The 105098-nt window shown below is 35.7% G+C and overlaps 6 protein-coding genes and 2 non-coding genes across 9 annotated transcripts in view; 4 read left to right on the forward strand and 4 right to left on the reverse strand.

Moving 5' to 3' along the window:
- Positions 1-5996, reverse strand: part of cd83 (CD83 molecule) — a 6909-nt gene extending 913 nt beyond the window's left edge. The window contains exons 1-5 of the mRNA XM_059339229.1: positions 5746-5996; positions 4158-4294; positions 2977-3205; positions 2000-2103; positions 1-1863 (exon numbers count right to left, since the gene is read on the reverse strand). The exon at positions 1-1863 is cut by the window's left edge and continues 913 nt beyond it. Coding sequence (XP_059195212.1) covers positions 1702-1863; positions 2000-2103; positions 2977-3205; positions 4158-4294; positions 5746-5920 — 807 coding nt within the window. The 5' untranslated portion in view covers positions 5921-5996 and the 3' untranslated portion in view covers positions 1-1701. The remainder of the gene's footprint in view (positions 1864-1999; positions 2104-2976; positions 3206-4157; positions 4295-5745) is intronic.
- Positions 5997-17185: 11189 nt separating this feature from the next.
- On the reverse strand, positions 17186-44250 carry LOC131976268 (collagen alpha-1(I) chain-like). Of its 2 annotated transcripts, XM_059339214.1 has the most exons (13): positions 44120-44250; positions 37573-37626; positions 37047-37100; positions 34040-34093; positions 26850-26921; positions 26546-26581; positions 25251-25295; positions 25101-25133; positions 24027-24173; positions 21832-22008; positions 20550-20640; positions 18834-18911; positions 17186-18149 (listed from the first exon to the last, which is right to left on the reverse strand). In XM_059339214.1, the coding sequence occupies exons 3-13, from the start codon at positions 37074-37076 to the stop codon at positions 17944-17946; spliced, it is 969 nt and encodes a 322-aa protein (XP_059195197.1). In that variant the 5' UTR covers positions 37077-37100; positions 37573-37626; positions 44120-44250; the 3' UTR covers positions 17186-17943. The 2 variants fall into 2 exon arrangements, with proteins under 2 accessions (XP_059195197.1, XP_059195196.1); XM_059339213.1 differs by having other exon boundaries at positions 25101-25295.
- Positions 37552-65312, reverse strand: LOC131976154 (collagen alpha-1(I) chain-like). Its single transcript, XM_059339074.1, has 15 exons — positions 65171-65312; positions 57753-57837; positions 57126-57191; positions 55479-55651; positions 53845-53991; positions 52287-52340; positions 52089-52142; positions 51346-51399; positions 51030-51083; positions 50731-50784; positions 47311-47364; positions 46329-46382; positions 45550-45603; positions 44120-44164; positions 37552-37626 (listed from the first exon to the last, which is right to left on the reverse strand). Exons 1-15 carry the CDS (start codon positions 65189-65191, stop codon positions 37552-37554), a joined length of 1044 nt encoding a protein of 347 aa, XP_059195057.1. The 5' UTR covers positions 65192-65312.
- Positions 58541-58612, forward strand: trnap-cgg (transfer RNA proline (anticodon CGG)). The gene has a single exon. It is a non-coding gene; the product is annotated as a tRNA-Pro (tRNA).
- trnap-cgg (transfer RNA proline (anticodon CGG)) lies at positions 59747-59818 on the forward strand. Its single transcript has one exon. It is a non-coding gene; the product is annotated as a tRNA-Pro (tRNA).
- Positions 65313-67013: 1701 nt separating the features above from the next.
- On the reverse strand, positions 67014-76958 carry snrnp48 (small nuclear ribonucleoprotein 48 (U11/U12)). Its single transcript, XM_059339222.1, has 9 exons — positions 76624-76958; positions 73580-73693; positions 73327-73387; positions 72698-72778; positions 71513-71689; positions 70950-71071; positions 69700-69812; positions 69419-69541; positions 67014-67486 (listed from the first exon to the last, which is right to left on the reverse strand). Exons 1-9 carry the CDS (start codon positions 76768-76770, stop codon positions 67393-67395), a joined length of 1032 nt encoding a protein of 343 aa, XP_059195205.1. The 5' UTR covers positions 76771-76958; the 3' UTR covers positions 67014-67392.
- Positions 76959-78016: 1058 nt separating this feature from the next.
- LOC131976283 (NACHT, LRR and PYD domains-containing protein 12-like) lies at positions 78017-89489 on the forward strand. Its single transcript, XM_059339238.1, has 16 exons — positions 78017-78154; positions 78256-78491; positions 78626-80501; positions 81147-81320; positions 81514-81687; positions 82259-82432; positions 83590-83763; positions 84467-84640; positions 85092-85132; positions 85319-85374; positions 85533-85579; positions 86960-87177; positions 87312-87577; positions 88004-88120; positions 88254-88395; positions 88710-89489. The coding sequence occupies exons 1-16, from the start codon at positions 78036-78038 to the stop codon at positions 89030-89032; spliced, it is 4311 nt and encodes a 1436-aa protein (XP_059195221.1). The 5' UTR covers positions 78017-78035; the 3' UTR covers positions 89033-89489.
- A 1519-nt stretch (positions 89490-91008) lies between these two features.
- On the forward strand, positions 91009-102743 carry LOC131976254 (NACHT, LRR and PYD domains-containing protein 12-like). The gene is made up of 11 exons (XM_059339192.1): positions 91009-91192; positions 91755-91759; positions 93728-93961; positions 94140-95937; positions 97189-97350; positions 97832-98005; positions 98408-98581; positions 99858-100031; positions 100563-100736; positions 101207-101247; positions 102244-102743. The coding sequence occupies exons 1-11, from the start codon at positions 91065-91067 to the stop codon at positions 102291-102293; spliced, it is 3114 nt and encodes a 1037-aa protein (XP_059195175.1). The 5' UTR covers positions 91009-91064; the 3' UTR covers positions 102294-102743.
- Positions 102744-105098: the final 2355 nt, after the last annotated feature.

Consider the following 105098-nt stretch of genomic DNA (forward strand, 5'->3'; position numbering starts at 1 on the left):
TTTGTTTGATATATAATAATAGTGAAGTGAAAGAAGTCGACTTCATTCAGCCTGACATCATTTGGTCGTTACTTTAAAAAAGGAGAAGTTCTTTGATATTAAAAAAAACCCAGAACGCCTAGACAGCGTGTCGGTGTCTCGGGGTTTCCCCAAATAAAGGTCAGATAAAATGTAAATAGCAACTCACATGTGATTCTATCTCAGTTCTTGTTTTTAAAAGGGCACTGAAAGCCACATAACAGTCACAAGACTAAAGTAAATGTCAAATTAAATTGACATGATATAAAGAATTAACAGTAATGTGTCATACAAGCTACACGTCTGCAGGAGAATATTTTCTCCAGTAAACACAAAAAAATAAAATGCAGCTTCAGTAAAAAGAAAAACAGAACAGACGATTCGGGTGATTAATAAATGGAGCTTTTGATTTATTTTATTTAGTTTTTTTAGTTAATTATTGTTATTGTAGTATTTAATTCTATTTTGTAATATTTATTGTTATTATTTATATTGTTCAATTTTGTTTATCTATTTATTTAATATAACTCTATTTTACTACTTTTATTATATTCATAGTCATTTTTATTTTTCTGCCTTTTTATCAGTCTTATCTAGTTCTTTAATCTCGTTTTATTTCACTTTTTTTTTTTACCTCAGAAATAAGAAATTAAGTCTATTTAATTACATTATTTTCTATTTTTTTAAATTATTTATTTAATTTATTTATCCATTATCTTTTAATCAACTGTGCAGTGGTAACACAGCATGAAAATTCATGGATATTACACCATGTTCATTTCCTTTTTTTTTTTTGGTATTTATTTATTTATTTATATATTTAATTATTAATTTATTTGTTCACTTTATATTTATCTTATATATTTTTTAAAAATAGAAGATATTTTACTTAAAGGCCAATTAATTTTCTAAAAATATATAAAAAAATTATATTTATGCTTATTTGTTCACCAAAAAATATTGCGACTCATTATAATAATAAATTATAATTTTAAAAAATGACCATATATGTGGTTGAAAACAATCAAGTGGTTTAAAAAAACCCAAAAAGAATTATCTTGAAAAAAAATCTCTCACTGTTGCAGCAGTTTTGAACCATCGAAAACAGGCCACACACTCTCTCTCTCTCCCTCTCTCTCTCTCTCCCTCTCTCCCCCTCTCTCCCTCTCTCCCTCTCTCTCTCTCTCTGATGCCACTTCAGGGTTCAGTGTCTTGCTGAAGGACACTCTGACAGGTCGGGAATTGAACCCCGCCCCCCGGAGCCACAACCACCCCGCCGTCACCGCCACCGCCACCGATCTCCCCGTCCGGTTTCACGTCTCCTCTCTGTGCTGCTGACCCTCCGGGGAGGAAGATCCCACTCTGTGTCCACATTTCTTTCTTTTCAGCTCCTGAAGAGTTTTCTGCGAGTTGGTCCTCGTCCTCATCTGAAGATTTTTAGAGTTGGGGGATTCAATTTAAAAAAAATAATGCTTTATTGATTGAAGGTTGTCCAGTTAAAGGGATTATTAGCGTCCCAGTTAGGAGGCTGCAGGTGAAGCTGGATTTCAGCTCATTTAATGTCAAACACCAGTCGGACACTAACAGATGTGGTAACTTGAGGACGTCCTTACGTTAAAAAGAAGCTGTTTTTGTGGGGGGGTCTTCTCGGTCTTCAGGTCGATCATCTTCCCAGTTTCGTCTTTAAACGTAGATATGCTTCATCGTGGCTGTTTTAGGCGCTTTAGGACCCAACCTGTATATCGACTGAAGGTCCTTTTGGTCAAGCGGTTTGAGAGGTGCATCCAGTAAAGTTTCTTTTTTTGGCGTCTTGGTTCTGTCTCGGAGGACGTTCTTCAGACTGCCCTGTGGTGGGGAAAATGGGAAAAACACATTTAGATTAGGAATTAAAAGTCTCATCCATGGGTTTTTAAGAGAAGCTGTGTTCCAATAACCTATATAAATTCTGTTTTCTCAAGCTTTAAGTCTGTGCGTTACTCACATAGCTTATGAGGAAAATCACGAGTGCAAGGATCAGCACCACTGTGGCGAAAATGACCAAGTAAGTGTCCGTCAACATTTCTGTGGGAGCTTCTATGGGACAACCTGAGAGAGAGAAAGCAGAAATTAAGGTCATTAAAGTTCGGACCCGTAGGACTCTCTGTTTGGTTTCACCTTGTTGCTCATAAATTTGTTTATTTCAAAGGCTTTCAGATGAGTTGAGGCACATTTTGTCTCACAAAACCAGCAGAAATCTTTAGAAAGAAAACTTCACCCATTGAAACGTCTTTAAAGGATCGCCAAAAAATACCACGTTTGTCGTAGAAATTAACCGAAAAAACAGGCGATATTGTCCGGATTTGAACTTTCTGACGGCCTTTGAGCTGATCATCAGTTAGGAAAGTTTCTGTTATAAAAAGTGCCTAATAATAACCTGCTCCTGAATGAGAACCAAGGTTATAATAGTTTTGGATTTTTCATTAGTTTTTAGTTTTTTATTCGTTGTCAATTTTTGTTTCGAAATTCAGTTAGTTTTAATTCGTTTTTAGAGTGAGTTTGCTAGTTTTAATTAGTTTTTATCTTTTGGAAAATGCTTAGTTTATTTTAGTTTTAGTTTTTTTATTCATGGGGTATTTGTTGGGTGGGAGATTCAAAAAAGTCACAATAAATGTTTCCTTTATTTCCTTTGTCCGATCCATCTCAGCCCCAATAAGTTTATTAAGTCATAAAACCAGATAGATGAAATAGATTTCATATCAACCAAAAAGGTTTACGTATGAAAAAAGTTGACAAAGACGAAAACTAAGGACATTTTCACTATAATTTTAGTTAGTTTTAGGTAGTTTTGTAACCACACAATACAGTTTCAGTTAGTTATCGTTTTTTTTTTTTAATTTCAGTTAACGAAAATGTTTTTTCTATTCTAGTTTTCGTCATTTCGTTAGTTTTCGTTCACTATAATGACCTCGGGACTCTTACCTTCTACGGTGAGGAGAACCTGCTCCTCTCGGTTCTGCTCCCCCACCGGAGCCGCCAGGTGGCAGAGGTACAGCCCGCCGTCGTCACACGTCACGTTGGGCAGGAAGATGTCGCGCGACTCGTCCAGCATCTCCATCTCCCGGTCCACGCCGAGGTACCAGCGCGTCGTGCCGTTGGGGAGCTCTTTGGTCAAAAGGCCCGACAGACGAGACGCCGGAGGCTCTCCGACCTGCGACGTCATCACATGAATACTATGAGTTTACACGGTAACTGACCCGTAAATACCAACAATACTCTAACAATACTCAGTTACAAGTTAAAGTTCTGAATTAAAAGTAAAAGTACAAAAGTACGGCCATCAAGATATACTTTAAGTACCAAATGTTACGTTTTCTTTGATGCAGCATGGTCCATTTCAGACTAAGATATACAGTCATGGAAAAAATGATTAGACCACCGTTTTTTTCTTCAATTTCTTGCTAATTTTGATGCCTGGTACAACTAAAAGTACATTTGTTTGGACAAATATAACGATAACAACAAAAATAGCTGATAAGAGTTTAATTTCAGAGCTGATATCTAGACATTTAACATGTTTCTCTTGATGATGATTTTGGTTATTATCAAGAAAACCATGTCAACGCCTCTTTTTTTAAACGTATATCAATAACACTTACTTTATTTCTTCTTTTTAACATAAAAAACATCTAATACTTAAATGATGATGAAGACGAGGAGTATACAAAGTAAACAACATTAAAATGCTCTCACGTGCATTTTTGTAATTACAACAGGAGGAGTTTTTTATGTAACAGAGTATTTTTAGACTGCGGTATTTCTGGTTTTACCAGTTTACTTTATCTACTTTTGACACATTTTGCAGTTAAAACTTCTGCATTTTTCCTAGTGTTTCTTCCACTTTTGCACAAGTAACACCTCTAAAAAAAAAACTTCCTTTACTGCAAAGAGTGAATCTATTATTACACATTAGATTTATTGCACTTTGACAGTGAATGAAACAGAAACTAACTGAAGCTTTTATTTGAATTCAGTCCAGCCAATCAGAAGAGGACATGTCCTCTCATTCCCGTCCTTGTACTTTGTTCTCTCTTGTACACGTACAACTAACAAAAAAGACATTTGCAAGCTCTTTTTAATTTAATTTAAAAAAACAGTTTTACCTTGTACCACCTCACTGCACTGTACTGGACACCAGGCTTTGGTTTGGTGGTGCATTGAAGAACACAATCTTCACCAACGGACGATTCAACCTCCAGCACTTTGTCAGAGACAGACATGCTTCCAGCTCTGCACAAACCTGAAGATCAAGAATAAAATGAGTCCACTTCTGTTTGCACACTGCACACATTTATCTTGATTTAAAGCTTTGCATGTGTAGTTATCTTCATTTAAATCATTGTTATACTGTAGAATATATGCAATAAACACTTTTTTATTGCATCAGGACACATTTCTTGCATGTGAAAACGTCCTAAACCCATTTGTGCCTCATTCAAATATGCCCAAAGTGTTCTCTGGGCTTGCCTCAGCAAGAAATGTTCAAAAAAATATTTGGCTGAGATGAGAGTTTTTTTTCTCTTATCATGTTAAATGTATATTTGAGCGAAAACAGTAGTCCCAAAGTGCTCCTAAAGACTATATGTCAGTATCTTGTTGCTGCATTTGGTAAATATGAACTCATAACAAGGTGAATATAAAAAATATGTACAAATATAAAGTGGAAAACCTTCAGTAAACACAAAGGCTTTCTCCTCCTTTTTCAGAAATCCTGAGAAAAGTTTGATATAATGTGATCTCAATGTGTCTGTCGGAGTCAAACTTCAAGTATTCAAGTATTTAGACCAGCAATAACAAATGTTGTGCCAGTTTTAATCATCACAGCCTGCTAAATACAGTCTCTGGGCACGAATGGGTGAATATAAATCACATGAACAAGTTGTTTTTTAACCCTCTGAAATCTTCGGCTAGTATGTCTGTTAAAAAACCTTTACCATGCCTGTTAATATTAGTTTTTTTCAGTGTTATGTCACCTATATGTCCTGATAATTCATTTTTAACTTTGACTTACTTGCTCAAAATTCTAAACCCAAAAGAAACAAAGGAAAACATAAAATCTGATCTTGAAAATTATGTTTCACACAAAGAAATGTACATGTTGCAAAAATGAACAGAGGTTGCAAATATAACATATAACAGTTAAAATGAGGATAATATCTAGTTCTGTATTTTTATACTTAATATAATTGACATTATCTCTGGTTTTACTTGGCTGAATATCATTAAAAAAAAATCTGGCATGTAGTTTCAAGCCAGAAATTTAGAGGGAAGCTGATGGAGAAACTCAATGTTGCTTCATTTTTATGTCTTCACGTCATGAAAAAGTAATGTGCAGGTTGTTTCATGGACTCTAGAGGGTTAAAAGGGTTAAAATCAGGACTAAAAACACTCTAGTTTACTGCAGCGTACTCTTAACTTTAACACTTATCTGCTCTACTCTAGAGCAGATAAAATACTCTACTCTGTATTTTTATTTATATTTCCCTGTTTTAATTGACTGTTTTCAATTGTGTCTTGCTGTTTTTAATGTTTATGTAAAGCACTTTGAATCACCTTGTGTTGAATTGTGCTATACAAATAAACTTGCCTTGCCTTAAACATGAACATCGTGTGCAGGAATGAAAAAAAGGTTGTGCAATCATTCTGAGAAAAGAGCATTGTGGCTGATAGGAATGTATTAAAATTACTCACACAGTGACAGCAGCAGGGTGAGGTTGGTTATATCCAGAGACTTCATGGTGGTGGATTTGTCGTGCAGCTGGTTGAGTGCTGGCTGACAGTTTCTTCTGCAGCCTTTATATTGTACTCGCCGACACGCAGTTTCGAGGAAACGAAACTGTTTAAGGGAATCACCCAACCAATGCATGAGGCGTGTCTGCTGTCACTTAATGGCAAATAAGCGGCTTCTGTGGCAGAGGCTGGTATTAGTTTTCATTACTCTGCAACTTCAGGATGCAAACAATGCTGTCCCCCTCACTTATCATTACAGGTCAGTGTGCACGCTATAATGCATGTTATATAGACATGATTCAGTGGTTTTTTATTGTTGTTATTATTATTATTATTATTATTATTTGTGTGTTTTCTGCGCTAAAAACTAACTGTTGTGGTCCCCGTTAGCTCCATGTGGCTATTTGCAGCTACCCACACCAAACTGCATTAACAAAACCCTCAATTTAACAGCCAACGGTGCGTGTAATCCTGTGCACATGTGTCAAAAAAGAAATCGGCATGATTTGATCGGCGCTTCATTGAAACTTTAAAAACAATAATCCTCCCCAATTATTCATGGAAGCCATCTTGACATACGCCGAATGAAAGATTGTGGCATGCATGTTTAGGAAATGCGTTAAAATATTGATTTACCTGCTTAAATTAAGCGCTGCAAGAGATTATATGTTAAATCGATCGATTTTTTAATGGGATTTCGCGCCCCGAGCGGCGATTAAAGCGTTTAATCGTTTGCACTTTTAAAAATAAATAGTTGACTGTCTGACTAGAGAGATTATGCATGTTTTCTTTATTATATAGTTATGCGTGTTTATGGTTTGTGACCACTGTTTGTTAATGTTTCGTTTATCTACTGACGTTTAAAACACGGGCTGCCGACACTCCACTAACATTTAACTAACTTTTTTTATACTTTACTGCTACAGTGATATTTTGCATTGGTGTTGCATCGAGATGCGGGTATATATTTAATCATGTAATAATCTGTAATTCGGCCTCGATAATAATGTCCCACATTTATTATAAATGCCACATTGTAAGTGAAACAGCCCGTGGGTTTTCCCCCGTGCTTTCCAGGCAAGTGAGGTAATTTCCAGCGTGACGAAAGAAACTGATAACAACAACAACCGGGTTAGGGAAACCCCACTACGTCACTAAGGTTATGTTTAAGTGCTTTATTAGTTTATTTCATAAATATAAGATACGTGAGGCTCGTCAGCAGTGGTGGAAAGTAACTAAGTACATTTACTCAAGTACTGTACTTAAGTACAATTTGGAGGTACTTGTACTTTACTTGGGTATTTCCATTTTATGTAACTTTATACTTCTACTTCACTACATTTAGCTGACAGCTTTAGTTACTTTTCAGGTCGAGATTTAACATAAAACATAATAAATTTAAAGTGATTAGACTATCTTTAAATTAAATCTTGTAACAGGATATTAAGTAGTTAAATGAGTCCTGCCTTCACAAAATTAAAAAACCGCTTACATAAAAGCATCAATACAAATAATGTAATAATATATTTATTATAGTATATAAAACAATTTGAGTGGGTTCATGCTGCATAACGAGTACTTTTACTTTTGATACTTTAAGTACATTTTGATGCTTTTGTACTTTTACTGAAGTACGGTTTTGAATGCAGGACTTTTACTTGTAATGGAGTAATTTCACAGTGTGGTATTAGTACAGTTAGTACAAGAGTTAAGATTACAGAAAAAAAAGTAGAATTACCATAAAAAAAGTCAAAATTACCATAAAAAAGGTAGAATTGCCATAAAAAAGGCAAAATTACCAGAAAAAAAGTTAAAATTACCAGAAAAAAAGTCAAAATTACTTGAAAAAAAGTCACAATTACTCGAAAAAGAAGTCAAATTTACCATAAAAAAAGTTAAAATTACAAAAAAACAAGAAACAAGAAATTGTGCATCGAATATCGTGTCGGGAAGTTGTCGAAAAAACGCTGCAAAGTTCGGCAAAGTTTCTTTTATTGCAGTAAAGGATCTGAATACTTCTCCCACCGCTGCTTGTCAGACTCATAAAACAAGCCAGCCAAGTATTAATCACGTGCACTGGATGTTGGGGGCTGATTTTAAGTTGATTTTGGAGCACATGTATTTAAATGTGATGTTTTGACCTTCACATTCGTGTGTTTTCTGTTTGTAGTTGCTGTTTCAGCTGCTTTGGTGTCTCCTGTGAGAGGAAACTCAGAGGTGAAGACGAGCGAGGACTCGTATCGCTGCTGTCAAGATGCTGCACTACAGTTCGACCCTGACTGTGAAACCACTCTGGCCTCCAACGGAATGGTAAAAAAATAATGTTTATGTCCTGTAACTATTCAATCAGACACAAACAATCCCAAATAAGGCACCGACTGCTATTAAAACAAGCCAAACGTAACCACCAGTAGAGAATGATTGATACAGCATAATATCGCAGTATTTTGCGTGGCAATATTATATCGTTTCATGGCCGCCAAGTATCCATATTTAGCGTCGGTGGGCGTCTTTTTTTTTTTTTTTTCACTCACTTCTAGGAATGTACTAGAGATGAGATGGTATCATATTAAACTAGAAGATCTAAGGAATCTATAGGCACCATGTGCGTCAGGATATCATGAAAATGACACAAAATTACCCCAATAACCCTAAAATGACCAAAAAAAAGACTTAAAATATACAAAAAATACATTAAATGACATAAAATGACCTTAAAGCATACTCGAAATTACCGAAAAAGACACACAATGACAAAATCACACAAAATAACCCAAAAAACCCCACTTAAAATTACCAGAAGAAGACTTTGAAAATTCAAAAAAATGCATAAAATTATTTTAAAAATTACACAAAATGACCCAAAACACGTGAAATTATGTGTGTCAGGATATAGTGTTGGGAATTTGTTGAAATAATGCTGCAAAGTTCAGCTTTTTTTATGATTCATTCAGAAACATTGAGAGTAGTGAAGCTTGTTGTTTGTGTGTGTTTGATAAAATGCTGCAGTTGTTGTCGTCCAACATGTTTAATATCAGTTGAGTTCAGTTTGACTGAATACTTTGTTGGTCGGTTTGTGGGTTTGACTCTCATTGTTGAGAAATAAAAAGACTGAAGTGAGATGAATACACTGAGAATTTTCTCTGATTGGACAAAACAATTGTTGATTGAATTTAATTTTGTGGACACAAAATGCAGTTAAACTGTTAAATCGCAATATATTGTATAAATACTCACCATATCACACAATGCTTAAAATCACAATAATAAGAGCTGATATCTAGACATTTAACATGGTTTTCTTGAGAATGATTTTGGTTATTATCAAGAAAACCATGTTAAATGTCTAGATATCAGCTTTTAAATTAAACTCTTATCAGCTATTTTTGTTGTTATCATTATATTTGTCCAAACAAATGTACCTTTAGTTGTACCAGGCTTTAAAATGAACAAGAAACTGAAGAAAACAATGGTCTAATTTTTTTTTTTTCCATGACTGTATTTACAAAAAGCAACGTTTTCCCAGTTTGAACATCAGATATCTTTGTGCTGCATTCAACCTAAAGTGAATTGCATAGAAATTGCAAATCATTGTATTTAGTTTTTTTTTGTGTGTGGCATTTTTCACAGCATCTCAACTTCTGTAATATGAAACCATTGGCCAGTTTATGTTTATGTAAAACAAACCGGAGAACCACTCGTAGAAGAAGCAGTTCCATAACACGACTGGATGTAAAAACAGAATAACTTATTTTTGGGATATATAATTACTGGCTGTTGATAAAGTGATTTCTTTGTGGTGTTTGGTTGTTGCAGAACATTGCCCACCTCACAGGGGACTCCTGTCAGTGGACACCTCCGTGCACAAATGAAATGTGTCCAAACGTAACAGCAACCATCGTCTGTACTGACGTAAGTCACCTGCTATTTGATATTTAAATGAACTTTTTATGTCCTTGTGTTTCACTGCAGTATATAAAGTCTATTTAAACCTATAAGTCCTGCAGCTCTGTGGAATCAGTACAATCATGGCTAGAAGTGGGAACAACTCCAACACGTCTTTGTGTAGAATAACACAGTTAGAGTGACAGAAATCAGAAACAAAAGTTGAATTTCTCTTATAAATTATTATTTCTAAATGGGAATAAAATGGAATTTATATATAAAAAAAACTTCCAAGTGTTCACAGGTGTCATGAATATTGATAAAAGAAAAGAAAATTAGGCCTCAACATATTGTAAAAATTGAAGTATTGTCATGTGTCCAGCCTCTCCTGTCCTCTCCTCTCAGCTCTGTGTAAACAGCCGCTCCTGTCCTCTCCACTCAGCTCTGTGTAAACAGCCTCTCCTGTCCTCTCCCCTCTGCTCTGTGTAAACAGCCTCTCCTGTCCTCTCCCCTCTGCTCTGTGTAAACAGCCTCTCCTGTCCTCTCCTCTCTGCTCTGTGTAAACAGCCTCTCCTGTCCTGTCCTCTCCTCTCTGCTCTGTGTAAATGTCTTCACAGAAATCAGAAAAAAATATATTAATATTGTGACGTAACTTATTTATTTCTTTCATAGGAGTAACACTAGTAATTAGCAATATATTACATTTTAAAAGTAACTTGCCCAACGCTGTTTATTTCACATTAGTATTTTTAAATTAAATTCCTAAATCGTGTGCTGCAGGGACAGGAACACTTTTTAATGTTACAAGAGAAAAGGTCTTTAAGATGAGGACCAACTTGACATTATTCTAATAGCATAAAAAAGTTTTCTGTTCTACTCTTTATTCATTTTTTTTTAGGAGAATGATGTGACGACAGAGAAAAGGATCAACTACTTTGGCCAACCGTACTCTACAGCTCCTGGGCTCCACGGTGGGTTCAGCTTCATTCACCCTCAGGCTGATTTCTGATGCTATTTTAATTATATTTTTGATGTGAAACACTGACCACTTGAGTCAGATATTAGGCGTGTTTCCATTAGGTACTTTTCCCTCTAGTGAGTCGCTATGGGTGTGGCTTGGGAGAGAGGATCCACCCAAGATCCGCCCCACTTTACCGGTTAGCAGCTCAGAAAGTACCTGCCTCAGGCCGGTACTTTCTGAGCCGCTACTGAGTGGCAATTTCGCGCATGAATGATTCATTGTCAGACTGGTGCAGACTGGACGCTGAGGGGTTAACATCTCCTGCTCTGACTGCAGCTGGGAGAGACTGCTGCAGGAGGACTGGGCCGCTTGTGAGTGTTTTGGGACGGCGCCTGCTACTCGTTAAGAAGAGCAGGAACGAGTCTCCAAAAGTCTCCAATAACACCAGAAAAAGTAGCTAGATTTGTTGCTAGTCGCTTTTTTGAAAAAGAGTCTCTAGAGGGTCTGAATAGTCTAAATATAGAGACAAAGAGTCTCTAGAGGGTCTGAATAGTCTAAATATAGAGACAAAGAGTCTCTAGAGGGTCTGAATAGTCTAAATATAGAGACAAAGAGTCTCTAGAGGGTCTGAATAGTCTAAATATAGAGACAAAGTCTCTAAGTTGGCAACATTGCTTGCTGCATCAACCTGTTGTCACATTAACTCCGTTGGTTAGCCGCCACTAAAGTACCTGTATGGGAACAGAGGCCAAGGGGAACTAACTCGTGGGCGGAGCCAAAACACTCAGCCGATTTACAAAAAGTTCTCAGTGGAAACACGTCATATATTACATCTGTGTTGACAACTTTACCATGTAAGCACAAAGTTCAGCAACCTTCAGTGTAGCAGAATAACTGGCACCGTGCAATGACGAGTATATAAGAAGTGTCCGTCTCTGTAACCTTTTCAGTCATTCTGAAGCCAGAACTGATTCCGAAGTTGTTTGGATTAAATGTGAATTGAACGCTTGTTCTCTTTATTCATCAAACACACAACAAAAATGCGTCCTAGCAATGTCTTAGGGCCAAATGCCAGCAGAGCTCGTTACGGCACTTTTGCAGCACTTTGGCAGAAACGGACAATGAAAAGAGCTTAAGTTTTATCCTATTTTGGGGGTAACATCTGGGAAAGTCTTGACTTTATTTTTTTTTCTTCTGGCTGCAGGTTTGGTCGGTCTGTTGCTGCTGTCGGCGCTGATCACTGGATTGATTGTGAAGTAAATACTACTGAGCTGCCAAAGTTTTTACGATCAAACTCTGTGACCAACTGTTCATATGTTCTTCATGTGAAGCTGCTCTAGTTGTTGGCATAATTTGTAACACTTCCACTGAATGTATTCCTGCTTGGGTTAGGGTTGTCCTCTGCACTTTATTAGTAGGTAGCTATCAAGTTAAGTTAAGTTTTCTTTAAGTTTTCATTAAGTTTTTATTAAGTTTTCTTTACTGCTTTTAGTCACTATGCAACGTGGACACTTTTCTCTTCATTTCATGCACATATTTAACATATCAGCATTTGTTTTATACTACAAAGCTTAAATCCTGTACATCAGTTTTAGTCCTTTTTAAACATATCATGCAAATTTGTTATTAACATAATTTCATTGGTGTCTCTCTCGGGGCTGTGTTTACTAAGAGCAGTGTTTCATAGTTGAGCTACATATTTATTAAGATTTCTTCTCAGTAATTAAGCGGTAACATCCATCTATTTTCCCCCCTTTTTGTTTTACCGACCACTGCTGTTACACAATCTATATAATTTATGATCCCAGGACATTTTCAAGTCAGTTTTAGCACACTAAATATTACCGCTCACCTTTTTTAGCTCCAAATGAAGTATTTTTATAAAACATTTCTTAATTTTTATAGTTCAAATAGGCAACTCTGTCCTTTAACTGGAATTGTAGTAATTAAATCTTGGATTGTAGACTCTATTAGCAGTATGATTTTGACCCTTTACCTATTTTCGATCAAACAGCACAAGGTAACAAGAAGAAGGGACTTTAGTGTCATAAAAAGGTAGTTAATATTTAGAAAAAAGGGATATATAATAGGAGTGAAGAACCTAAAGACCTAGTCCACATGTACACAGGTTTATCGTTTTTAGATGGAATCATATGGTAACTAAATATTACGCCGCCTACATTGATCATAACAAGCACATAGTAACTCAAATTTCTCAAAAAATCTGACGTGAAATGTTCCAGGCTGTCCTCCTGAATGGTTTATAAACTTTCCTTCAAAACGTAATGTGCTGGAAATCGAAATTTTGTAAGGAGAAAGTTAAAAGGTACGTCTTTTGACCTAAGATACTGCAGAAGTTCATGCAGCAAATCATGAGAAAACGTTGAATATTTTGAGGGAATATTATTATTTGAAGATTGCACTGAGGGGCGAATTCACAAAAAATGGATTGCGGCCGCTGATGGCATCATGAATCACGAATCACTTGCGACCGGTATCTGCCCCGTCATGAGGACCTTTTCAATAAAGCACTAATTATATTACAATTATTATTATTATTATTACAATTATATTAGAGGTTAAACTTAACTCTTGATCTGACCCGTACTTGTGCCGGGCTTGTGACATTTTTGTTTTAATAAACTGGGCTCGGCTCATTTAACCACAGAGATACAGTTTATCGACAGTCCACTTTCACACAGCGAACATATGTGAGTCAGACTGAGCCAGGAATCTATTCGTTTATTATCCTTATTTTTCATTAATTTCTCATGCATTTTTAAAAAAAAAAGACCCATAGCCTCTGAGCCCCTGAATCCCAAAATAAAGAAGTTTGAGTTGGCCATATAAATGAACTTCATTTACCACCATCTCTCTGAAAACGCTGTTAGTGTGGCTGTTAGTCCTGGTGTTTGTGAATTGCACTTTATTTTCCAGTGAAGCTCATTTGCAAATAACGGGCCAGATTTTGCACTAAATGTTTTTATATTACCTCATTCAAAATATATGAAAATTGAACAGGTTCACTGAGACACAATTTGCTTGGCAGCACGGTTAGGGGTTAATTTTACATGGTTTGTTTTTGCTTTATTTGCACTTTTAACGGCCGCAAAACTTGCACAATCCTTTTGTGAATTCACCCCACAATTTTTTTTTTACAAAAGCTCTACTTTCAACGACCTAAAATCATAGGACATAAACTATTAAACTATTGCTTTTAAACTACCAACTATACCTGTGTACATGTGAGTTAGGCCTTAGTGAAATTAAATGTTTACAAGACAAAGAGGTTGTCCAACCATTGCTGCTAAACACTGATTACCTCAATTTGCTTTGATAAATGTCCCGCTTTCTACGTGATCACAGTTCTTTTGAAGGAATATTTAAGTGATCGACCCAGAAAATTCAACATCTAGTATCCGTCCAGCTGTTTTCTAAATGTTTTTGAAGAAAGGTCAAAGAGTGTCGCGACAGGAAAGAGCATCTGAATGGAAGCTGTGTTAATTAATGCAGTAAAAGCACAATTTGGTGAGGGGGAATTGTATTTTAAGAGTCCAACCGTGAGTCTTTGAACGTCCTGAAAGAAATCACTCAAAAGTCAGATGGAGAAACCTGTGTCTTTATTTTTAATACTTCTGTAAGAACTCTTGCGTATTTGGTAAATTTTAACCGCCGTTATTCATGTAGATCCCCATAAAGATAACAACTATTGAAGCGATAACCAAATCCAGGACGAGCGTAGAGGGTTGCAAAGAGGTTAAACCTTTCTGGTAAATTTGGGGAATTTCGGAACTATTCCAAATTGGAAACTTCCCATGGGATTTATGGAAATTTATGGGAATAAATGGGAACAAACTGGAAATTGGAGGGTGATTTAAACAAACTGTGTCATATCCAAACATTTCAACAGATTTATTTCTAAGTTTTAATCATTTCTTTGAACAATCAATTCTTTCATCCCATTAATTCCCATAAATTCCTGATAGTTCCCATGGAAAGTTTCCAACATCCCAGAATTTTGCAACCCTTATATTGGCCAAACGTTGGAATTACAACTAGCGGGTTTCTTCACCAGATGCCAAAAACTTTTTCCCTGTTGACTTACAACGTTCGTCAACGTAAAATCATTCACTGACCGTTCAAGTTAGCGGAGCGCAACATTTTTAATCCTGGAAGTTGATTGAAGTTCATTGGAATGAATGGGGAACCTGTTCATTCTTATAAACACTTATTTTACAGTCATGAGTGCGCCGCCCAGTTACTCACATTTTCCCCAAAATACCAATTGTAAGTACAGAAGTACAAAAATTGACACAAATATTATCCTTTATGGTGCGTTTGTTTATCTCAGAAGGAAATCCAAGTACTGTAGTACAAGCCTTAATAATATCTTTTTTATAAATGAATGTATTATATGCATATTTGCCTGCTTTATCTTAATATAAAACACTGTTTATGCACCTTAAAGAAGCTGTACATATAAGCTATTTAAACTATTTAAAACTTCTCCACTGCATTGTTACAATGTCTTATCTCCCTCTTTTTATCACTTAAAAATAGTTTGGTACGTAAAAATAGTTCGGTAACTGACAGTTGCTTTATGAGTTCTCCTAAGTGATTTTCGTCTTAATTTTTACGCTTATAATTAAAAACATTTTACAAACAGCTGCAAAATATACAAAAACTTGTCAAAATCACAACATTATTAATGTCTTTCTGACTTTAATTTATTGATATCAAACGTGAGTCCCCTATAATTAAGATTTTAAAGTTACTTTTAAGCTTTTGCCATGAAATGTTATCTAAATAAATAACCACGCATAAATTATTATAGTATTGAGCTTTATCAGAATCCGAATCGCCTTTATTGTCATTGCACTGAGTAACAAGTATTAGGACAACGAAATAAGCCAGCAACCCGTCCAAACATATACATAACATACATACAATATGACAAAGGGCTGTGAAAGATTAATGAAAGTTATGAATTTTGGGGTTTCTGAAGTTTTTGCTGCTAATGTGAAATATTTATTTAGTGTTTAGATAGTTTAAATCCCTGTAGTTAATCTGTCATTCAGATTAATCAATATAGATCATAGATTGGGCTTTTAATTTAAGAATTTAAGTTTTAATGATGCTCTTTCCTGTGTCGGACCTTTTAAAAGAAGATTAAATATCACTAAAATCAGGCATTAAGCATCCTGTGGCCTTTATTAATAAATACTGTACTGGCTTTCTGGGGCATTAAACATTATTGATTATTTTTAATATTGAAGCATTAAAAGACACGCTGACTGAATCACGACGTAGATAACAGACATTTTTTTTCAAATAAGCCAAGTAAGAACAGTGTTACTATGCAACCTCTGGTGCTTTTGATGTTTCTTTTTTTATTGGGAACTTCTGTTTGCAAGTTTGTTTGTTTTTTCATTTGAAAGTGTTTTTTGTTTGTTGTTGCTTTTTTCCCCCAAAAAAGTGAGTTCTCAAAGTCCAAAAATCTACTGCTGGAAAAACTGTGATTCCTACCCTATAAAAAAATGTGAAAACCAGTGTTTTTTAATAAATTTGTAATTATGACCACTGCCATTTTTTTAGCAATAATTATTAAATACTTTGTGTCATTTCATTCATTAAGGACCAAAACTCATGTGCTGTTCTTCTTGTTGTGCTACCGCTCATGTCTCCTTGTTAAAAAAACAAAAAAACAGCAATAAAAATGTCGCCTCATCTTCTCTGCAATCTGTCTCATAATTTATTAAATAGCAAGATTCTGATTAGTGGCTTGGTGATGAATTTGACAGAAAAGTTTCTTTTTAGTGAAAACACTGCATGTGATCTAAAGGATGAATTAAAATGTTTATTTGTGTCTGTTGAAGGCATTTAAAGGAATTAATTTACATTAAAGTGACCATTTATTAAGCATGTCTCCACTGTGAACGGAGAAAACTGTATTGAAGTATTAAAGTTTAAAAACAGCAAAAAATATCTCAAAATGTCAAATTATCATAACTTGTGCAGGATAATCTAAATTTAATTTACCCATATGCTGCGTACTTTTCAAACATGTATTTTCTCTGAAATCTTACTGTTTTATTATAAACAAGATACTGTGAAAGTGTTTTAAATAGTCATTATTATTATTATAATTATTATTATTAATAATAATAATAATAATAATTTAACCTTAATTCAACAAATAGTTATTTTAAGAGGAAACTTTTCTTTAAATGCCTTCGACAGACACAAATACATTTTAAAGTTTGTGGAAAAACGTTATTAAGTTCTCTAACAATTACATTTAATTATTATACAAATAGTCTTTTTTTTGCAACAATTATATTCTTTAAAATGACACACAACAGAGTAATTTTCCTAGACAATGATTTTACTTTACAATGCCACAAAATGTTTGTAAACGTGTCAAATTTTTGTAAAATTTATTGTGAGAATTTCCTCTGAAAAGTTTCCCGAACCAAAACATTTTTCTGTTCAATCGATGGTAAAAAGAGTTCAGTTAAAGGGTTCAGTTACAGATGTCTGAGGTACTGAAACAAATTGGTATTTTGGAGTTTATTTTCTCAAATGTTCAACAGTTATTTATGTTTTTTAATAGTTTACAGCTCTCGAAAAAGAAGGATGACGTCATCTTGTCAAACACTTTGAAACACATACAAACAAAAACCAGATTACTGTTTTACTGTGAAAGGCCGTTAATCACAGTAAATTGTTCAGAAGTCTAGAACAAAGATATTTCTGTGATTTATCTTTTCTGGAATATTATTAACACTTAAACATGAGGTGACTGACAAACTGAAGACTCAGAATAAAAAAACATCAGACAGTTTATCTGAAACATATTTCAGAGCACAATACATGTATTTGAGATACTTTACAAAATATTTACATAGTTTTTAATCTTTTTTTGTTTATTTTTCATTGAGAAAACACAAACTAAACTGAAGGAAGGTAAAAAGGGGGAATCATTTAGTGTTTAAACACATCAATGGTTACCAGTGTTTGGATCTTTCTGAACTTTATAACCTGTAAAATCTTTGTCCGGCTCAGGTGGAAAAGTCTTTTCTGGTTAATTCTTGCACAGTTTCCCATTTTTGCGGTGCGGTGTGCCCCAGGGTACTACACTCGGTCCTCTGACATTTTCAAAGAAGAATAGAATCATTCGTTTTTAAATGAACGATTGTCTTAAATCAAACATTTTTTTGTCCCGTTTAACACCTGGAATTCATTGAGACAGACCTTGAAGGTGCCACCAGGTGAATCTCAGACGCTCTGGTGCTCGTCGCTCGTGTTCAGGTTCACATCTTTGAGCTGACCGGTCCTTTCACCAGACCTTGCTCTTTGCGCACCACTGGCGCATGAATGCTGCAGTCCCGCGCCTCGCAAATTCCCGGCACGCCTGCGATCCCGAGCATACCGGACTGTCCAACTGGACCGGTGAAGCCACGGGGCCCTCGGGGACCCTCCATGCCGTTTTTGGGTTCTGCCGGGTGACCTGGCACACCTGTAGAGAGGAAATAGATAAATATTAAGTAAATAAGAAATTGACGGATAGTAAAAAAATAAAAAGTAAAAAAGAAAATTATAAAATAATAATAACACATTACAATTTCCATCATAAAACCTAGTTAAAGATTATACTAAAAATGAAAAAGTAATAATAATTATAAAATAATAATAATATTATAATTTCCATCATTAAACCTAGTTAAAGATTATACTAAAAATAAATTTAAAAAGATAATAATTATAAAATAATATTATTATTATTTCCATCATAAAACCTAGTTAAAGATTATACTAAAAATAAATTTAAAAAGATAATAATTATAAAATAATATTATTATAATCATAACACCTAGTTTAAGATTATACTAAAATATATTAATTTTTTAAAATAAAATAATTATAATAATAATATCATTATCATTTCCATCATAAAATCCAGGGAAAGACTACGCTATTTTTTTTTTTAAAGACATAGCTAATAAAGCTAAATTAAAAGCCAGACAAAAAAAAGACAATCATAAATGGATAGATAACACTCAGTTAAAAGACTAAACAAAGGACCATGTGTACATGACTTGGGGGAAAAAAAAAGAAAATCATTAATCATTAATTATTAATCATTAATGTTTCAATCCCAGAAAATACACCAAAGTCTGAATAAATAAAATCAGTGTTGTACCTCTGAGTCCTTGTGGTCCGTCGGGTCCTGCCAGACCTTTACCTGGATCACCTGCCAGGCCTTTAGGTCCCTTTGAACCTGGTGAGGAAAACACACAAATGCTTCTGGGAAAAAGCTACAAAAATCCAAGAGCATTGAATACATATTTTCTTTGACCCTTTATAACATATACAATTTAAAGTCACTGTTTAATATGAATTTATAATCTGTTTTTAAAAAAAATCATTACTGTAACAAATATACACATATTTTAATGCAAACAATTCTATCATTACCGTAACATTTAACCATTTTTTCTCATCAATTTTCATTCAGATTTTGTTCTTTATACATTGTTAAAAACATATTTGATTATATTGTGTTAAATTATGAATTTTTAAACAACTATATATATTTTTTGATATAGTTTATAAAATATTTATTGTATATAAGTGTGGTGAAACCATGACATTTTTATCTGGACGCATTACAGTAATGAATTTGTGAATCAAAATTATGTTTAAAAATATAGAAAACATTATATTAACACAAAACGATGAATTGTGCCTCATTGTGGCTATATTGTTCATTCATATAAAAGTGAAATATATTTACTTTAATAAAGTATGTCCTTATAAACTTCACAGACATAACTTCATGAGGATCACCCTTTATGAATAAGCATGTTTTCATGTCTTCCAATTAAGTGATATAGTATTAACATTATTTAACTGCTAACAGCTTGGATTAACAATAATAATAATAACAACGTTAACGCTTCAGTATATTTATCTCAGTCTGAAGTGAAACTCTAACTGTAATAAGAGATCTGCAGTGAGAATATTGAGGCAATAAACAGAATAAATGCTGTTAGTTTAAAATTTATTAATTAAATATTTTGTCTCGACGGCATGAATTGTTAATTTTAGGAGAAAGATAATTCTGTAGGTATGAGAATTAAAAATTAGTAATTTGAGGAATTATTTATCAAAATGTTTGAACTTTTTACTACTTTTACTGTTTATTTATCTATTTATTATTATATCTTCTGTTTCTACGAAAGCCTCTTGAACAATCTCCACAAGAACGATCTTATTAAGAATGATAATCTTTATTAAATATAGAAAAAAAGGAAAATATATAAAGAAACAGGTTTTTTTTTAACTTTGCTTTACATTTCATTTCCACATTTATTTTTTATTATTTGAAAAAATTAAATGAAAATTAATAAATGCATAAATAAATACATGTTAAAATAAATAAAGGGAAAACTTAATTTAGTAAATAAACCAAGAAATAATTCGTAACAGAAATAAAAAAATTGTCATTTCTTTTCACTTTTTGCTTCATATTTAATGACATATTGACGTATTCATGAAGTTTTCTATTTATTTATTTATTGATGAATAATAATTATAAACAAAAAAATAATTAAATATAATTTATAGTAATTTATGTTGCATTTATTCAATAAAAATAGTGCTTACATTTATTTTTTAAGAGTCTTTTTTGTACATTTAATGGGATATTAATTAATTTATGGAGTAATTTATTTTTATTTTGACAAAGAAGTCTGTAAAATAAAAAGATCAACTTGCAGCATTTGTTTGACCTTTTTGTGTTTTGTCTTATAAAATGACGTTTCGTCCGCAGTCATCCTGTTTGCAAGAGATTTGATACAAATAATAATAAAACTGGATGTATGAAAATGAAAACAGCATTAAAACGTGAGTTTACCTCTGTCGCCCTGCGCTCCTTTCTGTCCCTCCAGTCCTCTGTCACCTTGAGCTCCTCTGACTCCTTTAGCTCCGGCTTTTCCTGCTTTACCCTGAAAGACGGAAATAAAGTCCTTAATGCAGGTGGAGCAGAGGATCATAATGATAAGATAACAGCGGTATTATGTGTCGTACTGGAAGATGATAACCTGCATTTTTATCCAGTTTGTGTCACTGAAGAGGAAACAGAAAATCGTGTTTTTATGGTTTTTTTTTTTTTTTTTTAAAGAAGGGATTAATTTATTCACTCTGTGTATTATTGATATTATTATTATTGATATTGGTATAGATTTTAAATAAATAACTAAATATAAAATAAATGCAAAAATAAATAACATTTACAAATAATTGCAAAATAAATAACTAAATATCAAATAAATACAAAAATAAATAACTAAATTTGAAAAATAAATGCAAGTAAATAACTAAATATAAATGTAAAAATAAACAACTACATTTTGATATAAATGCAAAATAATAACTAAATATAAAATAAATGCAGAAATAAATAACTACATTTAGAAATAAATGCAAAATAAATAATTAAATTTAAAATGAATAAATAAATGCAAAAATAAATAACTAAATATAAAATAAAAGTAAAAAATAAATAACTAAATATAAAATAAATATAAAAATAAATAACTAAATGTAGCAATAAATGCAAAATGAATAACTAAATAACTAATCTGCATAAATAAATAAATGTTAAAATACATAAAGTAAATAAATAAAGAAGTAAATTATAACATAAATATATTTTTTTAGGTTAATTTTATGTTTTATTTTCATGTTACATTTTTTTCCACTTTTTGCTTCACATTTATTTATTTATTTTAACATTTTTAGTGCATTTAATAACATATTGATGTATTCATGAAGTCTTATTATTTTATTTTTTTTGGCGATTTTTGCACAATTTTTTAATTTAATCATTTTTCCTCCAGTGTTTTTATTTTCTAACTGAGCTTTCTTCTCTCAGGAGGAACTCATCAACTATAAACTGTGGTGGTCAGAATGTTGTTGCTGCAGGAAACTACCATGTTTTGCGGCATGAAATTTCAAACAAATTAGTTTAAAGTAATCTTATAGTTATCTTATTTAATGTAAAAAATATAAAAATATAAAAAACTATTAGTCTGGTGTTTATAAAATCTCTACGTAGGCGACTGATATGGACACATTCTGTTGAAGTGAAAGAGAAACTCTCCACCGTCGGAGCTGTGAGGTCCTGGTGGACTTACAGCTTTGCCCGTAGATCCGGAGGGCCCTGGGGCCCCCGGGGGCCCGATCAGGGTTCGGTTGTTGATGGGGCAGCCCTGGGAGCACTTGGCCCGGATGGAGGAGGCGTACTGGGAGATCTGGGCGGTGACCACGCCTCGGCAGAGCTGCAGCACCTGCTCATCCGTCAGACCAGGACCCTGCAGGACAGAAAACACTCCACGTCACTGAGATACAACAACAAAACAAGTCAGTTCATTATTAAAAATCTGCTTTAAGAATAAAGGTAATGAAGACTTCTAATGACTTTTACTTTACTTGTGAATGAAAGTGGAAAAAATCTTTCAATATGGTTATTTTCCACCCGTTTGAAACACAGAAATATAAAGCATCGACTTGTAGAGTCATGGAAGAATGATCAGACCATTGTTTTCTTCTGTTTCTTCTTCAAACTTTTACTGCTTCTAGCTTCTCATGTTAGAATTTTCAGGGGTTTTTTTTTCAGAAATGACACTAAATTTAACATATTTCGGTTTTGAACAGACTTTTGCATAGTAAAGAAATTGAAGAAGCCACTATGGGCCATGAGAAAACAAAAAGTGTCACATATTTGTAATGATCCATGTGTGCAGAAAAACCCAACTGTACTATAAAACCACAGGGAGGTTTCAAGTTCCACAACTGAATGGAAGCTTCTCGCTTGCTTTTAAACCGTAACTATCAGATTTCACTGCACAAATTCTTTCAAATCTTCATACAGTCATTGAAAAAAATATTATACCACCCTTGCTTTCTTCAGTTTCTTGTTCATTTTAATGCCTGGTACAACTAAAGGTACATTTGTTTGGACAAATATAATGATAACAACAAAAATAGCTGATAAGAGTTTAATTCAAGAGCTGATATCTAGACATTTAACATGGTTTTCTTGATAATAACCAAAATCATTATCAAGAACTTTATATATATTAAGGACATCCACTGCCCACCAAAATACTGTTGAAATAAGGCGCTTTTCCATTAGGTACTTTTCCCTCTAGTGAGTCACTATGGGTGTGTCTTGGAAGAGAGGATCCACCCAACTTAACCGGTTAGCGGCTCAGAAAGTACCTGCCTCAGGTCGGTACTTTCAAAGCTGCTACTAACTCGTCAACGCTGATTGGATACGTTGAGACGGTGATTTCGCGCATGCGTGATTCATTGTCAGACTGGTGCAGACTGGACGCTGAGGGGTTAACATCTCCTGCTCTGACTGCAGCTGGGAGAGACTGCTGCGGGAGGACTGGGCCGCTTGTGAGTGCTTTGGGACGGCGCCTGCTACTTGTTAAGAAGAGTAACGAGTCTCCAAAAGTCCCCAATAACACCAGAAAAAGTAGCTAGATTTGTTGCTAGTCACTTTTTTGAAAAAGAGTCTCTAGAGGGTCTGAATAGTCTAAATATAGAGACAAAAAGTCTCTAGAGGGTCTGAATAGTCTAAATATAGAGACAAAGAGTCTCTAGAGGGTCTGAATAGTCTAAATATAGAGACAAAGAGTCTCTAGAGGGTCTGAATAGTCTAAATATAGAGACAAAGAGTCTCTAGAGGTTCTGAATAGTCTAAATATAGAGACAAAGAGTCTCTAGAGGGTCTGAATAGTCTAAATATAGAGACAAAGAGTCTCTAGAGGGTCTGCATAGTCTAAATATAGAGACAAGGAGTCTCTAGAGGGTCTGAATAGACTAAATATAGAGACAAAGAGTCTCTAGAGGGTCTGAATAGTCTAAATATAGAGACAAAGAGTCTCTAGAGGGTCTGAATAGTCTAAATATAGAGACAAAGAGTCTCTAGAGGGTCTGAATAGTCTAAATATAGAGACAAAGAGTCTCTAGAGGGTCTGAATAGTCTAAATATAGAGACAAAGAGTCTCTAGAGGGTCTGAATAGTCTAAATAGAGAGACAAAGAGTCTCTAGAGGGTCTGAATAGTCTAAATATAGAGACAAAGAGTCTCTAGAGGGTCTGAATAGTCTAAATATAGAGGCAAAGAGTCTCTAGAGGGTCTGAATAGTCTAAATATAGAGACAAAGAGTCTCTAGAGGGTCTGAATAGTCTAAATATAGAGACAAAGAGTCTCTAGAGGGTCTGAATAGTCCAAATAGAGAGACAAAGAGTCTCTAGAGGGTCTGAATAGTCTAAATATAGAGACAAAGAGTCTCTAGAGGGTCTGAATAGTCACTCACCGAGGGTCCTGGAGCTCCTTTGGATCCTGGGCGGCCTTTAACGCCGAGGTCCCCGATCGCACCGCGCTCCCCTCTGGTCCCCGGGATGCCGGGCGGTCCCACGGGGCCGGGGCCCCCGTTACGACCCACTGCACCTTTTGGTCCACGCTGTCGGAAAAAATGAAAGAAGAATCACAGAATCAGTAAATGTCGACTGTGCACTTTATTTATCATCAACTTTAGTGTTAGGAAAGGTTTGTCTCTATTGGTTGTATCTGTGCACTTTACTGTTTACGTCAGTGTTAGAAATGTTTCACCTTGTCTTCACCGTGGGGTATTATGTCTGGTACATGTGAAGAATTGACAACAAAGCTGATTTTGACTTTGACAAATAAAAAAAACTAAAAAAATGAAATACCATTTATAGCCATTTATGCTGCATTGAATCAATTAATTGACGCCTTCATTTATTTTTAATATAATTCTTTGTATATTTAATGGGATGTTAAATAATTTGTTGAGTAGTTTATTTTTATTTTGTAAAATAAAAACATCAACTTGCATCATTTATCATTTGCATCGTCTGTTCAACAGCAGTGCCACATTATACAGCACTGTTTGCTCCACCAGGTCACTTTACTGCTTTATTTGCACTCTCTCTGTTTACATTTGACCACATCAGGCCTTCTGTATTATATATACTTATATATTTAAATATATGTATTCATTGATGTTCATACCACTTCATGCAACAACCTATTTAACCTATTTAAAATGATAAAATATATTTTCTCCAATGTGCAAAATGTACTTTCAGGAAAACAAGCAAACACAAAAAATAAATATTAATAATAAATGCAAAATAGCAGAAATGTATGTATATAATATGTATTTTAATGGAATGTTTGTATATGTCTTATTTTTTATATTCTTATTCTGTTTTTTATATCTTTGTGTCTGTATCTTGAGCTGCTGTAACGACTAAATTTCCCCTGCAGGATTAATAAAGTCTGATCTTATCTGATCTGATCTGTTTGACCTTCTTGTTTGTTTTAGATGTGTGTGTTTGTGTAGTAAAGTGAAAAGAGGAAGCACCTGTCCTTTGTCTCCAAGGTCGCCCACGCTGCCCTGAAGGTGAGAAAAACAAGGAACAAAGATAATGAGTAACGTAAAACCCCAGCAGGTGTTGAGAGAGGAAGTGTGACTGGAAGTTTCATCATCAGACTCTCGGCAGGAAATAATTACCTTTTGTCCTTTTGCACCTTTGATTCCCTTCTTCCCTGCTGCACCCTGCAGGAGAAAGCACCCAACCACAACATGTGATGAAAGAGGAAGTTGAGACAGCTGAATTATCCAGTTACAGGATTCTCTGTTAGTAAACAATGAGCTGGTTATACAGGACAGGTGAGGAAAACACAAGAGAAGAAGTGAGCAGACGGAGGGAATTTCCCGCCGAAGTGAACCTGCTCAGACATGACAGAAACTATTGTCTTCTCTTAGTTCATCTTTCTGATCTGACATGTTTTTATTCTTCTGAATCAGACGACATGAAGCTTTAACCCTCATTAGTCCTCCCATCGACGATGCACTGGTGGTCCTCAGGGACCAGTATATGTGCCTCAAAAAATGTATATATAATTTTCATATTTTTTTCCATTATTATTGGTCATTTTTAGTCAAATATACAAAATTAGGCCTCATTTTAAGATAAAAAAGAAGTAATAAAACCTGAATATTTTATAAAATAAATTAAAAATAAAAATAAATGACTACATTTAAAATGAATGCAGAAATAAATACATGTTAAATTAAATTAAAAATAAATATTAATAAATGACTACATTTAAAATGAATGCTGAAATAAATACATGTTTAAATAAATAACAAAAATATTACATTTAAAATAAATGCAGAAATAAATACATGTTTAAATAAAAAAATAAAGGATTACATTTAAAATAAAATAAAAATTAATAACAACTTTTTTTCTGACGTTTTAAGGCAACTCATGCGCAACACATTGATATGTGATTTTTTTTTAAAGAAAAAAGTTGCAGATTTACGAGATTAAAGTGGCAAATCTGTGTGAAAAAAGTCGCAAATTCAGGAGATTAAAGTGGCAAATCTACAAGAAAAAAGTCAAAGATTTACATGATTAAAGTGGCAAATCTGCAAGAAAAAAAATAGAAGATTTACGAGATTAAAGGGGAAAATCTACAAGAAAAAAGTTGCAGATTTACGAGATTTAAAGTGGCAAATCTACAAGAAAAAAGTCGAAGATTTACGAGATTAAAGTGGCAAATCTACAAGAAAAAAGTAGCAGATTTACGAGATTAAAGTGGCAAATTTTACAATGAAAAAGTGCAGATTTATGAGAAAAAAATTCGGAAAATTGTTTTGTCTTTGTCAAGGAACCTCAACACACAACAGATGCCGCCTTGTGTAATAGATTAACAGTCACAGTCTGGTGTATTTTCACTACCTATAACTGAGTTTTTTTTTTACACTGTGATATTTCACTTGTGTGATTAAAAACTCACCTTCTCACCATCTGGTCCCGTCTCACCTTTGGCTCCCTGGAAGAAATTCCGGTTACAGTTTAAACGGTTGTTACTTTTTAACACCACAGTTATAAGACAAAACAAAACGTACACAAAGTCACAATAAAAGTATTTATAACGGAGGCCAAGAAAAGACCAGACAGAGTGAGGATGAATTAGAATATAAAAATAAACTGAAAACAAATGAAATATAATATTGGAGAAAGAGTAAGATTGTGCTTCTTAATATCAGATGATATTAAAGAAGTTTTTCTGTGACTGATGTGCAGGTTAGTGAACCCACAGTGGAGCCCTGCAGGCCCTTCGGTCCTCCTTTCCCAGGTATTCCTGCGTCTCCTTGTTCTCCTCCAGCTCCCTGTTCAATAAGGAGACACAATCAAACATTACATGTACAATGTGCTTATTTATTTCTATGTCTTGCATGCACTGTTATCTCTTTCATAGATTCCTGAGAGCCATGAGGGATACACCATATACATATATCAGGGGTCTCAAACTCGCGGCCCGCGGGCCAATTGTGGCCCTTGTGACGATATTTTGTGGCCCCCACCTTGATATGAAAGTTTAATGTGAGTTTTATATGAATGGTACTTTACCATGTTGTGGTGGAAGGTTCCTTTAATTACTTTTTTTGGTAATTTTGTGTCTTTTTTAATAATTTTGTGTCTTTTTTTAAATAATTTTGTGTCTTTTTTAATAATGTTGTGTCTTTTTTAATAATTTTGTGTCTTTTTAAAATAATTTTATGTCTTTTTTAATAATTTTGTGTCTTTTTTTAATAATTTTGTGTCTTTTTTAGTAATTCTGTGTCTTTTTTAATAGTTTTGTGTGTTTTTTTAAAATAATTTTGTGTCTTTTTAAAAAAACAATTTTGAGTCTTTTTTGGTAATTCTGTGTCTTTTTTAAAATAATTTTGTGTCTTTTAAAAAAAAATAATTTTGTGTCTTTTTTGGTAATTCTGTGTCTTTTTTAAAATAATTTTGTGTCTTTTTAAAAAAATAATTTTGTCTCTTTTTTGGTAATTCTGTGTCTTTTTTAAGTAATTTAGTTTTTTTCTGTCATTTTGTGTCTTTTGGATCAATTTATGTCTTTTTTGAATAATTTTGTGTCTTTTGGTAATTCTGTGAATTTTTTTTTGGTTATTTTGTGTCTTTTTTTGGTCATTTTGTGTCTTTTTTTAAGTCATTAATTTTTTTTTCTGTAATTTTGTGTCTTTTTTTTGATAATTTTGTGTCCTTTCTTGGTCGTTTTGATAACGCCTCCAGCAGCCCCCAGTTGATTTGAGTTTGAGACCCCTGATGTATATAAATTAAATGTGCTTCATTAGAAGCAAAAGACTGATTAGGAATATTGATCCTATATTTTTGTTAGTTTCTGGAATTCTTTAACAACATAAAATGTAAAAAAAAATAGTAACATTTAAAGTATCATTAAAGAGTCAAGTATGGTATGGTTAGTCAGGGAATAAACTAGTAGCTGCAGTGCAATGGGGATGTTTAAATAGTTTCACATATAAATAAACACAAAAGCAACCTAATAACAATCAACATAGAAAAGCAGGATCCTCATAAAAGAAAAAAAACATCCCAAATCCACTAAATACACATTAAAACAGACACATCTAAATAATACAGATATAAATAATATGTAATTTATGTGAATTATTTAGTCATACAGTCATAGAAATAAATTATTAGACCATTTTTTTCTTCAATTTCTTGTTCATTTTAATGCCCAAAAAGTTGGAATAATTCTGTTTTCAGACACAATCCTCTCTTTCATTTTCATTGTGATATGTTTGGAAAAGATTGATTGATAACGTTTTAAGAAGATATATAAACTTTATATGTTAGAAATAAATCACATTGTCACAATAATTTCATGGAAAGAAGTAAAAAAAAAAAAAAAGTTATTCCAACTCTATGGGCCACGTGTTTATATTTAAAAAGAAAATTAAGACAGAACTAATTACATTCACTTAGATATAAGCGTTATATAGCAGAATTAAAATATCCCAACACATAAATGAGATATTCTTGGTCAAATCTGCTTTTATGTAATTTATTTCTTGGACATATATTAGACATATTGAGGAGAATCAGGTTGTTTTCAGTATCGCAATATAGCTGTTTTTATCCTTTTTAATCCTTTTTATAATTAGACTGTTATGCTTTTAACCTGTAGCACTTTGACATCCTTTAATGTAAAGTGCATTATGAATCAAATGTATTATTATTATTATTATACAAAGAGGAAGTATGACTCATTTAAAACTTCTCACTGGGTGAAACCTGCTTTACTAGGTGTTTTTTTTTTTTTGTCCGTCAGCACTACAGAGTTTATGTGAAGTCAAAGTATCAAAATGAGAGTTTTTGTATCTCTCGTAGTAAAAATCAGTCATAAATATGTTCACTGTATGAATCTGTTCTCAGAGGTTAAACGGTTTGACTCAGAAACAATTTGACTGTTTCAACAAATGAGCTCACACCCTGAGAGAGAGCTGAACTGTGGGAAAATTCTGCTGAATTCTTGATTATTATTATTATATGACTAGACTTTGGTTAGCAGGAATTACTCCTTCAACCACAACGGACTTCTTCAGAAAGATTCATGTGTCATACAAACAAACTTCCATATAATTTTCTATTTCATTTTCCCTCCTGGATGCATTTTCTAAGCAGGATTTTCTTAATTGTTTTTAGCTAATTAGCTTAATTAAATGGAAAGTTTGGATTGTTGGAAACAAAGTTGGATTTTTTGTGTGGTTCTATGAGGTACAAAGACTGCAAAGAGAACTCGAAAATTTCTAAAGAAATTTTGAGTGTGCTAGACTCTGGCCCGTGAATTATGAGATCACAATTTGAACTGATTTCAAAATGAAAAAGTAGTGTGAAACTTGTCAGTTAGTGCCTAAAACTCGTCAGTTAGTGTCTAAAACTCGTCAGTTAGTGTCTAAAACTCGTTAGTTAGTGTCTAAAACTCTTCAGTTAATGTCTAAAACTAGTCAGTTAGTGTCTGAAACTCTTCAGTTAGTGTCTAAAACTAGTCAGTTAGTGTCTAAAACTCTTCAGTTAGTGTCTAAAACTCTTCAGTTAATGTCTAAAACTAGTCAGTTAGTGTCTAAAACTCTTCAGTTAGTGTCTAAAACTAGTCAGTTAGTGTCTAAAACTCTTCAGTTAGTGTCTAAAACTCGTCAGTTAGTGTCTAAAACTAGTCAGTTAGTGCCTAAAACTCATCAGTTAGTGTCTAAAACTGGTCAGTTAGTGCCTAAAACTCGTCAGTTAGTGTCTAAAACTAGTCAGTTAGTGTCTAAAACTGGTCAGTTAGTGCCTAAAACTCGTCAGTGTCTAAAACTGGTCAGTTAGTGCCTAAAACTCGTCAGTTAGTGTCTAAAACTCGTCAGTTAGTGTCTAAAACTAGTCAGTTAGTGTCTAAAACTCGTCAGTTAGTGTCTAAAACTAGTCAGTTAGTGTCTAAAACTCGTCAGTTAGTGTCTAAAACTAGTCAGTTAGTGTCTAAAACTCGTCAGTTAGTGTCTAAAACTCGTCAGTTAGTGTCTAAAACTAGTCAGTGTCTAAAACTCGTCAGTTAGTGTCTAAAACTCTTCAGTTAGTGTCTAAAACTCGTCAGTTAGTGTCTAAAACTAGTCAGTTAGTGCCTAAAACTCATCAGTTAGTGTCTAAAACTGGTCAGTTAGTGCCTAAAACTGGTCAGTTAGTGTCTAAAACTCGTCAGTTAGTGCCTAAAACTCGTCAGTTAGTGTCTAAAACTAGTCAGTTAGTGTCTAAAACTGGTCAGTTAGTGCCTAAAACTCGTCAGTGTCTAAAACTGGTCAGTTAGTGCCTAAAACTCGTCAGTTAGTGTCTAAAACTCGTCAGTTAGTGTCTAAAACTCGTCAGTTAGTGTCTAAAACTCTTCAGTTAGTGTCTAAAACTAGTCAGTTAGTGTCTAAAACTCGTCAGTTAGTGTCTAAAACTAGTCAGTTAGTGTCTAAAACTCGTCAGTTAGTGTCTAAAACTCGTCAGTTAGTGTCTAAAACTCGTCAGTTAGTGTAAACTGACAGGTGCCAGGTGGCATCCACCAATCGGAGCAGAGTAATCAACTGAAATCAACTGCTCCTGTGAAGCCACTGACAGAGAGCAAAACACAGGTGAGAGTTCCCCTCGAACAGAAACCATTTTAGTCCAAACCGTAGCTCCAATCATTGATCTGACTTCACTTTGAGCATCCTCAGTTCTTCCTGAACGTCTACATATGTGTTTTGTGAAGAAAAATGAAGAAAATGTTTTTTTAGAGCGATCAGAAGAAACTGGTACCTCTGCTTTCCTCCAGAAAAGTTCCCGCCTTTTTACCATGGTGGTCTATGAGGCTGTGGGTGGTGTTGGTGGATCATCTGTGCGTCCTACGCCCAAACTAGAACTCTGACAGCTTTACCACACAAATGTGAGGGAGAAGATTTTTCTTCTTTTCCTATGTTTGTATGTATAAATTATTTCTGTAGAGTGGTATCTGCGGCCTCGAGCGCACTTTCCAAATGTATTTTTTGACAAAATTTTCTCTCCCTCTACACTCTAGCGATGATGTCATCCACTTTTTGGCATGTTTTTGCCAAATAATTTGAAAACCGTTGGCTGAAACCTTTAGAAAAGTCATAGCACACTTGTCATGGCTGGTTGTCGATTTGATACCTTTTATTATTATTATTACTATTATATATTAGTGTATGTGCGACCAAAACTCTGGGAGGAGTAGTCGACCGAAAAAACACAGAAAAAACGGAAGAATAATAAAATTAAGCCCGGTGAATAGTATATAGTGTGCTTTTTCAAGCACACTCAACCATTATGTTTTGTTGTGATCTGATGTTTTACTCATTTTTAGGGTTCCACACACACACAAACCACTTCTGTTAAGGATTAATTGCAAAATCAGCTTCAATTTTACAAACACGCCGATTTTTCGGTCAATTAGACTGATTCTGGAGAGTAATGCTGCATAAAAAGTAAAATGACAATCCAATGTATTTAACAAAGAGACCTCATACAGAAAGAAGGTTTTGAAAATAAGTCAGAGTCACTAAGTGACATTGTGATAATACAATGTTAAAAATGTCTTTTTTTTAAGTTTTAAAGAGTACTCGGGGTCTCTAGCACGCCAAATGTCTTCATCTATAATTTGTTTAAAGTGTCGTGTTTTCTGCTGGTGCAACTCTTGTGTCCCTTAAAGAGAAAGCAGACGGATGGCTGAATTTCCCTCCTTTCTTGTCTATTTTCACTTCCCTTTGTTTGCTGACAGCGTGCACGAGCTAAATCCAAAAGTCAGCAACTCCCTGACCTTAAAGACTTAAAAGGGCACACCACACATTTAAAATTAAACTTTCATAAATAGAGTTATGGGACTTGCCAGAGATGGATTGTGAAGACCAAAACAGGCAGCAGAGGCCTGATATTTAGAGCCTGCTGCATTGAGAACGGGAGAAAAAATATTGTATGTGCTAGCATACTTTGTCAAAATATGCTTGTAACAAATATGTATTCTCCAGGTTGAGATGACTTATGTGAAGCCCCAAAAAGACATTTTACGTCTGTTTTTGACTCTTCATGTGCAGGAAATGTAAGTAAATCTGCAGAGTGCTGCTGTGTCTTATCAGGCTGCACATACAGTCATGGAAAAAATGGTTAAACCACCCTTGTTTTCTTCAATGTTTTTAGCTTCGTCAGGCTTCAGATTGTGGGCGGGGTTAAAAAAACCCATCAAGCATGTGTTTTAACCTGAGTAATTAAAAGGAAAGTTTGGATTTTTTTTTTAAGTGTGGTTCTATGAGGTACAAAGACTGCAAAGAGAACTGTGCTTGACTCTGGCCCCTGAATCTACCCATACATTATTAGATTACAATTTGAACTGTTTTCAAAATGAAAAAGTAGTGTGAAACTTGTCAGTTAGTGTCTAAAACTCGTCAGTTAGTGTAAACTGACAGTTTTCAGTTAGTGTGTGTGGGTGTGTGTGTGTGTGTGGGGGGGGGTCTTTGGTAGCCAAGCAACAGGGCCAGGTGGCATCCACCAATCAGAGCAGAGCAATCAACTGAAATCAACTGCTCCTAAAGCTAAAAACAGTGGTTTGAGACCACCCTTTGTCTTCAACTTCCTGTTCACCCCAAACAAAGGCAAAGTTAAGGATGCTTTGAGAAGACTTTTTTTAAACCAGGGGTGTGGAGTTATATTTGTCCAAACAAATGTACCTTTAGATGTACCAGGCATTAAAATGAACAAGGAATTGGAGAAAACAATGCTCTAATAATTTTTCCACGACCGTATCTATACTTTATTGATGCTTCTCAGATTGTTTCCTTATAAGGCCTGAAGAGGTAAAAGCACCTCAATACAAAAAGGAAAGTGAAAACTCTTTGAAAGAACTTTTTGTGTTGCAGAAATGTTTCGCATCACTTTCCTCTTTATATTAGTATTTTATAGTGTTTTATATTGCCTTTATTGTCATTATATATTTAAATTAAGATTGTTTTAGCATCATAGTTTTCATATTTTACATGCATTTCCATATATTTTCCATGTTCAATCACATCCGTTATTTCCTTTTCTAAAAAGTAGTTACATTTTTTAGAAAAGGAAATAACGGATGTGCATGAACATGGAAAAGCATTGTACATGCTTTTATTTAACTTCTTCATTTTATTTTGCATCTTCATCTCTGCTTCATTTATCTGCTCTCACGCTCCATTTTTTGGTATATCATACATTATCTTACATGGGTTTCTGATTTTGTTTTTTTCTTAATTTTTTACATCCTTAAATGTGAAAATCTCTGCATGCTTAAGCTTGGAAAGTACTATTAAAAAAAAAAAATTATTAGAATTATTCTCCATGTTGTAAACCAATTGTGGTCCTCGTGACGATATTTTGTGGCCCCCACCTTGATATGAAAGTTTAATGTGAGTTTTAAATGAATAGCACTTTACCGTGTTGTGTGTGGAAGGTCCCTTTAATTACTTTTTTTGGTAATTTTGGGTCTTTTTTTAATATTTTTGAGTCTTTTTTTGGTAATTTTGTGTCTTTTAAAAAGAATTTTGTGTCTTTTTCAGTAATTTTGTGTCTTTTTGGGGTAATTTTGTGTCTTTTTTCATAATGTTGTGTCTTTTTTGGTCATTTTGTTTCTTTTTTAAGTAATTTAGTTGTTTTTCTGTCATTTTGTGTCTTTTTTTTTTAGTAATGTTGTGTCTTTTTTTGATCATTTTGATACCACCTCCAGCGGCCCCCAGGTAATTTGAGTTTGAAACCCCTGTTGTAAACCATCTTGCATCTTAGCGTGAAAAGATTAGTGGAAATTTTTAGATAAATCAAAAGTCAAGCTGCTGTGAAGTTTAATTCACACACTTTCTACCTTTAGCAGAGTGACTCAGCAGGAAGTCATGAATGAGTCATAAACTGATTAAAGACTCTGAGTCAGAATGAGACTCACCACAGCGCCGACTCTGCCCCGACGGCCTCGAACTCCTCGATCTCCTTTACTGCCCTGCAGGAGAACAGAGGAGAACTTCAGCAGCTTGTTTTATCCATCAGGTCCGTTTTGCATCAGACATTTCATCTTGTCATAGAAGCACATCAATAAAAACATATTTATTCAAGGTTTCTGTTGCAGGAACTTCCAAAATTACACAAAATATCCATCAATTACCACACAAATCTGTATAAAATAACAGAACCGATACTTTTTTAATTGCTATTGTCACTAAATGTATACATTTTTTTTAAATCATAGTATTATAGATGATTTTTTTAGATTAAAGTTTAAAATTAAAATTAAAAGATAAAGATAAATAAAGTTAAAAAAAAATCTCTAAAATAAACAGGAAAAATTCAATAAAATTGCAGTTTGTTTTATTTAGACATTAATAAAAAAAATAATTAAAAAAAACAATGTAGAGTATTATAGATTAAACTGTTATATTCAATATTTTAAAAAAAATAATATTTTGTATATTGTGATAAATATTCCAAATTCATTTAAACAGTATTTTTTATTTTAACTTCCATTTAAAATAAAATGGAAATTTTATGTTAATCCATAGTTACAGGATTTGATTTTATGTCTGGCATGTAAATTCAAATGTATTTATTTTTGGAATTTTTTGTTTTTGCTTGTTTATTTCAATTATAAAGTAAAGAAATCTGTAAAAAAAAAAAAAAAAAAAAAACAGGAAAAATTCACTTAAATTGTAGATTTTTGGGGGGCAATACTTAACTAAACATAAATAAAAGTATTCATTTAAAAATGTATTTACAGCATTATTGATGAAATTGTTATATTCAAGATCAAAATAAAAAAAATGTATTGTGATGAATATTAAAAAGAAATTAACAGTTTTTCCTTTAATTTTCAATAAAATAAACTCTGTGGTCATTTATAGTTACAGGCATGTAAATTCACAATTATTTGTATATGTTGTTGTTTATTTAAATTGGAAAGAAACAGGTAAAACCCCATTTAAAAAAAAAATAATTAAAATTAGCAGATTTGTATTATTTTTTTTTTTTTACAATGCAGCTAAAAGGAATTGAGCCATTGTTCATTTTATTTAATTTTTACTGTGACATTTTAAAATGTTTTCTATGAAAAAGGCCGACTGTTACAGTAACTTGATGTGTAGCAACTCACATCAGAATAGAAACAATGGAGGCGGGTGTTGTTATGACGATATGATAGACTGCCAGTGTGTCTGTATCAGATAACCGAATCATTCCCGCCTCATGATTCATTTTACACAATGCATTTACTTAGAATAATAAAACATTAAAACAGCGGAGCGGCTGCAGCCGACATCAGATTTCCTGCAATAACGTCAAGAACAATATCAGATGACTCACAGTAAATTCTCTGGAGTAAATCATCCATACAAACAATAAAGACAGTGAGCTGAAAGAAACAATAAATGAAAACTGTCCCACAGTGGAATCCAGTGAGAAGCATAAGCTCATATTTTTAAGAGCAAACTGAAGACTTATCTTTTTAATTTGGCTTTTACCTGAAAACCATTTTTAGAGATCTTTCTGCTCATGCATCTTTTAAAATAAAATGGAAATGTTATGATAATCTATCGTTAAAGGTTTTTCATGTTATTTTGGATTGGGAATATAGATTCACATTGTTAATTATTGCAATTGTATATATATATATATCTTTTATTTTAATAATGAAGTAAAAAAAAAACCTGCATGCATCTTACTGTTATAACATCTTCTCTTTTATTTATTTATTTGCTAATATTTATTAGTCTATTTCTCTCTATATATATTTTTTTATCATGCTCTATTTCTTAATTATTTATTCATTGTTTTATCTTTTTTTATCAAGCCTTTTATTTTTTTAAATTTTATTTAAAGTTTCTATTAGTTTTATTGACTTTTACTTGTCTTATTTTTTTTATTTTTTATTATATATATATATTTTATCTTATCTTATTTTATTTTATTTTATCTTATATTATATTTATCTTATGTCGTGGAAATATAGGTAAATTAGCTCATATTTAACGAGTTACCACCTCATTTCTATAAATCAACATTTTTTAGAAAATTTGTAATGCAAAAAAATAGTCCAAATGAAAAAAAACAAGAGACCTGGAGCATTTAGAGGATGTGCAGCTTTTCTATGTTTATAGACAATGAGAGGGTTTCTCTGCAGTTTAACGAACAGAACAGCTCGTCATCCAATCGCTAAAAAAAATACAGAAATCTCTAAAATAACCAAAGTTTTTGAACCCAAATCTCAGCATGGATTCTTCTCTGTTGTTCCAAAGGTCTTTATATATTGATGTTATATTCTGGAGGGTTTTTGACCATTTTCATCTATTTTGTTTATGAAGAAATTTACATTATCCAGCACCAAATGTGTGTAACAAATGGTATCAACCCAAACCCAACAACTTATGGGACATAGATGAACATGGTAATGGACTTTGGAACCCTCATGTACCTTAATAAGAGATTTTTGACCAGAACAACTTGACACACAGTGCTGAGCTGAATCTCAAACTACTCTCCAGGTTGACAGCTTTCAGTTGATCTCCACCACTCCACTGTGGTATTTGGTGTTGACCTGCTATCTCCCCCTAAACATCCACTGCCCACAACCACCAACGCTCTATAAAATGGAGCTGTATGGTAAGAGGTGAAGCTGATGGATGTAATATAATCACATAGCATTGTTAAATGTTTATGTTTCTATATAGAGGAAAGTAATTAAAAGTCAATTATGCACATTGACAGAAGGAGAAAAACTGAAAGCTGCAACTAAGCTAGTGTTAAAATAAACTAGAAGTAAACACGGTGATAAAAGAGGAACTGTTTTTAAAAAAGAATTATCTGGAGTTTCCATTATAGTTGTTGGGTAATACTCATCTAAACATGAATAAAAGTATTCATATAGTCTCTCTACCATATGAGTCTATGGGGTGTTGAGGCGTTACCTTGACTCCAAAGACTCCGGGGTCTCCCATCACACCCGGGACCCCGATGGGACCCTGAGGAAGAGCAACAGCAGAGGTTTATAGCAGCAGGGCAAGAAAAGATGGTGGACAGATTGTAGAGATTTTGTAAAGAAGTTTGTAGAGATTTTGTAGAAAAGTTTGTAGAGATTTTGTAGAAAAGTTAGTAGAGATTTTGTAGAAAAGTTTGTAGAGATTTTGTAGAAAAGTTAGTAGAGATTTTGTAGAAAAGTTTGTAGAGATTTTGTAGAAAAGTTTGTAGAGATTTTGTAGAAAAGTTTGTAGAGATTTTGTAGAAAAGTTAGTAGAGATTTTGTAGAAAAGTTTGTAGAGATTTTGTAGAAAAGTTTGTAGAGATTTTGTAGAAAAGTTAGTAGAGATTTTGTATAGAAGTTAGTAGAGATTTTTAGAGAAGTTAGTAAAGATTTTGTAGAAAAGTTTGGAGATTTTGTAGAGATTTTGTAGAGAAGTTAGTAGAGATTTGTGACTATAAATCTAATGAACTCACGTCCTCTCCGGGGTCACCATCACTACCCGGCACGCCGCTGTAACCTTCAGAGCCCTGAGGAAGAAAACAAGACAAGAGAACGTGATCAGAGAGAAAACATTCTATTATTATTGAATCCTGTGTTATTTTAATGTATCCTGGAAAACAACTGAATCCAATCAGACCAATGACGCAGCCTGATCTGACAGAAATTTCCTGTTTTGCACGAATGAGACCAAAAGATACATTTTCATAATATATTTGAACAGTGATTCCTTTTTAAAATAAAATGGAAATGTTATGATAAACGATAGTTACAGGTTTCTCATGTTATTTTAGATTGGGAATATAGAGTCACTTTATTAATTATTGCAATTTTATATATATATATATATATATATACACACATATATATATATACACATATATATATATATATACACACATATATATATATATATATATGATTTTAATAATGAAGTAAAAAAAAAACCCTGTAAAACAAACAGAAAAAATTCTATGAAATTGTATTTTATTTTCTTTACAGTGCAGCTAATAGGAATTAGGTAGATAAGGCATATGGAGTCACATTATTCATTATTGCAATTTTATTTATATATATATTTTATTTGAATAATAAAGTAAACAAAAAATCTGTAAAATAAACAGGAAAAATCATATAAATTGTAGATTTTTTAAAATTTATTTTTTATTTTGGGAATATTTGCATGATTAATTATTGCAATTTTATTTCTAAATATTTTTATTATTTTATTTTAATGATAAAAAAGAAATCCGTAAAATCCAAAACATCTGTAAAATAAACAGGAAAAATCCCATAAAATTGTAGATTTTTATTTTTTTTTATTTTGCAGCTGATAGGAATTGTAATCTATAGTGACAGGTTTTTCATGCTTTTTTAGATAAGCGTGTAAATTCATATGATGCATTTTTTCAATTTTATTTATATAGTATTTTTATTTAAATAATAATAAAATGTAATCGTTAAAATAAACAGGAAAAATCCAATAAAATTGTAGATTTAAATGGGGTTTTTTTTACAGTGCAGCTAATAGGAATTGAGCCATTGTTGGCTGCTGTGACCTTTTAGTGCCCTGATGAAGAAAAACAAGACAAGAGAACGTGATCAGAGAGAAAACATTCTATTATTATCCAATCCTGTGTTATTGTTTATCCTGGAAAATCCAATCAGACGAGTGACGCAGCTTCATCTGACAGAAATTTCCTGTTTTGTTTAGTTTATTTTCAGCTAGAAGTCTTTCCATCTGATATATAGACAGACGGGCAAAATCACAGAAAGATTGTGCAGCTTTTGCACTCCATAAACCTGCACAAATGCACAAAAATATACCCACAAAATCGTGACATGCACCTTACACTGCGCTGCTAAACAAACAGCATCTTTTTGCTTCTTTGCTATTTGCATGTATTTAAATGAGGGTAAATGCATTTGGAGCAACACTGACCCATTTCCATGCAAATGAGCCTTGTTGAAAAGGAAAACCACTGAAAGAGAAGCTGTGTCCAGACTTCTGACTGGTGCTGCATGTGGTTTGGGTGCAAGTGAAACCAGACGTCGAATCTCAATTTGAGCAGAAGATTCAGTCCAAAGAAAGCTTGAAGACTCATATCATTACCGGGACGTTATCAGACGTAAAAATGTGCCCGGGGCTATTTCACCTTCTAGCCGAAGTGTTGAAGGAAGTAAAGAAATCTGAATGATGTGTCTCATCTGTCTACTTGTGATCTGATCTCCAGATCTGTGATCTGGCCAAGATGCATTTTAAAACCAAGTGTGAACAGAGTCTCCGCTCCACCCTCCGGAGACGCTGAGATTCACGAGATACACGAGAGGAAATCCTCCGTTGGGAAACATCCCTGTGATAACGGCCTCAACATGACAACAAACTGGAAAACCAGCTTCATCGTTGCTTGTGCGTGATGGAAGCAATAACAGGATTGTTATCAATCCGTGTATCGTTCGTTCTTTCCATTTTCAATTGGCAATCAAAAATCAAATAATGAAAAAATTGACTGGTTATTGTTATTCGTTTTCTATTATAAAACAAAAAACGGACAAAATGCTTGTTTTTTCATATTTCAATATTAGGCTCAGATCAAAAATATGAAATGGAAAAAAAGGCACCAGGAATGAATTTGATTTTAATATTTAATTGGTCGGGTTCACGTGACCTGGAAGTTTGACTGTTGGTCAGTGAGCCGTCATTCGCTTCTCCGTAGTCAAACCAGCCGTCACTATATAATAATAATATTAATAATAATATATAATGTAGTGCGCCCGTATTGTGATATTTACGGTACAAGTTGTTATTAACTCAACTTGTAACGTAGTTCGATTTAATTAATAATATTGCGTGCAATCTGTTGCTATTGTTTATCTTTTTTTTTAACATTGTATAACCCAAAGTATTATGACTGACTTTGAGTAGTAAAAACACATTTCAGAGTTTTAAGTTCACTCCAACGAGCATTTCCATTTGATTGTAACTTTATACTTTTACTCCACTACATTTTGAGTCAAATATTGTACTTTTTACTCCCCTTTTTTGCAGTGTAGTTGAACATGGAAACAGACTTCAGATAGTCAAACATTAATGTTCGGTTCCCTCATTTACCTGAATGAGAGATTTCTGATCAGAAGAACTTGACACACAGTGCGAAGCTGCATCTCAAGTTATTCAGGTTCACAGCTTTCCTTTTACTGAAAGCAAAGCGTAAAGTGCTACTGGGAACCTGAAGTGTTAGTATCAAATTTACTCAAATGAAACCAAAAGTGTCACATTTAAATATAGCAGGTTTATTCTAGATCTATACTAGACAGTTTACTTTTACTTTTGCTTACATTGGAATTTTGTTGACTTGTTCTTGAACTGTGGTCTCACCACAGACTGTGGCTGCAGTTTTGGTTTCAGTTTAACACTGAACTTAAACTAAATAGTTTTGGTGTTTTGGTGTTGATGAGTGGGTGAGATGAATCAATCAGACTTTATTTGTAGAGAACTTTTCATACAAGAGAGATGCAACACAGAGAGTTTTACATAAAAAAGGAGAAAATAATAATAATAAAAAGATAACGAAACATAGAAACAAGCAAACACCCTCCAACCAAAAATAAAGTAAGATAAGATCAAATAAAATAAAAAGATATATATAATAATAATAAATAAAAAATAAAATAAAAAAGTTAAAGTCAATAATAACAATGGAAAGTGAAAGTGAATGAAAAAAAAATAAATTAAATTAAATTAAAAAAAGCTAGATAAAAAAGATAAAACAATAAATAAATAATTAAGAAATAGAGCATGATGAAATATATATATATATACAGAAATGGAAAGTTAAAAAAAATAATAAAATAAAATAGAATTTAAAAAAAGCTAAATAAAAAACATAAAACAATAAATAAATAATTAAGAAAGAGAGCATGATATATATATATATATATATATATATATATATATATATATATATATATACATATATAGACTAATAAATAGTAGTAAATAAAAAAATAAAAAAATAAAAGAGAAGACGTTATAACATTAAGATGCATGAGCAGAAATGGAAAGTTAAAAAAAAATTTGAATTTTAAAAAAACTAGATAAAAAAGATAAAACAATAAATAAATAATTAAGAAATAGAGCATGATGAAATATATATAAATAGACTAATAAATAGTAGTAAATAAATAAATAAATAAAAGAGAAGATGTTATAACACTAAGATGCATGAGCAGAAAAATCTCTAAAAGCCAAAAAAGCCAAATTAAAAAGATAAGTCTTAAGTTTGCTCTTAAAAAAGCTGGAAAAAAAACCCCAACAAGCTGAAAAAAAACCCCATCAGATAAATGTATTTTCTTCCCAGGAAGCTCAAAGAAACAGAGAATACATTGGGGGAAATGTCAGAAACTAAACTCTACTTTAGTCCTGCATTTCTGTGTCACTGGTGCTGTCCAGATGAACTGGTGATTCTTGTTTAACTCACTTTCAATTTCTGTTTGACTCGGATTGCATCACCTCACCCCTCCCTAAAGTCTATGTGCTCTATTTGAGTAAACAAAACCAAAAGTATAAAGATTAATTGCAGCAGTTTTGGTATTTTTCCAACATGAAGTGAAAGTTTCGGGGGCAGTTTAGTGTTGGGAGAGATAAATATGTGAGTCCTCTTGAAAACTACTTTCAAAAATTTGCAAAATTCCCAACATCAAGAAATGAAAAACCAGAAAATGTTCCCCCAGTGACCCCATTCTTCCCCGCTGGGATAGTTGATTTTTTATAGTGTAAACACACCGCCAGTGGAACAATTAATAATAACAACACGTGATCAAAACATTGAGAGTCAGATGATGCAGAAAATCAGCTGAGATGACTTATCAGATGGTATTTCCTCATGATTGAGAGAGTGACTTTATCATCTGACATGTTTGTTTGGGATAAACAAAAAGTTTATTTTGTTTATGTGATCTTAAAATAAGCTGCCATTCAACATTAATGTTATGTATAGTTTTGTGATCATCTTTTATTGTTTATAAAGTATTTCCTCATCACAAAAGTAACATATTTGTTCTCTTTGGACTTGTATAAATGGTAAAGTCAGAACTATGGAATAAAAATGAGCCAATTTAATTGTTTAAAGAAACAGTTTAGGATTTACAGAGTAAATTTTGGGGGAGATTCTTCTTTAGAGAAAACAGCTTGTTTTGCATATCTCTGTTATAATAAATAACTATTTGTATAGTAAATAACATGGATTCTGTTGTTTTTCTTCCTACAAATTTATTTTATACAAATACATAAACTCTTTAATAAATATTTATGAGAATTTGGTAGCGGTCAAAAAACACAAAATGTGTGTAGCATATTTCAGCAAACTGTGTCACGAAGTCGAGTCTCACAGGCATCATTACTTTTATCTTGTTATCTTTTACCATAATGGTTGATTTTTTTCATCCTTTTTCAGGATGTCAGGTCACCCTATGGAATCTCATTCCTGCTGGATATTCCACAGTTAACTGTAAGTGATATTATTAGAAGGTGGAAGCGTTTAGGAACAAAAACATCTCAGCCACGAAGCAGAAGACCACGTAAAATCACAGAGCGGGGTCAATGGCTGCTGAGGCTCATGGTGCGTAAAAGTCACAGACGATCTGCTGATTCCATTGGTGACCAATTCCAAACTTCCACGCATTAATGTGAGCACAAAAACTGTGTGGCGGGGAGCTTCATGCAGGGGTTTCCATGGAAATGAGTTCTGTGGAGAGACGAATCACGCTTCTCTGTTTGGAAGTCAAATGGTCGAGTCTGGGTTTGGAGGATGCCCAGAAAATGTTACCTGCCTGACTCAGGCGGCAACCTCCTGGTCTGAGCAGGGAGGCAAACCTGGAAGTGCCTTAAGTTGCATTCTACCGACAATTCCAGCAGGGGGAGCTAAGTTCGGCTGCAAAAACATTTTTGTCCATTCATTTCAATGCAAAATGAGAAAACTTCCCACTTGATTTATCAGCTCAGAAATGTTTTTCAGGACAACACTATGTTCTCAATCACTAGTAAACAATCTTCTTCAAGACAACCTATAGTGTAAATAATCGCTAAGTTTCTGTCATGTGTTTCGGTATGTGCAAAAGCATTTCTGTCCATTCATTTCAATGCAAAATGAGAAAACTGCAAACTTGATTTATCAGCTCAGAAATGTTTTTCAGGACACTATGGTCTCAATTGTTAGTAAAATCTTCTTCAAGACAATTTGATGTCAATAGTTCTAATAATGGCCCCATTTAGAAGAAAATAGAAGATAAAGAATGGTATGATTTGGGGCGGGGCTACCTTTGATTGACAGGTCACTAACAAGGCGAGCCGTCATCAGGAAAGAAGCAGAACAATGCGTATCCACTCTTTACTGTATATATTTCTATAATATATTAATTCACTATATATATCCTATAGCATATTCAATTCATACCTGCACTATATTTATATACTCTCTTCATATGTACCCTTGCACTTTACTACTCTGCACTTCTGGTTAGATGCTAAACTGCATTTCGCTGTATCTAAATTGAATCTAATCTAATCTAATCTAAGGAGGCATACTGGTATGAGGCTGTTTCATGGTTTGGGCTCGGCCCCTTATCTCCAGTGAAGGGGTTTGTTAATGCTTTGGTATAAAAAGACATTTTGGACTTTGTGGCAACAGTTTGGGGAAGCCCCTTTTCTGTTCCAACATGACTGTGCCCCAACACACAAAGCAAGGTCCATGAAGACCTTTATGATTAATGTACGGGGGTCGGGTCAGGTAGGGGAATTTATTGGTGGTTTGTAATGGAGGCGGGGGAGGGTGTTGAAAAATGAGACCCGTGCAGGATGTAGATAACCGTTAGAGAATGAGGGTCGTCATTGGGAAAGTAAAACTATGAGACATAGACTGATAACATCCATCACACACAGTCACACAGCCAGGAATGTAAACTCAATGCATCATCGTCTGGGTTATTTAGTCATAAACTGAGGTAATAAAAGTGTATTTCTACCTTTGGTCCTCCTGGTCCGATCGGTCCTGGCTGTCCAGGATAACCCTGAGGATGAAAAACAAGAAATATTTAACACAAACATGCAGCATGAGGAGTAAAACTTTTCAAAGTGAGAGTGGTGTAATCTGTTGCTATGCAGAACGAAAGTGAAATAACAGTCACATGCTCTCTACTGCTCACTTCTCCTTTCCTCATAAATTAGGATTTCATGATATATTTTATTGTGAAATTAAAGAATCATTTAACTTGAGCAAACACCTCTCTAAGCAGATTTAACTATTTCACTACTGATTGATAATCCGGTTTAGAGATAGTGTCCATGTTTCCATTAAATCGAATTTTGAAGCGAAATTTTGAAATGTTGAATTAAAGAAAAAAACTTTTTCTGTCTTAAAAAAAAACCCAAAAATAACTTTTTGGGTAATTCTGTGTCTTTTCTGGTCATTTTGTTTCTTCTTTAAGTAATTTTGTGTCTTTTTAAAATAATTTTGTGTCTTTTTTTTGGTAATTTTGTGTCTTTTAAAAAAAAAAATGTGTGTCTTTTTTTGATAATTGTTAGCCTGGCTAACACCAGACTAATCTCAAATGAGGTCTAGTCTGGCAACCAAACATTCATTTCTCCGTAGAGGAGGTGTGGTTTACGATCCTCCAGAGCCGTTTATTGGGCGCTTAGAATGTCTATCAAAGCGTTAGCGGCGCTAATAGTCCCGCTACTGGTGATCTCGCTACCAGCCGGGGGACAGCGGAGCCGCCGAGAGACCTTTCGCCTTTCAACTTTCGCTCTAAACTATTTAAAACACCATCTACAGCTAAAGAGAGTTTCGTGTCTGCAGCAGCCATGTTGGATCCGGAAAACTACAAGCTTCCAAGTGCAGAGTAGTACGCGTCATCGTCTTGCCGTCCCTCCCCGCTCTGTGATTGGATCCCTAAAACAGGGCTAAGAAAGCTCTCTGGTTGCCAGACTGGATGGAGGTTCGAAATTAAATTCGAACGCGCAAGGCAGTCTGGGTATACCAAGGCTAAATAATTGTGTCTTTTTTAAATAATTTTGTGTCTTTTTAAAAAAATGTGTGTCTTTTTTTTGGTAATTTTGTGTCTCTTTTCACCCTATAGTGATTCTGAGCTCAAAGTTGAAGAACTCTGACTTGGGGATGGCTCCAAATATCTTTTTTCCCCCAATTTTCAGTGAACATTCCTTTAGATAAAAGTCTTAACTTTCAGCTAGATCTGAAGGAAGTTTTTGCAATTGGCAGCCATGAAAATTATACAATTTTAGATCTTTTTTGCAGCCCAAAATAGAATAAAACTTTTAAGGGAAAATATGTCTGATGCTGAGCTGAAATCCAAACCAAAAGGAAAAGATTCTGCTCAGATCAAAAGCGTGATGCTTCTTTATTAGAGTAGAGATGAGCACTGAGGAGTTTTCTTACAGTGTATCCTCTGTCGCCGACGTCACCTGGAAACCCGGGAGCTCCGATCTGACCCTGAGGGACAAGAAGAAGAACAAGAACAAGAAGAAGAAGAAGAACAAGAAGAAGAAGAAGAAGGTTATAAAAGAGACTCAAATGTAACTATGATCTCTATCGCCCTCTGCTGGAGAGAAGAGGGAGTATTTATTGAGTTTATGCTGCACTAATGTGGTGTTCGGAACAGAAAATAGTTCCAGATTAGAAAAATTCACACAATCGCCCCTCAAGCTACAATGCAAGTTAATGACAGTCATATCCCGTGGCTATTCCAACATACACAGTGATTATGTACATTCACTGAGTGAATATTTAGAAAATAAAACATATATTTCTCGCTAGAAATGTGATCAAAATCCATTTTTATGCAGAAACTAAGTCAAAATATAGATTTTTTCACTAAAAATGAGAGAACTGTCCGCCATGTTTTTTGTTCTGACCGCCGGGACCTTGAAAGTCACGTGACTTGGAACAAACCAATAGGAACAAATATCCGTGGAATAGCCACGGGATATGACTGTCATTAACTTGCATTGTAGCAAAATCCGTGTCAGTTTCACGGAAATTTGAGTGAATCCGTGGCTATTCCACAGATTCCTGTGAGACCAGGTTCGCACTAGGCCCCCTCTCTGCAAGTGGTCTCGGACAAACGAACTGTAACAAGGACTTAACCACCAGAGTTTGATTCAAACGGACTAAACTTTGGGTTGTGAAAGCGTCCTCAGTGTGTTTTATCTCCGTACCTTCAGTCCGTCTCCTCCCTGAGGACCTTCTTTGCCTTCGGCACCACTCGAACCCTGACAGACAACAGAAATAAGAGAAAGGTTCAAAATGAAATAATAGAAAAACAACAACTACAAAGCAAAATAAATGTAAATCCTGAAATGAAAACATCAGCTGTTTCATGAACAGCAGAGACGAGATGATTAAAGATTAAATGAGATTTTTTGAGTTTCTTGTTATAGTAACTCGTTGGATTCAGTCCTGTGGGTTATGAGGCTGTCAGAAATAATATTTGTGTATGTTAAATCATAATAACACATGTGATGGAATAATCAAAAGACCAACTCTGTTAGGATCTGTTGAGTTTACTGTTGACTTCCAAATAAGATAATTTTTTCAGAAATATTTTATTAATGTCCTAGAATTATTTTTAATAACTGGTGACGAACGGAGTAAAAGACTTTATATTTACTTTATATTTATCTGTATCAATATAAAGTGACAGTGAATCAGCATCATTATTCGTTGGTAAGTTTACTCTGTCAGGTTATTAAAGGAAAAATGTGTTTCATGTTTATATTTTTGCTTACTTAAATAGAGAAATATTCTAATGTCCTCGCTATGATTATTATAATATAATAATATGATTATTCTATGTGTGTTTTATAAACTGGTGGTGACACAAAATGAAGGTGAAATGGAAGAAAAACTGTAACTGATGTTAGTGATTTTATTGCTTATCTGTGAAAACTTTACTTTATTTTTATTCCATATTGGAGCTATAAATACTCGGGTAAGAAACAGTTAGTAAATAAATTAAGCGCAGGTGAAAGTGAAAGCTTCAAACTTAAAATATTTCAATCTTTTACACTTTTAAGAACAATATATTCTGAAATAATCACGTTATTAACGTTTATACAAATAGCATTAAAGTTTCTGGTACATATTGTTTATGTAGAAGTAAACAATGTAAATAAATGTGTGTGTGTGTGTGTTCTTTACCTTGATACCTTTACCTCCCTTTGGTCCTGGAGGCCCAGCGTCACCACCAGGGCCCTGAAATAAACAAATACATTATAACTTGTTTATTTTATCTTTTTTTTATTTTATTTTTTTTATTTCCCACATAAAGCACTCACATGACAAACCACAGAAAAGGGGGAAAAATAAAAAAATAGCACAGCACGCAGACAAGGAATACACCAATAAATAAAAAATAAAAAAATAAATAAAATAAAATAAAATAAAATAAAAAATAGTAAGAATAATTTTGTTTATTATAAAATACTTGACTATGACATATGTTGCTAAACAAAGTTTCAGAGCTGAAAACTGTTTAAGATTTAATTTCTTCTTTTAAATGTTTTTATGGGAAAGTGTTTTATATTTATGCTGAAATATAGGAGAAATTTAAGATGTTATATTGCCCTTTCATCTTTAAATACTTTTCTGTAAATACACATTTCTGACACTTTAAACAGACTGGGAAAAGACAGAGAAATATTAAATATTTGATGTGAAAAATTGAACTTTTAGGATAAAAAGTAAGCTCCCTAAGCTAATCAAATTATTAAAAATAATAATAAAGTAAGACACATTAGACAGAAACAAAATAAAACTCTCTAAACCATCTTTATCATTCCTTCTAACACAACAACACACAAACAACAACTAATAAAAAATAAAAAATATGATATTTATCTGGAGAGCAGCCTGGTTTTTAGTTAGTTTCTATTATAGCAAAAAACACAATGCAGCTTGTAAACCGAGAATTAGAAATTAGAAACAGAGGAAATTTACTGAGGGTTTTCTGAGGAATTCTGAGGGTTTTTTCCATTAATTTGTGACTTGGATTTAAAACTTTAATATCAGAGTTTTTTTTTCTCATGAATTTATGACTTTATAATCTCAGGGAATATTCAAGTTTTTCCTCATAAATTTCTTGGGGGTTTTCTCATAGATTTACCACTTTGATCTCAGAATTTCGGTTTTTTCCCCTCATGAATTAATGACTTTCTGATCTCAGGGGTTTAGTATATTCAACTTTTTCTCATAAATGACCACTTTAATCTCAGAATTTCCTCATAATTCCATGACTAAAATTTTAGAGATTCAACTTTATTTCTCAAAAAAATCTGTTTTTTTCTCTCAATTTAATCTCAGAATTCTCTTTTTTTTCTCAGGAATTAATGACATCTGGAAATATTAAAAAGTTAATTAGAGCGCTATTCTAGTTTTTTTCCTTCTTCCTCTTCTTTTGGTGTTGAATATATACTACAATAATTATGTCTGACATGAAATAGAAAGGATACTGAAGCACAAAAACCTCAGATATTTACTGTAGAAATGTGCCGTTGTGTTTGTGGTTTTATCCAATCCACTTTATTTATATATCACAATTTTAGCAAACACAAGGTTTCCAAAGTGCTGCACAACAATAAATAGATAACACAATACAAAGAGATGAAGTAAACAATAGAAGAGTAAAATACAATAAGATAAAATAAATAAAATGTAAAATGTACTGCCCGCACAAATAAAATATGGATACATACAAATAAAAATAATACAAATAATAAAAAAAACAATAAATAAATAAATAAATAAAATAAAATTAAATAAAATTAAATAAAATTAAAAAAATTAAAAAATAAAAAGAATAAAAATAAAAAAAGAATAAAAAAAATAAAAATAGAATAAAATAAATTAAATGTAAAATGTAGAATAAAATAAATTAAATGTAAAATGTACTGCCCGCACGAATAAAATATGGATATATACAAATAAAAAAAATAAATAAATATATAAAATAAATGAATAAATGAATAAATAAATAAATAAATAAATAAATAAATAAATAAATAAATAAATAAATAAATGCATGCATAAATAAATAAATAAATACAAATGTTCCTGCAGAAACAAAACCTTTGGCTGGTGGTTGATCTTTAAGTGAGAAACAAACCCCCATAATTCAGTGCAGTTGGTGTCAAAGTTTATTAATATAAACAGTAGATGGTAAAGCCCCTAAATTCACCACCAGCCTCTTTTAACTGCTCCACCTGTTGAGCCGACTGAATCACCATGACGACTGCTGGTGGTTTCTGATTGGCAGCTGGAGGAGACAAAACTCTGGGGGGTTTCCAACCACGAGGAGGAACATTAAATATGGGACCAGCAGATAAAGACCACCAGGCAGCAGGTGGTTTAACTGACAGTTATGACTACAGAACAAAAAGGTCAAGAATACATAAACAGGAGGTCCTGACAATACTATGTCATGATATCAAAAAATAATATTTCCTGCCTTTCTGTTTTAGCTTCAGGATGAAGTATTTAATTTAAACTGATGTAGAGGTGATTTTATTTTTAAGTACTGTACAATAAAGTACAGTTTTGAGGTACTTTTACTTTACTTTAGTAAAATATAGAGACAAAGAGTCTCTAGAGGGTCTGAATAGTCTAAATATAGAGACAAAGAGTCTCTAGAGGGTCTGAATAGTCTAAATATAGAGACAAAGAGTCTCTAGAGGGTCTGACTAGTCTAAATATAGAGACAAAGAGTCTCTAGAGGGTCTGATAGTCTAAATATAGAGACAAAGAGTCTCTAGAGGGTCTGAATAGTCTAAATATAGAGACAAAGAGTCTCTAGAGGGTCTGAATAGTCTAAATATAGAGACAAAGAGTCTCTAGAGGGTCTGAATAGCCTAAATATAGAGACAAAGAGTCTCTAGAGGTTCTGAATAGTCTAAATATAGAGACAAAGAGTCTCTAGAGGGTCTGAATAGTCTAAATATAGAGACAAAGAGTCTCTAGAGGGTCTGAATAGTCTAAATATAGAGACAAAGAGTCTCTAGAGGGTCTAAATAGTCTAAATATAGAGACAAAGAGTCTCTAGAGGGTCTGAATAGTCTAAATATAGAGACAAAGAGTCTCTACAGGGTCTGAATAGTCTAAATATAGAGACAAGGAGTCTCTAGAGGGTCTGAATAGTCTAAATATAGAGACAAAGAGTCTCTAGAGGGTCTGAATAGTCTAAATATAGAGACAAAGAGTTTCTAGAGGGTCTGAATAGTCTAAATATAGAGACAAAGAGTCTCTAGAGGGTCTGAATAGTCTAAATATAGAGACAAAGAGTCTCTAGAGGGTCTGAATAGTCTAAATATAGAGACAAATAGTCTCTAGAGGGTCTGAATAGTCTAAATATAGAGAAAAAAGTCACTAAGTTGGGAACACTGCTTGCAGCGTCGGTCTGTTGTCACATTGGAACTACTAAAGAACCTGTATGGGAACAGAGGCCAAGGGGAACTAACTAGTGGGCGGAGCCAACACACTCTTTCCAAAAAGTACTCAAAATGTACAGTTCAGATATGAGAAAGGCGAATATTTCCAGGCAACAGAGAAGTTTTTTTTTTGACTTACCGTCTCACCAGGACCTCCGACTCCTCCTCGGGGTCCCTCCATACCGACGTCACCCTGAACGAAGAGACGCACAACTTAATAACTCAAACTTTATTATCTGCCATGGGAGAAATTTATCTGCAGCCAGATGAAAGGGAAGAACAATAAAAACAACTAGAACATTTCCTCTGGGGAAATTGTGAAAGGGCCACGGGGGCAACTGCCGGTGTGTGTACACTATGATGAGATTCTTCAGAGATTTCAAACTATGCCCTTTAACCTCAAAATGTGTGTGTGTGTGTGTGTGTGTGTGTGTGTACCTTCAGACCCAGTTCTCCAGTCTCACCAGGGTCTCCTATCAGTCCTGGTTCTCCCTGTTGACGACAAAACATTCACTTAGTTCGTTTTGAGTTTAAAAAAATAAATAATAATAACTAACATTTTTCATTTATTATCTCTCATTGTGAGTCCTGATTAATTTTTAATCTAAAATGTAGAATTTATGAAGCTCAGCATTAAAGTCTAAGCGTTTTTTAAATGATTGTACATTTCCTGAACAGCAACGTGTCTCCTTCGTGTCCTGTTTAAAACTTTACAAACTCTGTTTTAGTGTCACAGCGGGACACAATAACTCACCATGGCTCCAGAGAAACCAGACGCTCCGTCGTCTCCTTCGGCTCCGACGTCGCCCTGCAGGACGAGAAAAACTTTTTTTTGTTTTAACAAGTTTAACATTTAGAGACACACAACAAGGTTTTTATAGTGTGTTTTTTATTAAAGCAGTTAAATCCCTCAATGTTTAAAACACATTAGGTTTAATCATTTTGGTCCTGACTTTTTATTTCATTCATAAGCACATTATATATATATATTTTATACAATATTTTTCATTATTATACATATTTTTTAACACATCCTGAACTCATCTTCACATTATTCAAAATATTCACTTAAAATCTGAATAAAAAGACAAAATATTTCAGCAGAAAACTTAAAACTTTGCACATGAATGTTTATTCCACAAGTCATTTTTATTTTTAAATCAAAGAATGTTTCTGTTTATTTAAAAATTGCGTTCTGGTTTTTAATTTATTGTCCTATTCTTAGACAGTACTGTGGCCTCTTACTGGGTATAATAAGTGTATTTTTTAATCTTCTCCTCCCCTGTTTTTACTTTTACTTTCGTTTCCTTATTTGACTTTAACTTCTTTTCAAAGTGATGCTACAGTTTAGTTGCATTTTCACTTTCACTTGCTTTTTTTTTAATTCCTCCAATTTTACTTTTACTTTCAGTTTGTGCTGACTACAAACAAAGTTGTATGTCTCTCTTAATATAAATAATCAGTATAAAGTATGAGAGTGTGAGCTGAGTTACTGACCACTGGTCCGGTGTCTCCTCCTCTCCCACGAACCCCTTTGGTTCCTTTATAACCCTTAAAATAAACACAAACAAATACAATCACAAATAAAACTCCCAGAGTCCTCTGCAGCAGCAGAAAGCACCTGAAAAAACACAGCTGTCATTTGTCATCATTAATTAAATTAATTAAAATGCTCTTTTATGGTTCAGTTTTTACCTCCCTGCCTTGAGTTCCTGGTTCACCAGTTTTTCCCTGCAGACCTCTGGATCCCTGAGAGGAAACACAACAATTAGGAACAAGATAACAAATGAAGATAACTAATGTATGTTAAATGATGATAAACTATTATCGTGTTGCGGCGAAATGAATGCACTTTTAACTGAATAACATCACATTTCTGTTCCAGGAGAGAGGTGCGTGCAGGAGTTCTTTTAGTTGCTACAATCCTTGTAATGTGTCCAATAAAAGCATTTAAAATCTAGTCCAGATCTCTTTTCTGTTCTCTGTGTTCACGTCCTCCCTGACTACTGCACCACAGAAGAAGAAGGACGGTTTTTAAGGTACAGCTCAAACTTTGCAAACCAGTCGTGATACTTTAATATTTTACTGTATCATTATAGTTATATTGTAATATTATCATACTTACATTATTATACTAATACTTAGCATCATACTAAATAGAACACTTAAACAAATTTGCACTATAATACACTGGGAACTCCTTTTTATATATTTTTTATGTCTATGTACAAAAACACTTTCTGCTGCTCCACTTCTATGAAATATAAATATAATATATATATTTTTTTACAGTTTAATATTTTATATTTACAGTTATATTTAATCACTGTGAGCCAATGCAACAGAATTTTGTTCAATGTGCATATTTTTATGTATAACTGAATGACAATAAAGTCTGTTTAAGTCTAACTTTATACCCTTACATACAGTCATGGAAAAAATTATTAGACCGCCCATGTTTTCTTCAATTTCTTGTTCATTTTAATGCCTGCTACAACTAAAGGTTCATTTGTTGTTTGGACAAATATAATGATAACAACAAAAATAGCTGATAAGAATTTAATTTAAGAGCTGATATCTAGACATTTAACATGGTTTTCTTGATAATAACCAAAATCAGGATGAATAAAACCATGTTAAATGTCTAGATATCAGCTCTTAAATTAAGCTCTTATGAGATATTTTTGTTATCATCATATTTGTCCAAACAAATGTACCTTTAGTTGTACCAGGCATTAAAATGAACAATAAATTCAAGAAAAAATGGTCTGAAATGTATTTTCTGTACAGCATACCTTATATTTAAATATAATCTGTATATTTTATATATTAAATGTCTGTTTTATACCCCTTATACTATACTGTGTGTGTATATATATAATTATATATATAATTATTATGATTCTTTAATATCTTTTTCTTATTTCTTTAATATAATAATAATTATTCGGTGATGTTCACATTACTACATACAACAACAACCTTTTTAACATGCTAAAATATATTTTTCTCTTATGTGCAATATCTGTGAAATGCAAAATACTCTGAGGAAAAAGCAAACAAAGAAAAAAATTCATAATAATAAATGCCAAATAGCAACTACGTAAGTATTTTATGTATATAAGGTGTATATAATGTGTGTATATTGTATATGTATATATCTTATTGTTTTATTCTTAGTTGTGTCTCATCTTCTCTTATTATAAGCTGCTATTATTGTTTCAGAGAGTAAAGAGACTAACATGATTTCTACCTTTGGTCCTGCAAAACCAGCGAATCCAGGCTGTCCAGGTTCACAGTCACACTCTGTGGGCCCCTCCTCCCCGAGCGCTGCGTCTCCTCCTGACTCCTCCTCTGAGGAGTCGCTGTCTGGTCCTGCTGGAGGAAACTCATACGGGACCTGGAACACAGACGGTAGACCAGGGAGAGCGTTACATACACTGTGTGATTGATGCTGCTTTAAGATAAATGATATGTATCTTTAGTCCTTCTAAACAATTAGAGCGCTGAAACAGTTTCTTGTTCTTAGAACAAAAATAACAAATAAAACATATGATATTTTTCTGCAGAGCAGCCTGGTTTTAAAGTTAGTTTCTTATAAATAAATAAATAACGCAGGTTGTAAACCGAAAATTAGAAATTCAGACACACTTTTTTGTCTTGAATTTAAAGCTTTGATCTCAGAATTTCTGACTTTATAATCCCAGAGAATAGTCAAGTTTTTCCTCCTAAACTACTGTTTTTTTTCTCAGAAATTTACCAATTTAATCTCAAAATGTCATTTGTTTTTGTTCTCAGGAATTTATGACTTTATGATCTTAGGGTATATTCAAGTTTTTTCTCATAAATATCAGTTTTTTTCTCATAAATTTACCAATTTAATCCCAGAATTTCTGAGTTTTTTCTCACAAATGTATGACTTTATGATCTCAGGGAATATTCAAGTTTTTTTAAAATAAAATATGATACTTTTCTGGAGAGCAGCATGGTTTTTAGTTAGTTTCTTGTAAAAAACAACAAAAAAAAAAAACAATGCTGCATTTTTTTCTCATGAATTTTTGATTTTATAATCTCAGTGAATATTTCAATTTATCCTCATAAATTTACCAATTTAATCCCATAATTTCTGGGGGGTTTTTTCACACAAATTTATGACTTTATGATCTCAGGGAATATTCAAGTTTTTTCTCATAAATGTCTGTTTGTTTCTGATAAATTTACCAATTTAATCTCATAATTTGATGTGTATCTTTAGTCCTTCTAAACAACAATTAGAACGTTTAAAAAGTTCTTTATTGAGCTCTATATGAAAAATGATGTCTTAGAACAAAAATAACAACTAAAAAATATGATTTTTATCTGGAGAGCAGACTACTTTTTAGTTAGTTTCTTATAAAGCAAAAAAAAATGCAGCTTGTAAACTGAGAATTATAAATTCAGACACACAGAGGAAATGCTCCCCATTTGGTAATAGGGGTTTGGTAATGGTTATTTCCTCTCAAACAATAATACATCTAAATTATACCAGTGTTTTCGATTGTGTTAAAAAAATAACATATGCACAAACCTTATTTCCACTAAATAACTGCACTTCTGGCAAGTTTTAAAGACGTAAGCCTTCAAGTGTACAATCAAAATCTGTGGACATTCTTAGAAGATATCCAACATAAAATTTAAAAGATGTTATAATCACAAATTCTACAATTCTACAAACCGGGACTTGCTTTACTTATCATCTCCATAAGAACTATTAACATAAGGTTCAAAATGAATACTTCGGTTTGGAAACAGCAGTCAAAGAATCATATCAGATCCTTGTAAACTCTGATAATGAAGGTAGAACCGGAGATAAACAGCAGCCTCGTTGAGACCCTCTTCAGGTCCTACCTGCATGGTCTCCGTGTCCTCCTTGGCGTAGTGGGACTCGGCGGTGGTGGCGTAGGGGAAGGCGTCCTCGGTGATCATGGTGACCTGGGTGGGTTCAGGGCCGTACGGGTCGTAGTCGCCCTCCTCGGGCCGCTGGTCCTCGTCGTAGCTGTGAGTCGGCTCCGGTGGATACTCTGACGGCACAGAGGAGAGTTTTAGTCCTTGGACTGTTTTGACAAGTATTAGAGGACAAGTTTGAATAAATTAATTAATGGATTTCAGGCGGCAACCTCCCGGCCTGCATTCTTTCAAACCTCCAGCAGGGGGCGCCACCGTCCGGTCCTATCTATCTCAACACAAACTGAGACGACTTCTCACCTCATTTATTATTATAAAACATTCTGGTCTCAGTCTCTAGTTTCAAGTCTTCTTCAAGACAATCTGATGTTACTGTGTAAATAATGGTCCCATTTAGCCCTGTTTTTTGGTAATTTTCTGTCTGTTTTTGGTATTTTTCTGTGGTAGTTTTGTGTCTTTTTAAAATTTGTCTTAAGGTTTGTTTTTTTTAATTTGGGAATTTTTGCGTCTTTTTTTCATAATCTTTGTAAATTTTTTGATAATTACGTCTTTTTTGGTAAATTTATGTCTTTTTCTGGTAGTTTTGTATTAATATTTTGATAATTACGTCTTTTATGTAATTTTGTTTGTTTTTCTGATATTTTTTGGTTAATTTTTGTATCTTTCTTGTAATGTTGTGTCCTTTTTGTGATTTTGTGGCTTTTTTTAATTTTGGCAATTTTTTGATAATTTTGTGTCTTTTTCTGGTAATTTTGTGCTTTTTCTGGTAGTTTTGTGATTTTTTGGTCATTTTGTGTCTTTTTTAGTAATTTTGTGTCTTTTATGGTATTTTTTTTAACTTTTTTCTGGTAGTTTTGTGTCTTTTTTAAATTTATGTCTTATTTAGGTAATTTTGTTGAATATTTCTTAATTTCTTAACATACCAACCGGTGATGTCCATTATTTATATACAGTTTATGACAAATTCATACAGAAATGTATAAAATAATAAATAAGTGTTAGAGTAAAAATGCCATAGAGGTTAAAGTGTGAAGCCCTGAATAATCTGACTCGTACTTGGGCTTGTGTTATTTTCCTTAATAAATCAGACTCATTTAACTACAAAGATAAGTGTGTTCAAAGTCACAACAGCATGTCTCCATTGATTATTAAAAAATCCGGCCGACACACACACAGTCCACGTTCACACAGTGAGCATATGTGACTGAGCCAGAAATCTGTTTGTTTTTTCACCTTATTTTTCATTAATTTCTCATGTATTTTCAAAAATGTCATGTACAGGAGGGGAGAGCAGCGCCCTGCCCCTGAATCCCAAAATAAAGGAGTTTGAGTCGACCCAGTTGTTGTTATTGTTGCTGTTGTTTGTGCACTGGATTTATTTTGCAAGGAGGCTAATTTGCATAGAAAGGGGCCAATTTTGCACCAAATAGTTGCATATTACCTCATTTAAATATGTGCAAATAGACCCCAGAGCACTGAGATGCAGTTAGGGTTACAGTTTACTCGTTGCGGGTCATTGCCCTATTTGCGCATGTTTAAAAAGCCTCGCAATCCTTTTGTGAATTCGCCGCTGAGGGTCAGTGTGCTCACCTGGTTGAGGAGAGGCCAAGTTGTCATAGCGATCGACCATGGAGCCTTCGTAGGTGTGTTCCTCACCTGGTAGAGAAACGCTTGTTAAACAGAGCATGTCACACCTGAATCAATCGGCAGAAATGAGAAATCTTGGAGGCTAAAATTACTTCTAAAGCTGAAAATGTTGCAGGAAAACTTAAAGAAACACAATTGTGTCTTCGTAGGCTTTTTCTTTCATAATTTATAGAATTATTTTATGCCATCTATTATAGTCAACATGGTAAATTTCCTAGATCTAATAACAAGTTAGAATGTAAACATTTGGTTTGGGCAGGAAAATACTTTCAGATCATCCTAAAATCATGATTTTTTTTTGCCTGTGAAACTGTAAAATCAGGTTAAATCTGATGGACATTTGTCATTGTTTTTAACATCTATAAAACCAAACAATAAATTAAAAGTTGTTCTAACATCCCAAACGCTCTCTTTAGTATTTAATATGTTTCCAACAAATGGAGCATGATTTCATACAGCTAGTTTTTCTTGTTTCTAGATTTGTTTCCTTTTGTTGTTCTGTGAAGAGTCACTTTATAAGCTGTTCCTGATGAATAAAAATTACACTTTTAAATGTGTGGCGGCTCTGACCTGAGTGGTATCCAGAATATTCATCCTGGCAGGGAGACGAGGTGAAACACAGCATGAACACAAGCAGCCCAGAGAGGAGAGACACCTGCAGGAGGAAGAAAATACACACACAGCAGCTTTAATTTAATATCATTGAACATCTCACCAGAACAGACCACATGAGTCTAGTCCAATAGTCTCTTTAACTCTTAGTTATCCTTATGGGTTTAAATTGGTCTATAAACATATCAAGGTGGAAATCTTTAGCAAAGTAAGCCTTCGTTCTGTGAGTGAGCATAATTTCACCTCACAGGGTGAAAATGTGAAAGTCTGACAGACGGAATAACATCACGAGGCGCACTGGAAGGTCAGAAACTACAAACAGGGTGGAGAACTACTTCAGAGACTCACTGCAATTCATGAAAATGGAGAAAAAAAACAACAAACTTCTTTATAGTGAATATAAGCAGACCCATGACCCATAAAATGAAAAAAACTTATTAACTTATGGCTTACAAATGTTCATTACTGGTGAAATCAGGAAGATGCACCGAAAAAATGCAAATGAATGTGCATTATTCTGTTTGACACATTTTAAAGAAAACATGGGGAAATAATTCACTAATATGAATAAACAGTAGTGACCAAAATGTGGCTATTGATTTAATTTTTCAATGTGAAAAATTGTAACTGACCTGAAGATGAAAGCAACTTAGTTTTATGTGTGTAAAAGGAGCCTTCACCTGTGCAGGAGCCGCCAAAATTAAAACAAAATGAAACGATTCTTACTTTTTAAGCACAAAAATTGTGGCTTGTTGGTCTAGGGGTATGATTCTCGCTTCGGGTGCGAGAGGTCCCGGGTTCAAATCCCGGACAAGCCCTTAATTTGAGCCACGAAACCCTCAAATATTACATCATAACATTGCTTGCTAATTCAGCAAATGGAGGGAAATGTGCTGCTAGAACCTGAATTAGCTCCTATTGATAAATAAACACATCATTATATGAATTTCCTTGAGCAGCTAAAATGCCACTCATTTTGCTATCCGTCATCAAATAGGCCAAGGTGCTGGTGCTCATGGAAACACTACCACTTTTGTCCACAGGGGTCGCCAGAAAACAAAAAATGAAAGTTTCTCATAGCAGCTTTAACCCTCTAGAGTCCATGAAACCACGGGCACATTAACTTCTTCATGACGTGAAGACATAAAAATGAAGCAACATTGAGTCTCTCCATCAGCTTCTCTCTAAAGTTCTGGCTTGAAACTCCATTCCAATTTTTTTTTTGATGATATTCGGCCAAGTAAAACCAGAGATAATGTCAAATATATTTAGTATAAAAATATAGAACTAGATATTATCCTCATTTTACCTGTTCTATGTTATATATGCAACCTGTATTCATATTTGCAATAATTAAAATTCTGTGTTTTGAAACATAATTTTCAAGATCAGATTTTATATTTCCTTTGTTTCTTTTGGGTTCAAAATTTGGATCAAGTAGCCTAAGTCAAAGTTAAAAAGTAATTATCAAGACATATAGGTGAGGTTGTGCTGAAAAAAACTGATACCAACATGGCATGGTGAACATTTTTTAACAGATTTTTTAACGGACATAATAGCCAAAGACTCCCTCAGGACATCCGCTCTCTAACAACACTGTCAACTTTCAAGTCACATCTCAAAACACACCTGTTCAGACTAGCCTATCCCTAAAATATTCATCATTTTTAAATTACAATTTTTCTCTGTATTGTTTCAGTGTTGTTTATTGTTTATTATTACTGTCATTGTTGTCTTTATTGTTCTAATTTGTAATTGTTTCATTGTTGTTTATTATTACTGCCATTGCTGTTTTATTATTATTGTTTTGTTTTTAATTGTTTATTGTAAGGTGACCTTGAGAGTCCTGAAAGGCGCCTATAAATAAAATGCATTATTATTATTATTAAAGATTTCAGAGGGTTAATTACAGCATCTGAGGGCTGATTCTGTGGGATTTTGTCTATAAAAGTGGCTCGTTGGTCTAGGGGTATGATTCTCGCTTCGGGTGCGAGAGGTCCCGGGTTCAAATCCCGGACGAGCCCTTAATTTGAGACAATTGACAATGACCTTATTCGTTAAATCAGCAGATGGAGGGAGTTGTGTTGCTGAAAACTGATTCTGAACTGGTATCCAATTGATTGAAAACCACATCATTATGAGTTTACTTGAGCAGCTAAAACTTCAATCACACTGGTGCTCATGGAAACTACCACTTTTGTCCACAGGGGTCGCCAAAAAACACAGAATGAAAGTTTCTCATAGCTGCTTTAACTGCAGCATCTGAGAGCTGATTCTGTGGGTTTATAGTCATAAAAGTGGCTCATTGGTCTAGGGCAGGGGTCTCAAACTCAAATTACCTGGAGGCCGCTGGAGGCAGTATCAAAATGACAAAGACACAAAATGACAAAAAAAAAGACACAAAATGACAAAAAAAAAGACACAAAATTACAAAAAAAGACACAAAATGACAGAAAAAAACTAAATTACTTAAAAAAAGAAAGAAAATGACCAAAAGAAAAACACAAAATTACTAAAAAAAAAGACAAAAAATTACTTTAAAAAAAGACAAAAATGGCCCCAAAGACTCAAAATTACTAAAAAAAAGACACAAAATGACTGAAAAACACTAAATTACTTAAAAAAGACACAAAAAGACAAAAAAAGACACACATTGACCAACAAATACACAGAATTACCAAAAAAAGACACAAAATGACCCAAAAAAAAGGGACCTTCAACACACAACACGGTAAAGTGCCATTCATATAAAACTCACATTAAACTTTCATATCAAGGTGGGGGCCACAAAATATCGTCACGAGGGCCACAATTGGCCCGCAGACTGCGAGTTTGAGACCCCTGGTCTGGGGGTATGATTCTCTCTTCAGGTGCGAGAGGTTCCGGGTTCAAATCCCGGACGAGACAAGTTACCTCTAAAATATTACTACAATAAGACATGAAAGCAAACTAAATGGCCAGTCTCTTGTGCAGGTTGAAATGTCTTGTTAAGTTAGAAAATGATTGAATTGAAACTTTTAAAAAAAGGATTCATTGTTTTGTGCGTCTGCTGAGGGTTTGAGCGGCTCAGATGAAGCTGCTGGTGTTCTGGTGAGATTTAAACAGACTGAGAGGTTTCTTTGTCAGGATGAAAACCGCTGAGTTCTTCTCAGTCTCATCCTACATTCCTTATGTTTCACTGTGAGCCTGAACACAAACCGAGGAGAAAAAACAGAAGAAAAACTGCACAAGAAGAGCTGAACAGAGGACTTTGAGACAAAATGTAACATAACCACAGTGTTTATTTTGTGAAAATCTCAGTTTCAGCTTATGACAAATTATATTTTTGCAAAGTCACATGTATTTTTCTGACATTTCTTTTCAACCTCAACTATTTAAACTGAGCACTTAAGTTTTCCCTAAAAGTAGAGAAGTAGAGTCATTACTGTTGACACTCACAGCTGGCTGTATTCTCTAGTTGTTTTTAAATTCCTATTTTTGTTTGTTTGTTTTTAGAAAACTTTAAATGCAGCAACAATCAGAGGCAATTAATGTTTTTGTCAAGCTAGGTAAATATGATCAGTTTGATAACAACAAAAATAGCTGATAAGAGTTTAATTTAAGAGCTGATATCTAGACATTTAACATGTTTTTTGTAGATAATAACCAAAATCAGCTCTTAATTTTTATTTTATATATATATTTTATTATTTTTGTTGTTATCATTATATTTGTCCAAACAAATGTACTTTAAGTTGTACCAGGCATTAAAATGAACAAGAAACTGAAGAAAACAAGGGTGGTCTTATCATTTTTTCCATGACTGTAGACCAGGGATGGGCAACTGGAGGCCCGGGGGCCACATACGGCCCTCACCCTCACTTGAAGTGGCCCTCAGTACAACTACATGCATTTGAGCATGAAATCTTTAAAGTGCAGTGTAAAAATGCACAAAATGACTTCTTGCAATTAATGTTGGTCTGCTGTTCTTGCACTGAAAAAAAAAGAAATCACAGTTTTTTATTTGCTTCAGACCTTTTGTATTCCTATTTATACTGTTCTACATGCATTTGAGCATGAACTATGTTAAGTTACTGCACTGTAAACATATTTAAAATTGCAGTTTCATCATATCTGGTGAAGTGTACGCTCCTATATGTGGCCCTGTGGTAGTGAACATGAAAAATTGTGGCCCCCTGCAGCATTTAAGTTGCCCATCCCTGATCTATAGTCTATAGATGGATATAGTCAGATTGTAAGAGAAATACAGTAAGAATTTCAAGCATTTACAGGCACTTTATACAAAATCAAAGCACTTTTTAAACCTTGAAAATACAACATTTAAACTCAAGCATTTTCAAGGATTTCAAGCACCCGTACCAACCCTGAATACTCTATATTTATTTTGTGGCAGCAGTGTTTCTGGGCTCTGCTGGACGTTACAGTACGATGCAGTAAATTAGCTCCCCTGCAGGTTACTGTGGGCATTAATCCACTATGTGCTGTAAAAGGAGCGTTTGGTGAAGCATGCTGCAGTGAGAAACAAGGTTATTATAGTGAACGAAAACTAACGAAATAACGAAAACTAGAATTTAAAAAACATTTTTCGTTAACTGAAATAAAAATAAAAATGAGAGTTTTTACAAAAACGATAACTAACTGAAACTGTATTTTGTGGTTCCAAAACAAACTAAAACTAACCAAAATTATAGTGAAAATATAGTGAAAAATTATAGTGAAAATGTTAACCTTTTTGGTTGATATGAAATCTATTTCATCTATCTGTTTTTATGACTTAATAAACTTATTGGGGCCCCATAACAAAACAACTACAACTAATAAAAACTAAACTAAAACTAATAAAAACTAAACTAAAACTAATAAAAACTAAACTAAAACTAAGCATTTTCCAAAAAATAAAAACTAATAAAAACTAGTAAACTCACTCTAAAAACTCATTAAAACTAACTGAATTTGAAAACAAAAATTGACAACGAAATTAAAACTAAAACTACTGAAAAATCCCAAACTATTATAAACTTGGTGAGAGCAAACTAATAATCCTGAGCTGCAGGACCCCCGGGGCGGTGAGGGGAGACACAGTCCATCCTCTTTCATATCTAACATGTTCTCAATGATATTTGCAAAATTTGAATTTGTCATGCAACTTTGGTACATTTTTTAAAGGCTGCACTTGTCATTTTAGGGTTTTTTTGTTTAATTTGGGCCTCAAATGAGATTGTTTCGGCAAGATTATACGTATACTTGACCAAACTAAATTTAAAAACGCAGATTTCGATCTTGTCAGATTCATATTGCTTTTCTATATATGTTTGTTTTAATTCACACCAATTACAAACGATACCCAATTGTATATAGATTACCATTTCCTTTAACAGGAGGAGCGAACCTGTTCCAAGTGTTACGTTTTGTTAGTTTTTATTTTTCTGTCTATGTAAATGTAGCTATCTTAAACCATGGAAGTTGAATGGAGATACATGAATGTAAAAGCTGTATGTCAAAGTGTTAAAAAAATGAAAATAAAATACAAATATTGTAGAAAAAAAAAATGTTGAGTCACACGGTCTAACTGTGTTCTGCACATTTCAGGGAAAATCAATCCTTCCTGTAAAAGTTCTGGTGTGATGCATCTTTTATAGGAAAATGCCAAAAAGCTGCCAAGTGATGAAATAAAATGTGTCATAATCACTAACCACAATGGAAAACGCCCTCACAGCAAAATAACAAGACAGAATAACTCCTCCATTGTATAACACATGTTGTGTAAATAAGAATTTGTTCTTAATGACCTGCCTGGTTAAATAAAGGTGAATGAATGAATTAAATGTGAATTTAAAGCTTTTCTGTTGTGTTTTTAAGGAAAGGGTTCGTACTCCAGCCGAAAGTTGTAGTAAAGTACTAATTTGAGAGCAAATATAAAGATATTTAAAGAAGGTTTCGGGCTAAAAACATTGTTGGGTTTGTGCTCAATTCTCTAAAAACGAACCTTGTTCCCAACACAAAACATGTTAATCTAACAAGAGAAAGAAAGAAAACATGCCAACATTTTATTATCACTTAATTATTATCAGTTTATTACTTTCTTATATTACTATATGGCAATAAATTGAACCTTGAACCTTGAACTATGAAATGTTTTCTGCCTCTTCTGCATTGTATATATATATGTTATCTTTGTCATTTCATGTCATTCTAACTGTGCAAATAAACCTAAACCTAAACATTTGAATGTGCAAATGCAGATTTAACACAAAAAAAAAGCTAAACTAAAACCTTGTTGGATCACTTTTAACCTCAAATGTCCATCTACTGTTTTATTAACGGTCCGATTTAAACAGTTAAACCTGAAGTTTCTTTGATCAACAAGATGTCACATTGATATTAATTATAATCGACCCAGTCAGTTAATAGTCCACAGCTGTTATTTTTACACAATTTTCTCTCACGTACCCACAAAAAAACAATTTTAATTTAATCATAAATACATTAACCCTCTGAAATCTAGGCCTTTTATGTCTGTTAAAAATCTTCACCATGCCATGTTGGTTTCAGTTTTTTCAGCGTTACGTCACCTAGATGTCCTGATAATTAATTTTTAACTTTGACTTACTTGATCAAAATTTTTAACCCAAAAGAAACAAAGGAAAACATAAAATCTGATACTGAAAATTATGTTTCACACACATAAATGTACATGTTGCAAAAATGAACACAGGTTGCAAATATAACATATAACAGGTAAAATGAGGATAATATCTAGTTCTATATTTTTATACTTAATATATTTGACATTATCTCCGGTTTTACTTGGCCGAATATCATTTAAAAGAAAATCTGGTATGGAGTTTCAAGCCAGAACTTTAGAGGGAAGCTGATGGAGAGACTCAATGTTGCTTCATTTTTATGTCTTCACGTCATGAAAAAGTTAATGTGCAGGTTGTTTCATGGACTCCAGAGGGTTAAATCAACTGATGAAGAATTAGCCATCAACCCGTCCGTACATATACATTAACATACATATAATAAACTTAATAAACTAATATCTCAGGAGAATTGGAATCGTAAGCTCGCCTAGCTAGAAAAACTCAAAACTAGACTTGAAGTTGACAAAACTCAGAGGTTAGGGCAATGTGCTGTAGAGTTTCGTAAGTTTCGAAAGCTCTGATGCACATTTTAGTTGACTTTTTAATGGAATTTGAATACAAGTAGTGACCCAAATGTGGCAACTGATTTGTTTTTTCAATATGAAAACTGTGACTGATCTGAAGATGAAAGCAACTAAATCAACTATTATTTCACACCCGGTCCCATCAGGGGGGCCAAAACAGACCAAACCTGCAGGGCCCCAGGACAAAGCCAGGGTGTCCCCCTCTTACCTTGTCGCTGGAGGCTCCCATGGTGCTGCAGAGTCCCCTCAGACCGGACCAGATCCTGCACAGGACGCTTTCAGGATTCACACGAGGAGGAAAAAAACGACCTGATTTAGCTTTTCCCTGAGCAGCTTCTTCCTCACAGCATGATCTCCCTGATGCTTCCCTGTCTCCAGTCTGTCCTCTCTGTCTCCTGTCTGTCCTCTTTCTGTCTCCTGTCTGTCTCTCCAGGATCCCTCGGGTTCCCAGGCACTGATGGGACCCTCTCCGTCTTTTTTCCCCCTCTTTTGCTCTTCTCGTCCTCTATCTCTGCATCTCAACAGGGTGAGAAATACCTGAGCCAGAATCCAGCATGAGTTGAGAAGACGGAGAGAAAGAGAGATGCATTTGTGCACAAATTTCATGCAAGCAAAGTCTAAAAGTCAATTGGAAAAGTTACTAGAAAGCTCCGTACTATGTATGGTTTCAATATCTGAATTTCACTGAGAACTGTTCAAAGGTTTATGACATATTCTACTATCACCCAGACATCTCCCAATGCCATAAAACTTTCAAAAAGTTACTTTATCTGCAGATTAAAATGGATCCTACAGATTAGTTTCTACACCAAACACTAACTTTTAGCTTGTCACAAATCTTTGGCAACTTCGAAAGATCGAAAATGTTTTAAAACTGACTGAATAGATTAATCTGTAAATTATAAATTAACTGGCAACATTTTTTTAAGAATCCACTCATGTTTTAATTCATTTTTTAAGCCGAGTTGCCAAACATTTGTTGGTTCCGACTCCTAAAAGTGAGAATTTGCAGCTTTTCCTCATCAACATTTCTGTAAAAAAGAAAAACAACACTCGAGAGAATAACAACCAAACAATCGAGAAATTAATTCATCAAACAGGAAATATTTAGAGTAATGTTGCTAAATTTGATCATATTCAGATGCATGTAACTTAAAAAACTGTAGAGAAGAGTAACGTATAAACTGTTCATATACCGTATATGGAGACCACTATAAACCTTTAACATATATAAAGTTAAATAACCAAGTTTCCTTTTCAAAATGTGATCAAATGTACTTTTTATATGATTTTTTGCACATTTTAAGTACCCGTATCTGATTCTATGATCTGCATTTTTGTATCAAACATTATAAAACGTCCCAGGATTTGTGCCCTCGTGCCTTTGTGTAAACGTGAAGAAACAGCAAACTTTAGCCCAAAACAAGAGTGACCTTTGACCCCGTGTTAAAAGTGTCTCAGCTGTAACACTCCTCTCCAACATTCCTTCTGGCCTGGAGCTGAAAACCACTCCCAGCCAATCAGGAAGAGGTGGGCGGGGCCTGTTCAAGACGCTGTAAAACAGGGGTCTCAAACTCAAATTACCTGGGGGCCGCTGGAGGCAGTATCAAAATGACCAAAAAAAGACACAAAATGACAGAAAGAAACTAAATTACTTAGTAAAGACACAAAATGACCAAAAAAGACACAAAATTATTAGAAAAAGGCACAAAATTACCAAAAAAAGACACAGAATTACCAAGAAAGACACAAAATTCCTAAAAAAAGACACAAAATGACCAAAAAAATGACACAAAATGACCAAATAAAGACACAAAATTACCCAAAAATAAACACAATTATTAAAAAAAGACACAAAATGACCAAAAAAGACACAAAACTACTAAAACAAAATATAGATGTCTTTAAAAACCCCCACAAAATGACCAAAAAGACACACAATTACAAAAAAAAAAGACAAAATGACCCAAAAAAAAAGAGACACAAAATGACTGAAAAAACACAAAATGACTTAAAAAAGACACAAAATGACCAAAAAAAAAGACACAAAATTCAACACGGCAGATAATAAACGCTCCGGTAGCAGCTGCCTTTCTTTTTGTTAACGTCGTCATAGAAACAAGTGAAACAAAGCTCCAGCTGGAGCAATAAAGGGACCTTCCACACACAACACGGTAAAGAGACATTCATATAAAACTCACATTAAACTTTCATATCGAGGTGGGGGCCACAAAATATCGCCAAACAATATTACTTGTGAAGAAAAAAAGGTTCGAAATGGAGGTAATGTTTTTTCCCAAAACTTTATTCCCATTTATTTATTTAAAAAACAAACTTTTTTTATGAACTCAAAATGTTAAGACCTGCAGGGGGTCACAATGACCTTTGACCTTATCTCATCTGACTTCTGTTGCTGCTGATCCTGCACTATCACTTCTCCTTCTCCCTCTCCTCTTTCTTCTTCTTTTTCTTCTTCTTTCGGTCGTGGTGGTGGTGGTGGTGGTCATCAGGGGAGCGGGAACTCCTGCAAAGAGCAATAAAGAAAAAAGTTACAGTACAATTTGGCAAGTTTTAGAAACAAAAAACATTTTTTAAAATCAAATAATACAACCGTGTATTATTTTGAGAAAAAACCCGCAAATTTACGAGATTGAAGGGGAAAATCGAAGAGAGAAAAAAGTAGCAGATTTATGACGAAAAAAAAGTCAGAAAAAGTGTTTCTTTGTCAACCCTGATAATTAATAAAGTAACTTTAAATGTAAATATCAGCAAAAACTGTAATTTAGACTAGTAATAATCCCGTTGTTTTAGGGTAATTGTGTCATTGTGACATCATGGTATTTCTCCATTAAATTTACATGGAAATGTTAAATGTTTACTGTCAAAACCTGTGTTTCCTACAGTTTATGACAGTAAAAGTTAAAGTTTTGTGCTATTCTTTGATTTACGGTAATTATAAGTGTCTACTACGGTGATATACAATCTTTAATTTTACATCCTATTTCTGATGTAATTTGACAGTGTTTTGCTGTAATTTCTACAAACATTTTTTACAGTGTAACTTTGACCCTTTCACTGTATTTTCACTTAATTACAGTTTATTTGAACGTTTTGCTCATTAAATGTCTTGTTCAGTGTTTGGTTGGACTAACAGACACTCCAAGGAGTCGCTGCTCAGTTTTCTGAGGTCAGTAACGAACATTTTCTTTGTTTTTTTGCTAAAACTAACATCCCAGTTAATGCTCCAGTTAATGCTAACATGAATTAGCAGCAGCTTCTCTCAGTCAGGTTGAGGTGTAGAGAGGCTGTAGTCAGTGATCAGATCCCTCTCCTCCTCCACAGTCCAAATATGGTCTGCTTCCTGTATCGGAAACAAGATGGCAACGAGTATAACGCTGAACTCGATGCCTCAAACGGGCCACAAACCAACGGGTGACGTCACGGTCTCTAGGTCTATTATTTATACAGTCTAGAGATAGACCGATATATCGGCCGATATTTGCGTTTTTTACTTGTACGATATGTGATATGTGCGTACGTTCTCCGATCAATGATCCCGTTTCACTGAGCCAACAGCAGGCAAGGCTCGGTGCAACACCTCCATTCTCTGGTGAGCTGCTGCTGATACCAGAAAAACATGAACTATATATGTGGATCATCTGAGGAGCCACCACCTCCAGGCCGAGAACAACATACACATTGTTTGACATCCAACTGTTCATATGTTTTGTTTATTTTGTTAATAAAGTTTTTTTTTGTTTAAATTGAGACTTGTGTCACATTTGTTATCATTGTGTCATTTTTATCATGTAAATGGAGGGAGAAAAGGAAATATCGGCTTCAAGAACCGGCCCAAAAAAATCAGCAGCACATATCAGGGATCGGTTAAGACTGATCAAAGAAAATAATCGGCATCAGCATTAAAAAAACCTGTATCGGTCGACTAATACAGTCTATGATTAAATGAGGCAAAAAACCTTTAATATCTCCTATTTTTCTAATACATTTTTTACATACTTGTCTGTTCATTTGCTTTTGTAATCACTTTTTAAGCTGTAAAGAGACTTCATGAACAGCTTGTTTATGTTGTTGTATTCATCCTTCCTCACCTCTCCCTCTTCTTCTGACTCTTTTGTGTCATTTTTTGGTCATTTTGTGTCTTTAAAAAAAAAAAGTAATTTAGTGTTTTTTCAGTAATTTTGTGTCTTTTTTTTGGTAATTTTGTGTCTTTTTCTAATAATTTTGTGTCTTTTTTAGTAATTTTGTGTCTTTTTTGGGTAATTTTGTGTCTTTTCCTAATAATTTTGTGTCTTTTTTTAGTAATTTGTGTATTTTTTTGTCATTTTGTGTCTTTTTTAAGTAAATCTGTTCATTTGCTTTTGTAATACATTTTTTAAGCTGTAAAGAGACTTTATGAACAGCCTGTACATATGTTGTTGTACTCATCCTTCCTCACCTCTCCCTCTTCTTCCTCTTCTTCTGGCTCTCTCTGTCTTGACTTCGTTCCCGGCTGCGATGGCGTCTGCTGTGGGAGTGACGAGACTCTGAGGACGCTGAACGTCTCTCAGCCAGCCGCCGCCTGACAGGAAGCAAATCAATCAATCAATCAAAATTACTTTATTCATCCCCGAGGGGAAATTCAGTTAGTCAGGAATGATATCAGAGCTGCTACAGATTTGATTCACTTCACACTTTGAGGAAACGGATCATATCTGGGGGTGACAGTGGTTGTTTTACCTGTGGGAGGAGAGTTCAGACCTCATGGCCGACTCCTCCTCCTCCTGGTCCTCCTCTTCTCTCCACTGTCTGCTCAGCTCCTGTGAGTGCACGTTGATCACCTCTCTGATCACCTGCACAGTGAACACAGTGACAGTCACACACTTTATTAAGCTGTAGTTTAATAAGGAAAGAGCTTTATGAGGATCCAGAAGCTCTGAGGTCAGCTTCAGATATCCACTGTTAACCAGAAATCAAAAGTATCAATACTAAAACGTCGTATCCGGATACGATACTCATTTTCAAAAGTATCGATACCCACAGTATACACAGTGTCATATACATAAGCATAGAGTTAATAAGTTTACATCAATGTTGGTGACTGAAAAGTGTTATTTTCCCAGAATGAAGCAGAGAAAAGTCGACCAAACAGCAACACACACAGCCCAAAATATTGTTCTAATCGTTATTGTTTATTGTATTTATTTATTTTTTGCACTACCTCAGACCTGAAGCTTGTTATCATAGTTGCAGTTTCTTTTTGCACAAATGTTTTTTATTATAAATATTTAACATGTGGTTCTGTTCATTTTTACATGTTGCATTTTTCTTGATAATAAAAATATTTCTGTTAAATTTTGGGGTCTTTGTTTTTATCCTTTTGGTATCGAAAATGGTATCTAGCATCGAATATTTTTCTTGAGTATCGGTATCGAGTTGAACATTTTAGTATCGTGACAACCCTAAAATCCCTGTATAGTTTATAGAAACTATACGATTTTTGTATGCATGTGGTTTAAAACAGAGACTGATAGAAAGTTCTGTCAGACTTGACAGACTAGAGTTTATATATCAAAGTATTGCTGCATTATTTATACAGTCGTAGAAAAATGATTAGACTTACCCTTGTTTTCTCTAATATCTTGTTCATTTTAATGCCTGGTACAACTAAAGGTTCATTTGTTTGGACAAATATAATGATAACAACAAAAATAGCTGATAAGAGTTTAATTTAAGAGCTGATATCTAGACATTTAACATTTTGGTTGTTATCATTATATTTGTCCAAACAAATGTACCTTTAGTTGTACCAGACATTAAAATGAACAATAAAGTGAAGAAAATAATGGTCTAATAACTTTTTCCATGACTGTATATGAGCTAAAGTTGAGGAGACATGATGGGATGATAAACTTGTCCCACAATAACACATTTCTGGCAACAGACAGAAGGGATTGTGGGTAACGAGGCGGTGATGTATTGTGCTGTACCTCGGTGTAGGACTTCTTAGTGATGTGAACGTTCTTGGCTCGGTACGACTGGCGCCGCCTCTTGTAGTCTCTCATCTCTGCCATCAGCTCCAGGTGAGTTTTTGGTTCGTTCTGTTCTTCATCTGCACACACACACACACACACACACACACACACACACACACACAGACACACAGACACACACACACACACACACACACACACACACACACACACACACACACACAGACACAGACACACACCCACACACAGACAGACACACACACACACACACACAGACAGACAGACACCCAAACACACACACGCACACACACACAGACACCCAAACACACACACACACAGACAGACACACACAGACAGACACACACACACACACACACACACACACACACAGACACCCAAACACACACACACACACACAGACACCCAAACACACACACACACACAGACACAAGCATTTGGTTTGTTTGTTTTTTAAATTATCTGTTGATCTGTAGTTCTGACTCAGTATTTTATCTTTCTGATGTTTGGGAGTCTTTGGGAACTGGATGTTCGAGTCTTACCTTTCTGGAGTTTGGACACTAAATCTACGTAGAGATCTTCGTTGCTGGTGGAAGAAGCTTGTTGGTTGAGGACTCCGGTCACGTGGTCGTACAGAGCCAAGCGGTCGGCCACAGTGAGGTCACAAAGCGCTCGCTTGTGGTTCTGAGGCACGTCGACGGGCTGGCCGGTGTACTGACCTGATGGAGCACCAGAGAGGCTTTAGACAACAACCAGCCTGACACATTGTGCTACAAACATTGTTTTAGCCTACGAAATGAGTAAACAAAGAGAGAGTAAAAAGTCTTTTGGAACCAGGAATTATAAGTAAAAATACTTATAATTTGAGAAAAGTTTTTCAATACACAGTTCTTGGTTTATTTCACAAGTCAGAGTAGGATCTGAAAAAGAGGCTCCAAAAGTTCCTCTTGGCTTCACAATTTTATTTCAGTATTTTTGTCATTTAAAATAGACTTTCATCTTCTTCTTTCTTTTTAAATCTTTGTTATCAATTTATATCTAATAAGTGATATCAGTAAGCAATCGTGGCTTGTAACTGGGATTATTTTAGCAGGAGACTTTATAGAAAGTCTTAGTTAACTTTTGCCCACACGTAAAGGGAAAAGAGAGTGTGCGAACATTTCAATCCCAATAAAGAAAACATCTGAAAATTACAGAAGCTCCTAATTTACTGGGATTAATATTTTGGGTGCTGATTGAGGCAGATGTCAACTGACAGAGACGTCAGAGAGTCTCTCTAGGGACATCTAGTGGTTTGTTCTTGCACCCACAGTGTAGAACTATGGGCAGGATGGTCTACAGTCATGGAAAAAATGATAAGACCTCCTTGTTTTCTCCAATTTCTTGTTCATTTTGATGCCTGCTACAACTAAAGGAACATTTGTTTGGACAAATATAATGATAACAACAAAAATAGCTGATAAGAGTTTAATTTAAGAGCTGATATCTAGACATTTAACATGGTTTTCTTGATAATAACCAAAATCATGATCAAGAAAACCATGTTAAATGTCTAGATATCAGCTCTTAAATTAAACTATTTTCAGCTATTTTTGTTGTTATCATTATATTTGTCTAAACAAATGAACCTTTAGTTGTACCAGACATTAAAATGAACAATAAACTGTAATGTTGAGTGTACATGGCAGGTCAGAGGTTCTGCAGTGAAACATTAAATAATGCCAGACCTTGCCAGAAGACTCCTTCCATCCTCATCAGCGGTGCAGCAGATCTCGCCTGGAGGATCACCTGGTGTTGAGTGGATTTATCTGCATAAAGGAAATGACACAAAGACAACTGGAAGATTTAGCAAGAAATTTAGACAGAAAAACACATTTAACTTCCGTCTTTCTCTTTTCCGTCTCCATCAAAAAGAGCTTTAAAAAAAAAAGAATATTTTATATTGTCTTGCAATCAATGTATCTTTAGAAAAAGTAATTGCAAGAAAGTATTTAAAGTTTTTTTTATGATCTTCCTCTTAGAAAACCATGTTCATCAACAGCATTTGCAATAAAAATGTTACAAATATAGATTATCATTTTTCAGAAAAAAACTTGACTTTCATTTTCATCTCGAGCCTTAAAATACTTCCATTGAGTAACAAAAATTCAGTGGTTTTAGTTATAATTTTTTATGTTGTTTTTCAGAGTCACAAAAATGATCTCAAAAGAATTCAATGACCACAAATATCACAATATATTCATTTTTTACCTAAATATTTTCTTTAAATATCTAAAAAGAGAGAAAAATGAACTTTTATTGAACCATTGAGCTAATTAACTGAACTGAGATTTAAGATAATATAATAATGACTCACCCATTGTAAAGCTTCTGACACTGCTGTTCTCATAGCACACAGAGGGGTCGACCATCTCCGCCTGCAAAAGTAAAAAAAAAATGTTTTGATGCTCTGTTAATGATCAAAAGGTTTACAGAAGTTTGTTGTCTTGTTTTGTTCTGGTATTACAGGCACAGATGGAGGTTATAAAACCATCAAGTAACAAACGTCTCATATGCCTTATTCATAACACTGCTACTTACAGTTGTATTAAACTGTATGTGTATGCTACCTGCTCCTCAGAGGAGTAGCCCATCTTCCGGCGGCTGCAGGAGGCTTTGTGTTTCTCCATGCTCCTTACAGGGACGCTGTGGTTCGGGTCGTAGGGACACTGCTCCATCGCTTCCTGACAAAACATAAAGAAAGAAACAAATGCACTTTAGATGACACACACTCGGGCTGCACGATTATGGCCAAAATGATAATCACGATTATTGTATTCAATATTGTAATCATGATTATTAATCACGATTATTCACCATGTTAGGGAAAACATTTGTATCTTTATTGCACTACTTTTAAACAAACAATAGAAACAGTTTTTAGTGTGTGGTGCTTGTTGTAAACAAACAGAGATCGCTAAGTGAACACCTCCTGCAGCAGCAGCACATACACACTGTACTGCTACAGAGCTAACTGTTAGCCTGTTAACACATACACACTGTACTGCTACAGAGCTAACTGTTAGCCTGTTAGCACATACACACTGTACTGCTACAGAGCTAACTGTTAGCCTGTTAACACATACACACTGTACTGCTACAGAGCTAACTGTTAGCCTGTTAGCACATACACACTGTACTGCTACAGAGCTAACTGTTAGCCTGTTAGCACATACACACTGTACTGCTACAGAGCTAACTGTTAGCCTGTTAGCACATACACACTGTACTGCTACAGAGCTAACTGTTAGCCTGTTAGCACATACACACTGTACTGCTACAGAGCTAACTGTTAGCCTGTTAGCACATACACACTGTACTGCTACAGAGCTAACTGTTAGCCTGTTAACACATACACACTGTACTGCTACAGAGCTAACTGTTAGCCTGTTAGCACATACACACTGTACTGCTACAGAGCTAACTGTTAGCCTGTTAGCACATACACACTGTACTGCTACAGAGCTAACTGTTAGCCTGTTAGCACATACACACTGAACTGCTACAGAGCTAACTGTTAGCCTGTTAGCACATACACACTGTACTGCTACAGAGCTAACTGTTAGCCTGCTAGCACATACACACTGTACTGCTACAGAGCTAACTGTTAGCCTGTTAGCACATACACACTGTACTGCTACAGAGCTAACTGTTAGCCTGTTAGCACATACACACTGTACTGCTACAGAGCTAACTGTTAGCCTGTTAGCACATACACACTGTACTGCTACAGAGCTAACTGTTAGCCTAGTAGCAATTTGCAGACTGGACGCTAAGGGGTTAACATCCCCGAGCCACTTTGACTCGCTCGGATCGGTACACTGTATCGGCCGATACCCACAGCACAAGTATCGGAATCCGTATCTGAAGGGAAAAAATGGTATCGGAAAATCTCTATGATAAACAGGTAGCAATATTTCTTCCTGCCTGGCCTGGGAACATCTCGGGGTCCCCCAGGAGGAGCTGGACATTGTTGCTGAGGAGAGGGATGTCTGGTCCGTATCGATGATATAAATGCGAAGGCTGCATTTGGTGCTGAATTCTTATGCATTAGTATTTCTTAAGCAGGTGTCCAGTAACCTAACCTGGCTGTAACGCGAATAACATTTCAGTCAGAAGATTTTTTTTTTTTTACTTTAATCCATGGGTTTAGTGAATATGGGTCATTTGGTAATTTTGTGTCTTTTTTTGTAATTGTGTGTCTTTTTTTTTGTAATTTTGTGTATTTTTGGGTCATTTTGTGTCTTTTTTAATAATTTTGTTTCTTTTTTGGGTCATTTGTGTCTTTTTTTAAGTAATTTAGTGGGGGTTTTTTCCAGTCATGTTGTGTCTTTTTTGTGTGTGGTAATTTAGTGTCTTTTTAAGTAATTTAGTGTTTTTTTTCAGTCATTTTGTGTCTCTTTAGTAATTTTGTGTCTTTTTTTTTGGTAATTTTATGTCTTTTTTTGTAATTGTGTCTTTTTTTTTAGTAATTTTATGTATTTGTGGGTCATTTTTTGGTCATTTTGTGTCTTTAAGTAATTTAGGGTTTTTGTCAGTAATTTTGTGTCTTTTTGGGGTCATTTTGTGTCTTTTTTAATAATTTTGTGTCTTTTTTGGGTCATTTGTGTCTTTTTTTAAGTAATTTAGTGGGGTTTTTTTCCAGTCATGTTGTGTCTTTTTTGTGTGTGGTAATTTAGTGTCTTTTTAAGTAATTTAGTGTTTTTTTTCAGTCATTTTGTGTCTCTTTAGTAATTTTGTGTCTTTTTTTTTGGTAATTTTATGTCTTTTTTTGTAATTGTGTCTTTTTTTTTAGTAATTTTATGTATTTGTGGGTCATTTTTTGGTCATTTTGTGTCTTTAAGTAATTTAGTGTTTTTTCTCAGTCATTTTGTGTCTTTTTTGGGTCATTTTGTGTCTTTTTTGGGTCATTTTGTGTCTTTTTTAAAGTAATTTAGTGGGGTTTTTTCCAGTCATGTTGTGTCTTTTTTGTGTGTGGTAATTTAGTGTCTTTTTAAGTAATTTAGTGTTTTTTTTCCAGTCATTTTGTGTCTCTTTAGTAATTTTGTGTCTTTTTTTTGGTAATTTTATGTCTTTTTTTTGTAATTGTGTGTCTTTTTTTTTGTAATTTTGTGTATTTTTGGGTCATTTTTTGGTCATTTTGTGTCTTTAAGTAATTTAGTGTTTCTTTCAGTCATTTTGTGTCTTTTTTAATAATTTTGTGTCTTTTTTAAAGTAATATAGTGGGGTTTTTTCCAGTCATGTTGTGTCTTTTTTTTGTGGTAATTTAGTGTCTTTTTAAGTAATTTAGTGTTTTTTTTCAGTCATTTTGTGTCTCTTTAGTAATTTTGTGTCTTTTTTTGTCATTTAAAAAAAAAAAGTCGTTTAGTTTTTTTCTGTCATTACAGAAAAGTTTAGACAACACAAAGGTTAAAGTAAACCTAGTAAACTCTGTTTACTGTTTTTTGTTTTTTACTGGTTCTGGTTTTGAAACGTTTGGATACCTTTGAAATTAACAGAAAACAAGGCGGGTTATTCCAAAGTAGAAAAAAACCGTTAGCTGCCGTTAGAAATCCAGAGATAACGGTTATTAACGGTTAACGGTTGGTTTAACTGAATTAACTGACTAACTGACCCGGTTTGAGTCCTTGGAGTCCAGCGACCATCCCAGCGTCTCACATATCTCGTTTAGCTGCTTTTTGCAGTTTTCTGTGAACTCTGTCAGCTCCCGCAGACGGTCCAGTCGCTCCTGAAGAGACAGCGTTTCTAATTTGTCCGACATTTTTGAAGGTTTTACGCTAAAAATCAGACGACAATTTGCCCCCAGATCATCTGTTTTGTTTTCGCGGCAGCCATGTTCTGCGCGAGGTTATGACGTGTGTTAGTGCGTCAGTGGGAGACAGAAGCGATGCATGCTGGTAGTTGAAGTCCACTATTTCATTATTTTATGAGCCCAGTGCTCAGTGGCCCTATATGATATTATATTATATTATATTATAACGGCTCTGTATGAACCTATATTATATTACATGACATATACATATTATATTGTATTGTATTACATTGCATTACATTATATTACATTTTATTTCATATCATTATATTTTATATTCAATTTTAATATATTACATCATATTGTATAATATTGTTAAATTAAATTAATCAGCCATCATTTTTTATTGTTCCGTTTTCTATTATAACTCCTTTAAATCACAGTTGACAATTACTTTAATTAAAAACAAAGATAAACAGCATGTCAGACACATCTACACAACAAAAGCGATATATATGAAATAAAAAGAAATTTGAAAAATAATATATTAAGTCTTGGAGGCAAAACATACTTCATTAAAGTTGATGGTTGCAAGCACAAACAGCTGTTAAAGCTGACTGACAGCTGATCCAGCGACCCACGGCCTGGTTGCCTTGCGTAAGGGAAATGAGGTTGTAATGAAGTAACGTGACCACCGAAAGTGAAAAGTTTCACGACCAGACTCCATTTTACACATAAAGCAGAAGCAGAAAACCAGGCAGTCTGAGGGTGGGTGAGTGTTTGTACTGTGGTTGCAAATAGAGTTTACCTTGATAATTAATTAATGTGCTGATTTTTTCTCATTATTTGTTTAGTCTGTTATACATTATGTCAGAAGAATACTGTACTACAAGGTGACATTTTCAGTTAATATTACTCTTTTCATTTCCTGTTTTCTGACTCACTCAGTGTGTGACACACTCAAAGTCAAAATAGAGAACAGCCACAGTGTGAAACTGACTTTTAAAGAAAACCTGACACAGATTCTCATAACTTCACCTTGTACAAACAGCAGTGTGTTGTTTTAGAGATCATAATCATGTGAAGTCTCAGTGGATGTTTCCAGCAGGTGAAGCACTGTGACCTGAGCACCAGCCCGCAGCATAATCACTTCCTCTTTCTGTCAGTATCACAGCAGGCTGTGGTTTTTAACTAAAGTCTTGCGAAATAAACTTTGTTATTGACTGTGTATGTGTGTTTCCAGTGCTACTAGTTTACCTCTCAGACTTGAGAAGATGAGTGATTTAGAAGAAGAAGAGGACAGATCAAAGTCTCCAGTCTCCAGCTGTCCCAGGGACTGGACAACAGACGATCCTCCAGACTTCAGTAACGAACCTGGATCCTCAGGCACAAAGTAATAGACTGTTTCTACTGTGAATTGACCTGAAGATGATGCAATAGAGTGCAGTAAAGAAACGCAGTAGAGTGTTATGAATAATATGTTCATCTCCACAGAGAGAGGAAGAGGAGTCATGTCTCTGAGGAGGAGCAGCCGTCCTGCTGTGGTTTGTGTCAGGACATCCTGAAGGATCCGGTCTCTACCAGCTGTGGACACTGGTTCTGCAAACAGTGCATCACCTCATACTGGGACCAGTCTGCTTCACCAGGAGACTCCTCCTGTCCTCAGTGTGGAGAAAGATCCAGAACAAGAGCTGGACTGCAGTCAGCCAGTGAGACCAGCACTGCACAAGGTAAGACTGTACACCTGTCTGATGATTTTGTTTAGTGTAAACATTAAATGTATATATATATTTTTTTTTAAAATAAAAATCAAGTTCAAAACCATTTCCTTTTTTCTTTTGTTCCTTTTTCCCTTCTCTTTCAGCAGCTGGTGGTCTGCAGGAGGTTTTAGATGAACATAAGATCAGTCTGAAGACGAGATGTGAACATGTGACTGAAGGAAGTGATGGAACAGGAAGTGGAACCCTCCTCAACAGGATCTACACTGAGCTCTACATCACAGAGGGACAGAGTGAAGAGGTTAATACCCAACACGAGGTGAGGCAGCTGGAGACAACTTTCAAGATTGAGGCCCTCCATGACACTCCAATCAAGTGCCAGGACATCTTTAAAGCCTTACCTAACCAACAGGGACACATCAGAGTGGTTCTGACGAACGGCGTCGCTGGCGTTGGAAAAACCTTCTTGGTGCAGAAGTTCAGTCTGGACTGGGCAGAGGGTTTGGAGAACCAAGATGTCAGTGTGGTGGTTCTGCTTTCGTTCAGGGAGCTGAACTTGATCAGAGATGAGCAGTACAGTCTTCTGGAGCTGCTCCATGTTTTCCATCCAACATTACAGAAGGTCACAGCAGAGAAGCTCGCTGTCTCTAAACCTCTGTTCATCTTTGACGGCCTGGATGAAAGCAGACTTTCACTGGATTTCAACAACAAGGAGGTTGTGTCTGATGTCACACAGAAGTCATCGGTCAACGTGCTGCTGACAAACCTCATCCAGGGGAATCTGCTTCCCTCGGCTCTCGTCTGGATAACTTCCCGACCTGCAGCAGCCAATCAGATCCCTCCTGCATGTGTCGACAGGGTGACAGAAGTACGAGGCTTCACTGACGCCCAGAAGGAGGAGTACTTCAGGAGGAGGGTCAGTGATGAAGAGCGGTCCAGCAGAATCATCTCACACATCCAGACATCAAGGAGCCTCCACATCATGTGTCTGATCCCAGTCTTCTGCTGGATCAGTGCTACAGTTCTAGACCACATGTTGACTACAGGGCAGAGAGGAGAGCTGCCCAAGACCCTGACTGACCTGTACTCACACTTCTTGCTGGTTCAGACCAAGAAGAAGAAGCAGAAGTATGCTGAGAGACATGAGACGAGTCCAGAGGAGCTGATGGAGGCTGACAGAGAAGTTCTTCTGAAGCTGGGGAGGCTGGCATTTGAACAGCTGCAGGAAGGAAACATCATGTTCTACCAAGAAGACCTGGAGCGCTGTGGTCTGGATGTCACAGAGGCCTCGGTGTACTCAGGAGTTTGTACAGAGATCTTCAAAAGAGAGAGTGTGATCTTCCAGAAAACAGTCTACTGCTTCGTTCATCTGAGCGTTCAGGAGTTTCTGGCTGCAGTCTACCTGTTCCACTGTTACACCACCAGGAACAGAGAGGTACTGAGGGCTTTCTTTGGGAATGACTGGGACAATGACAGAAGTGTTGGCAAACGTCCCTCATTCCTGAAGAACATCAAAAACAGAGTCCTCGGGAAATCCCTTAAAGGTGAAATTGGCCCATCCCTGGATGACTTCTTGAGGATAGCCATGGAGAAATCCCTAGAAAGTGAAAATGGCCACCTGGACCTATTTGTCCGCTTCCTCCACGGCCTCTCTCTGGAGTCCAACCAGAGACTGTTAGGAGGCCTGCTGGGTCAGACAGACAACAGTCCAGAAATCATCCAGAGAGCCATTAATAACCTGAAGAAGATGAACGCTGATGAGATCTCTCCTGACAGAAGCATCAACATCTTCCACTGTCTGATGGAGATGAACGATCTCTCAGTACATCAAGAGATCCAAGAGTTCCTGAAGTCAGAGAACAGATCAGAGAAGGAACTCTCTGAGATCCACTGCTCAGCTCTGGCCTACATGCTGCAGATGTCAGAGGAGGTTCTGGATGAGTTGGACCTGAAGAAGTACAACACAACAAGCCAGGGACGACTGAGACTGATTCCAGCTGTGAGAAACTGCAGAAAGGCTCGGTAAGTCCAGATGTGATTAACCTCATAAATCAGAACAGATTAGAAGTTTGAATCCTCAAAATTAACACAATAAAACTTTCAGTAGGGGATCCCTGTAATATCTTCTTGCAGGTCTATTTATTCCTAAAATTGTGTTCCACTTGGTTATTGAAAAAAGTATTATATTTTATCACAGATGTTGTTGAGCTGCTAAGAATGCTGTAAGAGCAAAACATTAGGATTTTTCAGTTGGTTGTATCTATGTCTTTCAGGTAACAAACACGTTTATTCTATTTATTTCTAATAATTGTTACATGTTATAGTTTTTTTGTGACATGAGCATGTTAGCAACAAGGGATCTTTCCCAGCTCTGATTGTTTAGTGAGTTGTAAAAATAGCTTTCCAATTAAGATGACCTCATGATAACTTTTGTGCAGTCAGACATGGGATCAGATCACACTGACAGACCACTACTATCTCCTTCATCTGCAAGATGAAATCAAAGAGAGAGAGAGAGAGAGAGATGAGAATTATTGTTTCAAACACAGTGAGATAAGATTAGCTGAACCTTTGACCTAAAGAGCAAATGTTCATGTCAAACTGTTATCAAAAACATGACGTGAACATAAATTGTCCTTTTTCATAGTTATATTCTTTCCAATATAGGCTTTCTGGCTGCAGACTCTCAAAGACTCACTGTGAAGTTTTGGCCTCAGCTATGAAGTCCAACCCCTCCCACCTGAGAGTGCTGGACCTGAGTGGAAATAGCCTGGAGGATTCAGGAGTGAAGCAGCTGTGTGATGGACTTCAGAGTCCAAACTGTAAACTGGAGAGTCTAAGGTCTGTTCACAGACTGCCACTGTGTTTTCTCCCTTTAAAGGAGGGACCAATTGGTATTGTATTTTATATCGGTTGTAAAAATAACTAATCACCTTTACAATGAGGTACAACTTCGTCGTGCATTCGTGGAATGAGCAACACAGCTAAAAATGTGAGACTCATATAAAGTTTTTCACCATTATTCTTTTTTCAGATTGAGGAACTGCAGTTTGTCAGAGATCAGCTGTGCTTCTTTGGCCTCAGCTCTGATGTCTAACCCCTCCCATCTGAGAGAGCTGGACCTGAGCTTCAACGAGCTGCAGGATTCAGAAGTGAAGCTGCTGTGTGATTTTCTGGAGAGTCCACACTGCAGACTGGAGACTCTGAGGTCAGTTCACTGACTCTCTGCTACTGCTGAACATCTTATATGTCTAAATAACATTTGAATCTAATTTATGTACAAACATAACTTCCAACATTAAAGTTGTTAATGTCCTTTTTTATTATAATTATTATTAAAGCACTTTGAGTTGCATTTATATATGTATGAAAAGCGCTATATAAATAAAGTTTGATTGATTGATGATTGATTATTGTGTTAAATTTAGTCACAAAAGCTGAAAATATCAACTGTTGCTTGTTAACTTGTAGCTGCTGAATGGTCACCTCTGTGAACAGAAGACCTTCTGACCTGAATTTTTTAAACTGACAGAGTTTAGTTTCTGAAGCAGCCATTTTTTAGTTCTATTAATAAGAATGTTTTTTTTGTTACAAAGAATATAATTGAAAGCTCATAATAGGATGATAGACAAAAACAGACAGACAAAGTCACTCAGTGCTCATTTTAGGGAAAGCTCTTTGATTAGAACATAATAATGTTGAGCTGCACATTTAAAACCTGAACAGATCTGATTGGATATTACACTGATTTTCATCTACATCATTTATTCTTTATTCAGATTGAGTTCCTGCAGTTTGTCAGAGATCAGCTGTGCTTATCTGGCCTCAGCTCTGAAGTCCAACCCCTCCCATCTGAGAGAGCTGGACCTGAGTGGAAACAAGCTGCAGGATTCAGGAGTGAATCAGCTGTATGATTTTCTGGAGAATCCACACTGCAGACTGGAGACTCTGAGGTCAGTTCACTGACTCTCTATTACTGCTGCACATCTTATATGTTTGATGAACAATTGAACCTAATGTATTTACTTATATACGTTCTACAATGAAAGTTGTTAATGTCCTTTTTGTTATACTTTTATTTGTCTATATTTGGTCTGTTGTCACTGTTGACTGTTTCTTGAAGTTGCACAAACTGAGAGCATGTTGAGGCTATGTGACATCACAGGAACACCATGCACAGGAAGACAAGGCCTTGGAACTTTCATTCCCAGAAGTGGAGATAGGCAGAACCTAGGGAAAGAAGAATGATCCAGGAGGAAGTTCGATACCAGGAAGAGAAAGGTCGAATGTCAAGGGCAGTGAAACAAGCATCCCAGGGAGCCTGGACTAAATGGGACGGATCTATGGAGGCTAGAGCCATTTCGCATCTCCTTCTTGCTGCGATCAGTGTATGACACACTACTGACTCCAACAATCTTGCAGTAGTGGGGCATGATAGAGGACCCATTATGGGCACCATGGCGCACATCTTGTCAGACTATAACAGCCCTCAGCCAAGGGAGGAACACATGGCGTCATAACAAGGTGCTCATTACACTGGCTTACACTCTGGAGCAGCAGACATGGAAGAAACGACAAGCACATGGGAGAACAATATCCATCCAGTTTGTGAGGGAGGGAGAAATGCCACCAACCACAGCATCATCAAGAAACAGCCTACTGCAAATGGCCTGTTCTTGGGACATGAAGGTAGACCTGGGAGGAAGGTTGCAGTTTCCCCCGGTTGTCCAGACAAGCCTGAGGCTGGATGAGGTCTGATGAGGCAAATAAAATCATTCTCAATGAACTCACAGTCCCATGGGATGGAGGGTGCAATGAAGAAAGAGCACAAAATACCAGGACCTTTTGGATGACTGCCAGGGAAAAGGATGGCACGCATGGCTGTTCCCAGTCAAAGTTGGCTGCAGACGATTTCCCCCCCAGTCAGTAGGGGAAATTCTCAAAGCCTTGGGAATAATGAGTAAGGAGAAGAAGACTGCAGCTCGCAGGATGGGGGGGGGGGGGGGGGGGGGGGGGCTCTTTGATTAGAACATAATCTAAAAAAAAACCCTGAACAGATCTGATTGGATAATAAATTGACATTTATCTCCATCATTTATTCTTTCTTCAGATTGTGGGGCTGCAGTTTGTCAGGGATCAGCTGTGCTTCTCTGGTCTCAGCTCTGAAGTCCAACCCCTCCCATCTGAGAGAGCTGGAGCTGAGTGACAACGATTTAAAGTATTCAGGAGTGAAGCAGCTGTGTGATTTTCTGGAGAGTCCAAACTGCAGACTGGAGACTCTGAGGTCAGTTCACTGACTCTCTGTTACTGCTGTGCATTTATGTACATACATAGCTTTTATCCATGAAGATGTACATTTTCTATTGTTAATATTTTCATTTTACTAGAACTGAATTCATTCTGCATTCAAAAGACTTTTTTCATCAAGAAACACAACTAATATTGTTTTAAATTGATAATGTTGACATGCTGAAGTTGTTACTTGTGATCAGAATATTCATTTTAGTATCACTTCTCTGACAGACAGTGTAAAAACCTATGAACTGGACTGATGTGAGCCACTTTCTTGGTTTTCGTTAGGACTCAAGCAGCAGCGTTCTGAATGGACTGAGGCATGTCAGGACACTGTTACAGTAGTCGAGACTACTAAATACTTTCTCAGTCCTGTAGAGACATCAGTTCTTTAGATAACAGTATGCCGAATTGTTTTAATGTGGCTGTTAAAATCCAGGTCTGAGTCCATGACTGCACCAATATTTCTAGCTTGATGCTTGGTTTTTAACATTGCAGACTGAATTTGTGTGCTGACTTTTAATCGTCCCTCTTTGGCTCCAGAAACAACTACCTCAGTTTTCTCTTTAATTGTAGAAAAGTCAGATCTGTTCAGATTTTAAATGTTGAGTTGCACATTTAAAACTTGAACAGATCTGGATATACAGATTGGATAATAAATTGATTTTTTTCTCCATAATTTATTCTTTATTCAGATTGAGATGGTGCCGGTTTTCAGAGATTAGCTGTGCTTCACTGACCTCAGCTCTGAGGTCCAACCCCTCCCATCTGAGAGAGCTGGACCTGAGTCTCAATAAGCTGCAGGATTCAGAAGTGAAGCAGCTCTCTGATCTTGTGTATAATCCGAACTGCAGACTGGAGACTCTGAGGTCAGTAAGAGGACTGAATCAGTTCATGCTGGTTGAACAGTGTTGTAATAGAAATAGGGAGGTTAATTTGTAACTCACATTGAGGTTTCCTTCCACTTCCACCTTCTTGTGAAACAAATCAGTAATTTAACTCATGGAGTGCAGTTTCTCCTTTTCTTTATCTTCTGTTTCTTTTCTTTCTTTCTTCCACAAACTACAAATATAAGATTCAAGCTGACACTGTAACTGCAACTTTTAACAGACATGTAATTTTACGGTCGTTGTTTTCCTGTGATGTTTTGGATCCAGACTAATGACTCATTAATTCCTCTAATGCAGGCTCAGAACATGAATGTGTTGCAAAGTGTGAGATCAGTCGGCTCGTCTCAGGACTATGAAGCTGACTGACTCAAAGAACGAACAATCCTCTTAAATTGATCCATAACTTTTGGGATTGTGTTCATCTCTACAGGGTCAATAACACAACGATCACAGCTGAGAAACCAAAACAAAGTGAGTATTGTCTCACATTCATTAAGCTGCTGTACATTAACATTTGATCTTGAAATAACATGTCCTCATTGCTGAACTTTTTTTTTTCATATCCCATATCCCAATTCTGTTGGAATTCATTCACAATTTATTCCTGCTCATTTCAGTTTTCATTATTGTTCTTCTTTCACTTCTTCTCTCCATCAGATGACTCTTATGTCAAAGTAGATGAGAAAACAAACCTGCTTGAGGACAAGAAAAATGTGAGAGAGGAGCAGCTGTACAGTGTGAAATATATTTATATAAAATGTGATTATTTTGCACCAAACGGAGGCAGGGGAATCGTGACTTATGTTCATTGAACTTGAATTGAGCCTAATTTCTATTAAAACAACTGTATTTGTGTCTTTCTTTACTCCAGGCTCCATTATCCTTCTCACCTGAACACACATCTGGAGCTTCATACAGGTAATCATATAAAATAACAAAACATGATTCAGACTTCTTTCATGGTTCATCAAGTTGTGATCCTCCACAAGAGTCTGTTGTCTGTGGAGAGCTCGTCACCAAACAGTACAGACGTGGACAAACAGGACACACAGGTCAGACATGGAGGCTTTGCACCCAGCTCAGCACCAGAGAGTGAACAGGTGGAATCAATCATAGACACCATGGCTGCATTCATAAAGCCTCATATATTTCACTTTTTCACTCCCACACTGATTGCATCAAGCTACCCATCATATCTGATGGCCAACTCTTGATGTTAGTTCTTCTAATAAGATGCATCAGGACATTTTTTTTCCAGGAGCAGTCGAACTGTTGGAACTAGATATCATTAATATTCATGTGGTAAACAGTGTTAGGTTCTGGTTATGTTTTGACCCCAAGCAGGGCAGCAGGCTAAGCAATGTAATCCAGACCTCCCTCTCCTCAGCCACAATGTCTGGCTCCTTCTGGGGGACCTCGAGGCGTTCCCAGGTCATGCGAGAGATATAATCTGTCCAGTGTGTTCAGGGTCTTCCCCGGGGCCTCCTACCAGGTGGACTTGCCAGGAACACCTCTAACGACAGGTGTCCTTACCAGATGCTACCCAAAGCTCATGGCCATAGGTGAGGGTTGGAACATAGATGGACTGGTAATCTTTACCACAATGGTCCAGTACAACACCTGCATCACTGCTGAAGCTGCACCAAAACATTTGTCCATCTCACGCTCCGTTCTATCCTCACTGCTGAACAAGACTCCAAGATACTTGAACTCCTTCACTTGAGGGGTTAGTCCACCACTTTCAGGCAGAGAACCGTGGCCTCAGACTTGGAGGTGCTGACTCTCATCCCAACCGCTTCACCCTTGGCTACAGACCACCCCAATGAGTGCTGGAGGTCCCATTCTGATGAAGCCAGAAGAACCACTTCATCTGCAAAAACCAGATATGCAATTCGAAGGTCACCAAACCGAAACCCTTCTAGGAACGTGTTTGATATTGTGCCAAGTATACGAACACAGCTCTCACTTTGGTTATAGGGACCGGATAGCTCAACGATCCAGCAGTACCTGCACAGGACTGCTGAGTTACACAGTCTTAAGCCTTCTGCAAGTCCACAAAACACATCTAGACTGAATGTGAAACTCCCATGACCCTTTCAGCAGTTTTGCGAGGATAAAGAGCTGGTCCACTGAAAGCCAGTACAGAATCCACATTGGTCCTCCTGACAATTGGTCAGAGCCTCCTTTACAGGACCTGGAGTAACCTTTCCCAGGGAGGCTGAGCAGTGTGATTCCCAGCCAGCCACACCCCTGCCACACACATACACAATATGAATTCATCCCTTCTGTGTCCTATAGGTTCAGGTGTCCTGGTCCAGGTGTGTTCCAGTGTGATTTGACTGGACTGGTGTTTGTTATGGCTCAGGAGGCGGAGCTGCTCTACAGGACTGTCCAATGGGATCAGAGCCTCCTCCAATCAGCTGGCAAGCAGGCTGCAGGGCTGCCGTTCGATATCAAGAGTTCTGAGGACTCTGCTGTCCTTCAGCTCCACCTCCCACACTGTGAAACAAAGGAAGGTAAATACACGGATGGCATGTTATAAAATAAAGGATAGAGGCAAACTCTAGAGTTAATTACAAATGTATTTTACCTGTAAACTCAAGTTGAACAAAGTGAATTAGGTAAAGATGAACCTTTTTTGCTTTCACAGCGTTGCTCTTTGACGGCCTGCTGTCTGTCGTCCACATCACTGATGATGGAATGAGCATCTTGGAGCCGCTGGAGATCACAGACACTCATGTGGTTGTGAAGGTCCCTCACCTCTCTGTCTTCGGCCTGATCTGGGATATCGTAAAAAGGTTTCTGAACATCTCACTGCCAATACAGGGTCAAGTTCTGCTGTTCCTCCGTCCTCCGTATGAAGAGGATCGAATACTCGACGTATTACTGCTGCAGGAAAACATCTCTGTGCAGGAGGTAAAGCTATCAGTCATATCTGCTCACCATCAGTCTGAACTGATGTTTTAAGCAACAGCTGTTTCCACAAAGATGAAATGACTTTGAAAAGTCTTATCAAACTTTCTTGTTCTGTGGTAACATTGAAATGGGAGTGAAATCTTTGAATTTAAATGATGAGAATGAACATTTCATAAAGAATATTTTTTCTTCAACCTTTTAATAGTCATCATGACGACAGTTTGTTTTTCATTGTTTGTCCTCTGTGCTGTGCTTTTATAAATTTCCTTTCAGCACATCCTCATGAAGATGTTTTAGTTGATTGTAATTCTCATCTCTCTGCAAAGCACGTCAGTTGACTTGTAGTTTTTAAATTTGCTCTATGGATAAAATTGCCTCGACTATCTCAGCAGGAACTAAACTAATGAAAATGTTCTGTTACTGAAGGTTGCCGTCCAACAAGAAGGTGCTGAGATCATCAGGATCTCCTCGCACTGTCATCTGATCTTTGGTCAAAGTTACAGTGTTCACTGTGAACCTGAGGGCTTCCATATACAGCCGGAGGTGAGTAAAGTCACTTGATTCAACAGAATGATCCTGAATACAGTTTCTGCTGCTAGATTCACAGTCAGGGAAGTACCAGATAAACATTTTTACAAAAGCTGTTAAAAAATGGTGCATTGTTTCTGGTTTTCAGTGTGAACAATTTCAGCCGAGGTATGGACCAAATTTCCATCCAACATTTGAAGTTTTCCTGACTAGAAACACAAAGAGAGTGACTGTGATGGTCAAGGACCAAGAGGGGAATGTAGTCTGGAAACGTCGAGTGTCCCTGACAGGTACAGACTCCAGCCTCCTGCAGCAGCACGCCACCTGATGTCACCGTTCAGACAGAGACTGATTTCATATCATTCTTTATTTAAGCTGCATGTGATTTGCAGCACATTTTTTCTTCATAACTGAACAAAAATTCACTAATGATAATGTTGAGGAATATAAACACAGTATAAATGTTTTCTTTTCCCTCAAATGAGAACACCGGAAGTGATTTACAGAGCAGATAGATGAACTTTAAAACAGAGTCCTCATTAACAAAACTGTAAAGTGATTATTGGTTGTATCACAACAGATTTATTTCCTGCTTATCTTCCAGGTCCAATAGGGGAAGTTAGACAGACAAATGTCCCAGCAGAGGACAGAGTCCCAGCTGACGAGAAGCTGTTCTCAGTTCGGATAGAGTTCATTAACAGAGTGACTGAACCTGTTCTGAACCAGCTTCTGGATAAACTTCTTGACCGTCATGTGATAACTGATGGTGAAATGCAGTCAATCAGACAAACAAACATAACAAACGCAGACAAAGCACGAGACGTGATCGACACGGTGCGAAGTAAGGGAGCTGAAGCCAGTTCAGTTCTGGTCGCTGCCCTCCGTGAGGTGGATCCACGTCTTTCCAGAGTGCTGAAGTTGAACTGAAGCAGAAGAGAAGAAACTGTGGTGATGAATGTCTATAACAGCTGAGTCTTACACATTACTTGACATCTTTAAATTAGAAGTTTTGCTGTTAAAACCTGTTTGTTTTTTAAAACACGCAAACTTGGACTACATTGGATGATTGTTGAGCAGTGACACAATTCCAATAAGAGGTCATGTCTGCAACCATGAACGAAAACAGAAAAGTGCTTCTGCTGTTATTCAGTGAGACCTAAAATGAAATGCACACAAAGAAGCATTTTATATTTCTACACATATCTATTTTCTTTACCTACTTGTATTAAAATGATGGTAGAAAAAGTATATTTTACCTCTCTTTCTTCAGCTTCATTGTCCTTGTTTTTAGTAGTTTGTCTTTTTTTTTCTTGTAAATTGTTCTTTGTAATGTGTGTTTTTTTGAGAGCATCAGAACGGAAAATAAAACATTTTATGTGTAGAACAGTGTGAATAATTATCTTGTGTTTATTGTTAAATTCCTGATAAATTTGGGATTGGGTTGGAGTTGCTCTAACTGCGGTGCATTTTGGGTATCATCAGCAAAGTTGGCGCTCTGTTCACTCGGACAGAAACTGAGGAAAAAGAATAAACTATATTTCATATGATGTGTAAAATTTATCAGCATTTACCGTTTATATTGTTTACTAAGTGAAATGCCTGTAGAGACTAGTTGTTCTGCTCGATAAGAAAGTTAATTGAATGAAAACGAGTAGCGGTTTAGCTAGCTAATTTAAAAAGCAATTTTGATTGTTGTGAGAAAAATAATCATTTTAGGTAATGGGCCCCATTCAGCTCACACACTGTCACATACAAAACAGGTTCATAATGTAATGAGTGAGCTGAGGAGACTTATTGTTTGGTCACATGAACATTTGACTGAATAGATTACCGGTGGGAGTGATTGGTACGAGGAGGGAGATGAATAGATAAAAGACTGAGAAGACGCTACTATCCTTGTTACTGCGGGAGCGAGAAACACTTTAACATTGTTGATTTCATTTTCATGCTGTCACATCACATGTTTTATCATTTCTGAGTGAAGGTTTTGATATCATTTCAATTTTCCCTGAAGAATTTATCCTCATAAAAAATCCATCTTTGAACAGACACAATAATAATATTCCAGGATATTAAATGATAATTTCATACGATGTATAGGATCCAAATAATAAATTAATAATATCAACATGTCCCGGCTCCTCTGCAGGACACAATTTACAGTATAAAACAGAATGTGCAGGTGTTTGTTAAACAGGTAACTGGCTTCAGAGAGAACATTATTATTAGTGCATGTCTGTATCTGTGCAGACACCAACAGCTATTAAAGTGACTGACAGCTGATCCAGCTGTGATCTGCTGCCGCCGTCATTAGAAACAGAGCTGACGATTCAGAGGAAAGGACGTCTCATGTGTCTCTGAACTTTTCCTCTCTCCTTGCCTGGTGTCCTTGCATCTCTGCCCCTGGTGGGAGGGACTAAGACACAGGTGAGGGAGACGTTAAGGTAAGAAGTTTTATTATGACACTCCATTTTACACTTGTCAGAGCAGGAGGAAACCAGGCTGTCTGAGGCTGGGTGAGTGTTCATACTGGGGTTGCAAATACAGTTTACTTTGAATAATAATTAATCTGATAATTTTCCTTGAAAGGCTGTTATACTATGTGAGAAAAATACTCCAAAATGACGTCTTCAGATTGTTTACTCTGTTGTTTCTGAGCCACTTAACGTGATACACCTGCAGTCAAAATGGAGAACAGCCACCATGTGAAACTGGCTTTTAAATAACCCTGACACAGATTGTCATGACTTCATCGCAAACAAACAGTAGTGTGTTGTTTTAGAGATCATAATCATGTCTCAGCAAAGTTTCAGTGCCTGCAGCATAAACACTTCTTCTTTCTGTCAGTATCACAGCAGGCTGTGTTTTAACTGAACTTGTGCAAAAATAAACTTTATTATAAACTAGTGTGTGTATTTGTGTTTCCAGTGTTACTGGTTTACCTCTCAGACTTGAGAAGATGAGTGATTCAGAAGAAGAAGAGGACAGATCAAAGTCTCCAGTCTCCAGCTGTCCCTCTATGGAGAGTGACCGGAGTAAAGGGCAACCTCCAGACTTCAGTAATGAACCTGGACCCTCAGACACAAAGTAAGTAAGAGACTGTGTGGTGGAATAACACTCGAACCCTTTAAAATACTTTTGAATACACGATTTTTGAACATTTATGAAGTATGAAAGTATATCACGGTCTACAGACTGTGAATGATGAACCACAAGATCTAATCTGTGTTTTATATATAAAGTAGAAACATCACCCCATCAGGTACAAAGTACATTAACAACTCAGTATTAATTATAGGTATTCATTTCATTCACAGGTTAAATCAGGTTGTAATCAAAGTGAAAAACAAGTTCAAAGGTTTATAACCTACCATTTTACCCGAAAAGGTTAATGATACAATGTGCTTACATGATAAAATAAAGAGTACAGATTACATTGTAGAGGAGGAGAGACATGCAGGAGAGATCCCGCTCCCCCATGATGACAGTGGAGTAGGAGGGGCTCAGGCAGGAGACGTGACTGTGAGGAGTGGGCACTCGCAAAGTGGAGCAGAAAGGGCAAAAGGACACAGAGTGGCTGCAGGCACTGCTCAGTTAGAAGGACAAGAAAAAGCAAACCTGTCAGATGACAGTGCAGCCAAAACTTAAGAGAGAGTCTGTGATTTTAGTGATCCAGGGTTTTGGCCTGTTAAAATGGCAGATTCTGACAGGGTGAATGTGGTGCGTGTTATGGCAGAACAAGGTCCCTTTTTCAGAAATAGAAAAGGAGTTGCCAACAGATGCAGAGGACAGGGCATACCCAAAATATTTCACGTAGGGTGAACTCAGGTATATTGGGACAGTTCTGTAATTCTACCTAGTTATCACACTCTTCATTATTAGAAAAACCCAGGAAAGGATACATATCTGAATTGCTCAAGGTGTCTGCTTACTTTATCTGAAGGTATTAACCCTCTGAAGTCCAGAAGATTTTGGTTCAAATTTGTCAACTTCCTATGCATTCGTTTCTGTCTTTGTTTAGCATCTTTCAGTCTGTCCTTACATCACATGCATGGCTCCTTTTTCTCCACACAAACTTGGATATTAGTCAGATTTTTCATTTCAATTTAATTAACAAATATAAAGCTGCCAGGAACCCAAAATACAAACAAAAGACACAGGTTTCTATAGAAATGTACCATTTTTTTAAACCATTAATACACACAAAAACAGCAGAAAAATAATAAATAATAATAAAACTACAAAACAGTCTATTTGCATGTAAATTCAAAATAGTAATAGTTTTCATTGTAGAAAGAAAATTCACATTTTAAAAATGGTCTAGAAACATAAATGGCACACTGTGAAAGCTCCTATGATTGAACTTTCAACTGGCTTTCTCAGCTTGTCTACATATCCTACATAAATAAAGTTATTACTGGAAGTAAAACGTGTATTTTCAATAAATAGATGTCACCAATCACGCCAACATTATCAAATCATATGACTTCTTCATGATATACTGGCTCAAAAAACTCCATGCCAGTTTTTGTTTGATGATGATAGGCCAAGTAAAACCGGATAAGGTTAAATATAGTTAGTATAAAAATATAGAACTAGATGTTATTCTCATTTTATCTCTTATATGCAACTTGTGTCCACATTTGCAAAATGTTGTTGTGTTTCTTTGGGTTCAAAATGTTGATCCAGTAAGTCAAAGTGAAAAAATAATTATCAGGTCATAAAGGTGAGGTTGTGCTGATGAAAAAAAGATACCACCATGACGTGGTAAATATTGTTTTAAGTGTTATATATAGGCAGAATGAAAATGATTCAAAAACGGACAAAATAGCCCCAGACTCCAGAGGGTTAAATGTGATTTGTTTGGTAATTTGGGACAAAGTGTAGGTATTTGCTTTTAACCATAATGAAATATTTCAAGGCACATTTTAAAAGTATTTCTTATTTAACCTTAATTATATATCTAACAGTACATATTATATATTCACCTATTATGATGTGTTGTGAAGAGCATAATGGATTATAACGTTAAAAGGACAAAAGGCGTACGTCCTGTAGATTGGGCTATTGATTAAGCTGTTAAAGTAAAAAATAAATAAATGGTAACACAATAGAGTACTGTAAAGAAATGTGCAGTGGAACTTTAAAATACTGTAGAAGACTACCCTCACAGTCTGCAGACTGTTAATGCGAAACCACAACATCAAATATGTTTTTTGTACAGTAAAAACATCACCACATCAGGTACAAAGTACATTAACACCTCAACATTAATTATAGGTATTCATTACATACACAGGTTAAATTAGGTCGTAATCAACAAGTTCAAAGGTTTATAACCTATTTTTATCTAAAAAGGTTAATTATACAATGTGCTTACGTGATAAAATAAAGAGTACACTAAACCAGTAAATTTGTAGTAGTAAAAAAAATGCAGTAGGGTGCAGTACCTCCTCATTTCAGGAATAAACCTGGACCCTCAGACACGAAGTAAGAGACTGTTTCTACTGTGAACTCACCTGAATATGGTGCAGTAGAGTACAGTAAAGCACAGTAGAGTGTCATAAATAATGTGTGTCTTATACTTATAGTGTAATAAAAAATGTGTTCATCTCCACAGAGAGAGAAAGAGGAGTCATGTTTCTGAGGAGGAGCAGCCGTCCTGCTGTGCTTTGTGTCAGGACATCCTGAAGGATCCGGTCTCTACCAGTTGTGGACACTGGTTCTGCAGACAGTGCATCACCTCATACTGGGACCAGTCTGCTTCACCAGGAGACTCCACCTGTCCTCAGTGTGGAGAAAGATCCAGAACAAGAGCTGAGCTGCAGTCAGCCAGTGAGACCAGCACTGCACAAGGTAAGACTGAGCACTTGTCTGATGATGTCATAGTTTTGTTGTGTTGTTCAGTGTAAACAGGAAAGATTTTTACTTTACAACACTTCTTCCTTCTTCTTCCTTCTTTCTTTGTTTTAATTTATCCTCCCAGGTTCTCAAAAATGTTTTCTTTGGTCTCACATTTCCCCTTCATTTTTAGCAGCTGGTGGTCTTCAGGAGGTTTTAGATGAACATAAGATCAGTCTGAAGACGAGATGTGAACATGTGACTGAAGGAAGTGATGGAACAGAAAGTGGAACCCTCCTCAACAGGATCTACACTGAGCTCTACATCACAGAGGGACAGAGTGAAGAGGTTAATACCCAACATGAAGTGAGGCAGCTGGAGATAACTTCCAAGAAGAAGACCGTCCATAACACTCCAATCAAGTGCCAGGACATCTTTAAAGCCTTACCTGACCAACAGGGACACATCAGAGTGGTTCTGATGAACGGCATCGCTGGCGTTGGAAAAACCTTCTCGGTGCAGAAGTTCAGTCTGGACTGGGCAGAGGGTTTGGAGAACCAAGATGTCAGTGTGGTGGTTCTGCTTTCGTTCAGGGAGCTGAACTTGATCAGAGATGAGCAGTACAGTCTTCTGGAGCTGCTCCATGTTTTCCATCCAACATTACAGAAGGTCCCAGCAGAGAAGCTCACTGACTGTAAACTTCTGTTCATCTTTGACGGCCTGGATGAAAGCACACCTTCACTGAATTTCAACAACAAGACGGTTGTGTCTGATGTCACACAGAAGTCATCGGTTAGCGTGCTGCTGACAAACCTCATCCAGGGGAATCTGCTTCCCTCTGCTCTCATCTGGATAACTTCCCGACCTGCAGCAGCCAATCAGATCCCTCCTGCATGTGTTCACAGGGTGACAGAAATACGAGGCTTCACTGACGCCCAGAAGGAGGAGTACTTCAGGAGGAGGGTCAGTGATGAAGAGCGGTCAAGCAGAATCATCTCACACATCCAGACATCTAGGAGCCTCCACATCATGTGTCTGATCCCAGTCTTCTGCTGGATCACTGCTACAGTTCTGGACCACATGTTGACTACAGAGCAGAGAGGAGAGCTGCCCAAGACCCTGACTGACCTGTACTCACACTTCCTGCTGGTTCAGACCAAGAAGAAGAAGAAGCAGAAGTATGCTGAGAGACATGAGACGAGTCCAGAGGAGCTGATGGAGGCTGACAGAGAAGTTCTTCTGAAGCTGGGGAGGCTGGCGTTTGAACAGCTGCAGGAAGGAAACATCATGTTCTACCAAGAAGACCTAGAGCGCTGTGGTCTGGATGTCACAGAGGCCTCGGTGTACTCAGGAGTTTGTACAGAGATCTTCAAAACAGAGAGTGTGATCTTCCAGAAAACAGTCTACTGCTTCGTTCATCTGAGCGTTCAGGAGTTTCTGGCTGCAGTCTACCTGTTCCACTGTTACACCACCAGGAACACAGAGGTACTGAGGACTTTCTTTGGGAGAGACTGGTATAATCAATCATCCCTGGATGACTTCTTGAGGAGAGCCATGGTGAAATCCCTAGAAAGTAAAAATGGTCACCTGGACCTTTTTGTCCGCTTTCTCCATGGCCTCTCTCTGGAGTCCAACCAGAGACTGTTAGGAGGCCTGCTGGGTCAGACAGACAACAGACCGAAAATCCTCCAGAGAGCCATTGATAACCTGAAGGTGATGAACATGCACAATATGTCTCCTGACAGAAGCATCAACATCTTCCACTGTCTGACAGAGATGAACGACCTCTCAGTACATCAGGAGATCCAACAGTTCCTGAAGTCAGAGAACAGATCAGAGAAGGAACTCTCTGAGATCCAATGCTCAGCTCTGGCTTACATGCTGCAGATGTCAGAGGAGGTTTTGGATGAGCTGGACCTGCAAAAGTTCTACACAACAAATCAGGGACGAAGGAGGCTGATTCCAGCTGTGAGGAACTGCAGAAAGGCTCGGTAAGTCCAGATGTGAGTAACTTGATAAATCAGAACAGATTAGAAGTTTAGTCCTTCAAACGAAGACTACAAAACTCTTAGACGGGGACCAACCCCAGGGGGGCCATGTACTGCAAAGAAGCGTGGGCCAGATAATAAGCAGTGCTGGGAAACTTATTGCTCAGATTTTCTTCTTTTTAAAATGTTTTTTTTTCTTCTGTTAGTAAAAGTAGAACTGCAGCATACACCATATTTGTAAGTGCAATTTACAGGAAAGACAGAGTGGTGCACACATGTCAGACGTCAAAACTGACATCTGTTCACCAGCAAGGGGGGCTATTATCAAGGTAGGGGGGTTCAGCCGGGAACTCCTGCATACTTTATCCATCCATTTTCCTTAACTGCTTATTCAAACTCGGGTCGCAGGGCACAGGAGCCCATCCCAGCTGATTTGGGCGAGAGGTGTGGTTCAACCTGGACAGGTCAGGTCACAGGACAGAGACAGATCATTCAGAACTACTAGCAATTTAGAGTCACCATTCAAACCTGAAATGGGGACCCTCTTGCTGTGTACCCTGCATACTTTATCACACAATAAAAATACTAATATATCATGTGATATATTTTTTTGTTTAATGCAAAAATATGCAAAAGCAATTTTTCTAAAAAAACAAACATTTTCACAATGTGTGGAAACACTCACGCCTTCTTAATATGAAACATGATCCAGTAGTTTTCTTTGCACAACCAAGGGCCTCATGATGAAGTTACTAAAATTATTTTTATATTCAAACACATGCCAAATGTTTGGCTCAAGTTACTTGTTAATCAGACACAACTAAATGAAGATATGACTTCCCTTGAACATGTTTTTCTTTAAAACTACTGAAGCCCTCACGAGATTTGGTGCATACTGGACACTAGGTGGCACTTTTACACAAAGTTTAAATATATACAAAAGGATCTTTATCAAACTGATATTTGGTTGTCTGTTCAATCTGTATAAATTGTTGACTTTAGCATCTCAGGACCCTCAGGGTCAAAAAGAAAAACTGGCACAGGGGGTTGGACCCTGTTAATACTCGGTCTAGTTATTCCTAAAATAGCGTTCCACTTATTGCAAAAAAAGTTATCTTTAGTCACAGATGATTGTTCAAAGAGCAAATGTTCATCAACTTGACATGTCAAACTATTTTGTCATCAAATGCATGGAGTGAACATAAATTGTCCTTTTTTATAGTTAGATTCTTTCCAATATATGTGTCCTGACAGGCTTTGTGGAAAAACTCACTGTGACGTCGTGGCCTCAGCTCTAAAGTCCAACCCCTCCCACCTGAGAGAGCTGGACCTGAGTGGAAACAACCTGGATGATTCAGAAGTGAAGCAGCTGTGTGATGGACTTCAGAGCCCAAACTGTAAACTGGAGACTCTGAGGTCAGTTCACTGACTGCATCTGTTTAGTTTTTTGTGTGTTTAAATTTTAAATTCAGATCCTTTACTGAAATTACACATTTTTGGTTCATACATTTTCTGAATTTGCTTGAGCACAAATAATTTCTTTTCTTCGGAATTTTGTATTCTTTTCAGATGGATGAATATAAATATAACGTTTTTTAAGCTTTCCCAGACTCACATTGTGGTCCATCAGTCAGTGAAGATGATATTAGTACTGATGAGGCTGAAGAGTGTGAGAGAAAATTAATCAGAAAGATCTGATGATCCACAATAACAGAAGGACAAAGTCACTCTCCTCATAGGGAAAAGTTATTTGATTAGAACATAATAATTTTGAGCTACACATTTAAAACCTGAACAGATCTGATTGGTGAAAATCAAAATAATAATCAAAAGCTGAAATTATGATGATCTGCAACGACAGAATGTCAAAGTCATTCTAGATGTATTCTTTATTCAGATTGAGATGGTGCAATTTGTCAGAGCACAGCTGTGCTTCTCTGGCCTCAGCTCTGAAGTCCAACCCCTCCCATCTGAGAGAGCTGGACCTGAGAGACAACAAGCTGCAGGATTCAGGAGTGAAGAAGCTGTGTGATTTTCTGGAGAATCCACACTGCAGACTGGAGACTCTGAGGTCAGTTCACTGACTGAAACTATTTAATTTTGTGTATATATTTTCAATTCAAATTCTTGAATGACGTCACACATTTTTGTTTCATACATTTTCTGGATTGGATTTTTTCAGAATTTTTCCTCTTTCCAGATGGCTGAATATTAAAATAAACAGAGAAAGTAAATACTTAACAGGACTGTTTTCAGCTTTCACAGACTCACATTGTGGTCCATCAGTCAGTAAGGATGATATTAGTACTGATGAGGTTGAGAGAAAATTAATGACAAAGACCTGATGATCCACAATATCAGAAAGACACAGTCCTCTAAATATTGATATGGAAAAATTTAGCTACACATTTAAAACCTGAACAGAACTGAATGGACAATGACTGTATTTTTACCTACATTATTTCTTATTCAGATTGAGTCGCTGCAGTTTGTCAGAGATCAGCTGTGCTTCTCTGGCCTCACCTCTGAAGTCCAACCCCTCCCACCTGAGAGAGCTGCAGCTGAGTCTCAACGAGCTGCAGGATTCAGGAGTGAAGCAGCTGTGTGATTTTCTGGAGAGTCCACACTGCAGACTGGAGACTCTGGGGTCAGTTCACTGACTCTGTTACTGCTGTACATCTTATGTGTTTGGTTAACAATTGAAGCCAATTTATGTACATTTTTTAAATACATAAATTAGCTTCTATCCATAAAGTTGTACATTTTGTTTTGTTACTATTTTCATTACACTTTAACTTAATTTATTCTGCATTCACAAAATACTTGTTTTTTCCTTAAAGAAACAGAACTAATATTGTTTTGAATTGATAATGTTGACATGCTGAAGTTGTTCCTTGTGATTAGATTATTAATTTTATAATCACTTTTCTGTCAGATAGTGTAAAGACCTCAGAACTGGACAGATGTGATTCACTTTCTTGGTCTTAGTGAGGACTCGAGCAGCAGCATTCTGAATGGGCTGAGACCTGTCAGGACACTGTTACAGTAGTCGAGTCTACTAAATGTTTTCTAAGTCCTAATGAAACATAGTCCTTTAACCCTAGATATATTCTTTAGGTGACAGTATGCTGACTTTGTAATTGATTTAATGTGGCTGTTGAAATACAGGTCTGAGTCCATGACTGCACCGAGATTTCTGTCTTTTAACATTGCAGACTGAAGTTGAGCGCCGACTTTTAATCGTCCCTCTTTGGCTCCAGAAAGCCTCACTTTTGTCTTTGTTTAATTTTAGAAAATGTTGGACTATCTAGGTGTTGATTAGTTTAATGCAATAATTTGTATAACTGATTACTTATTTTGTTGTTTTACATAATCTAAGCCAGTGGAAGCATGTAGACTTTAAACAGAGGAGGCCCCAGAAAGGAAAATACATTAAGACACATATGACCACACTATGCTGGGTGTCAAATTTTCACAAATAATAATCGAAAGCTGAAATGATGATGATCTGCAACGACAGAATGTCAAAGGGAATTTAAGGGAAAATCTCTTAATGTTGAGCGGCACATATAAAACCTGAACAGATACTATTGGATAATACATCTATTTTTATCTCCATAATTTATTCTTTATTCAGATTGAGTTCCTGCAGTTTGTCAGAGATCAGCTGTGCTTCTCTGGCCCAAAAGTCCAACCCCTCCCATCTGAGAGAGCTGGACCTGAGTGACAACAAGCTGTTGGATTCAGGAGTGAAGCAGCTGTGTGCTTTTCTGGAGAGTCCACACTGCAGACTGGAGACTCTGAGGTCAGTTCACTGATTCTCTGTTACTGCTGTACATCTTATATGTTTGATTAACTCTTGAACCTATCTGATTGGATAATAAATCGATTTTTTTCCCCTCCATCATTTATTCTTTATTCAGATTGGATGGCTGCAATTTGACAGAGATCAGCTGTTTTTCTCTGGCCTCAGCTCTGAAGTCCAACCCCTCCCATCTGAGAGAGCTGGAGCTGAGCTTCAACGAGCTGCAGTATTCAGGAATAAAGCCACTCTCTGATCTTGTGGAGAGTCCAAACTGCAGACTGAAGACTTTGGGGTCAGTTTACTGACTCTCTGTTAATGTTGTACATCTTATATGTTTAAATAGCACTTGAACCTAATTTATATACTGTAAATATGTAAATTACATTCATAGTGTTATACATTTCCTTTAGTTCATATTTGTTATTTTTATCTTGTACTAAAAGAAAAAAAATAACGGTCTTTAAAAAAACTGTAGAAAATAACTGCTGAAGTAAATACATTTTTGGAATGTGACGTAAATGGTCACGTCTGTATACAAAAGATAATCTCAACTCTCAATTTGTTTTGATTCTATAAAGTTTCCTGGCTGAAGTAGAAATATATTACTTTTCTTTCTATGATTTCAATACTTTTTCGCAAAAAATATAATTCCAAAGCTGTTACTATGGTGCTCCACAATAACAGAATGACAAAGTTATTCTACTAATATTAGGGAAAAGCTATTTGATTAGAACATTATAATGTTGAGACATACATAGAAACAAACCCTGAACAAATCTGATGGATAATAAATGGATTTTATCTACAATTATTCTTTGTTCAGATTTTGTAACTGCAGTTTGCCAGGGATCAGCTCTCCTTCTCCGCTCTCACCTCTGAAGTCCAAAGTTTTCCATCTGAGAGAGCTGCAGCTGAATGACAAAGACCTGCAGGATTCAGGAGTGAAGCAGCTCTCTGATCATGTGGACAATTCAAACTGCAGACTGGAGACTCCTAGGTCAGTAAGAGAACTAAATCAGTTCATGCAGGTTTAAAAGTGTAAAAAAAACCAGGAGGGTTAATGTGTAACTCACATTGAGGTTTCCCTCCACTTCCACCTTCTAGTGAAACAAATCAGTGATTTTACTCATGGAGTGCAGTTTCTCCTTTTCTTTACATTCTGTTTCTTTTCATTCTTTCTCCCACAAACTATACAATGCAAGCCGACAATGCAAAGCCAAACAACAGCTCAGTCAGCTGCAAATTTTAACATTTCGACGTGTCATTTAATTTTGACGTGTTTTCCTGTGTTGTTTTGGATCCAGACTAACGACAGGTTTATTCCTCAAATGCAAGTTTAGAACAGTAATGTGATGCAAAGTGTTTGATCAGTCGGCCCGTCTCAGGACTCTGAAGCTGTCTGACTCAAAGAACGAACAATTCCTTAAACTTGATCCATAACTTTTGGGATTGTGTTCATCTCTACAGGACCGATGGCATGTTGATCAAAGCTGAGAAACCAAAACAAAGTGAGTATTGTCCCACATCCATCAAGCTACTGTACATTAAAATCTGATCTTAACATTAACATGTCCCCATTGCTGAACAAAAATATTTGTCATATTCAAACTTTGTTGGAGCTGTTTAAAAAATATTAAAGAATCAAGTTAATCAAGTTCCAGAGTCTGTTGTTTGTGGAGAGCTCTTCAACAAACAGTACGGACGTGGAAAAACAGGACAAACAGGTCAGACATGGAGGCTAAAGGCTTTGCACCCAGCTCAACACCAGAGAGTGACCAGGTGGAATCATGGACACCATGGCTGCATTTATAAAGCCTCATATATTTCCGCTCTCATTCACTCCCACACTGATTGCAGCAAGCTACTAAACAAGGTGTTGGCCTGAACATTACTAGTGATTTGGGGTTCAGGTGGCTTGAACAAAACAGCATTACAACTATGATAAGCAGTCATTGCCTGGATGTGGGGCAAAGAGATCGCCTACAGAGGGCCGCCTCTGCTCGCCTCCAATGACAGTTTGTTGACCGTCATCAGTCGACCCCACAATCCGACAGTCTTTCACTTTGTCACAGCTAGATCCCTGGTTGCCTATTGAGCTAACCAAACATGACAAGACTAATTCTGCACTAATCAAGTTTCACAGATGTTCCTGACAGATACACACTTCAGCGCACTGATGTCAGAGTTTAGACCTGTGACAGACGAGAATATAATACATATGCATATCTTCTCTTATGTACATTCAGGGACTGATCTCATATCATTCTTTATTCAGGCTGCATGTTATTTGCAGCCCATTATTGCTTCATTAACTGAACAAAAATCCACTCCTGGTAATGTTGAAGAATATAGACAGTATAAATGTTTCCTGTTCCCTCAAAGGAGATCACAGGAAGTGATTTACAGAGCAGATAGATACACTTTGAAACAGAGATCTCAACAACATAATAATAAAGTGATTGTTGGTAATATAACACAAGATTTTTCCCCCGGTTATCTTCCAGGTGAGGAGAGAGTCCCAGCAGAGGACAGCATCCAAGCAGATGATGATTGAAACTGAAGGCTTTGGTGGGGCTCTAAATTGGCTTTACCTGATGGTGGCTGACAATGTGTGTATAGGCCCATTGCAAAAGAAAATCTGGCCAGACGCAGCTGTCAGCCTTCTTGTCAATGATTCAATAGTTAAAAGTTGGACTTGGTCTTTCACTTCATCAGTAATATAAATTGAAGTGATAACATTTTGTTGACAATTTCCAACACATTTATGCCTATTTTCTGCACAGCATTCTGTTAAATGAAAGTGGGTTGTTGCATCTTAAAGTACTTTCTGCCTTTTTTCTACCAGGCTGATTTTTGAACAGGCTAATTACTGAAGAAAAACTTTACCGATATTACAGAGGTACATTGGATACACTTAACATCACGCAAACTATGCAACATGAAATACATAAATAATCAAGTTATTGTGCTACATGAAGCTTAGAGAAGTAATATTGCTGCTTATATCGTCAGTAACGTCTGCCGAGAAGAATTGATGGTGGTTTGAAGGCAAAGATTGGTCACAGCAATTCTGATTTGATTTTGATTTTTCTTCTGTTCGCTCACTTTGCATTTTGTAAATCAATAAAAATAAACTATTAACATTTCTATTTTTGAAAGCATTCTTATTTTACAGCATTTTTAACACCTGCCTAAGACTTTGGCACAGTACTGTGTGTATGTATGTATCACATTCAGTGAATGTGATTCAGATTCAGATGTTTTTTAGTTCAAGAATAAAAAAACATCTGAATCTGAATCACTTTCACTATTGCATAGCCTCCAGTATACATCTTGAGAGCTTTCTAAAAAAAGACTGGGTTTGTTATCAACATGTTAGGATGCAGCATCAGACACAAGGATGCAATCAGACTGGACATATCAGTTAGGAAAGCTGGCTCTGTGATTGATTGGACACGCAACCGTTCATAGTTCTGTGATTTCCCTGATGTTCATGAACGCAACATACACTTAGGGGCTGAGAAGCCTGTCAGTCATTGCCGTTCCCATGACAACGGGTTAGTTGGAGGTGGGCGGGAACTGGGGATGTCCTGAGAGCCGAGCTAAAAGTTGGTCAGTTCATGACAGAACTTCGTTAGCTTGTTCTGGTGTTAGCTACGGCCCACAGTAGCCTGGTTGTTCATCACCAATAAAGCACCGTGAAACCAGCTGATGGTAGTGAATGTGCCGAGGAACGCTACAATATATTTAAATATACCAACAATCACCTGCTATGCTAATTTCACTTGCCGGTTGTCGTCATGGTAGCGTCGGGCTCCTTCTCTTGGATATCTGGAGCAGCTTCATCTTCATCTGGCTGTTTGTTTTTTTCTCCGACCTCTTCTGCTGAAACTGCAGTGTCTCCAGAAGCGGCTGTGGGTTCAGTGGCAGCTTCGGAAAACACTGAAAAAGTGTCTGGCGTTGTTTACGTTTCACTCGCTGATTTTCTCCTTTGTGCCGAGAATGCCCGCGAAATAAATTTGATACTGTTGTTGTCACGGGCAACGGAAGCCTCAGAGGTCTAAACATCATGTGAACACAGACTGGGTTAATTTAAAGACTTAATCAACATGTGAAAACTGTCACAAAATGATGTTGTTACTTATGCTCGCGCATCAAGTGGATATATGAAAAAAAATCTAGCTAGTATCTAGGGTATATACCGGAGTATCACGCAGAATAAACCACTGGGTATATGCAAATCACATCCCCTTTACCAGTGGGTATACACCCTATACACCACTGATTAAATCTTATGGATTTCTGCTTATTACTGGTATTCCTGGTTTAATATTTGTGATATCACTTGAAGTTGTATGTTAATCTTGCTTTACACATACATTACGTCTTACATGCAGACCAATTCTCCTTACTTGATTGAGTCACACACTAATTCCCCCGTAATAGACTTTAAATTGGCTTTTAACAGACATACAGCTTTGTAGAAGCTTACACAGCCTTACACTGTAAATAAACTTAGATAAGACTTTGTAGGCCTCTATACTCCATAGATTGTGTGTTTTGTTTGCTCATGGTGACCTCGATAAACTAAACTAAAAGAGAAATATATGCAGTGTGACTGTACGACTTTGTCATCTATCTGTGTTGTCTGAGTTGTTATTTGGATCTGTTTCAATTGCTGCAGCAGTCTGTGATGATATCAACCCAAAGGTGACAGTGTGTCAGTGTTGTGTTCTTAGCTTGCTTCTACTACCTCTAAGTGGCCAAAATCTGTTATTGCAGGTTTAAGAGATGCATTACAGGAAACGGAGAAAAAACAACTTGAGTTAAATAACCGCGTCGATGCATGTAACGTCTCTTTCAGGTAAAAAACCCCCCAAAAAAACCAAAAACAAAGTTATAAATCCTTGGCAGAAATTGTTTGAAAGCTGTTTTTAATGTCGACATTGGCAGAGATGTTTAAAAGTTGTAATGACTAAAAATTGAAAAATAAATAAAATATTGACAATGTTCACCAACATTAGTGGTACATAATAGTTTATAGCTGGGACAAAATCAACAGCTATAATTAGATATTCTGTTTTTCTAACTCAGGTATTAATTCAACAGAATTATATTCAACTCTTCACTGCTTTATTCAATTGTAGTTTGCTAGTTAAGCTGACAAAAGTAAAAATATATTTTAGACATGTTTGCTATATTTTGTTATTACCACAAGATGGCAGCAAAACCTTCATTTGGTCCTTAAATGCAATAAAGGAGCTTCAGAATGTGAATACTGTCACTGTAAATAATTAAATTATTTTGATTTTAAGTCATTATCACAAAGTCTTTAGGATGTTTATTTTTGTTTCTCTTT

Source organism: Centropristis striata, chromosome 8 (assembly GCF_030273125.1).
Source record: "Centropristis striata isolate RG_2023a ecotype Rhode Island chromosome 8, C.striata_1.0, whole genome shotgun sequence".
NCBI lineage: Eukaryota > Metazoa > Chordata > Actinopteri > Perciformes > Serranidae > Centropristis > Centropristis striata.

What these genes read in the sequence shown, in the direction of transcription:
- LOC131976268 (XM_059339213.1), bottom strand. Translation starts at nt 37,076, where the DNA reads ATGGGAGACCCCGGAGTCTTTGGAGTCAAG. An exon ending in CCGGAGTCTTTGGAGTCAAG is followed by an intron (nt 34,094 to 37,046) that starts GTAACGCCTCAA and finishes GTTCTCCTGCAG; the next exon opens with GGCAGTAAAGGAGATCGAGG. An exon ending in ACCTTGGAGACAAAGGACAG is followed by an intron (nt 24,174 to 25,100) that starts GTGCTTCCTCTT and finishes TTTTTCCGACAG; the next exon opens with CGTGGACCAAAAGGTGCAGT.
- LOC131976154 (XM_059339074.1), bottom strand. Translation starts at nt 65,191, where the DNA reads ATGGGAGCCTCCAGCGACAAG. An exon ending in TGGGAGCCTCCAGCGACAAG is followed by an intron (nt 57,838 to 65,170) that starts GTAAGAGGGGGA and finishes TTCCTCCTGCAG; the next exon opens with GTGTCTCTCCTCTCTGGGCT. An exon ending in TCGGACCAGGAGGACCAAAG is followed by an intron (nt 37,627 to 44,119) that starts GTAGAAATACAC and finishes TTTCTTCCTCAG; the next exon opens with GGCTCTGAAGGTTACAGCGG.
- snrnp48 (XM_059339222.1), bottom strand. Translation starts at nt 76,770, where the DNA reads ATGTCGGACAAATTAGAAACGCTGTCTCTTCAGGAGCGACTGGACCGT. An exon ending in TGTCAGAAGCTTTACAATGG is followed by an intron (nt 72,779 to 73,326) that starts GTGAGTCATTAT and finishes TCCTTTATGCAG; the next exon opens with ATAAATCCACTCAACACCAG. An exon ending in GGAAGGAGTCTTCTGGCAAG is followed by an intron (nt 71,690 to 72,697) that starts GTCTGGCATTAT and finishes GTGCTCCATCAG; the next exon opens with GTCAGTACACCGGCCAGCCC.
- LOC131976283 (XM_059339238.1), top strand. Translation starts at nt 78,036, where the DNA reads ATGAGTGATTTAGAAGAAGAAGAGGACAGATCAAAGTCTCCAGTCTCC. An exon ending in TGAGACCAGCACTGCACAAG is followed by an intron (nt 78,492 to 78,625) that starts GTAAGACTGTAC and finishes CTTCTCTTTCAG; the next exon opens with CAGCTGGTGGTCTGCAGGAG. An exon ending in AAAACATCTCTGTGCAGGAG is followed by an intron (nt 87,578 to 88,003) that starts GTAAAGCTATCA and finishes CTGTTACTGAAG; the next exon opens with GTTGCCGTCCAACAAGAAGG.
- LOC131976254 (XM_059339192.1), top strand. Translation starts at nt 91,065, where the DNA reads ATGAGTGATTCAGAAGAAGAAGAGGACAGATCAAAGTCTCCAGTCTCC. An exon ending in TGAGACCAGCACTGCACAAG is followed by an intron (nt 93,962 to 94,139) that starts GTAAGACTGAGC and finishes CTTCATTTTTAG; the next exon opens with CAGCTGGTGGTCTTCAGGAG. An exon ending in TGCAGACTGAAGACTTTGGG is followed by an intron (nt 100,032 to 100,562) that starts GTCAGTTTACTG and finishes TTCTTTGTTCAG; the next exon opens with ATTTTGTAACTGCAGTTTGC.